Source organism: Parasteatoda tepidariorum, chromosome 8 (assembly GCF_982258835.1).
Source record: "Parasteatoda tepidariorum strain Cologne lab strain chromosome 8, Ptep-v5.0, whole genome shotgun sequence".
Classification (NCBI taxonomy): domain Eukaryota; kingdom Metazoa; phylum Arthropoda; class Arachnida; order Araneae; family Theridiidae; genus Parasteatoda; species Parasteatoda tepidariorum.
Window position 1 is genome coordinate 8567921 of NC_141762.1, and position 113056 is coordinate 8680976.

The 113056-nt window shown below is 29.4% G+C and overlaps 2 protein-coding genes across 3 annotated transcripts; both read left to right on the forward strand.

The window, feature by feature from the left end:
• Positions 1 to 4879: 4879 nt before the first annotated feature.
• On the forward strand, positions 4880 to 98913 carry LOC107456568 (sodium/potassium-transporting ATPase subunit alpha-B). 2 transcript variants are annotated; one of them, XM_043050242.3, is made up of 21 exons: positions 4880 to 4998; positions 43340 to 43495; positions 49422 to 49481; positions 49616 to 49819; positions 50949 to 51062; positions 52018 to 52270; positions 55285 to 55553; positions 57517 to 57715; positions 64877 to 64988; positions 66388 to 66520; positions 66611 to 66803; positions 67870 to 68045; positions 73550 to 73686; positions 74334 to 74551; positions 76382 to 76483; positions 79575 to 79729; positions 82364 to 82458; positions 92375 to 92549; positions 94359 to 94489; positions 95744 to 95845; positions 98516 to 98913. In XM_043050242.3, the coding sequence occupies exons 1-21, from the start codon at positions 4969 to 4971 to the stop codon at positions 98634 to 98636; spliced, it is 3135 nt and encodes a 1044-aa protein (XP_042906176.1). In that variant the 5' UTR covers positions 4880 to 4968; the 3' UTR covers positions 98637 to 98913. The 2 variants fall into 2 exon arrangements, with proteins under 2 accessions (XP_042906176.1, XP_042906175.1); XM_043050241.3 differs by lacking the exon at positions 82364 to 82458 and adding an exon at positions 91458 to 91552.
• Positions 98914 to 107581: 8668 nt separating this feature from the next.
• Positions 107582 to 109663, forward strand: LOC147805265 (uncharacterized). Its single transcript, XM_087149783.1, has one exon. The coding sequence runs from the start codon at positions 108253 to 108255 to the stop codon at positions 109588 to 109590; it is 1338 nt and encodes a 445-aa protein (XP_087005909.1). The 5' UTR covers positions 107582 to 108252; the 3' UTR covers positions 109591 to 109663.
• Positions 109664 to 113056: the final 3393 nt, after the last annotated feature.

A 113056-nucleotide genomic window follows, 5' to 3' on the forward strand; every position in this document is an offset into this window, starting at 1 on the left:
CGAGAACAAGATAAATTACAATTAATGCGCATTCAAGGTTAAAAAAGAAAACCATCAAGGTTAATGAATGAGAATATCACCGAAAGTATTCTAGAATTAATATTTATCATAGGTTATACTTTTAATGAGCATGATCTTTCATGACTTACAAATGTGCAAGCATGAGTATTAAAATCTATTTTTTCGTGCTTTAACAGTAGCAGACAATTTTATAGTCTCTTCAAAATCAGTTGTTTTTTCGGTTTCATTTTCATTACTGTTCTAATTTACTTTCAATATATTGTAATTTTGTTAAAAATTATTTTAAAAACGAAAAATTTCGTGTTGCTTGCCGTAAAATTTATTGGTTTATAAGTATTTTTATGCATTTATAAACTCATTCATTGATGCGACACTAAAATGTCCTTCAATGATTCGCCCTTAAACAAATTCGCCGCTATTTATTGTTGACTTGTACTAATCCTCAATTTCACTGATCCATTGATTGGCATCCTTTCATTCCTCATTCTTACTTTATTCACTCGCTGTATCTAAGAATGTTCATGATGACAGTTTTCATGACGAAGCGGCAAGCGCATTCGTAATAAATTGTTCATGCAATGTACTACCTTAAAAATAACCATTTAAAATAAATTAAAAATAGTCTCGTATAAAACACATTGTTAAAAGAATGGACTGTCACCATAGTAATATTAAAATCTAAAATAATTACTTCTATCAAATATTTTTTGGGACTGATTAGATATTTTCTAGTCAGACTAATATTGGTATATAAACTTATAGATAAAAATAAATAAATTGATAAATAAAAATCTACGTGAAACACTAAATGCAACAATAATAAGCGTTTAGATAAATCAGATGAATAAAGAAGATATCGAACCCGTTTTTAGCAAATATTTTTAGAGAAAAAAAGTTCTACAGTTTTCCAGAAAAATCTTATTATAATACTTTTAAATACATATCAAAGAACAAAATATGTAAAATATTATAAAAGTGTGTATACGTCTCTTGTTGTTATCTTAAAATTTACTAAAATATTGATCATTATCTTGAAAATTAACCTTTTGGTCTTAATTCTAAAGAGTCCCAATTTCTTAAAAAATCCACCCAGATTTGGATGAAAAGCTTAAATTCAAATTACATTTAGAGACGAAATAGAAGTATTTTCGACATAAAATATTCAGATTCGTATCAGCAAATTCACGTTCCATTAAGTATACGTTTAACACACAGGCTCAATTGACGCAAAATGTGACCTCATGGTCATTTTCCAAGGTCACTCCTTCCCCTTTTTTTTCATTTGTATTCACCTTTTGAGCATATTGGCTTGTTTTTTTGGATGACATTAACTCGACAGAAAAGATCCGCTCTGAAAAATACAAAACTCATTCGATTCAATATGTCTAATAAGTGGTTTTTCTGCTGCACACTCTTCTTTCAATCCTTAAAAAAAAATTTACTAAGGGAACTTTAACCATAAAAAAGTTCACTTAAGAAGCAATAATTAATAAAAAAATAACGTATAAATAAATTTTCAAAGCAGACAGTCTATATATATATTTCTCTTACACGGCGACAAAAAAAGCCTCATTACAACTCCCCGAATGGCAACGCTAGAAAATAGACCAATGATTGCCGCTAAAAATGTCACATGCCAAATCTAGCTGAGATGGCTCAACATATAGCGCTTTTAAAAACGGAAACTGAAATAACCAGAGAGAGCATAAGCTAGGCAGAAGTGTGTAGTTTTTGTCGATAGATCTCTATTTCAGTATTTTGTCGAAAGCGCTTTTTTTCACGAATTATATATTACGAATTTATTTGACGATTTTTGATTTATATCACGAATTTATTTGTTTTACTAGAATTTATTTGTTTATGAAAGGTTTTTCCATTGCAATTCACTTATTATTTCAATTTTTAATATACTTAATTATAGCCAAAATTTTAACCTTTTTAAAGAGATATCAGTTTTAGAAATTTTATCTTAAGATTTTATACTGTAGCACATTTCTAATAGGCTTAAAGAATTACATGTCATTTATTTGAATTCAAATTTATTTTAATGACTTAGTATTTACTAAAAGGACGTAATTTTTTTTTAGAAAAAAAAGTTGTTATATGGATTTGAATGAGTGTCTTGAATTCTTAGAATTTTGTGCATTTGCAATGTACGTAAGTTAGTAGCGAGCGAAGCAAACCATATAAGATTGCGTAGCAATTTTCGGGGGTTGGCGAGCGTTAGCGAGCAGGGGGCGCAGCCCACTTGTACTTTAAAAAAAAGAGGAAATAAATAATTTACAGAACATTGACACTGGGTCTCGTTCGGCACCCCCTTATATGGCGCTCCCACCCCTCGTCCACCCCTTTCTCCGAACCAATTTAGCGATAGAAAATTTATTTTAATTCTATTTAATGATCCCTTAACTAGGACTGGGCTATAAATCGATATATCGCGACATATCGATTTAACGCCTATATCAGCAAACCGATACAGCAACTTTCATTCCAAGCGATACATCAGAAATCTGATTTAAGCCGTCAAGTGAAGAAGACGATATAGCGATATAGCGATACACGCAAGGACTTTCTCTTACGTTCCGATGCCAACTCGCGCTGTGGAAGACGATATTGTTTCGTTATGTTGAGACGGCCTTGACTGATGAGCGGTAGAATCAGAATCACTTTTGAGATCTTATATCGTTATATCACATGTTCGTTTTTGCACCTTCGCGATTTGAAATCGTTTCTTGTAGATTATTTTCAATGGGATTAACTTCGTGATCGCCGTCGTAACCTTGTTCTGAACGCAATCTATTATTGAAAAGAATTTATAAAGAAAAGTTTCTTCATTAATTAGGTAAATTTTTTATTTATTTTCTGACAAAACTTTTTTTATATTTTTAAATGTGAAAATTATCGGAAATCTAATTTAAGGCACCCATAAGGAATTAAATTACAAAGTAAATAAATTTGTTAGGTTACTTTTTTACTTTCTTTTAATTTATTAAAAACCTTTCGGATAAAACTTCTAATAATTTAATGGGCTTCTATTACTGATTTTAAATTTATAAATCTTGAGTTGTTTTTATTTTTAGAAATAAAGTTAAAACAAAACTTATTTTTTGGACATAAGTCAATAAACTTTATTTGTTCAAAAGAATTTGAAAAGTTTGCGAATTTTATTCATTTCTTTTTTTTTTATCAATTACTACTTCGTTTTATTAGAGAGTAAAATCATTATTTTTTTTTAATTTTCGTTTTATATTATTAGTTAATTAGCTAAATATATTACCGAATATCACAATTCTTTTGTTTTTATTTTTAAGAATTTAATTAAGAAACTTTGCCTTACTTTGTTTTTCGTTCACAATTCGGTCATTATTTAATTTAATTTAATTATTTATATGAAATAATAATAAAAATAGTGTTTAAGAAGCATTTTTTTTCTAAAATTTATTTAGCTCTTTGTTTTAAGCATACAAATAATTTTTTAACGAACTTATTTTTTAAATTTTGTTCCTGTTAGGTAAATATATTGATAAATTTCACTTTTATTTATTTTTTTATTTTTAAACTAAGAAATCTTTTGTTATTTTCGTGATCATTTTTAGAAAATATAACAAAACTTGTGTTTACTTCTTCATTAAGAATTTGAACATTACGATCGAACTTAATAATTCTGTAATTATTTACGCATAATAGTACAAGCAAATATTGATTTGTTAAAAAAAGTTTCTTTTTTTAAAAAAAAAAAATTTTTTTAACACTTTGTTTTAAGTGTATAATGAATTTCTTAACAAACTTTTTTTTTAATTTTTTAAATTTTCTTTTAATAATTTCAGCTAGATATTTTTATAAAATTCCCTTTTTATTTTTAAACTGAGAAATCTTTCAGAGAACGAAAATTTTAAGAAATTATTACAAATCTTATGTTTACTTTTTAGTTTAAAATTCGAACATTTTTAATTTTAAACTTCGGCTTTTAGTCAATCTAACTTTTATTTTAATTAAAATATATTTTGAAATTTTAAAATCAGCTTTTGTTTAATAACAATTTGTTTTTTCCATTAAGGGTGTTTTAGGGGTTAACTTAAATTAAGACTGCTTATACCTTATAAACGATAAAGAAGTGCAAATATTTTATTCTGTATCTACACACATTTTTTCAATAAATATTTTAAGTAAGATTTGTACATCTTAGTCAATTTATTTAATATCTTTCTTTAGCAAAACATATATATTTTCAAATTTATAAATTGATTTAAATCAATATGCGTATGAAGTCTTGATAGAAATCTGACTTTCTGTACCGTAAAGTAAATGAAATTCAAAAATACTATATCGCGATACATCGCTATATCGCGATGCAAAACTGACGATATATCACGATATATAATTTCTAATATCGCCCAGTCCTACCCTTAACTACTAACTTCTATAATATTGCAGCATATATTCTGTTAAAGGATTACCAAAAATCAGCATTTTTTCATCATGCACAAGTAAAAATATAAACTCATACACTAGATTTTTAAACTAATTTATTATTCAATTAAAAACTAATTTATTTGTTTCCCTTGAAACTTAAATATTTTATTGACTATCTTACTAAATTTTCTGAATCATTTCGGCGATGTTATTTATTTCGTAATATTAAATAAAAATAAAGGTCGTATTATTAAGAAATTAAAACCATCTATCAACTCAATATAGTAGAGAAAAATTTATACTCTCTCTGCGCTATTTATAATGGATCTCAAATTCATTCTGAAGTAAACTCATGTCCTCCGGAGAAAAAAAAAACTTTTTAAAATCCAAGCATTAAATTTAGCGGTATTTTCCATCGCCAAAAATGCGCCAAGTTTCCTGACCTGTGACGTCAGAGCGACGCGAAGAACCCGTATATAGAGAGTAGTGACGCCTGACGTCAGTTGTCTTCAGTGCGGTATATGTAATGGAAAAATGGCCTCGCAGGAGAAAGACGATGAGCAGGTTAGTTTTTTTTAAAAAATAAACATTTTTTATAAATTTAGTGTGATTTGCAGAGTTTCGGCACTGATCAGAGCATGAAAAAAAAAAATTAAGTTTTCATTCTGTGCCGGAATGCATGCTTGCAATTTTTCCCGTGAGTTTTCTAAGTTCGTAAACCAATATTGGGCAGGGCATCCCCAGGGGTTCATGCAACCCCTCACGATTCTGACGGTGTGGAAAAATAAAATTTGTTTTGGTTTCGGTGTCTGTACCCAATTTTGGTTCACCTCGTCTAATACTAATCTGTTGCTGCTATTCGATTTAATAAATTATCTATAATAATTTTACTATGCCACGATTATTTAATCGGTTTTTTAAAATCGCGTTTTTTTTTCTTTTGGGGGAAATTAGTGGCATCTCCTGGTTATGTAACTTATTTATATAGTTTTTTAAATATTTATCATAGTTATTAAGAAATGTGGATTATTCAAAATTATTATGGCATTAGTTTAAATGGAATTCAATCCATAGAGTCTTAAGTGTCATTCACTCAATGGAGTTAACCGTTAAGCATCATATGAAATTTTGAATTCGTTCGTTTAATTGTTATTTAACACCTCAGTCTTTAGTCATCACGTTCATTTTTAGTTGTTTCAGAGTACTTCCTATTAAAAAATGAAATAATGTTTTATACTAAAACTATTATAATTTTATGAAGTACACATATCTAACGATTTTTGTTCATTTTAATTTAACTATAATTGATTGAAATTATTTAAATGAAAGTCACTTTGAAAATGTAAATAATTTATTCCAGTGAAATAATAAAGCAAAAAGTATGGATTTGTTTAAAAGTTTTGAAGATAGATTGAAGGATAATGTTAATTAAACTGAGTTTTTTTTTTCCTATTTCATGTTATATTTATCACCTTTCATAAATAATTTGATCTAATTAAAGTATAGAGCAAAAGTTTAATTGTGTGTTTATTACAGATTCTGTTATAGCTAAATATCTAATCTGGTCTATTAAAGCTAAATATATAATCAAGTCTATTGAAGCTAAGTTTTATCTTCAAAAATTTTTTTATAACTATAGATAATTTAATTGAAAAAATAAATAAACAGTTTAATTTTGTGCTGTTCTATTTAGAGATAAAATAATGTAGGATAGCTTGAGCGATAATGCGAATTAGAGAAAGAAATTTTTAAATATCAGACGTATTTTAGATATTATTTTTTTAAATTCAAGCTACAGCACTTTTTGCTTATCCTTAGACTAATTAATAACTTTGTTTTGAAGATTTATGACACTTTTAAATAGCAATTCACATGTTTGTTTAATTATTGTCTTATGCCATTTGTTTACATATAGTTTTTTCAAGTAATTAGTAACAAAAGAGGAAATTAATTACTGGGAAAAATTTTACTAGGAAATTATTTCTGTTCATTTTAATTGTAGTCTAAATTATTGATAAGATTTAAATACTTATTGTATATCTCAGTGTATAAGTCGACTCCTTATCTTTGACTACGAGAGAGTGGATGTCGAGTGTATAGGTTGACCACTTAAAAAACCAAGTATGAAAGTTTCTAAAATGAAAAAATAACTAAAATTATTAGGTCAACAAAATTTTCGAATTATCCAATGTAGTGTGGGATCTATGACAACACTGCTAACATTATTTTTTTCCAAAACACATGATGTTTTTAATTCTTAGCTTTGTGGTATGATTTAAATTTCATTGTGTTTTATTTTTTAAACACTCTTGAGTAAATTTATTTCACCTTTCTGATTCTTAAATTTTTTTTCTCTTGGCATAATTTAACATATTGTTTCTATAAAAAAAAAAAAAAAATTATTTCTAAAAAAATTTTGATGAGAGAAAAAAAATTTCTTGTATATAGCATAATAAAATAGTTTTCAAAAAAAGATAAATTGATGCAGAGTTAGTTATTCATATCTATCTTATTGTTTATAATGCATCAATATTTCCCAACTGATAGCATTTGCTTTATTTTATAGTCAGTGTACCTGTTTATCATCCTTTCTTAATATTCTTTACTATTATTATGATTTGATTTCTATTATTTTATCAAATTAAAGGCTTAAAAATAAGAGGGCATTCCTTTTTATAAAGTAATCCTGTACTATTACATTATTATTAAACATTTTATCAAAAAATATATTTAAAACAGTATGCAACTTAATCATTATGCCATTATTTTAATAATAAGTTAGTAATCTTTTATCTATGAATTTAATAAATAAATTATCTTTGCTTATATAATAAGCTTGATATGAAACAGTTTCCAGTTAAAATTTGCAATTAAAATATTAAATACAAGACTCTTATTAGGAATACTACACAACATTGCTTAACAATCTGTTCCGCAAAAAATATTTAAATAATATTATAGCAGACTGAAATTAAATGGGAATTAAAATGACTAAATTGTGGATTTAATTTCTATGGTAGCAAATGAAATCCAATAAGAAATTTGAATTTTATCCCAATTTGTGTCAAGAAATTAACTTACTTTACTAGTTTATTATGGGAAAAAGGTTTCATATTTTCATCGAAAACTATTTTTATTATTAAATTTCTAACTCAATTTACAATAAATAAAATTGCTATAAAATAGAGATTGGTTTAAATCTTGCTGTTCATCTTTCAAAGCATACTTTGTAATCTTCAGTTAGTCATTTTTTTTTTTTTTTTTGGTTTGCAAAAATCTGATATATGATAATTTATAAAAACATTTTAAACTCAAAATAATCATCATGGAGTCTGAATTCATAAACTGTGTATAAAAATCAAAATAGCTATTTTTTTATTGGTATTGTTTTTAAAAAAAATAGATTTTTTTCACATTTAATCTAGTTGTTATAATTTAAATTAACTATGATTTTTTTAAAACGAATAATTTAAACCATCTGAATTTTTGTTAAAAAAATTATTCAGTCTATAATATTTTTTTTACACTGAATCACTAATAAATATAATCTCAATGGTGTATATTTTTTAAATATCTGATTTCATTGATAGTGAAGGTTTTATACAAATAAATAATGAAAGGCTGAATTAAATTTCAAAATAGACTTTAAAAAAAAAAGAAAATTCTAGAGTGATAGAGACTAAAAGTAAATAAGAGTGGGAGGAAACTTAATTATAATTTACCATTAGCAGTATGTAAAACAATTTGCTGGTGATAAACATATTTCAACTGCATCCTAATTAGTTTTTTTTTTTATTATTTTAGTTTTTTTTTTTATACAAGTGCTTTTAAAACCTATGAACATCAATGATGAAGATAGACTTGTTTTACGTAGAGAAATTTAAAATAAATTTTTTTTTTTAAAGTAATATTTTCTGATCTGAATTAATTTCCTCGGTTTCGGATATCTAATTGATTAATTTCCCCCTTGTCTTTAATATTCATAAGAATATTGAGCTTGAACAAAAATAACTTTTTTTTATTCAATAATTAGTTTAATAATTAATTTTTTAGTTAAAAATATTAACTTTTTTATAATTATATTTTTTTAATAGCATTAACATAGCTGCCAACTCTACTAGATTTGGCTAGTTTCTTATGGTCTATTGGTTTAATAAATATTCTCCTGGTCTTTGAACATATTAAAAAACTCCCTAAAATTGTGTAAAATTTCCTTAAAAAATCCCTATTGAAAAATAATTTTTGCTTGCTTGACAATTTGAATAAGTATTACTAATGTATGATGAAGCAAACCTCATTTATAGAAATCAGTTTAAAACTCTTTTGTTCTAAATTTTCAATTTATTTAATTGTAAATTTTTAATATTAATAATCTTGAATTTAAAGAAATTATTAATATTTAATGAAAAAAAAATTATATTATAAAAAAAAAAAATTTAACATTTTTTTTTATTAAATTAGAAGATTTTTAGCCCTGGATTTGCCTAAATTGAATTTTCACATTGTAAAAATATTAATTTAGTTAACAAAGACATTTTTAATTATAACATACAGTTAATTCAATTTCATAATTACATTAGTTAAATATCCATGTTTTTTTTTTTTTTTTTAAATTTTGGAAGAGTTCGTCTATTTGTTTACTACAAATTTAAACAAAACTACAAATTCGTTTAACTCTGTTTATTTGATTAAAAATTGTATTTAAATAAATGTTTTTAGAAACATTAGAATTCCATGTAATTAGTTATTTATATTAAATTTAAAATAATTTATTTTTTATTGTGAAAAACAACAATTCAGATGTTTTCTTCTTTTTTAATACTTAAATTCAAAAAATTAAAATTTATGTAGTTATGATTACAAATTAAGATTAATTCCTCAGGGTAAATAATTTTTTATATATATATATACATACAGGGGTCTGTCCAGGCATTTTGGGAAAGGTCCGTTTTGGAAAATTGTGAAAAAAATTACTCGTGATGTGTGAATATAAAATAAACGTTAAGTTACATTCTTTCCACCAGGGTCCTGCTTTTGTGAATTTGTGCAAATAGGGTCCTGTTATTACAAAAAACTTTTTCGAGGAGTTTTTAAATTGTAAAGAGATACAAGATTATGCTCAACACTGTAAAATTATAATGAATAAAAAATAAATTTTGAAAAATAAACAGCAATTGCTGCTACTAAATTAGAAATGCAACATACAAATATGTGGTATTTACCCTATACTGCTGAACGCATATTCATTTCGGACGAATTAAGGAAGAAACGTCGGCCGAAGACAAAACTTAGTTCGTTTACATCTGTCTTTCTCTCCCCCCCCCCTCCCTGGGAAAGGGTTTATTCGATTAAAAAAACAATAATGAAGATAAACAAATTTGTGAAGGTTTCGATTATAAGATAAATTATTTTGTGAAGGGTCCGTTTTTATGAAAAGATATTTTGCGAAGGGTCCGTTAACGGACCCTTCCCAAAATATCTTTTCATAAAAACGGACCCTTCACAAAATATTTTAACTTAAAAACGGACCCTTCACAAAATATTTTAACTTAAAAACGGACCCTTCACAAAATATTTTAACTTAAAAACGGACCCTTCACAAAATGATTTTTCTCTTAATCGGACCCGTCACAAATTTGTTTATCTTCATTATTATTTAAATAATCGAATAAACCCTTTCCAGGGCAGAAAACAAGAAAGATGGATGTAAACGCATTAAGTTTTGTCTTCGGCAGACGATTCTTCCATTATTCGTCCGAAATTAATATTCTGCTTTCAGCAGTATAGGCTAAATACCAAATATTTGTATGTTGCATCTCTAATTTAAAAGCAGCAATTGTTGTTTATTTTTTAAAATTTATTTTTTTTAATTATAATTTTACAGTGTTGAGCATAATCTTGTATGTCTTTACAATTTAAAACCTCCTTGTAAAAAAAAATTTTTTTTGCAATAACGGACCCTATTTGCACAAATTCATAAAAGCGGACCCTGGTTGAAAGAATGTGAGTAATTTTTTCACAATTTCACGAAAAACGGACCTTTCACAAAATGTCTGGACAGACCCCTGATATATATATATACCAGAGAGAGAGAGAGTAGATACGTATATTTTACTTGAAATGATAGGCAAATTGAAAGTGTGTAATTCTCTTCATAACCTTGTTGAATAATAGATGCAAAATGGTTTTTCTTTTTCTTCTTCCATGACTAGGGGGCTAAGCCCCCTGTTTGCTGACCCTCACCGACCCCGATGATTGCTGCTCAATAATTGCTATTTCTTGGCATAAAACAGTTGAAATTATTCAACTAAAAATATATGTACATGAACACTTGTGTCTCCACTTCGCATATCCAAATATTCCTCTTATGATACTAGTATTAAGATCTATAAGTGAACGCAGATCATTTTTCCAAGTAATCATTTTTTTTAAATAACATTTAAATTTAAAAGTTTATTTTTATAACAAATTTGGTGAGTTTACAACTGTAATTTAAAATTTTTGCTTACCAAATGGACGGATGTATTTAAAATAAAATTTTTACCTTCATCACTTTGCGCACGAAACTGAAAGTGAAGTTCTAAACCATTTAACGAATCTCTTTAATCGTAATTCATAATAGTATATTAATGTAATTTGCGCCAAAAAATAATAATTAAAATATAACGTAGAATTACATTATTCTAATAGTAATAAAAACGATCCTTCTATGCTCTTAATTTAGAAATCAAAAAAACCATACTTTCCAGCCAATAAAAATGTATCGACAACAATGGAATACAGTTTTTCTGTAACAATTTAGTAACAATTAACGCCTTCTACAATTTACTCTTATCACGTTGCGTTACTTAAAAAATAGTTCGGTTGTAATAAGTTCTGCTTGTGTTAACCTTTTAATGTCCTCCAATGCTTCGACAGATGCCACATGATTAGTGTCATTCTTACTTAACAAAAAGAAAAGCAACCGAAAAGAAAATCATTTTGTTGATTGGAAAAATAAAGAAGAAAAAAAGCTATTAAAAAAACAATGATCGTAATTGTGAAGCTACTTATGAATCTGTCTCATATTTCTTGATCTAAGATGATATAAAGTGGTTCGAATTTTATTTCTTCCACGCGAAGTGTTTATAATAAGCGTGGGGAAGATCTATAAATATCTCTTGTCAATTGAACTCTAAAGAAAATAAAATCTTTTTAAAGTCAGAATCGTAAAAATCATCTTTCGTTCTTTCTTCTCAAAATATTTTATATATCTTTGGCCGTTATTAATCACATAATTATACAAATAAAGATTAACCTTTAAAATTCATCAGATTTAGGAAAGAAAAGAATTTTTTTTCAAAAGTAAACAAAATTTTGGTTTTGATATTTATGTTAATAAAATAATTTTTAAAAATATAATAGCAATCAGGGGTCTGTTTAGAAGAAATTTGGGTCCGTTAATAGACCCTTCACAAAATATCTTTCCATAAAACGGACCCTTCACAAAATATTTTAACTTAAAAACGGACCCTTCACAAAATGATTTTTCTTTTAATCGGACCCTTCACAAATTTGTTTATCTTCATTATTGTTTTGTTAACTGAATAAACCCTTCCCAGGGCAGAAAGCAAGAAAGATGGATGTAAACTAATTAAGTTTTGTCTTCGGCAGACGATTCCATTATTCGTCGGAAATGAATATTCTGCGTTCAGCAGTATAGGCTAAATACCAAATATTTGTATGTTGCATCTCTAATTTAAAAGCAGCAATTGCTGTTTATTTTTGAAAATATAATTTTTTTTTATTGTAATTTATTAGTGCTGAGCATAATCTTGTATCTATTTACAATTTAAAAACTCCTTGAAAAGGTTTTTTGCAATAACCGGACTCAATTTGCACAAATTCATAAAAGCAGGACCCTGATTGAAAGAATGTGAGTAATTTTTTCTCAATTTCGCAAAAACCAGACCTTTCACAAAATGTCTGAACAGACCCCTGACAATTACATTGGAAAATTTCCTCTTAACTTGCAGAAAAGATTTGTATCGTTATAAAATAAATTTTTCTATTAATTTCTTTTTTTTTCTTTTTTCTTCTTCTTCTTTTGCTTCTTGCAAGTGACAATTTTGTTTTATTCTACTTAAAAGTTAGGAATATTTTACTAAGTTGCACAGATTGTTTTGTTGACAAAAATTGTATTAAAAAAGATTGTGATTAGAGTTGTTTTACTCAATGTTACGAAAACAAAGGCCCTCCCCAAAAAGTCTGGAATACACAATCCTATACACAGAACCCCTCATTAGCATTAGATTTATTTATGAATTCCCATGATTTATTGCATGATGATATGAAATGGACTTTTATTTATTCTGTTATAGAATCTATTCCTGTGATAAATAATCCTTCTTAAGATTCTTTTCTTTTTGTATGGTAATAGTTCGTTGCCATGCATTTTGTTTGTATATTTCATTCCTGTATTCATCTCATACAAAGTTGATTATGTACACTTTTGGGCAATGATCTTGGCTGCCCATTGGTTTGTTCCTGTTCAGAATACCTTTATGGAGAAAAAAAAAATTTAAATTCTGCAATTCTTTTTTCTTCTTCATTTTTTATAATTTTTCAAAGTAAAATTTTTAAGGTAGCAGGTACTTAGTTATGAGGACTATGCCTTGGCGACTGCTTTTCACAATTGTCCCCACGGGGACATTTCCGTATTGTGATTTGCCACGCCAACTACAATCGCCAAGCCGCCAAATTGTTTTTGATCTTCAAAAATAAGAATTAGAGGTTTGCCCGGGGTGGCTAGGAGTCATATGGTCCCTTACTGAGATTTTTTTTATAGTTTTACCCGGGCCGCTGCCCGGAAGTTGCCAAGACTTGGCGATTATTGTACCACAGATCACGAGAACGGAAATCACCCCGTCACCACAATGATCATTGATACCTATATAACCGATGATAAGTAAAGTAAAGCATTCTCGCTACAGTCCGTTGTGGGCCAGGAGGTCATAGAGGTTAAGACTTCACAATTTCGTGACCAACGACGTGATTGTAGCGATGTGGTCGGTATTGCTTACAAACCGTCTTTACTTCTCAGACAAGCTAGTATCCATCAGTCGGCTAGGTTGGCTTTAATCCACCACTGGGGATCAAACCCCAGTTCTTCATTCAATTCAGTGAGTCAAATTTCAAAATTCTTTACCAAAGGCAAATTTTAACAATTTTTTATATTGATTTTTTCCAAAAAAAAGACTTCAAATCAAAGTACAAATTAACTATAAATGGAATTCTTTGATAAAATGAAAACTCAAATCAAGAGTCATTTTGCATTTTGGGAAATAGTTAATGAGCAACGAATAGGAGAGAGGTTAACTTCTTAGACTAGAGCAGTAGTAATATAAGGATAAACCTGAATCAACATTATGTTATTGTGAAGAGGAAGCATGTTTTCTGCAAAAAAGAGTTGGTTGATCTTGGTCATCTTGGCTAACGCTTAATTTGTTATATTGACTCAAACTGTAGTTCCATCGCGTGATACGACAACGACCGTTGGTTTTCTATATTTTACGGTGGTTTATCTCATGCTTACATAAACTTTCTTATTGCTTAGATCGCGATGGTCTTTTCTACATTTGCAATGGAGTATAATATTAATCTAGCTAAGTTATTGTATTTTTTCAGTTGGTTTGTTATAATAATTATTCAAAACACTACTGCATGGATGAAAATAGCATATTATTTATTTCTCTTTGGAGACTATTTAGGCTACTATTTTTAATGAAAATTATAGTGGAAGCCTTATAATTTTAATACTGCTATATATTGTCGAAAAATATCAAGATTTAAAATCATGTCGGGATATTTTTCAAAATAAATTTTAAAAAATCTTCAATCATGTAACGGAAATTTTCAGAATTTGGTGACATTTCTTCACTGTGATAAAATTATCAAAATCAAAGCCTTATTCTCAGTTTTTGAAAATTTTTATGTGCCTAGATAATGCAGCATTGGACCAGGGTTGGCAGGTTTTTGACATGTGACAGTTTTTGACAGTTTAAACCATGGTTTAAACCGTCACGTCAAAAACCTCACTGTCAAAAATGTCGAAAATGTCAAAAACCTATATTCATATGTGAAATTTAATTAATGCATACAATTTATATATATTTTAAAAGATAGTGTTTCTAAATATGTTCTAGAAAAATAAATTTAAAATTTTGAAGAAACACTTATATTTTGAATAGTAACCAAAATCTTGTACTTTTGAAAACTCACATCTTTTGTAATATTATATATTCATTTTCATGTGTTATTAAAACTCACATCTTTTGTAATATTATGTATTCATTTTCATGTGTTATTAAAAATCTGCAGTGATATTATTAAGAAATTTATTTATAACCAAATTTAGTGTATAGTATAGATTATACTAAAAATTAGACATTTTTAAAGATAAACATTAGCAGTTTTATACATTAGACATCTTCTTTTAAAGAAAAATCTTTTTAATATTCTTTTAAATCTTCTTAATGATCTTTTTAACATAAGACAATACAAATTTAAGTGCTTTCTGTTAAATACACAGAGTAGTTAGTGTCGATTTACAGTATATTCAGCCTATTCATTTACTGTGCTGAAAATTTAGTTTATCCAAATACTTGTGAATTTCATTTTGCTGAATACGATATAGTTTTGTTGAATATCTAAATATTCAGCTGCTGTTGAATAATTACTTCTTGCTTTCATGATATGCATTATTTGTATTCTTAATACAAGTGGAGAAAAAAAAATTAAGAGATAAAAATTGTTTTAAAATGATAAGTGTAATAATTATAAATAAATATAATAAACAATATGAGTTATATTTATCATTATTCATAAATATAACTACTTTTAAATTCAAATTAGCATACTGGATAATAAAGATATTCGGTTTAACATTAAAAAAAATTTTTATACACTTGTATCTTATATCAAGTTTGTAACTTGTAAGTTCCTTATAAATATTAGTTATATGTTCCTTATATGTCAGAAATGCATAGTAATAAACTTTTAATTTTCTTAAGTATCAAAAAGAAAAAAAAAAATTTTTTAAATATAAATATTTGAAAAATTTTTGTGCAAAATTTTTCTGCACATGCATTTGAATATAAATTTCTGAGAATTTAAATCTGTTATTTTACCTTAATTTTAATTAAAAAAATATTTTAAAACCTGCTGATTACCTGTAGTATAATTAAATTTCAATATAATGCTTGGCAACTGTTGGTAGTTTTGAAGTTTATATATTTTCTTGGCAAACTTCAGTTTTTGACATTTTTGACGGGTTTTTGACGGTTTAAACCAGTATTATACCCTTGTCATGTCAAAAACCTTTTTTTGACGTCAAAAACCCAACCCTGCATTGGACTAAGTTTGAAAATATTAAAAAATTAAATCACAAACGCTTTTCATTTTCATAAAACTATGCCTTTTCTCTATATTAACGTTTTGCGCTATTTTCAAAATAGGCATAGACAGTGCTAGTGCTGGCTTTAAATAGGCTAAACTTGACCTAACAGCCATGAGTAATTGTTGCAAACTTGCAACAGTTATGAAAATAGCATATTATTCGTAAAATATCATAATTTCCGAAAAACAGCCTTAAACAAAATATTTCTTCGGTTAATTATTGAGAAAATCACAGTTTTTTTTTTTTTTGCCTTAAATTATATAATTAATTAAATGAATTCCAATGAGCAACTGCACCATTTTTGGGCTTGATGAAACTATGCATTATTCCACCATTCTATTACTCAAAAAGAATATAAACTGTATTTTTCTGATGATTCTAAATAGATAGTTTCAATGATATTTAACAATGTTTTATCCTCATAGTGAAACATGTCTTTCCTTATCACGCAATGAAAAATAACTCCTTGAAACACTTATTTCTTTTACTAAATGTACTTTCTCCAGTTCCAAACCTGTCGCAATCGTTTCAAATGGAGATTAAATTATTTTCACAATCGATTATACATAAATTAAAGTCTAGCAAAGACTTTTTTCTTATCACATAAAAAAAATGCAAGTCTGACATCATTTTTCAAAAGTTAATTGTAAAAAAAAAAAGAAAAGTATTTTAGTTCAAAATGTGATTCGACGTTTTAATAATGTTTGGTTTATAGTGGTTAAAAAAACATTAATATAAATTAAATATACATTAAATGTTGATGAGCATAAAAAAAATGTCAACGCTCATTTCTTAGAATTTTCATGTCCGAGATGTACGACGAATCAAGGCCAAATTTTTAGTTTCCGTCACTCTGACTAAGATGTAAACAAGGAAATGAGTCATTAAAAAAATTTTTTTATCACTAACCTGTAAATAAAAAAGCAAAGAAAAAAATGTACAATTGAATGTGAAGAAGTGTTGAAAAAGAATAATAGTCAACAATATCAAACATTCAAGTTTTTTAACATCTGTTCGACTCCCCAACAGAAGCCCTCGTTGTAAACCATTATTTTTCATTTCGCTCTGCTGCTTTTACTGCATTGCATGTAAAAAAGTCTTTATAGTAGTAAAAGTTCAAGCCCTAACCCTAAAAGTTATTCGTCATAACCCATCCGAATGATATTTGAATTTTTTTAAAACGTTTATGACATCGAACATTAACATTTTTGAAATGACATTTTAAAATTCTCAAAGGCAGAGAATGCGTTTCTTGTTTTTTAATAGATCCCATCTATGACCAAGAATACGACTTGAGTTACACACGTCACGGCCCGTTTATAGGGCTGACCCATTCATACATCCATTGAACCACGGATTGTAATTTTGACTTGAACCAGATAACGATCAATACCCAATTCAGTACCAGAGGTATTGATTTGTTATGGGAACATGAAGAACTTTGTGACCTGACAGATTTAACGTGCACCAGTCACCATATACTACACGGGGATCGAACTCACGACTTCTTGAACATTGGGCCCAATCTCCTTCCAAACAGTCTGCCAGCAAAAACTATAATGTAAATTAGCAGAATGGCATCAATGGGTTTGTAATAAATTACATCGTTTTAAAATAATAACATATGAATTTTAATAAAAATCGTACCAAAAATCAAATAAAGAATAAAATGAAGGAAGGACATTTTGTGAAAGGTCCGGTTTTTGTAAAATTGTGAAAAAATTACTCGTATTTTGTAAATATAAAATAAGCGTTAAGTCACATTCTTTCAACCAGGGTCCTGCTTTTATGAATTTGTGCAAATAGGGTCCGCTATTAAAAAAACTTTTTCAATGTAAATAGATACAAGATTATGCTCAGCACTGTAAAATTATAATAAGAAAATTAAATTTTCAAAAATAAACAGCAATTGCTACTTCAAAATTAGAGATGCAACATATAAATATAGTATTTAGCCTATACTGCTGAACTAAGAATATTCATTTCGGATGAATAAAGGAAAAAGCGTCTGCCAAAGACAGAACTAATTCGTTTACATCCATCTTTCTGTTTTCGCCCCTGGGAAGGGTTTATTCGATTAACCAAACAATAATGAAGATAAACAAATTTGTGTGATCAAAAGAAAAATCATTTTGTGAAAGGCCCGTTTTTAAGTTAAAATATTTTGTGAAGGGTCCGATAACGGACCCAAATTTTTTCTAAATAGACCCCTAACAATGATACATTTATTTTCATTAATTATGCATTTGTATGTATTACTATGAAATAATTTTTAGCGCAGTTATATCGTTTCCTATGTACTGTTATATTTAGTTTTAATGATATCCCTATTGTAATTAATAATAAACCTAATTTAAAGATATTTTTCAACAAAAAAAAATCGGATTTTTAAATTTTTTTTTAAATAAAATAAATAAATAATGAGCTATATAAGCAATATTAATGAAAGACGAAATTTCCTTTATGTTAAAAAAAAAAAACTTGGAAACTGAAATAATCAAAATAATAAGGATAATAATTACTGGAAAATTTGAATGCTTAATATAATTTTCAAAATGATGCCAGGGGTCTGTTTAGAAGAAATTTGGGTCCGTTAACGGACCCTTCACAAAATATCTTTTCATAAAAACGGACCCTTTACAAAATATTTTAACATAAAAACGGACCCTTCACAAAATAATTTATCTTTTAATAGGGGGGGAGAGGAAGAAAGACAAACGCAAACGAACTAAGTTTTGTTTTCGGCGGAAGCTCCTTCCTTTATTCGTCCGAAATTAATATTCTGTGTTCAGCAGTATAGGCTAAATACCAAATATTTGTACGTTGCATCTCTAAAATAGTAGCAGCAATTGCTGCTTCTATTTGAAAATTTAATTTCTTAAATTATAATTTTACAGTGTTGAGCATAATCCTATGTCTTTACAATTTAAAAACTCCGTAAAGTTTTTTTGCAATAACGGACCCTATTTGCACAAATTCACAAAAGCGGACCCTGGTGGAAAGAATGTGACTTAGCGTTTATTTTATATTCACAAATTACGAGTAATCCTTTGACAATTTTACGAAAACGGACCTTTCACAAAATTTCTGGACAGACCCCTGGATGCTTAATGATAAGGAATGCTTAATACACTGCTGGACAATTGCTAAGGACGGATCACAAATTGCAATGTAGCATAACATTAAGCGAGACATGAGACCTAGTAGGATAAAGTATAGTTGCCACACTGTTCAGACATTAGAATAAAGAACATTCATTGTTCTGGAAAGTACAAAAGCTATGAAACATCTGAAAGGAAAAAAATGTTCATTTGATGCTGCGTACGGAATAATGGAACAATGCATTTAAATGTCAGCAGGCAACTTGAAGAAAGGTGTCAGTACGGGATATGTCCACCGTGGAGTGTGATGCAACATTCTACAGGTCGTATCATACTTCGCACAACATTATCCAGCAGCTGTTGAGGCAATTTATCCCATTCCTCTGTCAGTGCACGGATGAGGGTGTTCTTGTTTGTCGGAGGATAGTTTCAACCAGCAAATTGCCTCCCCAAAGCATCTCAAACATTTTCAATGTGGTTTAGATCTAGAGAACGTGATGACCATACGAGGCGTTGAATACCCTCACTGTCTAAACAATTCTGAACAGCGAGTGTTCGATGACATGTTGCGTTGTCGCCCATAAAAACAAATTTATCACCGACAGCACCACGGAAAAGACGAACATGAGGAAGTAGAACTTCATCAAAGTATCGTTGGCCCGTCATAGTCCCATTCGCAACCACATGTAGGCGCGTGCGGCCATTGATCATGATGCTGGCCCACACCATGACCCTGCATGTCGGATATCGGTCCCTTTCCTGAATATTTTCTGGACGATAACCAGTACCACTCTCGCGCCTGATCAGTTGGCGTCTACAATCCGATGACAGACTGAACCTACTCTCATCTGGGAAGAGTACGCATGCCCAGTCCTGTTCAGTTCAATTGTGATGCTCACGACACCATTGCAAACGTGCAGTACGGTGCTGTCTGGTCAATGGGACGCACACAACAGGTCTGCGGGTGTATAGTCCTCCTCCCCTCAAACGTCTGGCAACAGTTTTTCGGGAGATCTGCTTTCCTGTGGTAGCAAGAAACTGATTTGCCACCTGCTGAGCTGTGGTGCGCCTGTTCCTTTTTACTGATAGGACGATGTATCTGTCTTCAGCAGGCGTCTTACTTCTAACACGACCTCCCCCTTGCCGCTTACTACACATTCCAGTAGTTTTAAAAGATATCCACAGCCGTTAAACAACACCGTCAGCGATGTCGGACTCCCTGGCAACGTCTCTTATTTTTCTCCCTTCTTCGATCTTTCCAATAATTCGACCACGCTTAAAATCATCTAAGTAATATCGGGAAGACATGCCGAAAATTTCAAGTTCGTCAACTAAATCTTTCCTGTAAAAATTTGACTTGAAACAGCAACTCTCCACAACGCGTCAAAACCTTTAAAGTTCTTATCAGCGCTATCACGTGATGAACAAACGTGGACAAAAAAATTTACATACGCATACCCCTTCTTACTATATCCCGCACTTATTCTAATTTTCCACATTTTGCTTCCCTTCATTTTGTGGTTGCTATGGATGATAGTGTTATCCGTCCTTAGCAATTGTCCAGCAGTGTATAATGTCCGCTTTTATCATTTTCATTAAATGAATCAAAAACATTCAACCTGTTTTAAAAAAAAAAACATACCATATATGCTGTTAAATTCGTAATGAAATCAGCTAAAATAAGACGTTTTATCTGCATTTAAGAAAAACTTGGGAATAATGTCACGCTAAATTAACGCTAGCATATTTCATCCATGCTCGCGTAAATGCTAATAACATCATCTCTTTTTTTTTTTTATAATTTACAGTTAATGTCTTGGTCTATAGGTTTACCTCAACCAGTAGATATTTTTAAAACCAACATGTTTTAAATTCTTTTCAACATTTAAGGATTTGAAATGAAATCCTGCTCGACAGTGACTCTCCGAAAATACTGTCAGATTCGTCAACAGCCACAATCGATACTATTAATCAATATTACCCTACGATCGTCCAAAGAATCATTATTGTATCTCGTCACTGTTTCCTCGTATCACGTGTCTGCTCCTTCGTCATTCATTTCATTTGTAGATATAAAACCAGCTAATTTATAACCTAATTTTTTTTTATATTCATTATTGCCTTTTGTGCTAAAAATGTTTACAATTTCGCGGCAAATAATATTGCTGTTTTTATTTTATTTTTGAATATTTGTATATCCTGTTGCGATATCTTTAATTGTCAGGGGTCTGTTTAGAAGAAATTTGGGTCCGTTAACGGACTCTTCACAAAATATCTTTTCATAAAAGCGGACCCTTCACAAAATATTTTAACTTAAAAACGGACCCTTCACAAAATATTTTTACTTAAAAACGGACCCTTCACAAAATGATTTTTCTGTTAATCGGACCCTTCACAAATTTTTTTATCTTCATTATTATTTTGTTAATCGAATAACCAGGGCAGAAAACAAGAAAGATGGATGTTAACGAATTAAGTTTTGTCTTCGGCAGACGATTCTTCCATTATTCGTCCGAAATTAATATTCTGTGTTCAGCAGTGTAGGTTAAATACCAAATATTTGTATGTTGCATCTCTAATTTAAAAGCAGCAATTATTGTTTATTTTTTAAAATTTAATTTTTTTAATTATAATTTTACAGTGTTGAGCATAATCTTGTATGTCTTTAAAATTTAAAAACTCTGAAAAAGTTTTTTTTTGCAATAACGGACCCTATTTGCACAAATTCATAAAAGCGGACCCTGGTTGAAATAATGTGAGTAATTTTTTCACAATTTCACGAAAAACGGACCTTTCACAAAATGTCTGGACAGACCCCTGATTGTGTCGTAACTTAATTTTCACATAAATTGTTTAAATTAATATTTATTTTAATTCTAATGTTTAATTGCCTTTTTCTTACTTTAAAGTGGAGATTTAAGATAAGGTATACTTCCTAACCTACCCTATTTCTAGAACACCTGTTTGGGGTGACGGTATTCCGTCGAACTGAGAGAAAAATCCCTATTAAAGGGTTGAGGACGACTTTTGACCAGCGAGCCCCCCTTTTTTAATTCAGAATTGTTTGGATGTTTTTACTTAACCTAAAATAATTAGGTTTTAACTTTAGAGAGGATAATTTTTTGTAAAACAGTAAAAATAAAATATCTTGGAGTGCGTTCGAAAATCGATTAAACAGTTAAGTAAAAAAAAAGTAGAGATTTGAGTGGAAATTGATGTGAAATGTGAAAGCAGAAAAAGTTAACAAAAGTGATATCAGGGGTCTGTCCAGAAATTTTGTGAAAGGTCCGTTTTTCGTGAAATTGTGAAAAAATTACTCACATTCTTTCAACCAGGGTCCGCTTTTAGGAATTTGTGCAAATAGGGTCCGGTTATTGCAAAACAGTTTTTCAAGGAGTTTTTAAATTTAAATAGATACAAGATTATGCTCGGCACTGTAAGATTATAATAAAAAAATTTAATTTTCAAAAATAAACAGCAAATTGCTGCTTCTAAATTAGAGATGCAACATACAATATTTGGTATTTAGCCTATACTGCTGAACGTAGAATATTCATTTCGGACGAATTATGGAAGAATCGTCTGCCGAAGACAAAACTTAATTCGTTTACATCCATCTTTCTTGTTTTCTGCCCTGGAAAGGGTTTATTCGATTAACAAAACAATAATGAAGATAAACAAATTTGCGAAGGGTCCGATTAAAAGATAAATCATTTTGTGAAGAGTCCGTTTTTAAGTTAAAATATTTTGTGAAGGGTCCGTTTATATGAAAATATATTTTGTGAAGGGTCCGTTAACGGACCCAAATTTCTTCTAAACAGACCCCTGGATATGTCTAATTTTTTTTTTAAAAAAAAGGACAATAAAATTATTCTAATGATGGTCTTTATAAATATGGCAACTAAACATTTTCCTTATTCAATTTCTATTTATGTTAACCTTTGAATTAATGAATTTATGATTGATTTTAGTTAGTACCTTCACTTCTTTCATTAATTATTAAGTAAAAGGTATGTTAGATTATAATTTTATACAGGGGTCTGTTATACAAGGTTGTCACAGGCGACTAAAATGCTACTATTTGCAACTACAGTCAAACCCCGCTATTGAGAACCTTCAAGGGACCGACATTTTGGTTCACTATAACCGGGGGTTCACTATATCCGTTACGCATGCAATTTAACTAATGATTCCCAAACTCCTCCCTTTTAATACACATCATTCAAATAAATGACTTAAAAATATTATGTAGAAGTAAAAGATGTTTTGTTTTACATTACTCTTCGTCTTGCGTGCAAAATAAAATTAGTATTTTTTAGCTGATGAGCAATCCTCAAAATCAGATATGAAAACACTTCCTGGCTCTCAGATAATTTTTCCTGAATTTCTGTTATTCCGCTATTTAAACCTGTCTAATCTGCCATTCGAGCACATAAAAGTTGCCTCATAAAATCGCTTAGCAAATTCATGGACATTTGTCCAGATACTGGAAGATTGCGGCTTCTTCGAATGGTGAACCACTTCAGTAATGCTTCTTCAACATCCTTGTGATCCGCTTTTCTCAACTATTTTCTGCCATCGAAATTTTTTTCATGAGCAGAAATAATTAATTGCCTATTTTACCATTTGTTACAAACTACAGATTTGGATAGTTTATATTCCCTGCAAATATCAACTTGATTGCATCCATTTTCAATTTTTTCTGATTATGTCCATTTTATCATCAATGGAGAACGTTTTACGTTTACTGGTCGCCATAGTTAAATTTGAGACACTTGTTAGCAGTTTTTTTTAACTGAACTGAGAGCAAAGAGGAGTTGAAATGAGGGCCTTATCAACACATATTAGTGTCCAACCTTTTGACCAATTATGAATAATTACTCATTCCCTCTGACAGAAAATGCATATTGATCCCATTGACACCTTATAGGTGCATCATCTGCCTGGGTTGGAAACATCTGCTTGGTTTGTTTAGGGATTGGAAAGTGAAATAAAAGAAGCAAGCAAGAAAAAATGCTTATCGCTACATTCCCCTCTATAGATGGTTTTAAACAATGGTATATGTATTTATTTGGAAGTAGAAATTTCAAACTTATTACAAAAAAAAATGAAGAAAAAAATCAGTCGAAGGCAGAAAAAATTTCATTATATCCAACTTCCTCACATTTTTGGTTCACTATATCCACAAAAAATAACATTATACGTGTATAGCAAGGCACGGGACCGAACTTTTCGTTCACTATATCCGGGAGTTCACTATAAACCGTGTTCACTATAGCGGGGTTTGACTGTATTTTCGACGTGAGGCAACTATGGCAAGTTTTTTTTTTTTTTGCCTGAAAAGTTTAAAAAAATCAACTATTTTCAGACAAAGGAGACTATTGGGAGTCTTTTCTGTGCTCCCTTATTTTATTTTTCTGAATAAATATGTACACTTATGCCTAGATATATGTGTATTTATTTTATGTTCAGTTCAGTGAATATTCTGTTTAAAGATAAAATAATGCAAAATTTTAAAAAAAAATTATTACTTACCTAATTATGAATTAAAAAATTATTTACTTTGTTAGCATTCTTTCAGTTTGTCGAAATTTCATGGCAATTTTTTTAGTATTTATGGTTTTTGATACTATTTTTGTTTTTAATTACTTTATTTTAATAAACCCTGATAAAATTAACAATAAATGAGATGAACCATTTTATCCTAAACAAAATACTTGAAAACGAAAACATTTATGTTTGGAAACTTTATGTTTATAATATATAAAATAACTGAAAATTAACTTTTAAAAGGTTTTTTTTTAAATTTTTTGCATGATTTTGAGCTCAAGTATTAAAAAAAGTTTTCAAGTTGTTAATCACTTGATCCATTATTTGTAATAGTTATAAAAATTAGTCGTTGATTTAAAAATAAAAATTCAGTAATTTAGGAATAGAAGTTCTTCGATAAAATGTCTTAAGTTTATTTTCTAAATTATAAAATGGTATGTAAATATGAAATATTTATTCACAAAATATATTGATAAATATCTTTGGCATACTAAGAATTGTTTTCAATATTTATTTAAGCAGAATTTGTTTATGAAAAAGTTAAAATTATTTGTATAATAATTATATTACTCTAATTACTTTTATTTAATTATCATTAAAAATTATTAATTAATGTGATTAAAATTAATAAATTTCTTCCTGGGCGTCTTTTTTTTTTTTTTTTTTTTTTTTTAAGAAGAAGAAGCTTGCTGTTACTGGTCTAGGCGAGAGTTAAATTAATATTTATATGTAAATTTATTATTATCGTTAACTCGGGTTACTTTGTCCATTTAAAAGAAATGCTTGGTTCGAAATTTTTTATTTTTTGTTTAAAAATGAAATTCAAATAAACAAATCGTCACTCATCATTTAACATTACACTTAAACGGCCCTTTAGCCACATGTTTACAATTGTGTGTTTCTAATACTTTTATTTTTCAAGCCTAACATAGTTAAAGACATTACAAGATAATCATACATCGCGTCCTTGAAACACCTTTTTGAACAGCCGACACTATGTCACTGGAAGCCTGTCACGTGACATCAATTGTTAAAAATTGACCTCGTTACTCTATGGCCTAGAATATGATTAGAAGTAATGATCATGAAGCTGAAAAGAAATTTCTCTCAATTCTATTTTTCTTTCCACTTTCAAAATGAACAGATATTTTTTTCAATCGAAATTCCTTCTTTTTATGACTGTATGTATACCAGGGATGACCAACAGTCAGGGCCCGACTTAGCTTAATTGGGGCCCGGGGCAAAAAACTCTTTGCTTTACTACTTCAGTAATGAAGAATCGAACTTAATGGAGGTATTTAAATTTTGCTATAGGTAAAAGTACCGGCTTTTCATTGGCCAAATTTGACCACCGTAATTGAGAAAATTTAGCTAAATTCCACCCTAGAAAGCCATGGATTTAAGAAATATAAATTTTTTGTGTTCATACGATAGATTAATGAAGAAGCTAACATAAAGCTTACGAATTTTACACTGTACTGATATTTTATTTTAGAAAAAAGTTCAATAAATAAGGAAAGGTAAAATAAATTATCTTTTCGATTTGGAGGCCCCCTCTGATGAGGGTACCCGGGGCAACTGCCCCGTATGCCCCTGCCTTAGTCAGGCCCTGCCAACAGCACCACTAATTGAAGGAAGTGGGGAATATTGTTTATTCCACTTACCACTTTTCCAATATGCAGTGCCTAAAACAAAAAAAACAGACCACCTTTAATAACTTTTGATCCAATCATCGAATTTTCAAGTTCTAGAACGCAATCTTAATAATTCGAGAGATTGACCTCATATATAGTAATTAAATATAGTGCAGACGATATTTTAAGTTGCGAAATCATGCATCCAAGATCACCCTTAACTGAAGAGGGGGGGGGGTGGAATATATTTTTTCCCCTTACCACTTTTCCAATATACAGTGCTCAAAACAAAAACAAAAAAGCACTTTAAATAACTTTTGATCTAATTATCGGTTTTTCACGTTATCACTTTCACGTTAATCTCTATCTATGCTAATTTTTTTTCAAGTCTATTTTAAAATTTAATTCTGCCTTTCATTATTAAATTTTTAAGTTTGTGAATATTTTTTTAAAACATCTTTATATTTCCCCCCCCCCTTGTCTTCGCTATATTTTTAACTAATTTTATAGTTCGATGTACTTGGCAGCTTATGCGCAGTAAATAAAACTTGTTATTTTTCTTAATTTTTTCCGTTAATTTCTCTTTTCTTTTGTCCTTTTCGTCTTTATTATGTTATTATATAGATATCATAAATAATTACAAAATTAAGTGGAAAAATGTACCGTGACAAGGTTAAGGTCTACAGTGCGTTAAAAAAAAGAAGTTATTTTTCAATTAATTGTCGGATATTTCAAATAACTAATTATACAAAAGTTGCATTTTTTATGTAAAAAGAACTATTTTTTTTAATTGTACTTTTTATGAAGAAATTCGCATATAATTTCAAAGCGGATTGAATTTATCTAATTCCATTAAGCATGAAAAATTATGTCGGTAAATGTACCCACATTTTCAGACAGCAATATAAAAAGTGCACATAACTACAAGTGAATAAAAATTCTTTTTATACATAAAGCTCTTTTAAACTATTCATTCTATTAACTTTTGTTTGGTCCTATTCGATTAATAAAAAGCTACTTATTAAAGAATGCCTCCCATTGTTTAAATAGCAATGTTAGATGTGTGTAAATATAGGTACAAATACAAATTTGTACTTTTTGTATATAAAACCTCTCATGTAACTTCCTACTAAAACCTGTATAAAACTTCTAAACTGTTTGTCCGATCATCTCGTTAATTCATTTCATTCAATTCAGTAAAACAATGCCTCACGTGCCTGTTAGGAGAAAAATCAATTCTCCTAATCAAATCACCCCCATCTCTCCCCTTAAAAGAGGGAGAATCTCACTGAGGAGAGTAGGGGAGTTTTCAGGTATCATTTGCAAAGTTTTCTGCCAAACATGCTTTTGGTTTTGCTAAATGTTTCGATGAGGCGAAAAAATATGACGAATTGTGCCTACGACGAATCGTCGCTGCGGCGGTTGTCCCACGAAAAATTGTGCCTACGACGAATTGACGTAAAACCATATTTTCATAACAGCAGATTTCTCGTTATATTCCTATTCATTATCTCGAGTTTTTGCTGTATTTTTAAAATACTTTTCAAAAATATATTTACGAAAGAACCACAGAACTGGAAATTTTAATGAATTTTGAGAAATGAGAAAAATGACAGGGTATAATTACTCAAGAAATCTGGGGAGAAGAATTCATTTGTGTTTATAGTTCTGGTAAGTTCTATATTTTTTTTAACAAATTTGTGCAGGTTTAGTAAGGTATTTCATAGCAAATTAATGCACATGAATTAAACAAAACTATAAAATTAATAAGAAAATAAATGTTATTAGTTACATAAGTCAGGAAATTTTTTTCTCGAGTGTTTGTAGTCTAGCAAATTAATGCTTGTTTTTTTTTTTTTTTTTTTTTTTTTTTTAATATGATCGTAGTTGACGCGTGGATCTAATAAGTGTTTGTTTACTTATCACTTCAATTTGACACGCGAGCACTTGAAAAACTTATCTTTAAGTTGAGAGTCCGGTGACAGCATCCAGATAACAACACCAGAAGAAATGTAACTTCTGGTGTTTTATTTCATGTTTATTGATGCTTTGGTGACATTGTCAAAATAATTACTTAATGGTTGATTTGGCTTCTTTTTTTTCTTATGGCCAAGTTTAGAATTAATATTAATATGTTATGATTGCGTTGCGATATTGTAGTATTCGATAGTTTTAAATATCAGTGGTATTAGCGATGTTATTGTATTCGATATTAATCGTAAAACATTATATTCACTGTATATTATTAAAAATTCTCTAAAAGTATAGTTCAATATCACTTTTTTAAAATAAAGAAAATATCGATGTCCCGATATTCTCAGTATATCGCACAGCTCTACTCGTAAATAGCTACGTTTTTGGTAAATTTTAGTGCCGTTTTATGAAAGTTATTTTTTGCAGTTCTGTAAAATTTTAGTACAGTTTTATAGGAGGAGGGATAGTAGTATAGAACATTTCTATAGTTTTTCTTTGTATGAAACTGATATGCTGTAACATACAATCAAGACCCAGGGATCACTTTAAAAAAAAAAAAAAGCTTCTTTGGATCCGTTAACGGATTTTTCACAAAATGTTTTTATCGTTAAATCGATTCTTTTACCAAATATTTTATCATAAAAACTGACCCTTCACAAAAATCTTCTTTTGAAAATGGATCCTTTGACATCTTAAGTCATTATTTTCAAACGAAATTTTCTAGTTAAAAAATTTTTCCGTTTCCCCCCCCCCCTCACAAATGTAGGCCTTTATTTTCTTCTGTTCTATTCTCTAAATCTGGGCTCTGTGTGCGGAAATTCTATTTTAGACAGTTTTGGCATTTTGTTCAAACGAAGCCTATTTTTTAATTAGAACACTGGAAAAACGGAAGAAACTAAAAAACACGAATACAATTGTTTTGCAATCATTTAAATATGAACGACACTAATTTGAACACATTAAATGTATTATGGTCCCTGAAAATGAGAAAATTTTCACATCGACTAGATTAAAATAAAATAGAAACTATTTTTATACAGAATTTTAAAAATCAATATATCATACTATTTAAGAGTCAGTTTGAGTATTTAATTAACAGTATTTGATTATTAAAATTAGTATGTTATTTGTATTACTGAATTCAATATGCGATTTGTAATAGTGTATGTGGCTCTTTAATTTAATATCTTAGCAGTTCTTCATGTAATGATAAATTAAGGTTTTACTTTACTCATTAGTGTAAAACATTGAAGGACTACGCAGTTTTTTTTTTTTTTTTTTTTAATTTTAAATAATTTTTTCTATTTAATATTGTTTCTAATTGTTGCTTTTTAATTTTTTGCATGCAATCATAATTATATAAGTAGATTTTATCCTAATTTCACTGAATAAGAATCTTTCACAAAAAGTCTGAGCAGACCATTGAATTTTATAATTTTCCACAAATGCAGATCCATATACACTAAATTTTTAACCCTTTCGTTACGAGCGCCGTATTTAAGGCTGTTTTTCCAAGGCTTCATCTTGATATAAAATGCTTTTTTGCGAATCGTAGGCTATTTTTATTAACTGCTGCTAGTTTGCAACTGTTGCTCATGACTGGTAGGTCAAGTTTAGCCTATCTAAAGCCAGCACTTGTCTACGCTTACTTTGAAAATGGCGCAAAACGTCAATATGAAGAAAAGCCTAAGTTTCGTGAAAATGAAAAGCGTTTGTTGTCTATTTTTTAAATATTTACAAACTTACTTGCAAAAACTGAGAATACAGCAGTGATTTTAATAATTTTCATCTAGGTGGAAAAATATCGCCAAATTGGCGATTTAAAAAAAAAGATTATATATCTTTTCTAAAGATTATATATATATTCTTCGCGGCAAGATTATATATCTTGTTTAAAATCATCGCATTGCTTCGAGTGTAAGGCACCTTTTTTTATATCCCTTGGCCACAGAACTTCGAAAAACAGCGTTAACCGGCATCCACTCGATACTGTATGTGTGTTTAGCCGGTGCCTGCATGTTACCGTTTGATAATCGGCTTAATCTCCAACTCCATTTCAAACTATATTCCATTGAGCCATATTGTATTAATACTACTAAAAGTATATTTTGAATGCGGCGCTTAAGAGAACGCCATACAACGGGAGAAACTTTTCGTCGCCAATCCCCTTTCACCGCCATAACTAATTTGAAAAGTGAGTTTAGACACACCAGGAGTAGGCCATGAAATTTCAAGTACTAAAAAGAAATTTTTTAAATTTCAAAATTAATATGCCTCGTGAGTCGATTGCATTTTTATTTATAATGCTTGCAAAATTTCTAAACATATTGTTGGGTAAAATCCGAACATCGGCTTACTGACATGCAATGTGCACACTTCGCGGCGCAGTGCACCCTTCAGTGACGTCACTTCATCGGAGCGTAACGAAAGGGTTAAAAGATTTATTCCCAATTTTAGAAAACAAGGACTTTTCACAACAAGTTTAGAATAACCTCTGATAACGTAATAGCATTTATTTATTTTTCCTAACAATTTATATGCATCTGCATCAGAGAGAGAATTTCCTGGAAATTCTTACGAATATTTTATGCTGACACAGACAATTCATATTTGCGTAAAAACAAATGAACAATTTTTTCCTACTTAATGGAAGGATGAATATAATTCAGCCTCATAATTTATGGGTGGGTTGAAAAAGCTCCGGTTGCCTTTCACCTTAAAATTATTTGTATAAATTACTTTTTTTTTTATTGAACGTAGCTTTTAGATGTCAATTGGGTACTTGCACTTCAAGAAGATCACAATACCCACACATGTGACCTATGACGTCAACTCCAGCTGATCGTTTTTAGGCAAAATGGCGTGTTAAAGTTGAACTAAGTTTTTTCACATAAATCAGAATGTCCATTAAACTGAAGTTGATTAAATACAACCACGCATCGAGTTTGTTAAATTTCTTTCTCGTCTACGTCTTCTACTTAAATAAGATTCGTTTATAACACTGATATATTTTCGCTTTATGTATCTGGCAACTTCGGTGCATAATGCAGTTTGTTTATGTTCTAGATAACTTCGTGCCTGTCTTTGTGTTAAGTAAGATATATATAGTTAAAGAATTGAAATTTTTGCGAAAGAATCTTTGTGTAAGAATATAGAATGTGTCACTTAAGAGAATTGATACTTGACGGACTTGGCTTACTCGAAATAGAATGGAAAGAACGGTTACAAACGTAAACAAATGTCCCCTTTCAACAACCAATCAGGATCGATATACCCACAATCAGGGTTGGAGTTTTTGCCGGCAAAAAGGGGTTTTTGCCAGGACAGTGGTAAAAACCGGCAAAAACCAAATTATCTAAATTGCTAATTAAATATTATTACAAAATACTTTAAACAAATTTAAATCAATCATAAGGAATAATAATTTTGATAAATTACATGAAAAAATTATTTTTAACATATTAATAATTAATATACCTAAGGGTAATAATTTTTAAAAGATTGAAAGTTTTTGATCTCTTTTCATTTCAGAATCCTAAAATAAATGTTTTTTTTTACAAATAAATATTATTATTTGTATAATACTATTATTTATTATAAAAATTATTATTTGTACAATAATTAACTACACATGTTGATAGATATTTTATGCTTTAAATTATATTTGTATTAATTTAAAACAGGGTTGGCAGGTTTTTGACATGTGACAGTTTTTGACATGTGACAGTTTTTGACAGTTTAAACCATGGTTTAAACCGTCACGTCAAAAACCTCACTGTCAAAAATGTCGAAAATGTCAAAAACCTATATTCATATGTGAAATTTAATTACTACATAAAATTTATATATTTTTTATAAAGGATAGTGTTTCTAAATATGTTCTAGAAAAAACAAATTTAAAATTTTGAAGAAACACTTATATTTTGAATAGTAACTAAAATCTTGTACTTTTGAAAGCTCACATCTTTTGTAAAATTATGTATTCATTTTCATGTGTTATTGAAAATCTGCAGAGAAAAATCTTTTTAATATTCTTTTAAATCTTCTTAATAATCTTTTTAACATAAGACAATACAAATTTAAGTGCTTTCTGTTAAATACACAGAGTAGTTAGTGTCGATTTACAGTATATTCAGCCTATTCATTTACTATGCTGAAAATTTAGTTTATCCAAATACTTGTGAATTTCATTTTGCTGAATACTATATACATAGTTTTGTTGAATATCTAAATATTCAGCTGTTGAATAATTACTTCTTGCTTTCAAGATATGCATTATTTGTATTCTTAATACAAGTGGGGGAAACAAATTAAGAGGTAAAAATTGTTTTAAAATGGTAAGTGTAATAATTATAAATAAATATAATAAACAATATGAATTATATTTATCATTATTCCCAAATATAACTACTTTTAAATTCAAATTAACATACTGGATTAAAAGATATTCGGTATAACATTAAATTTTTTTTTCATACACTTGTATCAAGTTTGTATTTATACAACATAACTTGTAAGTTCCTTATAAATATTAGTTATATGTTCCTTATATGTCAAAAATGCATAGTAATAAACTTTTAATTTTCTTAAGTATCAAAAAAAAAAAATTTTTTTTTTCAAAATATAAATATTTAAAAAAATTTTGTGCAAAATTTTTCTGCACATGCATTTGAATATAAATTTCTGAGATTTTAAATCTGTTCTTTTACCTTAATTTTAATTAAAAAATATCTTAAAACCTGCTGATTACCTATAGTATAATTAAATTTCAATATAATGCATGGCAACTGTTGGTAGTTTTGAAGTTTATATATTTTTTTGGCAAACTTTAGTTTTTGACATTTTTGACGGGTTTTTGACGGTTTAAACCAGTATTATACCCTTGTCATGTCAAAAACCACTTTTTGACGTCAAATACCCAACCCTGATTTAAAATAAGTTTATTTCACTGGAAAAAAGAGAATAATCACAAATTTTCCAATCAATAATGTTTTATACTACTAAAATGATACATTATCATTTAATTATGGAAAAATAGTTTTGTTAATTTTTTTGTAATTATTTATATTCATAGTATATATTTCAATTTTAGGAATAATTTTGTATCAAAAATGTGTTTTTGTCCTCTCATCTTGGAAAATATAGGTTTTTGCCACTTTGGTTGGCAAAAACCTGTTTTTGCCAGGACGGTTTTTACCGGTATTTACCATGGTTTTTTCCACCTGCGGCAAAATCTTGCCAACCCTGCCCACAATACGTCACTTGCAGGTGTCCCATTGACTTAAAATGAGTAGACGTGTGAGAAATTTATTTTTGTAATCGCATAAACTTCAACATTATCTTTAAAAAGTTTAACTATATTACGAAGTCTGAAATAAAATAAAAACTGAACTTCGATACGTAAATTCAAGAAACATCAGTTTTTTCTTTTATGTGAGATATTTTTCTTTTTCGAGTGTTAATACTATGATATTAAATGCGATAATTTATGACCGATATTTGGTCTTCTGAAATTAATAAATTAATTATTTTTATAAAGATTGTTACTTTTTTTAACGCTGTGTCGGTTAAAATTTAATACTTTCATAGAGCCGCTATGGCTCAGGGTTTCCAATGAGGTGACCCAAATTCGAATCGAAGCAGTGGCTGGTTGGTGCTAATTCGGCTCCCGGCTCGCACCAACCTCGGTGCTGACTGATCATGTGTTAGAATCCCCTATAGGGTTAATGCAGGGGTCTGTCCAGACATTTTGTGAAAGGTCCGTTTTTCACGAAATTGTGAAAAAATTACTCACATTCTTTCAACCAGGGTCCGCTTTTATGAATTTGTGCAAATAGGGTCCGTTATTGCAAAAAAAAAAAACTTTTTCAATGTGTTTTTAAATTTTAAATAGATACAAGATTAGGCTCGGCACTGTAAAATTATAATAAAAAAATTAAATTTTCAAAAATAAACAGCAATTGCTGCTTCTAAATTAGAGATGCAACATACAAATATTTGGTATTTAACCTATAGATACTGCTGAACGCATAATATTCAAATTCCGGACGAATAATGGAAGAATCCTCTGCCGAAGACAACGTTTATAATCCATCTTTCTTGTTTTCTGCCCTGGGAAGGATTTATTCGATTAACAAAATAATAATGAAGATAAAAAAAATTGTGAAAGGTCCGATTAAAAGAAAAATCATTTTGTGAAGGGTCCGTTTTTAAGTTAAAATATTTTGTGAAGGGTCCGTTTTTATGAAAAGATATTTTGTGAAGGGTCCGTTAACGGACCCAAATTTCTTCTAAACAGACCCCTGGTTAATGGTGGAAGCTTTTAATGGTTTTTCTCTACATGTAATGCAAATATTGGTTAGTTACATCAAAAAGTACTTTACGATGGCTGATTTCTCTCAATACTTGATCCAGCAGCTCTCTTGTCTTCTGGGTTGGTTTTTCAATTACGAGGCTACGGAGTTGAACAGTGAGTGTTAGCCGTAAACTCTCAATTGGGTCGGCTGATCAAAAGTTAAATAATACTTACATAAATTTTACTTCCGAAGTAGATTTGAATTTTGTACTAATTATTGCCATTTGAATAAAACTTTCAGCATAGAATTGCCTACATGTTTTGAGAGCGTACCAGTCTTTTTCAAAGAATTAAAAAAAAAATATTCGATAAAACTCGGATATTAAATAAGAAAACACAAAATCTTAATGCTTTTTTTATTATTAATTAAAACGTATAAATTGATTCCAAAGAGTTTTCCGAAGTGCCAAAGAGTATGCTTTAAAGAATGTTTTCGTTTTAGTTCATCGATCGTTTTTTATCAATTGTTTTTAAATAGATTAACAGTTTCCATATAAGTTATTATACTAATAAAGATTAATCTTTAACAATAAAGATGAATTCTTTGAGTTAAATCTTAAAGGTGATTTTTAGTAAACAAAACAAACTGAACTTTCATATTGTAAAAAAACGATAGCACTTTATCTGAACACAAACAATTCAATAAGGACAAACATTTCGGAACAGTTATAAAAATATAGCTTGTATTACTTTCGATAAGTTCACTGCAATCTTTACTTTAAAGATTAATAAACACAACGTAACTTATTTAAGTAGAATTAGTGTTAATCTGACTTGACATTAAGGTTTGAAAAAAATTTTTAGACCAAAAACAATTTTAATTATTGTGTTCGTAAAATTACAAAATAATGATAGTGCACAAGCGTTTTCATTTCGATTTGTTTTGAAATAAATTTTCGACCCAAATCTGGCTATAGGGTTGATTAACCAATGAGAACGGAGAAATCTATTTATTACACATTGTGTAATACTCTGTTGTTTTCATGTGTTGATTTTTTTTTCGTTTATTGATCTACGTTTTCCTGAAAATGAACTTCTAAAGATAATATATATTAATTGAAAGCTTTATTACTTAGCATAAGTATTTAGCCATGGCTTTTAAAATTTTCATGGTAACCAAACATTTTTGATAAGCACTAAAAATATTAGTTTCTCCCCGGTTTCCTTTTTTTATTTATTTATTTATTTATTTTTTTTAATTATTCTTTTTTTTTTTTTTTTTTTGCCAAATTTGAAATTTTGTTGAATTACATGCATAACAATCAAATATTAATCAATGAAATACTTATTACAACATCATAAAATAGAAAGAAATTTCAAAATGATTAAACTTTGTGTAACTTCAAAGTGTTATGTTTTTACAATTAAATATATAAATTTTCTAAAAATTTGCGAATACGCGAAAAAGGTCCATTATAGCGGGTTTTTTTACACAAATATTTAGCTTCGTCAAAACATACGACTTAATGAGAATTTTCCCGGTAATTATTATTTCGAAGGAAAAGTCTAAAATCAGGAAACCTCGCACAAAAATTACGCTATACCCCAATCCCGATACCCCATCCTAACAATACATTTCGGAAATAATAATAAACGTAGGAGAAAGCGAACGAAACCAATAAAATCGAGTTCAGTGCAGAGGGAATTGTGGGGGGGAAAGCAACCAGCTACATTATTTTCGACCACGTGACGTTATAAGATTCTATTATTCGATTAATTAATGAAACATGACAAAAGAATAATTTATAGCCCCTGACACTTCATCTCTAGAAGTATCCATTAATGTTTCATTTGAGCATTTTTATTATTTGATGACTGAATTAATAGCTTTTCCTGTTGTGGCCGGCCAAGGTCTTCATCGTCTTCTATTGCTGCGTTCAACACGAGGAATGTTCTTATTCAGTTTGTAATGGTGGAGAATTACAATCGTTATTATGTTTATTTTATCAAGAAAAAAAATTTCATTTTAAATCAGGGATGAGATGTGTCAAACAAAATAGCTTTCTTCCACTCTTGTGATAGAAATAAAAGAAACTTTAAAAAAAAAATATCAACATTCAACAGAAGTTTAAACTTGCTACTATTGCAATCTTGCATAAATAATAGTGGTTTCGAAGCTATTTAATGCGTTACTTTTAAATAAGCGAAAATTAAAATGCCACAATTGAAAGAAAAAAAATATCTTAAAATCAAAAAAAAAAACTTAAATATTTTACGCAAAGAAATATAGAAAAGCCTAAATTTATAATTTTATGAAGGAACAAAAAATATCATTTTAAATCAGGAATATATAAGTGTCTTCCACTGTAGAAAAAAACAACCTCAGAAAAAATAGGTTTCTTCTACCCAAGTGAAAGAAATAAAAGAAACTTTTACAAAAAGAAATATCAAGCACTAAACAAAGGGTTAATCTTGTTATTATTGCAATCTTGCATAAATAATATTGATGGAATTAGCGAAAAGTAAGATGCCACAATACAAAAAAATAATGAATGCATTAAAAGTTAAAAAAAAATTTTTTTTTAATATTTTACGTTACGAACTCTAGAAAAGCCTAAATTTATAATTACATAAAGTGCTTTAAAAAAAATTCTCACTTTTTATTCTATTTTTTTTTCCTTTTTTTTTCTTCTATTTTGATGTTCAAAATCTACAAGATTTAGAAACTCGAAATTACGATGGTATATTGAAAAATGTGCTAGAAGTTTGATTGAATAATAAATAATAAAAAAATTACGATTCGAGAACTACTTGATTAAAAAACTTCATTCGCTTCAAAAATATACAAATTGGAAATAACAGTACACGCGTTTCAAACGCTCACAAATAGACGCCTATTTTCAAGAATTGATGAGAAATGAGAAGATCTTGAAAATGGGGGCCTATTTTTGAGCGCTTGAAATGACTGTTCTTTCCAATTTGTATATATTTGAAACGAATAAAGTCTTTCATTAAGAATATCTTACCACTTCAGTTTCTTGGGATTATTTATTTAATAATTCCAGAATTATTAACTTTTCAACATGTAGTGAAAAAAAATGGTCTCTTTTTACTATGCGGTGAAATGCAAATGAAATTTGACATGCTGATCGGGCCATTTTGTGGATAGTTTTTTTTTTATTCGAAATTTTAATTCGTTCTTAAGTTATTGCAAATTTAATGGCTTTTTTGAGAATTTTTTTGTCACTTTTTTCTTTTTGCTTTGCTGCTCGAAATTAAAGGGATTCAGAAACTTGAAATTAAGAAGGTGTGTAGAAAAATATACAAGGAATTCGATTAAATAGAAATACAATTTGATTATTAGTTCAACTGTTAAACTTGTAATAGAAAAGAATCACATTGTCCAATCTACTGTCTGCTGAAATGTAATTGCAGAGTTGAAATTTGGGGTGCTGTTAGGGCCATTTTGTATTATAATTTTAATGATAAATTTTTTTTTCTTTTTCGAAATTCTTATTTGTTTCAAAGTTATTGTAAATTTAAGTGCTATTTGTGATTTTTTTAAAAAAAAAAGCTTTTTGCTTTCAATATTATAACTATCTATTGTTGTAGGAAATTTATTCTTCCCTCACAAGTTCTTTATTTTCGTTCGCGCTCCAGTAGATACCAATCAAAAGTAGCAACAAAAAAAGAGAGAGAGAGATAGTTTACTTGTTGCCAGATATAAATCTTAACGTTCATGGTGAAATAAATAAAAAGAAATTCATAAATAGTTATAAAAACCGTTCCCGGTTTGAATTCTTTTTAAGTCTTTTCAACGAATAAAATTACTTTTCATTTATCTCTTATCCTATTAATCAAAGTCTGTATTACTTAGGTTAATTTTTCTCTCCAGTACAGGTGATTATTTTTCAGATCTAGATAATCGTCTATTTCGTTACGATTAACATATATGTTCTTACATAAAGCTACAATAATTGTATATTGTGAAACCAAAATGTTCTGTGTTTTTGAGAAAAATGCTGACATTTAAAGGAAGATATAAACAAAGATAAATGAGAATCAATTGCCGGGGTTGGCCAATACCTTCTAGGAGGTATTGGGTTGGCAAGGAGGGGGCAAAGGTTTCTAGTGGATAAACACTTACAAAAGGCTTGTTTATTTTATAATCAAATACTGTTGAGTTAGAGTAATCAAACAGACTTCTATAATAACATATATATGCTTAAAAACTCTGCATAAATACAAAATAAATAACATAAAAATAGTTTATTTAAAAAAGATAAGTAGATATGCAAATTTTTTTACCACTATTTTGAATTTAATTCGAAACTATCCTGTTACTTATTGCTTGACAATTGCATTGACCACTTTTAATTTATGTTCTGTCTAGTTTCTTCCATTTTATTCAGTTTTTTTTTTTTTTTTTTTTTTCTACGGAATAAGTTTTCAGTCAGAATCGCAACCCTGTTTTAAATTAATTTTAGATTTAAGCACTGTTTAACGAAGAAAATTTAAAAAAAAAAAAAAAAAAAGGAAGCACATTTACACTTGAAGCAATGCGATGATTTCAAACTATATATATATATAAACTTGCCACGAAGAATTATCTCGGTTATAAAACAGACAAATTCCTTGAATATTTTAGAAGTTTTAAACTTTATTAAAAATTGCAAATTTATTGACAATTTTGCGCCTAGATGAAAATTTTTAAAATCACTGCCTTATTCTCAGTTTTTGCGAATTTTTATAATGCAACACTGGAGTAAGTTTTTAAATATTAAATATGATTTAAGAAATAAAATATTTTTATGCATTAAACTGTTTTCTTTTGCTGAAAATCTAATAATCTGTACATTTCAATTCCTTGCATCATTTCATCCTCTTGTCTGTTTGTTGCTGGTTAAATACTTTCTAAACCTGCGGCTCAATTAAAAAAAAAATGAAAGAATTTTTTATATATATTCCAAAGTCTTTAAGACGGTCCTATTACGTAAATGAAGACGTCACACCAGCGTCATAATTGTCGTTTTGAATATTAAAAAGTATTCATTATTCATACATTTCCTCGATATTTGACGAAGGGATGTCCCGACGATTTCCTCTTGGCTGCGATTTATTTCATAGAGGAAGCGGGCTGGCTTTTGAAATAGAACTCGAAACTAAAACCAGTTCCCGCCAGTTAATACCAGCGGAAACAGGTGTAGGGAGAATATTCTTCGCAATACGCCCAAGTGGGTTACAGGCATGATTGTTCTCTCACTTCTAATTAAAAAGATTTTTAAAAAAAAGAAGGAAAAAAAAAGTTTTATTTTGGCAGTTCTGGGCGTTTTTAAAGTATCCGTGCTTCTTTACTAAAAATAAGGCGATCTTGGTTTTATTCGAAATGTTCAAAGAGTGATGAGTCACAAAAATTACGTTTCGCATTTATTCGACTATGGAGGCCGAAGCTATTTATCGTGTACGTTTCGATGAAAATCGGCAACTTGAATTTTCTCATAGCAGAATCCCCTCAGCTACTGTACGGCACATAATTTCTGCATCTGCTGAATAATTTTGCCCTTTGAAAAGAAGATTTCATTATGATTTTATCACATGCAAATTCATTTTTTTTTCCATATATATAACAAGAATAAAAAAGGGAATAAATTTAACACCTTACAAATTAATCAGTAATGTGTAATACCAGAATTTTATCCTCAACAATTTTTTATTTGCTCTCTTTAAACTATTTTATGTGCTTATTTCACAAAGTAATTCTCTCTTATTATCATATTAGTTTATATTCAATTCAAATTAGTTTATAATATATTCAAATCAGTTTACGAAGAAATAATTAAATACATCCTAAAAGACAATGATTTTTTTTTTCAAAAAAAGTAAACTAAAGAAAATTATCAATTGATAAACAATTTGAAAGCTTTTTCTATAATTTAAACTGAAAATTATGAGAAAATAGACATTTAAAAATCATTTCGCATGAAAATTATTCACGATAACGAGATTTTTACATTACTGTGTAATAATAAATGAAACAAATACAACATTTGAACTAAATCGATTGAATAATTGCTGAGTTAAAAGACTTAAAAATGTCTGTTTTTTTTTTTTTTTTTTTTTTTTCTCCTCTGAAACCATTTGAATGAGTTTTATCGTTTTTTGTATATGTTATGAATACGTAGTTTTTTATTGCAAATCTAACAATTCTAAATGGCCATTAATCATTAATTAATAAAATTATTACATTTTGTTTGGACTTTTCCGAAAGTTTCCAATTCGCTCAAAAGTTCCTAAGATAAACGAAATACGCATAAAATAAAATTAACTTAGACCTTCTTCAAACCATTTTCATATTTGAGACCATATTTTCCAGATTGCGGTCAACCCCACCCTATAATTTTATGGCCAAAAATCGAAAACTGTCGTAAAAAAAGTTATTCTTATAATAGTTTTCTACTTCCGAACATAATTGTTAGCACTATTTAGTTTAATTAGTTAAATAATTTAATAAATTAATTAGCCAATTGATCCGTTTTTAATTTAAATATTTTGTGTAGGGACCACTTTTTTTATTTCAGTTTTGGATTGCAGTTCATCCCAACAAAGTTGTTTATTTATTTTATTCTTTTTTATATAGAATATGAATTTATGACATATATTGATGTTGTTTATAGATAAAGATATATGATTCTAAGTTATATATATTAATGATGGCAGTAAAACATTCTTAGGATTGAAATAAATGGACTAGCATTTTTAATTTTTTTTACTTCAGTTATGATTATTAGTTTACAGAACAGACAGACAGTTTATCAGAACATAATTTTTAGTGGCTGCTATATTATCACTAAATCATGTACAGTACGCCATAAAAAAAAATGGGCCAACCTAAATAAATTTTGATATTATGATCAGATCTTCACGTTCTTTAGCTTTATTCTTAATGGTTCGAGGGGGTGACCTCAAATTCGTTACTTATGATATCGTCTGCACTAATTAATTAGCATATTTTAGGTCACCCCCCCCCCCCTCCGAACAATTAAGAGTGAGTCCTAGAACGTGAAGATCCGATCTTTAGATCAAAAGCTATTCAGAGTGGACCGTTTTATATTTTGCGCACTGTATATTACAAATATAATAATTTATATGAAATGAGCACAATTATATGAATGAATGAATTGCAATTTATATGAATTATTAATTTAGATGAATTACAATTATTCAAATGAAATGATACCGAAAACAAAACATAAGTATTTGATCGTTTTAAGCATTTATTTAAATCAATGATTTAAAATAAAAGGAAGAAAGAAAAAAAAAACAGTTGCTTCGAATCAACGAACCCTGAGCAGTGGTGGCTCAGGTGATAGATCACACTGGCCTCCCATTGAGGTGTCCCTGGTTCGAATCCAAGAGATGGCTGGTAGGTACGAATTTTGGCACCTCGCTTGTTCCCACCGCCGTGCTGACGTATACTATCCTCAGTGGTAGGCGGATCATGGGTATATAATCTCCTTGTCAGGCTAAGCTTGGGAGGTTTTCCTCTCCGTGTAACGCAAATGCGAGTTAGTTCCATTAAAATTTCTTCCTCGAGTACAAATCTCTCCCAATACATGATCCAGGAGTTCCCTTGTCTTCTGGATTGGTTTGAAAATTACGAAACTATAGAGTAGAAGTCGTTAACTCAAAATTGGGTTTGGGTTGTTCAACAACGGTTGTAAAATAACAATAAAAAATCAACGAGCCCTGAACTTATTATATTATTGGAAATTTTTAGTTTTTCCATTTTGTCTAGTTCCCTCGGCTGTGGGTATATTTCGGACTAAATGTTAGTGAAACATTTGGGATCATACCAGTTCATTATTATTCTATCAGCACACATCATTGATAACACCAAGTTCTTTGAAGAAAATAATAATTTTTAAAAAAAAACCTATTTTTTATTTTTATATATATATTTTTTTTATATAATAGCCTTTGTTTTTGATAATTTCTAGTTCAAAGAGTAATGTTCCCTTAAGGTCAATTTTATTTCATTTTATAACCGTCGTTGAACAGCCGACCGAAGTTTTGAGTTTACGACTACTAATGTTCAACTCCGTTAACTTGTCATTTTGAACCCAATCCAGAAGACAAGGAATCTCCTGGATCAAGTATTGGGAGGAATTGGACATGGAGGACTTTTTTGATTGAACTAGACTGCATTTGCGTTACATGGAGAGGAAAACCTCTCACGGTTAGCCTGATGGCAAGGGGACTCTAACCCATGATCCGTCTACCCCTGAGGAAATTTTAAGTCGTCACTGTGGACAGTGCGAGCCGGGAGGAACGGAATTGGTTTCAACTAGCCATAGCTGGGATTCGAACCTGGTTCACCTCGTTGGTCTATCCCCTGAGCCAACACGGCTCTTTAAGGTCAATTGTACTTAGTTTAATTAAATTTAAATTTATTTTTAAAAAAATGCATGTATCTTTGTTTCGCTTCTTCAGCTGAAACTGAGGTTTTGGCTATTTTAAACCGCATTTTAACTGTTTGAACTAGTTTTTTTTTTTTCTTCTCTTTTAATCCTAATGCACGAAACGTAATTCATTATTTTCTTATTCCAAGAACTTGCTTTTTTTTTTTTACTTGTAAGGCATATAAAAAATAAAAAAAACAGGAAAACTGAGCGAGTGAATATTAAAATGTGGGGGGGGGGATTGAGAAATGGAAGCAAGTTTCTTCAATTCTTTTTTACGTCATTGAATTTTTAAATCATCATGTTATAATTTACTTACGTGATACGAAGAAAAAATCCTTTATATTAGTTTTTCTTTTATGAATTTTTACTATCAGTTAATAGTTATTCTTTTTAACATTTTGTAGAATTAATGTAAATGATCTCTAAAAACAGAATTTTTATTTTTGTTATAGTTGGCGAGATCTGACAGTTTCCGTCTAGCTGTAACCCCAAGTATTCCAGACGATGGTAAAACACCTGATGGGAAGCCGAAAATTCTAAAAAAGGCCATGGGAAAAGACAAGAAAGGAAAGCCGGACCTGGATGAGCTCAAGCAGGAGGTTGACATGGTAACGTATAATTTTTTTCTAATTTATAGCTTAGCTGCTTTAATTCATTTGATGTACACATTGGTTCGCATATTTAGTGCTATTTTTTTTCTCTCCCTGTTACGTTTATTGGGGAGGTATAACTAGGACTTAATTTCATTTATGACTTCTGATTTTGGAGGACCATTAACAGTGCACACTTTGGAGTTCACATTGCATTAGAAAATCTAATATATATAATTCTCTTACGTGGCTCCCAAATTTTGGCTGTATTTCTTTTCCGCCGGTGGCAACGTTTGCTTTGTTTACGTTACTATTTCTCTTACACGACGAATCGACCCATGATTGCCGCTAAAAATGTCACATGCCAAATCTAGCTGAGGTGGCTCAACACATAGCGCTTTTAAAAACGGAAACTGAAATAACCAGAGAGCATCAGCTGCAGCAATCTCATACTATTAAGCTAGGCAGAAGTGAGTAGTCTTTGTCGATAGATCTCTATTTTAGTATATTGTCGAAAGCGCTTTTTTTCACGAATTTATTTGACGATTTTTTGACTTATATCGCGAATTTTACTATAGCACATTTCTAATAGGTTTAACGAATTACATGTTATTTATTTGAATTCAAATTTATTTTAATGACTTTGTATTTACTAAAAAGATGTAATTTTTTAAAAAAAAAAAGTTTTTATATGGATTTGAATGATTGTTTTGAATTCTTAGAATTTTGTGCATTTGCAATGTATCTAAGTTAAGTTAGTAGCGAGCGAAGCAAGCTTGGTTTGCGAAGCAAACCATATAAGATTGCGTAGCAATTTTCGGGGGTTGGCGAGCGTTAGCGAGCAGGGGGCTCATCCCACTAGTAACTTTTTAATTAAGAAATAAATTAGAGTTTTTAAATATTTTCCTCAATTCTTTAAATATTGCCCTCAATCTAAAAGAAGAAGAAAAAAAAACACGTTTAAAGTACAAGGTCAAATTTATCTTCAAGAAGAATTTTTGTTTTAAGCGAAACTAATCAGCATTTGCGCAAAATAAAGGTTTCCACAATAAACATTTCATGGTTAGCCGATGTCAATGGAGCTCTGATACGTCAATGTATAATTTGCATCAGCACTGCAACTTACTTTGCTGGCAGAGGGCAAAATAAAGTTTAACTATCTATCCCTGTGATTGGTACATATGTAGACTTAATCTATCTTCGCTGAGCCATGATGACTTTTTGGAAAAAGTTGCCATTAGTTGTGCTAACTAGATAAATACGCTTATGAATTCGGATTTCACACTTCTTAAAAGAGTGCTGTTGAACCCTTTCAGAACTTGGGAGAGAAGGGGTGCGGCGCGTGCCATCAGTGATGTGTGTGTATGTGCGTGCGTGTATGTGTCCTATGAAGAATCCGCCCCTTTTTCAATTCAAACATAATAATCCTAAAAATAGAAAACAATTTTGTTGATAGTTATTACTGATATTATGTTAATGGGTGCTGTTTTAATATGTACTATTACTAATATATAGGTATCAAGATACCTACTATAAGTACTAGTGAAATAGATTTTTTAGAATCTATCAAATGGGACAAATGCCAGAGTAAATTGTTGTTCATGGTAATTTTTGACTAGCAGGAATTTGTCTCGAACAGTAGAATTATGCTAATTGATAAACATCGTTCAGCTTCATTTTGATAGAACGAACTCTTAAAAGACATGTTTTAGTTTAATCTACTAAAGTAAAGGCATCAAGAAGAGGAGCAAAAAAACTGGAATTGTTTCAAGTTAATCTCTTTCAATTTTGTGCATGATTTCGTAATGCTGATCTTTACCGATTTATTGATTATTTAAGAGGTTGTGTAGCATTTTTAAAAAGTGTTTAAAGGTGCTTTCGTTTTTTTTTTTTTTTTTTTTTTTTTTTTTGAAAGCCTCTAAAGGTGCTTTTTTTTTCATTGGGTATTTGTGAAAAGCGCTTAATAAGATTTTTTCTTAGTCATGTTCCACAATGTTCCGTTCAACATTTTAATTTTTCCCTCGCCCACTATTCAGCTTCTTCGTATGTATGGGTACAAAAGTGTTTTATATGTTGGATGAATTACTTGTTGGTCTCCGCATGGGTGAGCTGTATTAAATGGGACGGATTCTTGTAATAATCACACGTGCAACTCGGTTGCATTTTGCGAGAGTTTTCAGACTTGAGGTCGAAACTAAACATTGCCAAATTGTTTCTCCTATCGATGGTTGACCGAGCAACGCTAAGCGCAGATTGCGCTATGGGTTAAAATTCGTCGTAGGAATACTACTTCCGATTGATTTTTACGCCTAAGCTTTAAAAGAAACGCACCATCCAATATTATACTTATAGAGTTTTTTTCAATATAACGCGTTCCTTCAATCTAACTTTCAACGAAACAAACAACGAATGAATTCGAAATACTCCGCAAGCTTGCTATGATGCCGCCCAAAGAATAACAAACGGTGCCAAATAAGGGATAACACTCAAAACATGGCTAACCTTACACTTTTTTTTTTATGCTGTCGTGATATTAATTTTGTTGAATTTGTTTTAGGATCACGGCCTGTTAGAATTTATTAATTACAAAATCTTATAAATGGTAAAATGACGCGTCAATTTAAACACATATCACAATAATAAAACATCCTAAAATATTAAACCTGTTCACACCTGTTAAGCCTCGTATGTATAACAAAAGCGGAGGGATACACCGGAAGCTTTCTAAATTGCCTCCGGTTTTAGAAAGCTTGTTATTGTTTACATTCAGTCAATCATTCATAGGTCCCGCAGTGGACTGATCGTTAAGACACGGTTCCCAGCAGATCACCGAATTCAAGCATCACAGGCTGCGGTCAGTGTGCGGGTGGGTGACCACTTGGATCAGTCTGCGTAGAGACCGAGCGTGTGCGGTATGGGTCCTCGTTAAACTGTGCTACCGTAAAGTGCTCGACCTCGCGTGCAGGTCGTCGGGCTACTGAAGCGGGGGTGCCATCCCCTCTGCAGTGGATCAAAATTGTGATGGCATGTCTTCGGATCATCCTCAGGGATGTTTCCCAGACCGTCGCCAATAGCTCATTGTGCAGCTCTAGTGCGACGTAAATTAACTACAGCAATCATCCATAGCAAATGGAAATTTTATTTTTATTTCTTGTTAATTTCTTCGTTCATGATGCGCCATTGTCTTTATCACAGGCAAGCCTTCTCGTGCTGTTCCATTTATAGTTCAGCGCCACTAGCTTCGAAGGGGCTGGGATGACCTGAAGCCCATGTCCAACAGGTCGTGGGTTCGATCCTCGTCGGCCAAAGATCCGCCTTGTTCAAAATGATGCCTGATGCACGCTAAATCTGTCGGGGTCACATAGTCCTATAAGTTCCCTAACAAATCAATATCTCTGGGGATACTGGATCGGAGATTGATCGTGTCTGGTTCAGGGCAAGATTGCGATCTGAGGATGGCTGGATGTTGTGTAACGGTGTCCTCACTGTAAAACGAGCTGTGAAGTATGTGTGTGCTAGAATTCGAATTCTTGGCCATGATGGCGCCACTGAAACACAAGAAGCGCACCCCTCTTCCTTGAAATAAGCTTGTCAGTATTGACAAGTGGCATAAAACAACGGCAACTATCTTTGAATATGAATCACTTCCATTTATTTGAATCACTTTAATAATGATTGATTCGATTCGATATTCACGTGATGTCGATAATTTTCTTCGAATGTCGATTATTTACTTCGATAATTTTCTCACCCGATTATGCTTCAAAGAATTATTAACCTGAGAATTGATAAAAAAGTAACTTTTTTTTTTTTTATTATGGACATTTGTGCCTGAGGGACCATTCTTTATATAAAATATTTTAGGATTTATATTGTAGTCTTATTTGACTGAATTTGTTATTAAAATTTTCAGTACTTATGAGTTATTTAATAAGAAGCAATGAATTTTAGAGAAAAGATTTTAAAAAACTGAATTTAGGGTCTTTTCATTATTTTAACTTATAGCGAATGTAACTGAAAAAATTTGTGATTCAGACTTGAAATTTCAAAATATAATTTATTTCTTTATCATTTAATTTAAAAAATAATTAAAATTAACAATTCAATTATCTCTGATTGTTAAATATAGTGGATATAGGGATGATATAACAATTTACTTTGGACTAAAATATCACTTAGCCTTTTCTTCCACTGAGCTCTTCATAATTGTAGGCTCATTTTATTTTATTTTTGTAACTAACATTGAGCAGTTCACCCATTTCTGAGTTAACAACTAGCAATGTAATTGTAATTTTAAACTCAACCCAGAAGACAAGGGAACTCCTAGATCAAGTACTGGAGCAAACTAGACTCTGTGGAGGACTTTTTAATGGAAATAATCCAAGTTTGCTTAACGCCGAGAGGAAAAGCAAGAAAACCTGCAAAGGTTAGCCAGATGGGAAGGCGTTTCTAACCCATAATACATCTGTCACTGAGAATATTTTAAGTCAGTACTGTGGTCGGGCAAGCCGAAATTAGAATTTGTATCAGTCACTGCTTAGATTCTAACCTGGGTCTTCCCCATAGGGAAATGAGCGCTCTATCTTCTGAGCCACCACGGCTCTTGTGAGTTAATTTTATTTCATTGTATTTTACTTTAATTAAGTGGTGGATAAGGTTCTTTACATATTTCCTATGTTACTTGGCTATGTGCTAGGTTAATTAGAAAAATCTTGAATACTTTCCAAATCTGCCTGGCAGTTTTTAGGCTGATTTTAAATATAATTTGGGGATGAGCTTGATAATGAGCATGAAATAGCCTAATTTATTTCAAGCCGTTTGCACAGAGCGAGCAAAAAAAAAAAAAAAAAAACTAAATCTCTTTTGAAATCTGATAAATCACACAATTCAGATGGACTGACGAACTTATGGCAGGGGTCTCTCCAGACATTTGTGAAAGGTCCGTTTTTGTAAAATTGTGAAAAAATTACTCGTAATTTGTGAATATAAAATAAACGTTAAGTCACATTCTTTCAACCAAGGTCCTGCTTTTGTGAATTTGTGCAAATAGGGTCCTGTTATTGCAAAAAACTTTTTCAAGGAATTTTTAAATTGTTAAGACATACAAGATTATGTTCAACTCTGTAAAATTATAATTAAAAAAAATTAAATTTTAAAAAATAAACAGCAATTGTTGCTGCTAAATTAGAGATGCAACATACAAATATTTGATATTTATCCTATACTGCTCAACACAGAATATTCATTTCAGACGAATAAAAGGAAGAAGCGTCTGACGAAGACAAAACTTAGTTCGTTTACATTTGTCTTTCTTTCTCCCCCTTCCTGGGAAGGGTTTATTCGATTAACAAAACAATAATGAAGCTAAACAGATTTGTGAAGGGTCCGATTAAAAGATAAATTATTTTGTGAAGGGTCCGTTTTTAAGTTAAAATATTTTGTGAAGGGTCCATTTTTATGAAAAGATATTTTGTGAATGGTCCTTTAACGAACCCAAATTTCTTCTAAACAGACCCCTGTATGATATTTATAATAGTCATCTTTTAACTGTTTCTGCTTTCTCTGTCAATTAAGTAGGTTTTGATATTTTATACACCTATCTTCTTGAATGGTGATTTGCTAGATTTTAATATTTTTTATTTTTTTCTTAGTTTAAATATCAATTTACCACCTTTAATGTGCTTATTCCTTTTGCCTTCATTTTCGACAAGGATTTTAAATATATATATTAAGGGCATTCATTACAGATCACCCTGTGTTTAAAATATCAAGTCAGGAGAGGTATTAGGTAGCTGAGTGTGTCATCTTCTTCTTACCTTTTGCTAATAACTGTGCATTTGAATATTCCAATTGTATTTCTAAAATATTTTTTTATACTAATATATTGTATTTTTTTAAGTGAATGAAATTTACTTTACATTATGTTATCTTTTATTTATGTTAGGATGAGCACAAAATCAACATAGAAGAATTGTATGCTAGACTAGGAACAAATCCAGAAACCGTAAGTAAATTACTGAAATAAATTTGAAAGTAAATTAATATTTTCATATTTTACTTTTTAATTGTGTGTTATTAATGTTAGCCTCGTGTCATTTGAGCCTTTAAAATAATAATGAGTTTTATATTTTTTTACAGGGTCTCACTGCCATGCAAGCCCGTGAAATTTATGAAAGAGATGGTCCAAATGCTTTAACGCCCCCTAAGAAAATCCCTGAATGGGTGAAATTCTGTAAGCAGCTGTTTGGGGGTTTTGCTCTTCTACTCTGGATAGGTGCAGTTCTATGTTTTATTGCTTATTCAATTCAAGTAGGAACTTCAGAAGGTAGTGTTGAAGATAATGTAAGTTGATAACACTTTGCTCTATATTATCTAATTTTCTTCATAATTAAATTTTTAAGTAAACAAAGAAATTTACTTTTTTAATCAAGGCTCTTATGTCATAGGAAATAAAAAATTTTAGCGAATAATATGCTTCTTTTATGCTGTAAGTTTTTTCCCCGTCACAAGATTTACTGGCCCCGAGACAAAATTTACTTTGAGGCTCTTTCCTCTAAATCCATCATTCATTATTTGCTGAATTTTTTTAATACCATCTATTCAAAATTTAATTTTATAACCGGCATTGACACCCGACCCAATTCTGTGTTTATGACTATCAATGTTCAACTCCATAGCCTAGAATTTTTGAACCAAATCCAGAAAACAAGGGAATTCTTCTCTAAAGCACAAAAATGAAGTGCTTAAAAGATACTTATTTTTTGTTGAAAAATTTGACTGCACACTCAAAAAAAAGCAATTATAATTTTACAATTTTAAACAGAATAATTACAGGCAAATCACAATTTTAAACAGAATATTTAGGAAGAGGTGTTTTCTGATGAGAGTTCTGTAAGTAATGACATTTTGAAATAATTAGCAGACGTGTCATAAAGTGAAGTTACTGAATATGTTTATAATAAATGATAATAATAAAATAAAAAATATTTTTTGTCTGAAATCTATCTTCGTAATAAAATTTACCATTTTATTTACTATAATAATTACTTTAAATTAAGCGTTTTATTATCGTTAATTAGTAATGCATGTTTCTGAAGTTTTATGTTGCAGCACAAAGTTCAAAATTTTTCTTTTTTCAAAACGCCTCTGGTATGGTTGTAAGATTTATTTGCAATCTAAAATCCAGGGGTTTACAACATAGGGATCGGCCCTGAACTGTACAATGTATTAAAGCTTCCTTTTTAACTTTAGTTAATGCAAAAATTGCACAGGATTGATGTTATTAATACAAGAGAGGAATCGTAAACATGAAAAATTGTAGATTTTCTAGAACTTTTTTTAAAAAAAGTTTCTCTGAAAAGAATTTTTAAAATCGAAAATAATATAAAATAGTTCACAAATTGATTTGCGAACCCTGATTATTCTCTATTATGTTGAATTTCATAATAAAACTATATTCTGTCTCTTTCAGTTATATTTAGGTATTGTCTTAGCCACTGTTGTAATAGTTACTGGATGTTTCTCATATTATCAAGAAGCTAGAAGTTCTAAAATTATGGAGTCTTTCAAAAATATGGTGCCTCAGGTACAATCCCTTTTTAATAACAACATCATTGTACAATATTTAGGGAATTTTTTTTAGGCCTACATAAATAATTAATCAGAGAGTTATATGGAAGTATCTAAATTACAAAGTTTGTGGGATTTCTTAAAATCATAAAGTTTTCTATACATTAAACTGTTTTTAGGCTCTTGTTTGCCATATTTAGTACTTAATTGTTTTTAATTTTTATTTTAAATTATTGTTTTGCTTCAGTTATGAATCGCTCTCACCCTCTCTCTATCTCTCTTTGAAGTGAGGGGGATATCGTAGAAAAATTATTGTAAAAACATTAATAATGTCAAAGTTTAAACTTTTTATTTTATATTTCCACTTTTCATTCTTTTTAAGTGCAATTAAATTAATTAATTTAATATAGTCTATATTTTTAGCTGTATGTTTAAAATAATTGCTCAGATAACCTCTTTTGTTATCTTATTTAGTTCTATGTATGAGAAAAGATGCATAAATTTAAAATTTAACTTTGATTTGGGTTTTGCTTACTCTTTCCTTTGTGAATTCTTATATGCATGCTGAAAGACAATATTGCCTTTTAAATTTTATTTTTTATTTAGTAAGCTACAATTAATTAGAGATATTCATTTTAGCATACTAAATAAAAAGAAAAGTTTAATAAAAGGTCATTGTCTTAGTAATGAATGTTGTATAGTAAATGAAAAGAAATAGATAAATAAAAGTGCATTGCCGACAATCCTTCGAGATAAAAACATAGATTGCTTGTTAAATTTCAAGTTTGTGAAGTGCACTGCCTATTAAATTTAGTGGTGCTGCAATCATTAGATGTAGATCAAAACAGAGATAGGCTATTAAATTCAAGTAAATCTTTAGTTTTAATGTGTTTTTTATTTATTATGTTACAATCATTAGAAAAAGATGAAAGCATAAGACATAAATTGTGTTTTATTTTTTGTTCATTTAGTATGCTACAATTATCAGAGAAGGACAAAAACATACGTTGCCTGCTGAAGATGTTGTCGTGGGTGACCTGGTGGAGGTGAAGGGAGGTGATCGTGTGCCTGCAGACATCAGAGTCATTTCTGCTCAAGGTTTCAAAGTCGATAATTCTTCCTTAACAGGGGAGTCTGAACCTCAGACTCGTTCTCCCGAGATGACCAATGAAAATCCCTTAGAAACACGAAATATAGCCTTTTTCTCTACAAACTGTGTGGAAGGTATTTCTTCAAATGATTTCAAGTCTGTTAGTTATTATTTAAAATGTATAATATATTTTCCATTTTGTAAATAATTTATGAATGCTCATTAATTTTGTGTGCTATTGATATTTTATTACTATTGCTCATTGTTTTACTTTTTTCCTCCCTACTTCCTTAAATAAATTTCTTTTACCTATCATATTTAAAGGATATAGAAAATGTTTTTTTCTTTTTTCCCCCCACTTATTTGGATCCTGAGCGTCATAAAAATTTCAATATTAAATTTTATTACAACTTATAAAAGATTAAAATAAAGTAATTACTACTAAATACTTATGTAACCATCAATGTAAATTTTTTTAAATGATAATGCATATTTTTAAACTTGTAATTTTGTAACACGTTTTAGGAAAAATATAACACGAAGTGAATTTAATATTATTTTACTGTTCAAAATTCCCTGGATAAACAAGATTCACTCATTAGATCACTTATGCTTGGAATTAGGACTGGGCGATATTAGAAATTATATATCGTGATATATCGTCAGTTTTGCATCGCGATATAGCGATGTATCGCGATATAGTATTTTTGAATTTCATTTACTTTAAAGCACAGGAAGTCAGATTTCTATCAAGACTTCATACGCATATTGATTTAAATCAATTTATAAATTTGAAAATATATATGTTTTGCTTAAGAAAGATATTAAATAAATTGACTAAGATGTACAAATCTTACTTAAAATATTTATTGAAAAAATGTGTGTAGATACAGAATGAAATATTTGCACTTTTTTATCGTTTATAAGGTATAAGCAGTCTTAATTTAAGTTAACCCCTAAAACACCCTTAATGAAAAAAAATATTGTTATTAAACAAAAGCTGATTTTAAAATTTCAAAATATATTTTAATTAAAATAAAAGTTAGATTGACTAAAAGCCGAAGTTTAAAATTAAAAATGTTCGAATTTTAAACTAAAAAGTAAACATAAGATTTGTAATAATTTCTTAAAATTTTCGTTCTCTGAAAGATTTCTCAGTTTAAAAATAAAAAGGGAATTTTATAAAGATATCTAGCTGAAATTATTGAAAGAAAATTTAAAAAATTAAAAAAAAAGTTTGTTAAGAAATTCATTATACACTTAAAACAAAGTGTTAAAAATATTTTTTTTTTTTTAAAAAGAAACTTTTTTTAACAAATCAATATTTGCTTGTACTATTATGCGTAAATAATTACAGAATTATTAAGTTCGATCGTAATGTTCAAATTCTTAATGAAGAAGTAAACACAAGTTTTGTTATATTTTCTAAAAATGACCACGCAAATAACAAAAGATTTCTTAGTTTAAAAATAAAAAAATAAATAAAAGTGAAATTTATCAATATATTTACCTAACAGCATAGGAACAAAATTTAAAAAATAAGTTCGTTAAAAAATTATTTGTATGCTTAAAACAAAGAGCTAAATAAATTTTAGAAAAAAAATGCTTCTTAAACACTATTTTTATTATTATTTCATATAAATAATTCAATTAAATTAAATAATGACCGAATTATGAACGAAAAACAAAGTAAGGCAAAGTTTCTTAATTAAATTCTTAAAAATAAAAACAAAAGAATTGTGATATTCGGTAATATATTTAGCTAATTAACTAATAATATAAAACGAAAATTAAAAAAAAATAATGATTTTACTCTCTAATAAAACGAAGTAGTAATTGATAAAAAAAAAAAAAGAAATGAATAAAATTCGCAAACTTTTCAAATTCTTTTGAACAAATAAAGTTTATTGACTTATGTCCAAAAAATAAGTTTTGTTTTAACTTTATTTCTAAAAATAAAAACAACTCAAGATTTATAAATTTAAAATCAGTAATAGAAGCCCATTAAATTATTAGAAGTTTTATCCGAAAGGTTTCTAATAAATTAAAAGAAAGTAAAAAAATAACCTAACAAATTTATTTACTTTGTAATTCCTTATGGATGCCTTAAATTAGATTTCCGATAATTTTCACATTCAAAATATAAAAAAAGTTTTGTCAGAAAATAAATAAAAAACTTACCTAATTAATGAAGAAACTTTTCTTTATAAATTCTTTTCAATAATAGATTGCGTTCAGAACAAGGTTACGACGGTGATCACGAAGTTAATCCCATTGAAAATAATCTACAAGAAACGATTTCAAATCGTGAAGGTGCGAAAACGAACATGTGATATAAGGTCTCAAAAGTGATTCTGATTCTACCGCTCATCAGTCAAGGCCGTCTCAACATAACGAAACAATATCGTCTTCCACAGCGCGAGTTGGCATCGGAACGTAAGAGAAAGTCCTTGCGTGTATCGCTATATCGTTATATCGTCTTCTTCACTCGACGCTTAAATCAGATTTCTGATGCATCGCTTGGAATGAAAGTTGCTGTATCTGTTTGCCGATATAGGCGTTAAATCGATATGTCGCGATATATCGATTTATAGCCCAGTCCTACTTGGAATGTATTTATTCTATTATAATAGGTATTATTTGTAATTTATCAACTGTATGTTGTTAAGTTGGATATCTGTTTAACTTACAAAGTGGCCATTCCACTGCTTAATGAATATCATATTTACAGAATTAATATGCATAAGTATCAATTTTAAAAAAATCATGCAGTTCTAATATTTTTTTTATTAATATAACTAACTCTTGGTGTTATAGATACTTTTTCCAATATTTCATTAATTTACAATCATAAATTTCCTTATAAAAACTGTCACTGTTATCGATATAACACATTGTGCTACATCCTTAACACTTTTAATTGTTCTAAAAAATTTAAAACTAATAAAAATTATCAAGAAATTAGAATTAGTGTTACTGACATTGCTTTAAAAATTTTAACAACAATTATTAGATTTTGCTTGATTTTTTCTTTCTTTTCTTATGACCCATTTTATGTTTTTAAAGTCTGCAAATATGATAATCTTGAATGGCTGATATTTTGAAAAACTTTTAGAAACTTTTTTTTAGAAAGCACCTTTTTTTTCAGGTACTGGTAGAGGTATTGTCATCAACACTGGAGATCGTACAGTAATGGGACGCATTGCTAATTTAGCATCCGGTTTGGAGATGGGTGACACACCCATCGCAAGAGAGATTGCCCACTTTATCCATATCATCACTAGCGTGGCCGTTTTCTTAGGTGTTACATTCTTCGTTATAGCTTTCATCTTGGGTTATTATTGGTTGGATGCTGTTATATTTTTAATTGGAATTATTGTTGCAAATGTACCTGAAGGTCTTTTAGCTACTGTTACAGTAAGCATTTTTAGTAACTATTCTTGTCAAATCATTGATATAATTTAAAACTATAACATTTACTAATTTTCGTATTAGAATTACTGTAGAAAACTTATATAATGAATTTTCATAAACCTAAATTCTCCATGAAATAGCGAGAAATAGTCTTATGAGAGAAAAATTAACCATAGAACTGTACACATCATAATAGTCAATACCTTGTAGTTGCTTAAATCCTTGTGTAGCGAGTTTGTCGTTGTGCCCCACAATTTTATTTTATTCATTCTGTTTTAGATTGTACATCCATCTATTACCTATAAACTTATCACCTTTTGGCTTCTCAACTAATGATCATACTTTTCCTTTCTTTATCATTTCAATTTTCTTTTCCATAGCATTATTCCATGTTTCACAATTTCTTGGCTCAATTGCTTCTTAGCAGTTTTTTTGGTATACTATATTCAGTTAAATTTGCTCCTTCTTCTTCTATGTTCTATTGCCATTTCTGGTTACTTCGCCCGACCATTTTTACCACTAAAATCACATATATCTTTTTCAAATTTTATTTTTTGACTGTCACAATATTACTCAATGTCATTTGATGCCACAAATTAGTTTTTAGACCCTTCTATGTAATAATAAATATCATTTCTGGATCCGTCTGATTTAGTGGCTTTTTCTCAACCAGTTTAAATCTGATGCTTTCATGACTACAACTTGAGTCAAATTCTAGCCTATAAATATCCTTATCTTCTGATTCTTCTTTTTCCTTTCATTTTACTCTTCCCGATGGTTTTGTTAAGTCTCCGATGACTTTCACTGCAAATTCATTTTCCTTGAATTTTGCATTCTTTGTTTCGATAACTTTAAGATCTTCTATTAAAATAACACAATAACCTTTGGTTTAAAAAAAAAAAGCATTGCCTAGCATTGTCCCTTCTTTAGAATGCTTTAGGAGTTTGTTTCCTTTTTGTTTTGGTACATTAACATAAGTTATACGTCCAAATGCATTACTGGTGGTTTTTTTGCCATGTAGTATCTCGTATAGCATTTCCTTTTCTTTCTTCAAAATTCTGTTCCCTGTATGAACAGAGCGAAGTCCCACCATTCTTAAATCATCTTACTATCTTTCAACATAGATTTTCCCTAATCAGTTCTTCATCATTTTTATCAACAGTAAAATCTTTTATCTTTCCAGTAATAGATTAACCTGAGAGTTCATGTGGTAGGTGACTTATTGCTTGTATACCTGAAAACAATTGATCCAACTCTTAACCCACTTCACTAAGCTTTTTCAATGCTATTTTAAGTCAAGCAATAAAAATACCTATACTTTCATTTGCTTGGTATTTTATTCTTAAAAAACTCATCAGGCATCTGATTGATCTTGTCTTTGGTTCAAGTTGTTGAACCAATTTCTCCCAAGCTTTCTTGCCATCTGAACAATCTTGAATAAGTCGTCTCAACTCTGGCTTAATTGCATTGTACAGACTTGAAAGTGATCTATCTTTTCACATTCCTGTTTTTCTCTTCTTGCAGCTGAAACTTCTAACTCTTCTTCTTTACCTTATATAAATTCCAACATTATTTATCTAATAAAAAACTTCAATGTCTGTCTTCCACCTATCCCAATTGACATGTCTTATCAATGCCAATTCATAATCAATTGGGATAAATCTTTCAGGTAGCAATGCCATTTTTGTTTTAAATTCTTCAAAATAAACAACATTATTGAAAAGAAAAAAAAACTCTTAAAACAAAAACAACACATAACTAGCAAAAAACATTTAAATTTCCAAGGAAGAAAATGAGATATCCACTCAGAAAGCGACAAAGATTAGCACTTTATTAGCATTAGTTTATTAGCACTTTGAACTTAAATTTTAATGCTTACATTTTGCTAAATTTTCCAACAGTAGTATCATCTACAAACAAAAGTGATCTAGAATTGCATTTTTTGTAATTCACTGTTTGGTTATAGGTATGCTTGACCTTAACTGCCAAAAGGATGGCTTCCAAAAACTGCCTTGTGAAAAACTTGGAAGCTGTGGAGACTTTAGGATCTACTTCGACCATTTGTTCTGATAAAACAGGGACCCTCACACAGAATCGTATGACTGTTGCACATATGTGGTTTGATAATCAAATCATTGAAGCTGATACTACAGAAGACCAATCGGGTACGATATAAATTAGTTTCTTATTTTTATAGTTTTTTTAGCTATAAGTTACATAAAATGTTACCATTTAATGCTGTTTGATGGATATTTTACGAATTTTCTTCTCTTTTTTGTCTTCTCTTTTTGGTGTTTATAATAAAATGTTTTAGAACTATAACCAAATTACGCTAACCTCACAAAGAATTCTCGCATGTCAATCAGGAGTTTGTCAAATTGACACTTGCTATAAGGAGATCAGCAACAAATGGACGAGCAAAATTTTTTAATTTTTAAAATTATATGCCACTTCAAAGAATAAACAATTTTAGATCTTATTTTCTTCTGGAAAATACAATAAAATTATTATTCAGTTTTTTGTTCTATGTACATTGTAATTTATGTTTATAATTTTTTTTCAAACGAAGTTTTTATTTTTTTTGGGGGGGGGGACAAAAAATAGCACAGAAATCATGGGTGCAAGTCTTTGTCCCCAGGACGGATTTCCGTCTTTTGAAAATGTCCACGGACGGAAGTAAGACGGAAACAAGACTGACTCGAAGACGGAAATCGTGAAAAAAAAATTTCTGTCCTCAAAAATATTTTTTAGGTCTACTCTCTACTACTTAAAAATATTTTTTAGGTCTACGTTATTGGTCTACTTTCTTATGTCCTGTTGTTATTTTATCAAAAGAGAGATGAATAAATATTTTTTGTACAGTATTTAAACTTGATGTATTATGGTAAAGCTTTCTTAGATATTTTGCATATGTCGAGGGGGTATTGTGTATGTTAGGTATTTCAGTCAAAAAATTTTCAGTCTTGGCCTTTTTTCCAACTTGCACCCATGACAGATATTGAGATTCCTTTTTTAAAAAAGTGTAAAGGATCCTATTTACTGGACAGAGTCAGAACAATGTTTTGATGAAAAAACATTTTGGTGATAAATTATTTAAGAACCCCAACATTTTCAAACTTAATTACCATATTTATATTTTTATACATTCCTTTCATTTTTAGGTACACAACATTAATGGTCCTTACAACTAAAGCCCCACTTAAATAATCATCTAAAAATGTTTAAGTAAATCTTTTGTTTTTCTGTTATATATTATTTTTTAATTTATATAAAGTTCTTTTGTAGAAGTCCCCTAGAAATTTGAAGTCTTTCTTTTCTATTTTATTTATATGATATAATACAAAACAAGGTTTATAAATTTTTGGTAATAAAAAAAAAATACATTTTCACATAAAAATCGAAATTATAAATATTTAAAAGAAAAAACATTTTATACCACAGGTGTGAGGCTTCCCTTAAATCAGAGAAATTTGAGGCTGTAGCCGACTGTTCTATTTGTGTTTCCCCTTGCAATGCCCCTGACCGAAGTAATAAACTTTTGGATTATCTGATTGATATAATCTTCCTTTCTTTTTTTTTGGAAAAAAGATGCTTAACTTTGGAGTGACATATTTTTCAGAAGTTAAAGTTAGAATAAGAAGCTAGAGCTTATTAAAAAAATTTAATAAAATTCTGATAAAATATGTTATTATGGAAAAGCAACGTTCTTATGTTACTTCAATCCATAAATTGATCTTATTTTTTTCATTTTTATCTAATTTAATATTTAAGAAATGCATTTCAAGTTTAAATTAAGCTTGTAATACATAGAGTTTCAATAAATAAAGTTGAGTAGTTTAAATTATGCACAAAAATTTTTCAACTTGTTGACTATTCTATTTGTCCCCTACTAATGTAATCTTGTGAAATGCAAAGCAAAGAAGAAGAAAAAAGAGCCAATTTTTTTTTTTGAATGTCGTAAATTTTTTTAAAGTTTTAATTTTAAGGATTTTTTATGCAGATTCTAGTTTTCAGCTTCTGGCTTGATTTTTCTAATATTAATTATTTAAAGATACATTTGTCTTTATTTTTGGTTGATCTACATATATTTGTTTGGTGTATCAATGTTTTTTATTTTTTTTATTTTAATTTTGCAACAACTTATTTGATGTTGGTGTTTCAGCGAGAAATGTTGTTAAGTGTTTCATTTATTTCCATTAGTGATTTTTCATTTTAAGTGTTTACCCTTGCATCTTTATACTCAAACTACTTTAAGAGCTGCATGATAGCTTTTTTTGTGTAAAACTACTTTCATATCTATTTTATTGCCCTGCTGTCCTTTAATGTCTACTCATTTCATTGATTTATGTTTAGATGCTTTTGTTTAGCTTTGTGTCTTCTACCGGGTATGTCCAAAAAGTAATGTCACTGAATTTAGACTGAAGCTTATACGCTTTCTCGCCTCTCAGACATGTTGGGAAAGGTCAGCTTACACAAGAGCAGTCTCGATTTTCTCTGGCCACCTGGGGATAAAGACAGATCAAAATTCCTTTCTTGTAAATCCCTTTACTTTGTAAATTGTTCCGAAATTATATTCTTTTATGTGAGTTTTCAAGTACCGGAATAAAAAGAAGTCTAAACCATGCCAGGACTGTGGTCATGTGCCGTTTGCACCTTTGAATTTGTCATAAAATGGGCCACAAAGAGGGTGGAGCAGTAAAATATGTTGTCATGAAGAAATTTCCAATTGTCTGAAATTTTGGGTTGATACCTTTTGGAATGTTTATTATCGTTAAATGAACATATAAATGAGGGACTGGGTTCAAACATCACATTTTTGCCAGTGGTGGTCTTTGATGACCTTCTATCTTAAACTTATAATTCATGACCGTCAAAGAATGAACTAGGCCAATGTTAGACTTAGTATTCTGACGAACAGACACAACCAAATTTTGTCTTTATCATTAAAAAATCTTCCACTGTCAACTTGGTAACTTGCACACAAGACAAAAATTAATATGATGATACCTGTCTTTACTCCTCTTGACTGGTGAGAGATCAGGGTGCGTAGCCTTTTTAAAAAGTGCTTAAAGGTGCTTATTTATGTTTTTTCAAAGCCTTTTAAGGTGCTTTTTTCATTTAGTGTTTTTAAAAAGTGCTTAATTTTACCTTTTCCAAATTGAGATTTTTCCTTTACCATGTTGATTTTCGCTACGAACTATACAGAAGATACAGTTCACATTGTTCTATTCAACATTTTCATGATTAATTCAAACCCAATCTATTATGTTGCATCGTCAGACCGTAACTTATGAAAACAACATTCGATTTACATGATTCAAAAATCTTGACAATTGTGAAAAACAATGCCAAAAGAATTTTTTTTGGACATGACTGTTAAAACCAGATAAAACCGTCAATTGTCAAAAACTTTCCAACCCTGCCTAATTATGATATTCTTTTAAAGTGCTTAAAAATATTATTAGAGTGCTTGAAAAGTGCTTAAAAGGTGCTTATTTTTTGTTGAATTATTTGGCTACACACCCTGGAGATGACTGAGCTTTAAGCTGACCAACCCCTTGAACAGGCCCGAGTGTGTTGAGTACAATTCTTGCGATAATTTAAGTGGCATTGCTTTTCAGACACACCTTTTGTGCTTTTTTGCTTTAAATGATGATATTATAAATGTTTTTAGACTTTATCATGAGACACCTATACTATGTCATGAGAGATTCATATCCAGCACTGGTCCAATCAAACAGTTGGTATAATCCCCATATTATAAGCTCCTCCTTCAACACCTTAGAGGTATTAACACTAGAGTGTTGGATATCCATCCTCTTTTAAAAAAAATGTAACATAAATGGTTTCACGAATGTTGTTAGAAAAAAAAGGAAAAGCGATTCTGCAGTTTTAGTTTTCACCAAATAGATAATAGATCCACTTCTATGCATGGAATGTTCACCCCACCATGCAGTTAACTCTCGTCTGATCCCATTTATATTCTCTCTGTGTGTCATATTACAAAAATCAAACTATTGTCGTTCTTTATATGTGTTTTTAAGATACCTGTTTTCTAATTAATAATTAACATAGATTAAAGTGCCGATTATCTGGAACAGTTGAGAACCAATGAAGTCCATTAAACAAAAAATATGGATAGCTGGGCAACTTCAAAAACAGTTATGGTGTTATTTATTTAACCCTTTATAGGTCAACTTGTTCTAAAAGTATTATGTTGAGATAATTTTGGAATTAAGATTGATTTATAAAGAGAAATTATTTCAACTTATTTCCTAAAAAATTAATTTGATTATTTAGCAGGAAGGTGGGTTAGATTTATAAAAGTTTACCTATTGTAAATAATTGGCCATAAGTTTGAATTTCTTTGCTTATAAATAACCAAATTTATTAACTCTGGGTCTATAACTACAAAGAAACTCTGAGAAATGATTAAATTAACAAACTTATAACATACAAGAGAAAATGGCTAACTGGTGTTGGCCTCTGACGCCCGATGGCTGAGTGGTAGAGCGTTACACTCTCATGCCACGGGTCTCGAGTTCTATCCTTGGACCAGGCAAGGTTGACTCAGCCTTTCTTCCCTTCAGTCGGTCAATAAAAAGAGAACTAAGCATACTTGGAGACTAAACACTTGGGGTTCTGCATTAAGCTGACCACCCAGCCTGATCATCTGCTTTTGCACTATAGAGCCAAGGTAAAGAAAACTGAGACGAGTACAGTAGGCCCTTAGCCCTCTGTGTGTTGTTGCGCAACTGAGATAATAGTTGGCATCTATTCTGGACCCTATGTTGACATTTACTGTTACTCTTACCTTTGACAAGCAAAGCACTATAAAAAAGGGTCCATCATTTTATTTTTTTAAAGTTAACTGCAAAAAGGCCACACAATTCATAAAATGAAAATAGCTTTCCATTAACATTTAAACATTAATAAAGCTGGTGGAAAATATGTTTCCCACTGCTTTATAAAAGGTGAAATAACTTCCCTCTTTTCTCAGACTACAGGATTATTTGATGGTCTATTGCCATATTCAAGTGCTGTGTTGTTTCTGTTTTCACGTTACTTTATTAAATTAACAATCTGCAGCAACAGTAGTGAAACTTTTTACCATTTCCAGACTTTCTTTAAAACACCTACACCTACGAAACATTTTTGTTTAATATCAGTGTGCTTCTTAAGCAAACCTTTTGGACATTTACAATTTCTAGACGTTCTTTTAAACATTTCCTACGCCTAAGAAGCATTTTTTTAATAGGATATGTATTCCAGTGTGCTTGTGCTGGACACATGTTCCTTTTCTGTCTAATCCTTGGAAAAAATAGGAACTCTTTCCTGTGCTGAAAAAACTTATTCCCACTACATCCTTCCCTTATTTAAACTAAGTAGAATAAACATGAACTGCAAAGAGGTCATTTTTAAATGGTCATTTCCATTTTTAAAAAAAAATTGGAGGAAGTGGGGAGGGAAATGCTTTGTCCTCAATTAATCTGCTTAATTGGACAATCCGGTTCATCAGCATCTGGGTGAGCGACCCTTTACTTTACTGTAGTAAGATCTCTTGAGCCTAAAATGCTTTCACAATATGATAATTGCAAATTATTCAACTGTAGTGCAAAATTGTCCTCACTCAAATGGGATTTGTGAGAGTTTTCTGTATTATAGATTGCATGAGAATCGTATCTTGCATGTTGTTCATTGTGCTTGCAGTTTTAAAAGAGTACTAACATTTAGCTTGGTGTGTTTATTTTAGAGATGTATAGCTAATAGTTACTGCTATAATGAAAACCACATTTTTTTTTGTGTGTGTAAATACAGTAATTTTCAGAACATGTACTGTGGCTTATATGTGCTTATGCTTTTGGGAGTACGGTGTGCAAAATAAAATAGAGAACACCCGGAACTCTATTTATGCGTAAAATTACATGACTGACATGAATTTGTGATTTTTTTTTTCTAATCTAAAATATTGGGGCCACTTGGCATCTGGCATTTCAAATTTTGGGTTTATTGATTTTAAAATGTGCTTATTATTTATCAATGTATATTTATTGATGTTTCTTATTGATATGCAGAAGAGATTAAGTGTAGCGTATTCGATGATATTTGAAATATTTTCAAATGTTTTTCACTGGTGTGATGCATTTTTTGGAAATTACTGTAGTTATGCACATGCAATATTGGTTTCATTTTACAGGTTAAAAATGTGTCATTTGTCATCAAATGTTAAAAGACTTATACTTCCATAAAATAATTGTCATTTCATCAAAATGTAACTAATATTTCATGTGCAATGATGTTTTCACGTAGTTCAATGAATATTTATATGCATGTTATGATAGTTAATTGCTTGATATTGCATTGTTCATACGTTGCAACTAAAAAAATAGTATCTGATTATTGAATTAGAATTTGTAAATGTATAATTAAAAATTATGTACATATGTGCTGGAGAGAAATATTTAAAAAAGGTAATATTTTTTACATAAATTTTAGTTGCGTTTTGATTCTGTTAACTCTTAACTAGAATTGTATTGAATAACTGTTGACGATCGCTTGGGATTCAACTTTAATTGTAAACCAAATGCTCTACATCACAGCATTTTAAATCAGATTATGTATGGGGGTGGCAGTCACTTGTTTTCTTAACTTTGCTCTCCAACTGCCCAATCATGTGTGAATTTTTCCTGCTCTGAAACTGTGTAGTATATGATATTAAAATGGATTTTAAACCATTAAGATATTATCTCTAGAAGTGAGATTTAGTCAGATATGCAGCTTTCAACACTGTGAATCAAACCTCGAATGAAGCGTAGGTAAACAAAAGCCGAACGCATGTCTCTGACTGGGCGACTTATTTCACATATGCAGGCTTGTGTGCTCACTGCAGAGTATCTCACATTAACCATCTTTGTGGCACAATGTCAAATTAAAAATATTGTTAAACATTATCTTCGATTTGAAATATTTTTACTTGTTTTGGCATTAATTCTTTTATTTTGTCGTTCAGTGTTCACAATTTTAAAATATAACATTTTATTTTTGTTTTTAAAAGTTTGTCATTGGAGCGAAAAGTGAAATATGTTTTGAATTTTAGTCCACACTGTTTTCTAAATATCTATTTGTGAAACTTCAATGCTTTGTCACCACATATTTTTTTTTTTTAATTTTTTTTTTAAGATTAGCTTAATGGACCTGAAACATCTTAAGCTATAACGTTTTATAATAAATTTGTATTATTTTTTTTTAAAGTTGGATTCATTTGTAGCAGATGCTTAAGTAAATTATTTATCAGAGGTAAATTTGAATGTTTTTTTTTTCTTCAGGATTGCAATATGATAAAACTTCATCTGGTTGGAAAGCTCTGTCACGTGTTGCACGCCTGTGTAGTAGAGCAGAATTCAAACCTGGCCAAGAAAATGTTCCTATCTTGAAACGGTAAGCATAAATATTCATTCTTATAAAAATTTGTATAATTAAAATTATTACTCTTAATAATGAAAGGGAAAGTAGAAAATCAATGTTCCAAAGATAAAGGAAATAGATGTTTTATGCAACCAATAATTTTTAAAATATCAAGGAAGATTAATTTAGCTATTGTTTTGCATGTTGTTTAGCCTACATATTCAGGTGTCTACTGATCATGAAAGTCTCGAATTTGAAAAAGGATCCTAAAAATCTGGAGAACATCACAATTTGTTTTATGAAGTCACAAAACATTTATTTTTCAAGCACTGCACAAACTCAAATTTGAAATTTATGTGTTTTAACAAAGTTTTCAGAAGCTCTGTCACCAAAGAACATTAAAAAGTCACAGTTTAAGTGCCTTACACTTGAAGCAAAGCGTTGAATTTAGACTATATATATCATCTTGCTGTGAAGTTTATCAGGGCTTAAAAACGAACTAATAATTCAATGTTTCAAAAGTTATTAAATTTTTTTGAAAATCGCCAATTTGGTTGCCTTTTTCTAATTAGAAAAGAAGTATCAAAATCACTGCTTTATTCGCAGTTGTTTTTATAAAACCACATAATGGTGCATTGGAGTAAGATTAAAAATTTAAACCATAAATGCTTTTTGTTTCCATAAAACTGTGACTTTTCTCTATATTGGTGTTTCTTTGTCATTTTCAGAATAAACATCAATAGTGATAACTTTTGATAGGCTAAACTTGCAAACTCACAGCAATTATGCAAAAAGAACATCATTTCATGTGACGAAAAGGCCTTCGAAAAACAACCTTAATAACGTGGTATTAAGAATGTTAAATTGCATAGAAAAATAACAATACTTGAAAATATTTTGACACAGTATTATTCCATATGTCTATTTGAATAATGTATAATCTTCTTGCTTGAGCTTGTCAGATATGTGGCACCTTTGCATATGTTGTATTTTGTACCATGCTCCTAGCCCAATTTTTCCTAGTTCCATTGTCTTGGGTCGCCTACTTTGTTTATATTGTCTGGCAGTCCCTTAATGGAATTAAGGTGAAGCTCTTTAGGATATGGATTGCCTAAGGTAGTGAGGCACGTAAGGGCGAGGGCATCACACTCGTATGTGCACACACATGTATAATGCTTCGGAGGAGCTTGTCACCAACATTTTCCTCAATTAAGCAATATATCTGGTTAATAATCAACCGAAAAATTGTGTTGTTTTTTATATTTTATTAATCACATAAATGTAAAATGTATTCAATAACATTTACGCAGATTGAATAATTTTTATAAATTTATTATTTTATTGAGGTCATGAATTTTTTTTTCCTTTGACCTGGTAGACAACCCTTATGTTTCTTTTGCTATATTAACACATTTCTTTTTGTTCTTTCCAGTGAATGTAATGGAGATGCATCAGAATCGGCTATACTGAAGTGCATGGAATTGGCCACTTCCAATGTGGCTGCCTATCGAGATCAGAACCGTAAAATCTGTGAAATTCCCTTCAATTCTACTAACAAATACCATGTATGTAATGATTTACTAAGATAGTTTATACAATTAGATAGTTTATTAATTTTATATTATTGTTTCATTAACCTCTCTCTCTATTGAAAGGTGACGATCCATGAAATAGACGATTCAGGGACTACAAGCTATTTACTGTGCATGAAGGGTGCTCCAGAGAGAGTGCTCGATCGATGTTCCACGATTTACATCAATGGTAAAGAGAAGGTTCTAGACGATGAGATGAAAGAAGCTTTCAACAATGCATATCTAGAGCTAGGGGGACTAGGGGAGAGAGTTATAGGTTTGTCCTGCTTCTTCTAAGATTTGTTCAATGGCAGAATGTGTTTAATCAGAAAATAAAATAGAACCTTAATTATCTTAATCATTTTTCATCTCAATACCTCTTTATCAAAATAGACTGAGAAGTTTTTTTTTATGTGTGCATATAACTTTGTTCTTTTCTCCATTTCATTAATATGCTGCCTTAATTTAGCTGAACATAAAAACTTCTAAATTTTAAAAATCATACGACCAATAGTTTTCATATTGAAGGATTATATAAAATGGATTATTTTATATGAATAATATTTTGGCTGGTTTGGTTTTATTGACTTTGTTAGTTCTTTTATTGCAAAAAAATACCATTTGTTTCTTCAATTGTTTTCTCCAATGTAATTTAGTTTGAAATACTAACACTTTTTCTAAGAAATAAAGAGTAGTATGTTATTTGTGCAAGGAAAAAAATATGTGTTTATTGATATCAAGGAAAAGCCTTATGAAACTTGCTAAGAAATGTTCATAATTAGATTCTGCTTTATTAAAATAGTTTATTCAAACAAGGAGCAAATTAAAAATAAAATGGTTTGTATAAATAAGGAGCGAAAGGTGGAATAAAATTCTTTATTCAAACAAGAAGCGAAGGAGTATCGCTATGTGAGACAATAATGCAAATGAATTTTAGTATGAAATATAACACTTATTTAACAAAAAGACAATTATTTAATGGTCATATTAGGAATAATTGCTACATAGTGCTGTTTTGAAAACAAAGAAAGTAGTGGTTCAGAGTTTATTGATGAAGGTAGATTAAAACATGATCTTATTTTGATTTATTTAGATTATCCAAAGTAGGGATTTTCCCAATTACTTAAGATCAGAGGTTGTCATATTAAATCGGAATCTCTCGAATCAACACTTAATAGGAAAAATATATTTATATTATAATTTTTTACACTCTCAGTGTTTTAAAAAAAAACTGATTAGTCTATTCTTCATAAGTGGCATTAAGTTTATTCACCGTTTTTATTTATTTATTTTTAAATTGTTAGAGTATGCTGAATATGATAGAATATTGTTATAACATTTAGGTTTCTGTGATTTTGTCTTGCCAACGGAACAATATCCTGCTGGCTACCCTTTTGATGGAGATTCACAAAATTTCCCCATTGATGGTCTCCGGTTTTTAGGTCTCGTATCCATGATTGATCCTCCACGAGCCGCTGTGCCAGATGCCGTTGCCAAGTGCCGAAGTGCTGGAATCAAAGTTAGTTACTATATCAGCATTAATAAAAATGTTTAATATTTAATTTAAATTTTATGGTCTTAATGTTCCATTTAGAGATGCCAATTACTATGAATTTTCTACACTTAGTGCTACATGTGAAAGAAAGGCAATGTGAATAAAGCACAAATAATGGCATAAAAACAGACATTTTATAAATTAGGATCTTCCCTAGTGTCAAATCACGTAAACAGTATCTGCATTTTGACACCGAGAAAGGTTTGTACCGAAACTGTAGTCGGGTTTTTCTGCTATTATTTGGACTTTATACACAATGTTGATTCAATTCATAGAAATAATTTTATTCAACTTTTAATGTATAGTTTTATACAAATAATTAATTTTACTCTTAAAGTAAGTTCATTCATTGTAAAAAGCTTAACATTGTTGAAATCAATATTTTTCATTAATATTTTTTTACTGTTACAGAATTATTTTTTCAGGAGATAATTTTTTTTCTAATGTGAATTACTCTCATTTAATTTTGCATATTATATTTGTATTTTAGTAATAAAATGCTGATTTTCAAGTTATTTTCAAATAAAATAATTGATTTAGAAAAATAACTTCATCTGGAATATAACAAATTAAACAGTTGTTGCCACAATCAAGATCTTTCATCAAAAAAAAATTTTTTTTAAATACAAGTAACATATATACTATTCAGTTCTTATTGATAATGATTTTATTCTTTCTTATAGAAGTATAATTTAAAACAGAAAATGTATTTCTTATTAGCTTTGGAAAATATCACCATATTATGAACATTAAAAGACAACTAATATAGAAATTTCGGTTTTAATTCTTTGTCAGATTATTGCTAAATCAATTGCTAATTTCATTTTTATTCTTGTCTTAAAGGAAAAGATTAATATTTTAAATTTGGACCTACTTTAGGCCAAAAAGAACCCAGAAATTTAGAAGTCCTAGTGTTTATAAAGTCTAGCAGAATCACTGCGAATATTTATAGAGCACTAAAATTAATCCACTATTTTATTGTAAGTTTGTAGTGGTTGAGCACACAAATACGGTTAAATATGAATTCGAAATTCTTCCAGAAATTTACTTGTTCACAAGGAGAAACATTCCTTCTTAATATTTTAAGTTTTTGACATCCAAAAGTTATAATTTATATAAAGGTTGTAACATTCAAAAGTCTATTGACTGACGTTCCTTGTCAAAATTCAGTATTTTGTTTATTTTAAGGTCTTTATTTATACCTCTCTCAGTAGTTACATAGTGATTCATCAGGGGGGCAAAGTGGTTGCAATATATGTCATAGATATATATTTTTCTACAATGCGTGTCATGAGTTATGTAATTAAGATATATTTATCATTTCAAGTGATTTTTAATAGTTAATATTTAGGACTTAGCTGTTGCCATTCATGCTATGTAAATTAGATAACAGAATAATACTTCTAGGTGTTTGTTTCTCGCTCTCTTTTTCCCTAGCCTGTTAAACCGCGGCATTGCTTTGTTGCACGTCCAACAAATGTGATAAATGAAAGATGAGGCCCTGAAGTGTTACATCTTTTTATGCCCTGATTCTGATGTTAGGTATTCCCGTAGTTCTGAAAAGTGAATTCTGAAAGACAGCCTGAATTGTGCCGAACATGTAAATAACTGGGGCTTGGGTTAAAGTCTGAGAGCCTTGACAAAACTTCTGCCACCAGCTGCTACGTTGCTTGGGGAATGCCATGTCTGTTCCACTAGTGGATAAAATGATGACGTCATGGAAATTGAATGTGCCGCCAGAATGATGGATTGCCAAGTTGTGCAAAAGAACTAATAGTGCCATTGAACTTAAAGCTGTGTGATACAAGCTGTGCAAATGAATTCTAAGCATCATGGAACTCTTATGGAAATGCTCACCTATATTTGTTATGAGTACTGATTCCCCATTCTTCTACTATTTTTCGATATGAGCTTGCAACAAAATATCGTTTCTTGCAAACTCCTGTTTTAATACTACAAGTGGTACGTTATAAGGTTTAACTTATTGCTTGCATTGAAATTTATCCTTTTATTCATTAGTATTAACAGTTTTTAACTTTAGGAGGTCCTTTTAAATTATACTGTATAAAATAAGTATTCTTATTAACAATTACCGAGTATAGCTTAATAATTACTTTTATCATAACTGTTTGCATACCCTCCAACTGCTACGGAATTTCCGTAGTTGCTACGGAAATTGGAGATAAACTACGGAGCTACGGGTGAATAGTAAAATACTACGGATTAAACGAAAGCGCCTGTCCGATCTATCCGCTTCCGCTGTTGTCGTCTTTCAAGCATGGTGACGTCACTGATTGCGTATCGCCGAAAATGACGTCATGAGTTGTTAGCCTTGGTCGGGAGAAACCACGTGATTATGAAGGGTTACTCATCGGCGGCGCCATTGTAATCTGCCTGAATGCAGCTGGTCTTTGAGAAACTGCGTTAGTTTTTTGCTTTACACCGTGTGAAGTGAAGTGACTTCAATAAAAATTTTTGAAAACAACTTTGAATTTTGCTGCTCCGATGTTAAAAGAATGATACGTTATTGTTTGAAATTTTAGATTATTTTTCATCCAGCTTTTATCACGTTAGTTTATAAGTTGTGTATGTATTATTAAATTTTATTGTGATGGATCGTTATTTGAAAAGATCTAATCAGGATCGGGAAGTTTCTAATGACGATGGATTACGAAAGAAGAGGAAGAATAATCAAAAGTTTAGAGAGGAATATACTAAAAAGTTTCCTTGTTTAGTATCGGGAAAAGATGGCTTTGCGAAATGCAATATTTGTAGTTCGGAATTCTCAATTGTCCACGGTGGACTGGATGATTGTCGCCGACACGTGATCGGTCCTAAACATTGTGCTACTGCAAAAGCACAGGTGCATCAGCAACCTATTAACAATTTTTATTCTTCCAAATTAGAAGAAAATGGAGTGATTAAAGCTGAAGTATTGTTCGTACGGTTTTTAATTGAGCACAATATTTCTCTATCTGCTTCCGATCATTCTGGCGCCTTATTTAAAAAAATGTTCCCAGATTCCGACATTGCAAAAAAGTATGGATGTGGACATACCAAGACCCAGGCAATAACTGTTTCCACTGCTGAGGGGATAAGAGAGAGTACTCTAAGTAAGCTCAGAACCTCATTATTTTCTCTTTCCACTGACGGAAGCAATGACATATCAGATAAAAAGCTATATCCTTTAATTTTTAATTATTATGATGAAGAAAAAGGACAAATCGTATCATCACTGGTTTCTTTATCTGAATCAACTAACAACACTGGTGAGGGAATTTTTCAACTTCTTGATGGAGAGTTTAAAAAATATCTACTGAAGTGGGAGAGTTGCATAGCATTCAGTTCTGATAATGCTAACACAATGACTGGATGTAATAAAGGTGTTTTGAGCTATATAAAACAGAAGCAACCAAATATAAAATTCATTGGGTGCCCTTGTCATTTGGTTCATCTAGCAGCTAAAAAGGCTACAGCCTCATTGCCCGTTGATGTGGAGAATTTGGTGATAAAAGTTTTTTACTACCTTGAAAAGAGTAGTAAAAGAAAGTATGAATTTAAAAACTGTCAGATAGAATGTGATGTGAAACTTCACAAGATTTTAAAACATGTTTCAACTCGGTGGTTAAGTTTAGAAAATTCTCTAAAGAGACTAGTTGAGCAGTGGGACCCATTGCTAATTTTTTTTTTCACAATCTGATGTTAAAGAGAATGCTACCTCAGAAAAAATAAAAGAGTTACTTAAATCAAACAAAACAAAGATATATTGTGTTTTTGTTACATCGATATTGCCTGTATTCACCAAGGTAAATGTTGCCCTGCAAAAAGAGCAACCTTCTATCCATACTTTGTATGATGATTTAATGAGCTTATATTATGAGCTTCTTGTACGATTTGTTTCGCCTTCTACCATAAGCAAATCCAAGTCTTCTCTGTTACAAGCGAAATTTCAGAAACCCAAGTATCAAAAACCTGATGAGTCTCTTATAATAGGATCAAGTGCTAGATCCATTTTGAGTGATCTGACGCCAGAAGAAACAACTGAATTCTTTTTGGCAGTGCGAAAGTTTTTTGTCACTGCATGTGAATATATTGTCAAAAAGTTTCCTTTAGAGGATGATTTTCTTAAGCATGCTACTGTGGCAAACATTTTGAATAGGCAGAATGCAAATTTTGCATCTCTTAAGTATTTTTATGATTTGTTTAATTGTGGTATTGACATTGATCAACTTGAGTTAGAATTTGCCTTTTATCAGGCAGACAATTTTCCTTCTGAAATTTTAAATCATACCAGAGTAGATGAGGCATGGCATAAAATTAGCCAGTTAAAGGATAACAATGGAATAAAGAGATATGTGGCTTTGTCAAAAATAATGCTTTCAATTCTGTCAATTCCCCATAGTAATGCTGGATCTGAGAGAATTTTTAGCATGATTCGTAAAAATCAAACTGATAATCGCTCAAGTCTGAGTACCAAAACATTAGAATCAATTCTAATCACTAAATTAAGCATGGGAGTTTGTTACAATGCACAATTTACTGAGGATGAGTTAAAAAGAGCAAAAAATGCTTGTTATTCATCACTGAAAAAGCATAGAGAGGTTTAGATACTGTGTTTCTGTAATTAAGGGTATTTTTAATTAAAATCAGATTTGCTTATAGATTAGATTTCTTAATTAATGCTTTTACTCCTTAATTATAATAGATAATTCAAAGATTTGAAACAATTTAGCTATTGGTTAATGTCTATACAAATTCATTCCTCTTAAAGAACAAAGTTTAATGTGTAAGCTTTAGATGATATAAGTTTTTAAATATTGTTTTCTAATTCTGAAAGTTTTATTAGGAAGAAACTCATTTATATATTCCATTTTTCTTTCAATAAATTGGTATTCAATTGTTTTCTTGATTTAATTGTTTTAAAATTTGGTGTAAAAAGTATTTAATAGGAAACATCTTAGAATCTGACCTTCCTAAATAAAATAAGTGGAAAAAATTTGGTAACAATTGACTGAATGTAGAGAAAAAGTTGTGGAGAGTTCACTTTTTGCATTTTACTGAGATGTTATATTATTTTTCTTTGAAATTTGTATAAATGTACAATAAACTTTCATTTGCAATTTAATAATTTTATATCCTTAGAAAAGTGTACCTTCCTGTATGTGAATTAAAATTGTACTATCTAAATAACATGATTTTTTAAAAGTCTATGGCATTTTAATGTTTTAAAAAATTTCTCAATGTGAAATAAAATTTTACGCTTGTTTCAAAATCTATTTTCTTATATTTATCAACTGCTTTTTGAAATTATAAGTGAATATAATTAAGTATCAATATGAGCATAGCAAATATTGCGGGATGCCGTAAATGTGTGTTGCGCGAGTGCTACTGATGGCCAGGTAGGCAAAGTTGGAGGGTATGTGTTTGTGTCATTCTGATTTTTAAGTTATTTCTTTTGACAATTTTAGGTTATTATGGTCACTGGTGACCACCCAATCACTGCCAAAGCCATTGCAAAAGCTGTTGGAATCATATCTGAAGGAAATGAAACTGTTGAAGACATTGCTCAGAGATTGAATATTCCAATTGATGATGTTAATCCAAAGTAAATGCTTCATTTAGTTATTTTAATTGCTTAAAAATATGCTTTAAAATAGAATGAAGCTGCCCCACCAGCCTCTTGATTTCATCCGATTGTGTAATAACGGCTCTGCTCTTGTGTAACTATCACTATCATTGCTTCAATCTAAATTGTGGTGTATCGACAATGTCACTAGGAGCATCACTAGAGATGAACACCTGACCATCACCAATAGCCATTTAGTGCAGGGTTCCCTACAAAATAATTAAAATTATTGTTGCAATGAGTTAAATTATCCTAATAAATTATACAGTTTAAATAGGATCTCTGCTGGCAACTAAAATGTGAGTTTGTTATTAAAATCAATGTGAGTTGATTATGATTACTATCTTTACAAAAAGTGTAGTTTCTGAGAATTGCCTATTAGTTTCTTAAAAAATGGTGACCTCACTCAAATCTATTTTTGTGTGGTTGATAGGGACCATGTAAAAGAATCACACAAAACTTCATGAGTAGCTATGAAAAATAGTTTATGCAACACAATTAAAAATAATTTTTTTATGCGGTGAAAAGAGATGCGGTTTTTTTATGCGGTTTTTTATGCGCATAAAAACAGGTGTCACAACAAAAGTGTCTCCTTGACTAATTACTGTAATTGTTTGTTTTTCCAGTGATGCCAAAGCTGCTGTTATTCATGGTTCAGAATTGAGAGATATGGCACCAGATCAAATAGACGACATTTTACGCAATCATACCGAAATCGTATTTGCCAGAACCTCACCCCAGCAGAAACTAATCATTGTTGAAGGTTGTCAGCGGCAGGGGGCAATTGTTGCAGTAACAGGAGATGGTGTGAATGACTCGCCTGCTTTGAAGAAAGCTGATATTGGTAAATATATTCTTTAGTATTATCTCTGGTATTTGAGCTTTTATTGTTATGCAACTACTTTGCTCCAATCTCACAGGGAAAAGAAAGAAGATTAATGTTCCTATTACAGTCAATTAAAAAAATCCTTAATTACTGTAGAAAAAGCATGACAGCAGATTAATTAAGTAAATATATACTGTTAACACTAAAAAATAGTCTCTCAGTAACTTTGACGTCTTTGTTTTCTTTTAAAATTATTTTATTTTATAACTGGCGTTAAACAGTTTACTCATTTTCAAATTTACTCCTATCATTATTATACTTAGTAGCCTTGTAATTTTGACCCCTTTCTCGAACACAAGATAGTGAGGGACTTTTTGGTCAAACTAACTCGCATCTTCTCTACATTGAGAGGTTACAACATATTGTAAGTCTGACAGCAAAGAGATTCTAGCCCATATTTGATCAACTAAGGATATTTTGCATCAGCCCTGAGGTTGATACAAACCAGGAGTTAAAATTCCATCTCTGCAATTTGAACCAAAATCATATCATTGGGAGATCCCCGCAACTGGACTAATTAAAAATATCTTCTAATCTTTTGTGACTGCCAACATCTTCTCGGTATTGAAAAAAATTTGTGTTATCAATTTTTCTTGGAACAGTTCTATGGCCTTTTCTGCTTCTTTTGTTGTAACTTCAAATACATTGATATGCTTTTAGATATTTCCATACTCTGAGAAAACTTTTGCATTATCACAGATTTCTGACTCTGCCTAGTTTTTGCATGTTGCCACTTGCAAAAAAGTTTTGAAAGAAATGTTTGCATACAAAAAAGATTTTAGGACATTCCATTTATAGTGAATTTATTTCTAACTCTTCCTCAAAAAATTTTATTAATTTATTCATATTTCAACGGTTTTCCAATTGGAAAATAACCCCATAACCCCAAGCTTTTAAAATTTTCTATTAAAAATTTTTTTTTTTTAAAGTAAACTTCAAATCTTTATAGTGATAAAGAGTGAGGCCATTTTAATGAAGTTTACTATGTTGCTCATTAGGGGATCATTCACTCATCAATTTTTATTTGAGTTTAAAGTCTTGTCAATAAAAATGAGGTTTCTATGATAAGATTCGCTATTTCTTTAATTTGCTTTATTAATTTTCTAACATGAGGTTATACGATAAGATTTGCGATTAAAGTTTTTTTTACATCTTAATAGTTTTGTTTACCTTGTAATTTAGCTTTAGTTACAGCTTTGTGACTAATTGCTAACATTTCATTATTTCAAAATAATTAAAACTTTTTTCAAATGTTATATTTTAAACATGATAACCGATATGTTGAAAGTTTTATTTTTGAAACTTATGAATCAGCTTGTATAAAGTTTAAAAAATATGGTATAATTTGTAATTTAGTATAATTTTTTTTAACTCTTTGTTTTATAAATTAAACTTAAAATTCCTTTTATTAAAAAGATTTTAAAGTAATTGCAAGATTAAGATTTGGTTTTGCATTTCAGACATTTTGGGGAGAGAAAAAAATATGGTTTTAATTTTTCATTTATTTATTTGTATATTTTTGCTATTAAAATATTTTAAAAAATCAAGGGCCACAAACAAAACTAAATTGATTAAAAAGTTTTTTTTTTTTGGTACATGCATGGTATGCAGTTTTGAGTGTAGAGTATATATATATATATATATATATATATATATATATATATATATATATATATATATATATATATATATATATATATATATATATATATATATATATATATATATATATATATATGAAAGTGTTCATTTATTTCAAAGTTTAAGTGAATTATGAATTACATGCAGGTGTTGCCATGGGAATTGCTGGAAGTGATGTGAGTAAACAAGCTGCTGATATGATTCTGTTGGATGATAATTTTGCTTCAATCGTTACTGGAGTCGAAGAAGGTAATATTTTTCCTTACAATGTTATATATCAAGGGGGACTGTTCAAAATTATTTTATCAAACATTGAGGGCACTTTTTTTTAGTAAAAAAAGCCACTGTTTCATTGCTTTACAAGTCAAACTAAGTTTTCATTTCAAACTACAGCTCTGCATACCAGTGGGGTGGTTTGAGGTGAGATCCAGATGCAGCCTCAGAAAAGCACCAAACTCACGTAACAATACTAGAGTTGAATTCCAGAAAAAAGTATTTTTCTCTTTTAAATACTGCTGCTTCATTTGCCAATTATGTACCTGATAACTTGTTTTATTTTTTTTTATCTCTGATCATTAATTTAACACAATTTATATTATTATTTCAATTGGATAGTAAACATAGTTTTTTAAGCTTATTTGTAACAAAATGGGGATGTATGGAAGGAGTTTAGAATGGATGCTTATCATTAAAAAAAAAATCGAAAACTGTGAACATGATTAAATATGCAATAAATGTAATGAAAACTACATTAGTAACATACATATTGTTAAACTTATTCCCAAATTATGACGTTATTAAGTTGCATTTTTTTAGAGAACTTCACTAAAGTTTTTAGATTTTAAAATATGAATTTTTTAATGTAACATTTTACATAGGGTTCCCATGGTCTTTAAAAGTCCTTAAAAGCTGCTTAATTTTTATTTTGGAAAAAAAGGGCCCTTAAAAGTACTTAATTTTGGTACAAGGTTTTTAAAAGTCCTTAATTTTTAATTTTTCTGTTCAATTTTTTTAAAACAAAAGGTCATTCTTATATCACTTGGAATTGAACCATCCATTAAGGGTAACACATTTTAGGGAGACAAAAAATAATGTGGGGGCTACAGGCAAGGGGAAGAAAACATGTCCTTTCATTAATATATTGGTTCTTTCATTGAATTAATGTATTCTGCTTTCGACTAGAATGATATTCTTTGAGGAGAGTGAAGCATTGAAAAGAAAAGAATAGTTTGGACAAGGGAGATACTGCACATGGAAGAGATAGACTTTTTTTGGGGGGAGGGAATGCAGTTTTAAGGTACCTAAGTAGAAGACCCCCACTAACCTCCAAAACTGAGAGAATTCAAGAAATTCAGTTCTACTTGTAACGCGTCTGCTTATAGGAATTAAGTAAAACTCTAAGAAAAGAAGAATTAGAATTTTTTTTTTTAAACTAGAATCCATAACGAAAACTATTTCCTAAAATCTTGAAGAATTCAATAAATTCGTATAATATTTCAATGCATAATAAGTAACTGTAAATTTATGGAAAGCATAAAATTTTTAAAATTCATGATTGTGCTGAAAATTAAAACAGATCTGTAAGAAACAGGGTTTGAAAAATCCCAGCCTACCTATGAGTACTAAATAAGAAAGTATGATTTGCTTCTAACAAGAAAGTTAAATATTTGGTAACTATTTGTTTTGTTGCATTATAAAATTATTTTAAAGTTTTAGATTGTTGCACTATTATTTTTATTTCTTAAGGATAAGCAGATTGTTTACATACAAATTTAAATCTCTTCAACTGAAAAGTCCTTAGATTTTAATACTCATTTTATTCGGTTAACATTCCTACTTTACTGTTTTTAATTTTTGTTCAATTTTTGGTTGCTTTAAAATTAGTTCATGTGTTTCGCGAGACAAGTAACATTATGTTAAGTTAATTCCTAATAACAGGTTTAGCTGGAAATAATTTTGTTAAAGTTCATCATAAAAGTAAATATAACACATTTGCTGATCTAGTAGCAAAATATAAAAACTTTTTGTTTTTACCAAATTTCTTTATTTACTCTTTTTTTTTTAATATACATTAAAAAAAATTGCAAATCTTAATTTATGCATTTAATTTTATAATTCAATTTCTATGAAATCATTAAAAATAGAATACCGCTTAGTATAATTAAATTGTTTTTTAATATATTTCTTTTATTTATTGATTTTTTTAGAAAGGTAAATAATTGGCACTGTCACTGGTGGCATATGTATATTCGATGATAAACAATCATACTATTTTTAGAATAAGTCCTTAATTTTTCGAAAAAAAGGTCCTTAAAAGTGCTTAACTTTTGCTTTGTTAAAAGAGTGGGAACCCTATTACAATTCAATGTTTGTTGGAAGAAGTTTCAGTGTTTACACAATCTGAAACTATAAATAGTCCTGAAAAACATCTCCCCTTTAGTTACAATTTGAAAGGTGCAAAAACTATCCCTTCTAGGTATTACAAAACAAAGAAAATATTAAAAATGTTCAATTTAGTAAAATTTTTCCTCCTAAATTGAAATTATTTAATAATTCTCAATTTTTGCATATTTCCACGAGCCCAAGCAATGCAATAGCTTATCTAATATTTTTTAAAAAAATCACAAAAGCTTTTCACTAAACTATGGTCCATTAGCATTTTGTGCCACTTTTAGAATTAGCATAGAGGGTGTTGGCTAAAGATTGACAAAACTTAACGTAACAGTCATGAATAACTGTTACATAATCACAACAGTCATAAAATTAACATATTATTTGCTGGAAAGCATTATTGCCTTAAAGAGAGTTGAGTGTTCACTCTACAATTGAGTTCTAGCAGCTAATCACATGACCGTGTCTAATCACTTAGTTGTACATGACATTTTAATAATACAGGCTTGGGTTTATTATCACGCTGAATCAATTTTTGGATCAGATTTAATTGGATACCTGCAAGTGACATCTCGTATGTGTGTCAAACTTGATTGGCTGTCCCACATCTGAGGTCGCTTGGAGGTATCCAATTATTGGTATATTATTTTTTTGTCCCAGATGTTATAATTAATTTAAAATCTAGTAAACTATTCTAATTAAGTAAACTCAATTCTAATTAAAGGTTTAATTACCATAGGGTGCATGCAGATCCTACAACTTATGCATACATTTTGCATATATATTGCTTCTCTAGTTCGACTACTCTAATTTAATATTTTTTTTTTTAAGTAAAGTTTTGTCCCTCTTGTAATGGTATACATTTTAGTACAATATATTTTCAATTTTTAAGCATTGACTTTTATTTATTTTCATGTCACGTTTCCTAGATGCTTTTTCTTTATTGCAGGTCGACTGATATTCGATAATTTGAAAAAATCTATCGCTTATACCCTCACGAGTAATATTCCTGAAATATCCCCATTCTTGCTGTTTATTTTGGCTGACATACCTCTGCCCTTGGGAACAGTTACCATTCTATGTATAGATTTAGGAACAGATATGGTAAGTTTAGAAGATTTTTTTTCACTATTTGAATATTTAGTATCTGTAAAAATCCAAAGGGCATATTTTGTTGTAATTATTCCTATTGCATTACACTCACTCCAGGTTTGGATGTTTTTAAACCTGAGAGAAAACTCACCTATAAAATATATGCAAACACCTGGGTGGCCACCAGCTTCCAACTTCTCTATCCATTTAATTCCTTTTAAAATCATGCTAAATCTTTCAGTAATACTTGCCTACTCTTGTTTGAAAGTTGAGAAACTGTTGGATAGTAAAATTGTTGTAGCATATTTAGTATCAAAGTTGAATAAAATATTACCATTAGTCACCTGGGTATGACTTGTCCAGTTTCATAATTATGGATAGTAATAAAATAGCCCAGTCAGGTTAGACCTGAATTAATTCCCAGAAAGCTGAAAATGATTTCATTTTACTTAGGCATGGTAATTAAAAGTAATATGAATTTTTGACAATTTCTGAAGTGAGCTGAGCTCTTGAGAGCAAAAAAAACTGCTAAATGTTCAACACTTTATTAGTTTTTGCCTTATAAAAACAATTAAAAAAATTTTTTGTTTAAAACAAATCTAATTGGAATTGAATTTTATAAAAAGTTTTAATGTTTCTGAGCATATGTAAGTTTTGGATTATTTGGTATAGGTTGAGCACCAAGTTATGCATTATTAGCCTCAGGCCTCATACCTTAATCCAGCAGCAATTTTAGCAATAGCTGGAACTGGAATGAAAGAATAATTGCAGAACAGAAGTTTTTTATTGTTTTATACAAATGCATAATGATTCCCTTAAAGTAGTAAGACAGGAGGTATAATAGGGACACCTGAAAGGGGAAGGGCATTTTATTTACAAAATGAAGGTCACACCCAAGAAAATTATAGTATTTTTTTTAATTGGTTATTTGCATGCATCTATACATAGAGATAAACAAAATATTAATACTATATGCACCTTAAAAGCAGATTTAGGCACTTTTTATTTTTCTTAATTTATGTTTTACATTTGGAAAAGCATTTTTGGGTTGCAGGTGTTCAAAAGTGAGGGTAATGCTTTTTTCAACCAAAGCTATAAGTTTTGCTTATTTTTGATCAAACCGCTAAACAAAATGTATTGTTCAATGTATCATTCAATGCAAAATTTTTCTGATTTTAAAATTTTTTTGTTTTGTTAAAGAAACATTTTTTTAGAGAAACAGAGCGAAAGAACAGAGGGACTGACTATAGTGCCATCTGTTGAGGAATAAGAAAAGTATTTTTGCCATTAGCGTATATTTTGTTAATAAAAAAAAATTTGTTTCTTCAAAAAATACTAAGAAATTTGAGAATATATGGGCAAATGGGAGATAGTCGTAAAATACGGGAGTCTTCGTTGAAAAACAGGAGACTTCACTGGTATGACTTCAGAAATCAAACACATATTCTTATTTAGAATGCACTAGGTGAGATAAAATCATTTTCAACTTTTCGGAAATTAATTCTAAATATTGCTTTTTTAATAAAAAAGAAACAAAAAAAAACCTAATTTGACTGGAGTAACTTCTATTATATTATAGATTTTGGTCTCTTCTTATTCCATGTTGATTCTTAATTGTGTATCAAGTAAAGCAAAACAGCGCATTTTCCTATCTTTGATATATAGAAAATTTACAGTTATATAATTGGCGCATGGGAGTCAGTTATAAACCTTAACTAGACAACTTTTTTGATGGGCTGGTTTTTAAAACTGCACTAAAAATCTTCCAGGTGACATTTCAATTTTGTTTACATTTTCTTAAATGGTGCAAATAAAACTACAAATGATGATACAGTATACTCTCGATATCTCAAAATTGGAGGGAAGCTAAAAACATTTCGAGATAACAAGTTCAGAACTAAATGTGTTCTGAAAATTAGAAAAGTATATTCTAAAATAATGCTCTAAAAAGTAGTCATTAAACATAATTAACTACCAATAAATATGTATAGTTGACTATAAGTCTTAATACAACAATTATAATTTTATTTCTAAAAGTAAGACCAAAAATAATTATGCATTGAATAGAAAAGAATTGGTTTACAATAAACTTACATTGTAATTTTTCCCAAAAAAATTGCTTTTTTATTTTGTAAAAAATTCTACAGAACAAGGTTTTCCAAAGAAACTCTTCGACATAGGAATTCAAATTAACATTACATGGATATATAATGATTAGGGGGGGGGGAATATTTTTTTGACATAAAAGGGTTTTCAAGATATCGAAGTTCGAGATACAGAGAGTATACTGTATTATTATTGACTGAATAGTAATTTTATTCTCTTAAGATTAAACCACTCGGATTAATGTTTTTTTTTTTTTTTTTTTTAATTCTAATATTTAAAAAAGTATTTTAATGATTTCTGTGATAAATTTTTAACCACTAAACTTAAAAGAACCTCTTTATATACTGTGTATATGAATAGTAACTGTTACATTTATAAACTGTTGTTCTTTTTGTATGCATGATGAAAAATCTCTTCTTTCGCCATTTCAATTTTTCCTATTATGTGCTTTATCTTTCTTTCTCTCTCTCTCTTTCTGCAAAAACAAACTGTGCGTCTTCTGTTTCTTTTGCCACTTTTTTTCTGTTTCCTTTACAACAGGTGCCAGCTATATCTCTGGCCTACGAGCATGCAGAGTCAGATATCATGAAAAGAAGACCCCGTGACCCCAAACATGATAAACTAGTTAACGAAAGGTAAATTGTGATGTATTATTCTCCTCCCTCTGTAGGCTGTTGGTTGCACACATTTCGAGCATGTTTCTTCATTGCTGCGTTTTCCTCTCCTCTTTTGCTTATTTTTGTGTTTCTTCTAATATTTCTACACTGTTGGTTACTCTTAACCACAATATTTTCATTTGTAGAAATGGAAAGTTTTTATTTTTAATTCACAGTAAGGTAAATCTAATAAATCAAACCAGCAATCCATTATTAAATTTATAGATTATGTTATAAGCAATTTATAATTAAGGAAAAGCTTGGATGTCACAAATCATTTTATGGTAAAAATTGCTTCTCGACGAAGCATTTTATCTTAAATAGTGGAAGAAGAAAAAAAACTACATGATGTTTTTCATTTTAGAAATGGGCCTTTCACAAATTTCTTCTTTTGAAATAAGAAGTACACAATATCTTAGATCCGCAATTTCAAAACTCCTTGAAAGACTTAGTTTTTTAGATTCTTCTTAAAATTCTGAGTACATATTTCACAAATTCGTAGTAACAGGAACTTTTTTAATTCCCCCTGCTCAGAAGATATTTAAAACTTCTGTGTTCATAATCCAGATGGGTAGGTCCCGTCTCTTTATCAACCAGTGACTTGTGAGGCATGTCATTCTTTAAAAAGGAATCCATTTACGTTCTTATTAATACTTAAAAATATTTTTAGATTAATTTCTGAGTTTTGTTTTAAAAAAAATTTCATAAAGAAGAAGGGAAAAAATTATTTAAAAAAATCAGTTGGGTGCAGCTCAAGGAGGGCCAAGGATTACTCTACCCATCCCAGTTTTCTAACTCTGGGATACAGTAACAGATGTTCTGGATGTGTTGTCAGCGGAACGCAGAACCCCTTTGTTTAATATCCAAGCATTTTTAGTGCTCATTTTAGAGAAAGGATGAAAGGCTATGTCAACCTTGCCCAGTGGGAAATATTTTTATAGTGTATTATAAATATTTTTATTTACTACTTTTTCAGCACTTCATTAATAATGTGCTATTAAAAAAACTGACAACATGAAGAAACAATATTAATTTCTGCTATTTCTCTTTTAATCAAAGGGATATACATTCTTGATTTTGACCTTTTTTCCCATCTTTTATGATGTGTGGGTATAGTTCGTATGAGAAATTTGTAATTGGCTAAATTTTTCTTTTGAGGGAGGAATTTGTATAACGGGTGCTTCTAGTGGATAAATTGGGGAGAAAATTCAGTAGGAAATAATCTTAAAACAAACAAAAAAAAGAAGCTAAAACCTAAGAAAAAAATTCACTACCTTGGAAGATACTCAATCTTAAAATTTGCAATAATTATAATTAGCCATGGGTTCAAAGTAGATAGCTAAACAGTTACTGTTTTTTTTTTTGTTAAAAAATGTGCTACGGCATGGTTATGTTTCATTAAAACTGAAAAATTAATTTATACAAAATGCTTTCCGTTTTACACTTTCTTATTTCAAAATTTTTTTTTTCTTAAATTATTATATTTGAAGTTCGTATTTGTAACGTATTTGAAATTCAGTGATTATATTCATTAGATCTTTAATAATTGTTTTTCGAAATTAACCTCTCTGTAAAAAATAATTTTGCTTTTTAATCACAAATCAGATAATTTCCATGATGTGACTCTATTCATTAACTATACTACATTAGGTTTTAAAATAACATTCGGTATAATTTATAAATTTGTCTACTAAAAAACCTATGTGTTTAACTTTGACTTGGTAAAATTTTAATTCTTTTAAAATTTCATTTTTGATATATCAAAAAGTATATTCAATTACTTATTGAATAAAATATTATATTATATTTTGAATGAAATATTGTCCTGTATAGTAAAAATAATGTGTGAAAATTTGTTGATGTTTTCCTAGAAAAAGTCTGGAAATTTATTTACTGTGAACTTTGAGAATTTTATTAAATATTTTAATATCTTGAAAAACTGTTTGCAATGAAACCAATTCATGTCTGACAAGCAATGATAGACATTTTCAAAAAAAAAAAATCGGTTCAAAATAGATTTGAAAGAGTAACTTTTTAATTTAAAATTATGAGGAAAAATAGAACTTACTCAAGCTGTTATAAAAAATTATATCTTGCCACTCATTCTTATTGATCTTAACAAGTATTTTGTGACTTTTATTTATTTATATTTTCACAATATATAAGTTTGTTGATGCTTTTTTATTCAAATCCTTATTATTTAGAATTTGTTGAATAATTTCAGCATGTAAATTTTTTTGGTTATTTCTGTAAGCATGAACATTTCAATTGTTACATACTTATTATGACAATGCTTTAACCCATATTTAATAACAAACGCAGCAGTGAAGACTGACTTTTTTTTTATATAAAACATTTTATTTATAATGTAGGTTGGTTCCAATTAGAGGTAGTTGAAATGCTAAAAAAAGAATACATTATTTTTTATTGTGCTTATAGTATATAAATTCCACTTGCTTTGTCCCAAATTTTTTGCTCAATACTAACTAGCATTACTTAGCATTTTTTGTCTTGAATCTATATTACTTATTTCAACCTTATTCATTTTTTTCTAGTTAATTAATTGGTGTGTATTATATTGAATGCAAATAACTTGTGTTTGCTACCATGTGCTTTCAATTTTAAAATAGGGATTTCTATTATAGTGTGTAAGCCTTGATATTGGTGTGAAGTCAGTATTATTTACTCACTTCCTTCATATAGCAAATAAAAAGAAAAGTATTAGTGTTTTTTTTATCATAGAAGTGTTGTGGATCATAATAATGTATTTTTGTTCTTTAATTTGGTACTTTTTTCATAAAAAGGAAAATGTAGTTGTGATTCTAATTTGTTAAAATAGTGCAGACTTTTGTAAGTGTGGCATTGTTTGGTCATTAGAAAAAAAAGAAATTGTATATTCAAATAGTAAGTGAGCGGCTCACCTTGCCATCAGATGACTTATTAGTAACTCAATACAAATATGTCTGACATTGCAGCAGCTTACCACACCATTTAGTGACATGAAACTTATTTAAAATAAATAAATGCAAATAACTAAGTCTAACATTATCATCTGAACATCATGAAGTACCATTACAGTTAAATAAAAAATGAACCCCCTAGTAAACCAAAAGTTTTTTTTTAAGTAATTAGCCATCATAAAAAAAAAATGCATTTCTTTGTAATTAACTACGAATATTTTCTTTTTTAAATGTAGTGATTACAAACTACTACTTTCAGTCACTAGCTACTATTAAGAGATGGATTTTGTTGGAATATTCAATTGACACTAGTGTTAGAAGTTGAAAAAATTTAAGATTGAAAGAAAAAATTCATAAAAATGGTTTAGAATAATAATTGGCTAATTTTAACAACTGAAATAACAAAATTTATAATTCTTGTTTATATGAACTAATTTATCAAACTAGATCATTTTTTACAAACTTTTTCATCCAAGATTTACCTTTTTATGCTTTAGTCTGTCTTTCTGGCAGAGAATATTTAAATCAAGATATACTGAAAAATTATTGAATATTTGGAGATTTTGTTTAGTATCTTTACTCTTTAATTTCATACCAGAAGTATTGTACATTAAGAGTTATAGAGCAAAATATGTTTTGATGACAAGACTTTCATAAGATTTGCACAAATCAGATTTTCTAATATTGTGCAATTTTATGGATATTATGTTTGATTTTCTATTACTGCAAGAGTTTATAAAGATTGTTTATTCATTTTTAAATTTGTGAAGATTACACTAATATTGTAAAATAAGCAGTAATCAACTCATGAAGTCAAATATATGACAGGTTAATAGAATGAATTCAAGAATTTGAAAGCATTTTCTCATCGGTGGCAGAAACTTATTTTTTATTAATAAACTAATAAATAATAGACGTAATATAGTAGACATAAAAAAATATCAGTTTTAAGTTCTTTTATTTGTAATATTCTTAACTATTTCAAGTTTTTAGCAGTTATATGATTACACTCTTTGTATTTAGGAGAGACAAATACTCAGTCAGTTAGGACCGTCTTAATAGCATGCAGGGGGGGCACAGAAATGTTTTGACTCCATGTCATACTGTTTAAAATTGAAGGAAAAAACATCACATACATAATATAAAGCATTTTTTAGATATGCAATAATTTTAACAAATTTAAACTAAGCATAATTTTTTAAAAAATGAGATTCTAATCAGTTGTAATCCTCAAATAAAAAATAAAAAAATTCAAAACTATGTAAGCTAATAAAATAATAAAATTTAAAAAAAAAAGCAACTTTATAACAAATACAAAAAATTTAAAAGGTAGGAATTATTTTGTCAAGCCAAACAGTTATTAAAACTTCTTTCAATGCACATCAAACATAACCAATTTTAAAGTTGCTGTGCCAAGCATGTTTAGAGACATCATTACTTAACGTCAAACTTTCTCACATTAATTTATTCTACGTAGATATTTTTTCAGGAACTCAATGATTTCTAAACATTTTCAAATTACATATTTATGTTTATTTAAAAGGATGCAAATTCACTTCAGTAATTAAACTCAAAATTGTGTGAAAATTTAATTTTTCTAAATTAAAAAGAAATACTGATATAAAAGATATAAAAATTGTTTTAAAAAAAAAATTTTTTTTTAATTGTTTGGTTTATACTAGCCAGCTCAACTCTGCATTAAAATAAAGTGGAAAGTCCCATATCTAGAATCGATAGTACTTTTGCAAGTCTAAAAACAGATTTTTGGGATAATAAGCCTTTAAGGTAAACATCAAAACATCCTTATTTAATAAAAAATACCAAATAGAAAATAATTAACATCAATTTCAAACAACAATGTATAAATCCACCTGGTTTGTCAGTTGCTATGTTGGCAGCTTTCATTACAGATTTCCACATGGTTTTTAAAATCTCAACATTTTAATATACTGCAAATTTCGAATCTTGCATTTTAATTAATAGTCATTTCTCGATTAGCGACAATTCCACAGTTGATCAGCTTGCCTTTGTCACCAGTTTTTTCTTGCAGTTAATAAAATGGATTTTCACCTGGTTTTTGAATTCTCAATGTTTAAATTTGATATTATTCAAATTGCATTTTGAATCGTGCACTTTACTCTTAATTATGGACAACCCATGCAGATACGATGGGACACTTGCAATCCAATGTGGATTTACGATTGCATTTTTGTCAGCTGTTCTGAGTTTTTTAATGCTACATTATTATACACGAGAAATTCGAAATCGCGCATTTGAAGAATTACTTTATGATGCACTGAATTTATGACGTTTTATTATCAACGTGGTTTTGTCAATCGCATTTTCAACAGCTTGGAATTTTCACATAGTTTTTAAAATTTTACATTTCTTTTTTAATATAATACTATTACAATCCGTGAATTCCTTATCGCGCTTTCAAATATGACTTTATTCTCGGTTTAGTCAGCAATATTTTCAAAATGAAACTGTTTTGCGCACTCTGAGATATGAGAAGAAAAAATTTTCGCTCTGTAATGAAATACCGGATTTTGTTTCCCTGATATTCAATTGTTTTTTCATATTATAGCGGAAATCGGATTCCAGTAAAATTTAGAAAGAAAAAGAAATTAGCGGAAAAATAGAGGATTCTCATACCTGCATGCTTTTGTTAACAAATCGCAGGTGTAAGAAAGCTTGTTTTGTTTTTTTACAAAAGAAAAAGAATTTTTTTCATTTTGATTGTTAAAGCGTCCGGAAGAGAGATCTGGATATGGGATTTAGTACTGTATTTGGAGAATAATTTTTTTGCTTATTACTTATCTGATTTCTTAATACTGTACTTACATAGAATAATTATTGTATGACACTGACATTAAAATGGCAACACTATGGGATATCAAAAAAAATTTCTTCAACAAAAAAGGCACTTTTCTTTCGCTCTTTTTAATTTTAATATAACTTAAAGTGTTTGTCATTAAGCATTCTGGTTTATAATGCTTTCTTATTTTTATGATAATTTGATAATTAAGTATTAACAAAACATTTGTGCATTATCACCATTTAGAACCAAAACAAAAAAATTTCTTTATTCGAATTGACCGAATCCAAATTAATCGGAACCTTTCAAAATGACAGTGAGATCCAAGAGTTCTAACTTGTATTTTTGAATTAATGATTTGAAAATAAATTAAGTTTGATCATGATGACTGCCAAGCCTTTGCTCGTTGAGCAGATATGTCACATATTACGATCCAGTTTCCAATTTAGCTTTTTCAAATTCCTTTGATTGTCATGAGCATAAAATAATTAAAAGAAATTTTTTACATGTAACTTATTTATTTATTTCTTATTTATGGTATTTTTAATCTGTTTTATGAAGATTATATACTTACAGCTTTTATTATATTATAAAATAATCATGCAATATTATGTTTAAATATATTTTATGATAAAGATTTTTTTAAAAAGTTATATTTACATTCAATAAAATTTTCAGTGAAACTTTTCACTCAACGTATGCAGTTTGAATTATAAACACGTAATCACTATTTAAAATTCTAAGGCAGTATTAAACTTATCTTTTCACACTAATGCTAAAATTAACCACTAACGTTCTTAGCTGAAAACATTTAACAGGTTTTTGTAGTAAGCCAATAATTTAATAAGAAGTTTTTATGGAATTCATAAAAACAATTTTATGGATGAGGATACGATGGTAACCCTTCAAAATAATTAAATCTAAATTTTATCCTTATAGAATTGAAAACAAAACCTGTTTTACCAATTCTATATTAACATTTTGTTGAAAGGCAGCTTTACACAGAAACTATGTGATGTCACTATTTTATAATGGAATATGAAATGTGTACACAATTCAAATAAACTCCAATAAAATTTACTTATACTGAATGAAATGAAATAAAATTTTGGAATATTCAATGTAACCAAAAATGACAAATTAACTTGTTACCAGTCAACAATTTGGTAATGCAATAAAATATCTTGAATCCTTTCTATTAATAATTTTTAATTTAAATGTAACAATCTGAGGAAATAAAAATGTTTGTGAAGATCTCAAAAAGTTTTATTCTTTTCTAAACCTAAAATGTTTTTAAATACTAATTTAAGAAAATTATTTGTAAGATACAATTTAAAAATAAATAAATAAAAAAACTATAACTTCTCTTGCTGCTGGTCTAGTTTTAAAAGATATGCCTTGCAGATCAGTGACATCCCCCTTTTTTTTAATTTGCTCCTTTTCTATTTAAACGTTCATCCATTGAATTTAAATGGGTGACTTTGCCCAAAGAGAGAGGTGTATCTTCAAAAAGCAATGTTTTGGAGACACACTTCTTACTTTATTATTCTTCATATAAATAGCCTCTTGGACTAATATAATTTATGGCTGTGTTCCTTTGATTACTTGGCAAAGGGGGTCCCTAAGACTTCCTGATGTTTTTGAAAGCAAACACAATCGAAGTAAGAAAGGTTGGGACATGGCTCATACACTCCTGGAAAAGTAGTTATGTTAATATAAACTGTACCAGTTTTTAATTTTTTCCATGCTCATATGAACACTGCAGGCGCAAATTGAGACTTGAGTACCTAAAAACTTCATTGAAATGTCGAAAAATAGATATTGGTTGCCTTATTAAATTTTCCTAGTGATTAACTATTCAAATTATCAATGTTTACGTGATAATCAATCACTATTTGTAGGGAAAAAACAAAATGCGCTCTTTTTACAAACACCAGCTCATTTTTGGAGGTCTGAGCGGAAGACTTTTAATTAGGAGCAAACATCGATTGGATTTGTTAAGCTAAAATCTGGATAGGCTTGGCCAGATAAAGGAGGACTTGATTAGATGGACTTTTCTATAATTATTCCCTAGATTCATAGATATACATTCGTAAACATTTGTCTCTCAGACAAACATATTAATTGATGATTTTTGTTTTATGTACTTAAGAAGCAATAAACACATTTTATATCTGAAAAAATTTTTATGAATCATAAATTTTCTGAAATAAAATTACACCTCATATTAAACTGCCATGATCCATGTACGCAATTTTTTTTTTGCATTTGGAGCAACAGTATTTCAATGCATTCATTGTAAGTGCAGCATTGTAATTCAATGCATTTCAATTAATTTTTTGAGGCGTAATTTTTTCTGAGATCCACAGCAAAAAAGTTGTAGCAAGATCTTCTGCAGTTGGCCTTTTTAGGCGTCATATCAAACTTCACATTTTTCAGCACTGGCACGATCATACGTTAGGCAGCTTCCCTAATATATATATATATATATATATTTAAACAAATAATTGACAAGACGTTGGTTTTTTATTGTTACTATTTGCGTTATGCACATAAATAATGTAAGAATTGATTATAGCCATGTCTGCTAGAATTGATTTTAGCCATGAATGTTAATGAATCTAGGGCTAACATTATCCAACATTTTGACGTATTTATTAAGCAAAAGTTTAAATTAAGTACAATTAAAAATCGGTTTTTTATTATTTGATTATTGTTAAGATTAGTTTTTGTAGTTCATTTTACTGAAAGTAAAATTTTTTTTAGTCATTTATACTTGTTTTATATTTTTATTCCTATTTTATGTAGTTAAATCATCAGATTTACTTTTGTTTCTTAATTTATCACCATTTTATATTATTTAAATGACTGGTCCTGTTTCTTTTTCTCATCAGTCTCACCCATTATTTTTTATTATTTACTATTGTTATTAGAATTATTTTTATCTTGATTACGTATTGTTTATGTCATTAGTCTTAGTGGGTTTTTTTTTAATTTCTACTCTATGTTATCTTATTTGAGTCTCCAGTCTTATTTTTTTATCTTTATTTTTCATTATTTATATTCTATGAAGTTAATAAAATCCGTTGTGGATTCACTCATAAAGCGGTTGGTATTAAATACTGGGTTAAAAGCATCCTTTCTTTGCGTTGTTGGTGTCTTTAAAAAATAGCACATTTGCTTTCCCAATTCTAATTCAGGTGCCAGCTATATCACTTGCTTACGAAACTGCCGAAAGCGACATCATGAAGCGTCAACCTCGAGATCCTCAAAAAGACAAATTGGTGAATGAACGGTAAGTCTGTGGGTCATTAGGTTTTCTGGATTGGGTCTTCTCTAAAACTGGATCTTCTTTGCTTTATGTAATAGTAATGTACAATAATAATTATGTATACTTTACTTTATGTAATTTGCTTAGCTCATGTCTTCTTTAATTAAATATATTTTGCAAAATGCAGTCATAAACATTTTGGATTAAATTGGCTGTCTATACAGGTAGGGTGTTTTGAAATGACCGTACTTAATATATATTTCTAGAAACTTCTTTAAGAATGAAGATAGATGGCGACCACATTTTAATATTTAAGTGTAAAAATAGCAAAAATGCCATCAAAATACGGCAAATCACTGTCAAATAAATGTGACTGCATAAAACATTAAAATCTGCTTGATTGTGTGAAGAAACTCAATGGAGTTGAAAGACGATTATAAGAAAGTCCTTGAAATTTAAACCGGTAATCAAACAGGTTTTGATGTATGTTCACTGTTTGTTTGTTTTTTGTAAATTTTCAGATTTTTCTGTTTGAATTTTCTAAAGCAGCAACTGTGATTGTAAAATAACTTTTTTTTTTAAATTACCTAGATAATTTTTTTTTTTATAGTTTTCTCTGTGGGTCAGTTTAAAATGTTTTAGAATTATTATTGAATTTAAATTATCAATCAGCTCTAAGCATTTACTAAAAATACAGAAAGTGGTAATCCCTTTGAGGAAAAATAAATGTGTTATTTCAAAATTATAATGTGATTATTGTTTGCTTAATATCCCATGTAATGAAATAGCAATTTGCTTAGAGCTTCCCATTATTGCCAATGTTGAAGTATGATTAATATAATGCAGGTTAATATCAATGTCGTATGGCCAGATTGGGATGATGCAGGCAGCTGCTGGTTTTTTCACTTATTTTGTGATAATGAGTGAGAATGGTTTTTGGCCTGGAAGGCTGTTGGGACTGAGAAGAGAGTGGGACTCTGCAGCTGTCAATGACTTAACTGACTCTTACAATCAAGAATGGGTAAGTGTTAACTTCTTGCATATCCATATTTATACATTAAAGTGCCTCGTTTTTAAACTTTTTTTATTTAATACCAGACTAAAGTTGCCAATCTGCGTGGATATTACAGATATAGTTTTCTTTTCTTTTCTTTTTTCAAATCAAATATTATCTTCTGTGAGGAGTAAAAACACCAAAATTGCCAGTATTTTTAATTGGATTAAAACGATCATAGTTTTAGGTTAAAAATCCCACTTTTGTTGCAAACATACTTTTAATCCTCTAAATGCAAGTTAAATATCTTTTAAGGGATTTACAATGCATCCCCTGAAAGTTGAAATGGAACGTAAATGCAGTGCACGTCTTAACTATATTGGATACTGATGCTATCCAAGCGATTCAGAACTTCACATATAAGTGGTTGCACCTACGGATCCTCAACTATTTCTACTGAACAAACCAACTATATGTTAAACCAGCTTAACTGATCTAAATAGTAGTGCTTGGGCTCCATTTGTTACAAATTGTGATTCTGATTAATATCTTGGTAGAACTAGCAGAGAAAGCAAAGTTGTTTTCATGATACTACTGTCACAGCTGCATATTCAAAAACTGCTTTTAAAACCAAAGTTACTGTCACCTATACTTTGGCCATGTGGCAGGAGCCCTTTCTACCTACAGGTATTCAATTCTGATTCTCACAGTACTGTTGAAAAATAAAAGTGCGAATGATTTTCTAGGTGGTTGAAATACGCATTTGTTTGAATGGACTATGGGGTGTTATTTTCTTTCTAATTAATTAGTCGTCATGAGACCATCAGCATTGGGCTGAATGTCTTTATGCTTGTTGAGAGAAATAACTATATCTGCTTTTGAAAGGCTTCAAGGAGTGTCATTTAAACCAATAAAATGTAAGTTACTTTAATGCTAATAATTAACTGATTGAACAAAGCTCTCTGGTTAACCAGTGCACAGAATTTTTAGATAGTGCAGGCCACTAATAATCTAGAAAGCAACTTCCTAAAAGCAGGACATTCATTGCAATTTTTAAAATGATACAATACAGGATCAAGGCACTGTACACTGTAGTGATTGGTTCAGTTCTTGTGTGAGATCACTCGTATTGGTCTAAATATTTACTTGGGTATCATCAGGCCTCCAAGTTGTAGCAACACTACACATTTCAACTTTCAGAAAAGACTTCTGTGTTCCCTTAAGGATATTTAACTTTTATGTTGGGGATAATAATAAAAAAATTAAGACAATTTTGGCATTTCCAGGCAATATTTCCCACAGAAAACGTTATTTAATTTGGAAAAAAAAATTTATCTGTTATGTCTTTGTGGATTCGCCACTCTTTGTTTGTTATTACATTTTGCTTTGAAAGAAGTTTAAAAACGTAGATACGTTTTTTTTATAGCTCCTAGATTTCGCTGATTTCACCTGCTCTTTGTTTATTTTAAAAGCATGCAAGAAAAACTCCCCCAAAGCATATTTTTCTCTCAGTTGATTGCATAATTACAACCATTCTGATGGTGAATTTTTAATTCATAGTTAAGGATATTTGTTGTTGAATTTCTGTAATATCTGTTATCCAGTGTCATTGTTAATTAAAAGTACAGTAAGTGGAAAGTTCCTATTGGAAAAAGGATGTGTTGTACGCTTAAAAACATATTACTTTTTTTATGAAATTTTTATTCATAGTTAAGGGAAATCTCTACTAAATCTTGCTGATATTTGATATTCCACCTAAAATTCAGATCAAATATCATATCTGCTCTATGATAAAGCAGAATGGATGATGAATAAATGTTGAAATTTTCTTTTTAGACATTCAAAGATAGGAAGATTTTGGAATACACTTGCCATACTGCTTTCTTTGTTTCAATTGTGATAGTCCAGTGGGCAGATTTAATCATCTGTAAAACGAGAAGGAATTCCGTTTTACACCAAGGAATGAGGTAATGTATGATTATAAGTATTCAAATGATATGAACTTAAATTCTATTCTAATACGCATTAGTGACATTTGTTGTTTAAATAAACATATTTATAGTCTGCGAAATAAAATAGAAAATCATACTTAAGAACTTCTGGAATCATGTTTGCATTTCCGTGTACTAAAAAGCAATATTTTTAGTTTGAGAAGACTGCCGTTATGCTGATTAATTGCAGGTGACAATTTAAGTTACGAAAGAAGTTGAACATGTATTTTCTTTGAATGAACACACTTTATTTATTTTCAAATGATTCAGGTTTTTGACCTTGAAAATTTTATAGTGAAAATAAAATTGATGAAAGTATGAGAATACGGCTTCAATAGATTTTTTTTTTCATTTATTAGATTTTAGCAATTAAAATTACTTAATTTAACATGATTTAAAAACGTTAATATCTTATAATTCATAATGGTTTTTATCATTATTAAACTAAGTAATCGTTTAATTATTGCATTGAAGTTTATGCACTATTTACATATTTGAAATTTAATGGTAGCAAAGGATCTTAAATAAATTATTTATTTTTATTTATCTAGTTTTGATTCTAAAAGAATTGTGAGTATATACATTACATTATCTCACTAAAAGTATCCAAACACCCACTTAAAGAAAAGGATCTGGAATTATGGTGTAAGGCCTAGAAGAATAAATTATATAAATTTGGAATAGATAAGATGCATAAAATAGTAAAAAACAACAATCTTGAAGACACGTTTCCATACATTGACGTTTGTCTATTTTTTTTTATTTTTTTTCATGAGCGACATTTGTCAATTGTTATTCATGATAACTAGATGTATAGTGGTGCACGTTCATTTGCCAGACTAAAATTAATAAAAAAATTGAGCATTGAATATGATGTCTTGCAGGAAATTGATTTTAATGATGTGATAGAAGGCTTCATCTCTCAAAACGCGTAAAAAGTATTGCTACCTTAAACTTCTTATGCAAATAATGTATTAAAGCTTTTATAATAATATATCATTGTTTTACTTTCTTAAAATAGAAATTAAAAATTATTCAAAAGTAAATTTTTTTCTTTGAAATCACTCAAAAAGGGCCCCCACATGAAGACAGACCCCCTAGAAACATAAAAACGCTCTGTTCATGTCTAAAAGAATTTTTTTCCTAGCACTGTGCCAACATCAAAATACAATTAAAACACGATAAAACCAACCCATAGTTTTTAATATTTCTATTGAATCTTTCTTATAGGAATCATGTATTGAATTTTGGCTTAGTATTTGAAACTGCTATGGCAGCTTTTCTTTGTTACACTCCAGGAATGGATAAAGGTCTTAGGATGTATCCTCTCAAGTAAGTCATTTTTAAACATTTTTTAACCATTAAAAAAGCAATAATTCTCTTACTTGATTGACGGAATTTAAAATGAAACCCAAGCAAAGATCCTTTTTAACTATACTGCAGTCATTTATTTAGCTAAATCCTTTAATTTCTAATGTATTGGTAGATTAAAGTACAGTAGGGAACCGATTATCCGGAACGATCGGGACCATCGCTATTCCGGATAACTGATTTTTCCGGTTTTCTGAATCGCTACAAAAAGTCGTTTTTTTAATTGTTAAACCCAACTAAAAAAAAAACTTTTTAATATAATCTTAAAAAGAAGAAAAAACGATGAAGTAATACACTAATGATTATTTCCAAAATGATTGTAAGGTAAAAATCTTTCAAAAAAGAAAGAAAATTTCTAAAATCTTATGAGGAAAAAAAAAAATTTTTTTTTAAAAAATGGCGGGAAAATTCATTGAATTTCGTTCCGGTTTTTTGGTTTTCCGGTTTTCAGATTTCCGGATAACGGGTTCTGTACTGTACTAGGTAACAATCTTATAGAGGAAGAAGGTTCCAAGTAGATTTTGCAACTAATGCAGGGCTCAAAGTTGTCCTTAATTTTCTTTTTTTATAAAAGTGTCCTTAAATGTCTTTAATTATTAAGTATTTTAATTAATACTCCAAAATTCCAAGTTTTTGTTGAAGTTAACAGAAAGAATAAATATTAATTATCTAAAAGAATTAAAGAAATTTTAAATTCAAAAATTATGCTATATGCCATGAAACAAAGTAAATAACAAAATGAACGACTGTCATAGTGCATCAAGTACGATATTTGTCTACTTCCAGTGTTAAGAGACAATTACCCTTGATTTGATGGCTGAAAAACATTCAATGTGCGAAAAGCATTCAATGTCCTATCTCTCTACTCCCTCCTCATCATTACATCATAATCAACTCTTTTTTACACGAAAATCCTCGTATTTTTTTACTACTTAACAATTTTCTATATTTAATCTATTTTCTCCTCTTTCTTTGTAGATAATAAGCCATGAAAGGAATTTATGTGTAACTTTAAAAAAAAAAAAAAAAAAAAAAACTTAGTTTTTTTAAAAAATTTCCTAGTTTTACTTAATTGCGGGAACTACTAAATCTATTACCAATTGTTATAAATACAAATCCTTTTTGGTATTGTACAAATTTCTCCCATTAGAGAATCAGCATCTTTAAATTGTCCTTGCAATTTGGAGGCAATTTTGTCCTTAATTTTTATATTTTGAACTTCCATCCTTGTTAACCTAACAAAGTCTTTTAGCAAGCAAATTAAAACTCCAAGAGTGTGAACTGTTAGGATTAACATAGCTTTACATTTCATAGCTGCAAACTCTACTGGATTTTGCCAGTTTTTTTCTGGTCTGGTTTAATAAAAATTCTCCTGTTTTTTTTTTTTATATATATATATTTTAAAAAACTCCTTTAAATTGAGTAAGTTTTCTAAAAAAGTCCTAATTTGAATATAATTTTTACTTGGATTATTGATTGCTTGAATATTTCACTAAGTATTTTACTAATACGTAATGAAGCGAGACACATTTATAGAAATCAGTTTATTTTTGCTCTAAAAATGTTCAGTTCACTTTTTTTAGAACTTCCTTTTTCAATTAATTGAAATATCTTTTAACTATCTTTGATAAATTAAATACTATTCAAAATTATGAGTAACCATAATGCATAACATTTCAAGCTTATTTAATGTCAATCATAACTGGAAAATATCGCATTTTTTTCTATTTTGATGACTATAAAAATTCCTAATGTGTAAAATATTTAGTATATCATGCTACAATTATCATGAAATTTATATTATTTCCTGAAATCTGCTGGATTTTTTCCTATCCATGTTGGCAGCTATAGATTTTGTTTTCGTAGTATAGTAATATTTAGATAAGTATTACTAATAATGAAGCGAGCCTCATTTATAGAAATCGGTAAAAAAAAAAAAAAAATTTCTAAAATTTTCAGTTTACTTTTTTTTAGAACTCCCTTTTTCAATTAATTAAAAAATCTTTCAACTATCTTTGATGAATTGTTGTTGTTGTTCATTTACGTCGCACTAGAGCTACACAATGGGCTATTGGCGACGGACTGAGAAACATCCCTGCGGATGATCCGAAGACATGCCATCACAATTTTGATCCTCTGCAGAGGGGATGGTACCCCTGCTTCGGTAGCCCGACGACCTGCGCGCGTAGTCGAGCACTTTACGGTAGAACAGTTTAACGAGGACCAATACCGCACACCCTCGGTCCCTAAGCACACTGATCCAAGTGGACACCCACCCGCACACTGACCGCAGCCAGTGATGCTTGACTTCGGTGATCTGCTGGGAACCGTGTCTTAACGATCAGTCCACTGCGGGACTCTTTGATGAATTAAATGCCTATTACTATTCAAAATTATGGGTAAATATAAAGCATAACATTTGAAGATCATTTAATATCAATCATAACTGAAAAATATCAAAGTTTTACTATTTTGATGACTATAAAATTCCCTATGTGTAAATTATTTAGTATATAACGCTAGAATTATCATGGAATTTATATTATTTCCTAAAATCTGCTGGATTTTTTTCCTATCCATGTTAGCAGCTATGGATTTTGTTTCATACTTATTTGTTCCCATTTGTTTTAGATTCAATTGGTGGTTACCAGCATTGCCCTTCTCCCTTCTCATATTTGTGTATGATGAAGTGCGAAGATATATATTGCGCAGGAACCCTGGCGGATGGGTAGAGAGAGAGACTTACTATTGACCTGCTTATTACTGTGTTAAGGACATTATGACAGATTTCTCATTTGAATTGAAGCTCCTGCCAAGATACGGGTGCAAAAGCTTCCACATAAAAGTACTATGCGAGAAATCTGAAAAAAGGGATGATAAGAAAGTTTTTTTTTAGTTTTTTTTTTTTTTTAAATTTTTATTTTGTGACATCCAATTGGTGTATCTCGAAAGCTCTTCAGAAAATCGTAAATGTACCTTAACTATTTTGAATAGTAGGAACAAGTAAATTAGAAGAGGAAGAAAAAAAATTAATTGATATTTGTAACCATTTTACTTTTAAATCTGCATTCTTTATTTAATTTTTTTATATATCTATATATATATATTTAAAAAATGCTTTATTATTGGATTTTATAATGTTGCCAAATTATACTGTAGAGCTGAGTGCATTTTTTGTTATTATTTTAATTTTATAGTGTTTATTTTATTCTTAAATAGGTGAAACTTTTTAAACATTATCATTTTTAACATTTTACTATGGTTATTGTTATGTAGCTAAAATTATCATCTGTGCTCTAGCAACTATCTAAATTTAGCTTTTATGTGAACTTGTGTAGTTTCAATTTTTGCCATTTGCAAAAGAATGACTTTACAATTATACAATTTTCAAATTTATTCTACTCTAATTGAAATTTCGATCTTTTTACAAACATCTATTTACATCATCTTATCTATAAATGGCTCAAATACTTTGCTTCCTCTAAAAAGTAACGTTTTGAAGAATTTCAAATAAAGAACAAATTATTGCACAATTATTTGCAAAAGAAAACAAAATTTACATTATATTTCTAAGATCTTTATACACTTAGTAGACATAAATGAGTAAAACTCTCACTTTCACAATATTTTTTACGAATATATATATATAATGCATTGAAACAAAATTCTAACTGCACAGTCGACTCAAAAAGCTGACAACCGCAGGTTGGTTTTTTATAGACTATTCTCTTTTGATCAATCTTTAAAAAAAGAAAAAATTTCTTCAATGTCGCTCAGTTTTTTTTTTCTTCCATTTTTTTACAGTAGTTTATTTGCTTTCATATAGAATTGGGTGGAATAAATTGTCACAATTAGATGTTTTTGCACTTAAATATTTACAGTTTTTAGAAAAGTTTTTTTCTTTGAATATGAAGCTTTACTATTTTGAAATTATAAGGAAAGAAGTATGATAGTTGCCTTAAACTTGTGTCATTACTTTAATGTTGTGTGAATCATGCCACTCATATATGCATATTCATATGTGTATATTTTAGGCAGTTCATATAAATCAGGCAGAGGAGAAATCTGAAAATATATTTAATCCAATCATTGGTGTGGTTTTTTTTTTGTGTTGTGTTTTGTATTCTTTTACTTAATCTCACTTAAGAATCTCTGAATGAAATTTGAAACATAAGTGCATTTATTTCTTTTTCACCAGATTTCTTTCTTTTTTTAAAAAAGAAAAAGAAAATTGTGTTAATTGTTTCTTGTTATTTTATACAATTATCCCCTAAATGCCAAAGGTTTACTTTTCGATAAAACTGTTACGTAATTTTTTTTAGTATTTTTTACTAATTAAAGATAATGTAAGAAAAATAATTATCTTAGATGTTTTACTTTACTTATTACTCGTTTTGTGTTTAAAACAAAACCTTTGACATTATTGGACCAATTGGATGAATCAAAACCTGTTCACCCTGGGCCTTATTACCTAGCAGCTATAACAGGTTTAAATTCTGTTAAACTTTTGGCATTTAGCCTACTTGTGTCAGTGTTTCATCAAGAGTAGGAATCCATTCCATGACGAAATATTTCAGGAAGAAAGCTCTTTGCAATCACTGATTCCAGTTATGATGAAATGCAATGACTTTATCCTTCAGAGACAGTTCAAATTATATTTTTGTTATACTGTTATTGGCATAGAGTAAGTATATACATGTATGTAGAGTGGCTCTATAAAAAGTGACCCCAACAGACGTCATGTGACTTCAGATGCTCAGTTTTGCTTTGAATAATTTCCACTCTTTGTTTTCTGTAACTAAGAACTTTTTAAAAAATAAAAAATGTCTGTTTAAGATTAATAATTCTGTAGATCTATTAAACTCATTTTAAAAAAGATAGATTTTTAGAGGTATGTTTTAATTATTTACAACTTATCTATTGGTGTGAAATCAGGTAGTAAAAGTTATCACATAATTCTTATTACCTTGTGTGGAGCATTTGATTTGCAACTCCAGATATTCTTTGCTTTTAGTTCTGATTACAGGGAACCTTGAATCTAATGACTATGGATTTTATTGCTCACTACATACAGTCTATGTATTTTTATTTTGACTATAGAATTACAGATAGCTTAGACTTTCATTTTTATGTGCTTTAATTCTGTCCAAAAAATTATTGGCAACTTTTAAAAGCTGTGGAATAGTCCATTTCGTTGCATTGTGTAATTTTGACTACAAAAATAAGGACAACCTTGTATTATGTATTTTAATTTTGGCTGCAGTTTTGCAGACAGCCATCCGACTATAGAATTACAGATAGTTTTGACGCTATGTGTTTTTATTCTGATTACTAAATTATTGGCAGCTTTAAGAAACTGTGGAATTGTCCAATTTGTTTAACAGCCCTTTAGCTTTAATAAACTTTTTTTTTTTTTTTTTTTTACTAAATTTGTAAATGACTGCTTGTTTCTACTGACTTCTTGCAGTTAGGAATTAAACCCTTATTGATTGGGAAAATTAATTCATATACTTAGAAATAATCTTTTGGGTGTTTCTATAAAATCTAATCTTTATGCAATTTTGATGTAAGTGTATTTTAATGTTTGGAAATATTTAGCTGAATAAATATATGTGTTTAAGTTCTTTGTGCATTTCTATCAAAGTTTAAAATGAATTAAGTTTTATTTTTCCCACCATTTTATTATAATGTTAAAATAGTCATTGTATTCTTTTAAAACTCGCGTTTGTGTGTAGTCATTTGTTTACTTTCAACTGTACATTAGAATGAGTCAATATATTTAGTAAATGAAGACAATCGAGTCACATGACCACTCTCGTTAGTATTGGGGGCAATGGCTGATGACTCCTTCTGCGTTTACTATGCTTACTCTATGGTTATTGGTATGTTATTAGATAGGTTTTTTAATATGTTATAATTCAATTGCAATCTGATTTACTCTGAAAAACAAATTTCTTTGTTTGTTTCTCTTTTTATATATTGTTGATAATGTTTCAATTTTGTATATGTTTATCGATATCAATCCACCGGCTTCTGTTTCATAAAATTAAGTTTGTGGTTTTGATATTCATTTGTTTTTTTTTATTAATTGTAGCTTTATATAATTTAATAGTATTTGAATATTTAAGGAAAAATAAAGAAAGAAGATATTTTTTAAAGCATCTACTTTTATCTGAAATGTGTATTCTTTGCTCACAGATGTTTGAGGTTTAAAAGCCTTGTATTGTTTTTTCTTTGTTAAAAAAAATACTTTTAAAACAAGTTGCATTTCTGATGAATTTTAATAAAGTGTGTGCACTGAAAATGTAATGTTTTTTATTTTATTTTATTTTTCATTGTATTTCATGTTGAATTGGAAGGATGCATATAAATATATAGCAATAAAAAAAAAGACTGCTGCTGTAATTGGTAGAAATGAGAAATCACTATTGCTATAAAAATTAGTTATACGATGTGATTTATGATTAAGGCTTGATATTCCTTAAACATGTAAATTATTTACTCTAATCAATGAAAAATAAATACAGTTTCTATTTTTTCCCCTGTTCTTAATTTCTTATGAGAGACTCTCTTTGTAAAGGAATTGTATTTTGAATTGGTGTGTGTTTGTACAGATATAACAGGATGATTTTATTTCGATTTATAACGATCATCAAGCAGCGTGTCTAAGGCATATCAACAGTTTCTACACTCAGTATACTCTCACTATCTCAAAATTGAAGGGACACTGAAAACATTTTGACTTAGCGAGTTTTTGAGATAACATGTCCAGATCTCAATATGTTCTAAAAAGTAGAGTCATAAAACATAAGAATAACTATTGAATCTAGTTGACTATAAGTCTAAATATAATGATGATAATTTTATTTTTAAAAGTAAGAAAAGAACAATTATGCATTAAATAAAGAAGAATTGGTTTACAATGAACTTCTATTATGATTTTTCTGGAAATATTCCTTTTCTATTTCGAAAGAAATTCACCTTAGCAAGTTTTTGAGAAGAAACCCTTTGACATAGGAATTCAAATTAACATAAGGCAGATATATAGTGCCATGGGGAATTATTATTATTTATTTTTTTTTGACATAACAAGGTTTTTCGAGATATTGAGAGTATACTGTATTTTATTTTTTATTCTTACTAGAACCTCTTGGGAACAACCTATCTGAGACAGATTTCCTGTCTGTCTAAGATATATTTCCAGTTATTTCTGTGAATTTTATATTTGGCTATTACAATTATCAGAAAAGCTGAAAATAGGGGAAGTCCAAATTATTTTAAATCTGGTTTATTTATACTGATGGTGTTTTTTAAGGTTACGGGCGATTGCCTGCATTCCAGTAGCATTATAATAATACAACAAGCATGCAGTGTTGGCCTTTCAATTTCAAACTACCTCCCTATTTACAGTAGATTGTGTTTGTTTTTTTGAAGGGTTCGAAAAATAAGAAATACGCTGTAATCTCATCATTTATGTGTTCTTAAGGTTAAGAACCATTGCTTGGTATTCCTTGCACTGTTTTTAAGTGTAAGGGCAGTTGCATGGTATTTCCTTCTCTGAAAGTTTTAAATTGTGTGAAATTTGAATCACCTTCAGGCAAAGAAAAGAAGAAAAAAATTATTATTAATTAAAATTAATATAAGTGTGTGGCAAACTGGAAGTGCCAAAATACTTCTTTTAAAGGCATTTTGTTATTAGAAGGGTATTATTTTAAAATTGGGTATAATATGAAAAAAACACAACTACTTCGATTTAGTAGGAACAACATATGACGCAATGCTAAACGAATGGAATTTAGTTGTTGTTTATTTAGTTATTGTTATTAGTAGTTGTTGTTATTTGTTTTAGCTGTTGTTGTTTATTTAGTTGTATTTAGTTTCAATAACTTTTCTTTATAATGCAATAAAATCTGGCGAGCAGCTATTTAAACGATCGAACACTTCGTTTGTTTATTTGTGGCTTGAAGTTAGGCTCGCAGAAAATGCCGTTCATGGGTTAAATTTAGTAGGAACAACACAACCTGTGACGTAGGCTATATTATACCCAATTCAAATTTCCGAATTCTGAAATCAAAATAATATATATATATTATTTTAAATGCATCTTTTTTAAGTAAAGTGCTGCCATTCATACCTTACCTTTCCCCACATGCTGAAAATATGGATCAGTCCAATCGCTACGATGGCAGTTTGGAATTAAAGAATTAGTGCTGCACTCTTGTTGTTTGTAATAATGTAGTTGGGCAGACTTGGCCAGTTTTGCCAAGTAATTCTCATTCACGCTGGACTCTACTATATTAAGATTCATTGTAAACTTTTTATTTATAAAAACAATATTTGTTCTTGAAATTCATGCAGTTCATTAGTTTCTAAATCATTTAAGCTAAAACTATTGATTTATGCATAAAATAATTTCTAGGGTGCAAAATTTAAATGCTGATTTACACTAAATAAAAATGAAAACATAATAAATCGTATCTCCAGACATAAGTAACTGAGAAACTAATATTTATTTTGGACTGTTAAATCTTATTTTGCACCTAAAAAAACTGATAAACAGGAATCTCATGAATATTGCTACTACAGCTTTAATGCATAAAAAAGTGTTTTAAAGCTGCTTTGATTTCATAATATTTTAAATTAACTTAAAGTTTTTCTGGGACAGTTATTTACACAAAATACAGGCAAAAAAAAATAATCGTTCTCTAACAATCATGGCCATTGGGGTTAATTTTAGAAAGAAAAAATTTTCTGCTATTGGGCCCTCCACAAAATATTTTACCTTATAAGCGACGAATTCGTTATATATATATATATTTTTATATAATTTTCTATCAATACTTCTCGAAATCATAACGATATTTTCTTAAAAACATAAATAAGATGAAGCTTTCATCCGACTACTACTTTTATTTTTACTAAATATTAATTTTATATTTTTAGATAAACATGAGCTAAATTTTGTTTTAATTTGCAAAAATATTTTAAAATTCTAGCATATTTGCTAGATAAGCAAAATTTAAATTAAAAGATTCAACCTGGGTTAAAAGTTTATAAACGTTATGTAACTGGGTATTTTTTCTTTGCTTTAAAGTTCATAAATGTTATGTAACTAGGTATTTTTTCCTTGCTTTAAAGTTCATTTTAAAATATCAAAAGCCTTTCTGACATCCTTTGAAAAGAGATTAATCTTATTGAATAAGTGATGATTATGGACATTAAAAAAAATTTATAGGCAATCTATAACTTTATTCATGAACAGTTTTATAATTTTTATTTTCACCATACAATTTCCCTAAGAAGTGTGACCCATGCCTGTAATTTTGTTCCCAGGGAGAGCTGCGTAAATAGCCCCCAAAAATGAAGAAATTCAAACCGCATAATGACCAACTTTTAATTTTTTTTTTCACCACGCTTATTTCGGACATAATCCTAAACTTAGCATTTTTGCGGCAATAAATAAAAATCCAATTTTTATATTGTATTCGTTTGACCACAAATGACCACCTTTTAGTTTTTTTCTTATTACCCTTATTTTAGTTGTGACCAAAAAAATAAGGTTTGGGGGAAGCGTGAAGTTAACCCCCGAAAATCAGGAAAGTTCAAAATTTCGACTGAATTTGTTTGACCACTTTTTAGTTTTTTTTACCACTTTTACTTTAGCCGTAATCTTAAGAATAAAGCTTGGAGGAAGCTTTATGTTGGCCCCCGAAAATGAGGAAACTCAAATATACAAACTGCATTCGTTTGACCATAAATGATCATCTTTTAATTTTTTCGACCGCTTTTATTTCGGACATAATCTTTAAAATTATCACATTTTTACGCCATATAAAGAAAATTTCAATTTTTATGGTGTATTCGTTTGACAACCTTTTAGTTTTTTTCCAACCTTATTTTAGCCGTAATCCATAAAAATAAGGCTTGAGGAAGCGGAAAGATAGCCCCCGAAAATCTGAAAAATAAAAATAAATTTCAACTACCTTTGATCGACCACCTCTTAGTTTGTTTGTTTTTTTTACCATCCTTATTTTAGCCGTAATCATGAAATTGAATAATATTTTTGAAATTAAATTGTAAACATTAAAATATTTGTCTTTTCTTAGAATTAAATTTCAATGGATCTACGAGACTTCAAGTTGTTACCGCGGTTCCGCTTGTACATATTCTGAGCCTGGATTCAATTGGAAGGATTCTTGCACTCTCATGTGCAACTGCTGAATTTTGCAGGAAATTGGCGATCGAAATGGGCTGCAGGTGGCGTAGAGCAGAACTCTTTTCCTATGGCAACACTTCACATGCTTTCCCCATTAGCGTGTGGAAAGTCATAGAGGAAGGAAGTACGTTAGTTTCTCTCTTGATTTTCATATAAATTAAAATCTTTTAAGTTGGAAAACTATATGGAACTGAAAACTACATTAAACATAGTTCTAAAGAAAAGTATCAAGGAAATTTTTAAAAATATTTTTATTAAGTAAAAAGGAAAAATATTAAGAAAAGGGAAAATATCGTAGTACATTATTCCTATATAACTGAAAAGAGGAGGAGAGGGAAGGGAGAAGGGCTAAAGGCATGAAACCGGTCTCTCCCCAGATGGCGTATTCGAGTGTTGCGATCGCGAATTCTTAATCTCAGGCTTCATTTTCCGCCCTCTGAAATAGAACCGAATAAAACTAAATTTTTTTTTTCATTTGTTACTTTATATTATCGTATTTCTACTTGTAAATCTTTCAGTGCCCTTAGTCCCGCAGTGGACTGATCGTTAAGACACGGTTCCCAGCAAATCACCGAAGTCAAGCATCACTGGCTGCGGTCAGTGTGCGGGTGGGTGACCCACTTGGATCAGTCTGCGTAGGGACCGAGGGTGTGCGGTATTGGTCCTCGTTAAACTGTGCTACCGTAAAGTGCTCGACTTCGCTTGCAGGTCGTTGGGCTACCGAAGCGGGGGTGCCATCCCCTCCGCAGAGGATCAAAATTGTGATGGCATGTCTTCGGATCATCCTCAGGGATGTTTCCCAGACCGTCGCCAATAGCCCATTGTGCAGCTCTAGTGCGACAAAGTGCCCTTAATTTGTTCTATGTAAAAACTTAATAAAATTTAGAGGCAAGATTTTGAAAACGTATGACAGGACCGGCTTTCACTATTTTAAATGCAGAAAAATATCTTATGTTATTTAGATTTGTCATTCCAAAAAAATTTAATTTATCATCTGCAGAGTAACAAAACTGTGGTGTCATGTCTTCAGATTATTCACGGGGATGCTTCCCAGATCGTCACCAGTAACTCATTGCGCAGCTCTAAAACTGCATTAATAAAGAACTGCGACTACTAGTTAAAACATCGAAATTGTGTGATCATTTTATTTTTCGAACTCTTAACAAGTTCTTCGCCTATGCGAATTCATGTATGCCAGATTAGGAAATATGTGAACCTTATTGGTGAAAATACTACTAAAAACTCACCAATCATGTTTTCGCTCGCATCTCCTAATTCACATACGCGAGGCTTTCACATCCAGTGTGAATGTCCCATAAGCAAGAAAACAAAGGTGGGAAAATCTTACAGATTTTCGCACCTTTGATCGCCATCGGGAGAAAATGAGAGCGTGATTGGTGAGTTCGTTGAGAGAAAATATATTTTACCAATCAATCCTGGAGGGGAAAATATATGTAGTGAGAATGACCCTTGTAATCGTTATATACCTTTACCTTAAATTCATGGCAGCCAAAGCAAATAACTGCAACTGTACGATTTAAAAATTATAAACAAACAAATCTGTAAACAAACTTCTTAGATTTATCATCGACTTAGGCAAAGAAAGAATTACCAAATTTTTATAATTTCATCTAAAAATTCCTCCAGACAAACATATTTTTATAAAATTTGCTAAATCAGGAATTCTAAATTTATTAAGAGATTATACACCTTTCATTATCTAGGATAAGTTTTAGAATAAGAAATGAAGACATATTTTTTCCTATTACAGTTAAAAAAGAAAAACAATAATGCCTACTTTGTGTACTTCCTTGAACCTTTACAAGTAACAAAAAAGTATCTAAAATAAATGTACTTTTATGTTTTGAGCAGAAAAGCAATTTTAATATTCATAACTTTTAAAGCCTTATTTAAATTATGCATAATATCAGAAATCAACTTAAAATATTATCTTGTTCATTCTGAAGATCTACTTTATTCATGCACACTGTATCTATAACACAATATATACATGGAAAGTAGTAAACACTCTCTTGTTCATACTACTGAAAAACTTCTTTCATGCTCTATGTGTGATAAAACATTGGCAGGAAAAGCTAGCTTATAGAGGCACTGTCGAGTAGATACTGGATTGAAGCCATTTACGTGTAGTATGAATGATAAAACATTAACCCATACAGCTACTTTAAATAAACATACTGTTACTGACAGTGGAAAAAAAACATTCACGTGTAGTGTGTGTGACAAAGCATTCACTGATAAAGCCACTTTAAATAGACACAATGTTATTCATAGTGGGAAAAAACCATTCAGGTGTAGTGTATGTGACAAAACATTTACACTGAAATTCAATTTAAATAGACACTCTCTTACTCATACAGGAAAAAAGTCTTTCACATGTAGTGTGTGCGACAAAACATTTGCTCATAAAGTCAGTTTAAATAAGCACTTTTTAACTCATACTATAGAAAAGCCTTATTCATGCAGTGTTTGTAATAAAGCATTCACACAGATGGACCATTTAAATAAACATTCACTTGTTCATGGGGAGAAATCTTATTCATGTAGTGTTTGTGATAAAAAATTCACACGGAAGTACAATTTAATTGTACACTGTGCTACTCATACTGGAGAAAAGCTATTCTCATGTAATGTATGCAATAAAACATTCACCCAAAAATGTAGTCTGGTTCGCCACTATCTTGTTCATACTGGAGAGAAACCTTATTCATGCAGTGTATGTGATAAAACCTTTGTGAATAGAACCAGTTTAAAAAATCACTCTCTTGTTCATACTGGAGAGAAGCCTTATTCATGTAGTGTATGTGATAAAACATACTCACATAAATTTAGTCTAAATAAACACTCTCTTGTTCATACTGGAGAGAAGCCTTATTCGTGCAATGTTTGTGATAAAATATTCACACAGAAAGCTGATTTAACTGCACACTCTGCTATTCATAGTGGAGAGCAGTTTTCATGTAGCATATGTGATAAAACATTTGCACATGAAGTCGGTTTAAGTAGGCACTACCTGGTTCATACTAGAGACAAATCATATTCATGTAGTGTATGTAATAAAACATACATATATGAGACTGATTTAAATAAACACTTTCTTGTCCATACTGGAGAGAAGCCTTATTCATGCAATGTGTGTAATAAGCTATTCACACAGAAAGGTAGTCTTAAAAGACACTACCTAGTTCATAATGGAGTGAAGCGTTATTCATGTAGTGTATGTAGTAAAACATTTGCACAAAAATCTGGTTTAAATACGCACTGCCTTATTCACAGTGGAGAGAAGCCTTATTTATGCAATATTTGTGGTAAAACATTCTCACGGAAATACAATTTCAATGAACACTCCGCTCTTCATGCTGACAGGAAGCTACTCTCATGCAGTGTGTGTAATAAAACATTCAGATGGAAAGCTAGTTTATATAAACACTCTCTTGTTCATACTAGAGAAAAAACTGATTTAAATTAAATCTTTATATTTTTTTCATAGTTGATAGAGCCTTATTCAATGCAGTTTGTAAATAAACATTCACACTTAAAAATCAGTTTATTTCCTGTAGATTGAGTGTGTGATAAATGTTTCAAAAATAAATATTATTAGGATTTAAAACTGTTAAAAAAAAGAACTTTGATGAAGCCATGTGAAGTAATTAGAAATAGACTAAATTTATAATTTTTTTTTATTATTATTAAAGAGAAGAAAAAAAATTTCCTTTAATTAGGGTTTATACCTTTCAGGAAAAACTCTGGAATTTCAAATTACCAAATATTCCAATATATAAGTCAACTTAAAAAGCCCAAAAACTTTTATGAAAATCAGGTGGTTGACTTTTACATCAGTGACAATTGTTGATCGTGAAATATTGATGCATTATAAACAATGAGATGGGTGTGAATAACTCTGTATAAAATTACCTGTTTAAAAAACTATTAATTTGTTATTTATAATAGATTTTCAAATTTATCTCACGATATTCTCGTTATGTTTTAAGATTTGTTTAAAAACATTACTTTAAATGAGATTCAGAAAAGAAATTAAGGATAAGAAAAGTTATAAAATATTCAAGAATATTTTCACATCGTTTAAGAAAATTTTACAATAATAATAATAATGGCAAGATAAACCTAGTTAATTGTTCACCTCACAGCATTCATAAATGTGTCTTTATTTGAGGTGGCCGAATTTCGATAAAATGAAAAACTTTCTGCAAACACAAAATCTCAATTAAAAACCTTCTGCATGCCTAATTGATTCTTGTAACTAGTTTCACCCTTTTTGTCGCAACCTAATTTTAACGAAATCTTTTTTTAAAAATTGTTTTAATTTTTATAAAACTCTACATTGGTTGTCACACTTAACAGCGCATTTTTCTTTAAATTTAGCATTTTTTTGAAGATGAAAAATTAGTTACAGACCTACCAAATGACTTTGTTATTGTATCCTATTTTTCTAAGATTGACTACAGGGTTAGAATATAGAAATTTTGACCATTTATTTATGTATACATACTTACTCTTCACTCAAGTTTCACTCTTTCCCCGATCATAGATTTACCAAGTGGTAGTAAAACAATTACTAAAATGAATGATGAATTTAAGGGATTTTAAACTGAATTATTTTTTTACAACAATGTTTAACTGAAAATTAATGTATTTTTCTTCAAGTAATATTTGAATTTCAGATTATTTTCTTCCTTACTTCAACATTAGTTTTTTCAGCTTATCTACTTTTAATAGTCAAATATATTCTTGGTATAATTTGTGGGAATTTTCCACTGACTTTAGAAATGAAATAATTTAGTTTTTCATAGACTGTAACATCAAAAATATTTAACTTCTACTCTTCTCTAACACTGTCAATAAGCTCATTTAAAAAGTTTTAATAATCATGAATAATTCAGACAAATTTCAAATACACTTTTTGAACTACCGTTCAGTTTAATTCCAGGTTGAAATAAGTTCTAAGTCTTTAAAAAATGGTCAAAAGGAAGCAAATTTGATTTTAATAAGTGCAGAAATATGCATAATTTTTTTTTTTTTTTATCAGTGTACTGATTTCAATTGGCATAATGAAGGCTTTTTCTAGTTGTGGCCTTAAACTTTAATGTCCTTTAAATTTTTGGCTTCCTTGGCAGCAAAAATATGTCCTGCACGAATTGCAGAATAACATGCCGTATAAACTTAATAATTTCACTGGTCAGCAGAAAGAACTTCTGCCATTCACTTTGAAAATGTTTCACAATGCTTGCGAGTATAAGCCAATGATAGCTATAAAGCACAACTTTGATGGCTCTTCTATTTACGCAAATATGTTTCTATCTCCTTGAAGCATTGCCCTGCTTCCACAGCAACTTTATATAAACTGGGATTTAATCAGCATTTTACGTAGAACTTCAATCTTTTTAGAAACACCAGCCAAATTTTAGGCAATTAAGAGTTTGATTTTTATGCAATTAAGAGTTCTTTTAATTTTTTATGAACTTTAATTGAAATCTTTGTATCTTTTATTAATTTACTACTGAAACAATTTTATGTATCTTTTTCCTAGCCCTTCGACACAAAATTTGTGACAAAATAAAAGAAAAAATATATTTAGCATTTTAATAATTTATGGTTAGGAAATACAGCATGAAGCATTTGTGTCTTTTTCTGTGTTAAAACCAAAATTTTCTGAACAAATTTTTTTCAAATTTGCAGTTATTGAGATCAAAGAGAAATAATTATTCAATGGAGAAAAAAAACATTTTTTTTTTCAATCTACATTTTTTGGATTTTATATTTTAGTACTAATGTAATTATGATAATCTAATAGATTTTTTTAGTAACTATCCAACTGTTTTTTTATAATATCGCAATAAAGTATTGCTTATAATTAGAGCGTAAGAAAAAACATAAAGGGAACACAGGTGTCCCATCAAGGGGTTAAAGTGACTAAATAAAGCAACACTGGTGGAAAAAAAAAACATGTATGCATCTTTATAATTAGATTTTTATTATAATTAAAAATACTATTTACAAAATTCGAAGCAAACTTGAAGTTATGAAAATATTGCATTCAATTTACAATCAGCAATTCATAAATTTCATACATATTCTAGTTTGTAATACTGGAATCATTTTTCAATAAAATCACTGAATAAAACTTTTAAGTGCACTTTGATTATTAAAATACATTATCTAAGCTGAAAAATTCTTGATTTTTTACAGCCTTATACACAAAAATATACTGATACTGTAAAGTTGTGCAAATTGAGAAGTACATTTTGTTACATACAGTATACAAACCATAACAATATTTTGATTCTTAAAGAATATTAATTTTAATCAGAAATATACAAGTATATTATTTATATCAATTTTAAAAAAAGCATTTAGTAGTGATTCTCACTACTAAGATTAAATAGGACAACCTTTTTAAACTTGGCTTAATTCAGCCGAGATCTGCATTAACCCTAGATTCATAAACATGCTAATAAATAAAATAATAAATTACTGAATTATCTACTAAAGTACTTTAAAGTTCACCTTTCTATCTCCTTCACATTTAAAGTTACATTAGTTGTTCATGTATTTTGTGACATAAATGTTTATGAATCTAAGGTTAATGTAGTTACAATATGCATTAACAGTAATAACAAATACAAATAAATATCACAGATGTTATATTTATAGAATAAATGAACACATCTTGTATATTTAAAAATGTGCCTATTTTAAGTCTACAACATTTTATTATTAATTTAAAATGAAATAATTACAAAAAAAGTATACATATTAATTAAAACTTAATATATAAAATAAAAATTTATAAAATTATAATAGTTAAAATAATAATAATAGAGAATTAACCCTTTTAGAGTTAGTTCTTTCTTCTTTTAAAAAAAGCTTTTATGGTATTCTCCTGATAACAAATGACGGGTTTTCTCAATGTTATT

Excerpts from the sequence above, each read along its gene's own strand:
- LOC147805265 (XM_087149783.1), top strand. The coding sequence starts at position 108,253 with ATGAATGATAAAACATTAACCCATACAGCTACTTTAAATAAACATACT.
- LOC107456568 (XM_043050242.3), top strand. The coding sequence starts at position 4,969 with ATGGCCTCGCAGGAGAAAGACGATGAGCAG. Across the intron at positions 43,496-49,421 it reads TCAAGCAGGAGGTTGACATG|GATGAGCACAAAATCAACAT; the intron begins GTAACGTATAAT and ends TATTTATGTTAG. Across the intron at positions 66,521-66,610 it reads ATTCTACTAACAAATACCAT|GTGACGATCCATGAAATAGA; the intron begins GTATGTAATGAT and ends CTCTATTGAAAG.